Raw genomic sequence first — 144,179 nt, forward strand, 5'->3', positions numbered from 1 at the left:
CCTCCTGAACGAGTTCCAGGACGTCTTCGGGGACACGTTGGGCAAGTATGTGGGGACCCCTATCTCCCTAAACTTAGACCCCAATGTAGCCCAAATAAGACTTAAAGCCAGACGGGTGCCTTTCGCATTGAAACCAAAGATCGATGCGGAACTGGACAAATTAATTAAACAAGGGGTGTTGGACCCCGTTGACCATGCGAAATGGGAAACCCCCATAGTGACCCCAGTTAAATCTGATGGCTCAATCAGAATTTGCGCCGACTACAAGTGCATGATCAACAAGGCTTTGCAGCCGAGCGCCTATCCGGTGCCGATCGTGCATCATCTACTACACTCCCTGGGGCCCGGAAAATTTTTTGCCAAATTAGACCTAGCACAGGCCTATCAACAATTACCCGTTGACGACGCTACGGCAGAGGCGCAAACAATTGTGACTCACAGGGGTGCATTCAAATGCACCAGGCTCCAGTTTGGGGTGAGCGTCGCACCCAGCCTATTTCAGAGCACCATGGAGCGCCTCTTGCAAGGGCTCCCGCGGGTGGTGGCCTATTTTGATGACGTCTTAATCAGTGCCCAGGATGAACGTCAACTAGGGGACAGAGTGAGGAACGTCCTAACCAGATTTAGGGAAGCGGGACTTAAACTAAAAAAGAATAAGTGTATGATTGCTGTCCCCTCTGTCGAATTTTTGGGGTACAAGGTGGATGGCACAGGCATCCACCCCACCGAAAGCAAAGTGAGAGCTATCAAGAGTGCACCAGCCCCCAAAACTAAATCGGAGCTCCAAGCCTTCCTTGGACTGCTCAACTTTTACTCTATGTTTTTAAAGAACAAGGCTACCATCGCAGATCCCCTGCACAAACTGCTAGGGAAGAATGTTCCATGGGTTTGGGGCAAAACAGAGGCAGCCGCATTTGAGGCTGTAAAGAAACTTTTATCTGAGGACAGCTTCCTCATTCAATACAACTCAGCGCTACCGCTTGTATTGGTTTGTGACGCCTCCCCCTTCGGAGTTGGCGCCGTCCTAGGCCATAGACTGCCAAATGGCCTAGAGGCGCCTATTGCATTTTACTCTCGCACTCTGTCCAGCGCAGAGCGCAACTATAGTCAATTGGACAGAGAGGCTCTGGCTGCAATTGCGGGGGTTAAAAAATTCCATGAATATCTCTATGGCCGTCAATTCGAACTTGTGACAGACCACTGGCCCTTGCTGGGACTTTTGGCCAGTGACAAGCCCACCCCCGCTGCCCTGTCCCCACATTTGACCAGGTGGGCCATCTTCCTATCGGCCTACTCGTACCAGCTTGTCCATCGACCCGGATGGACTTTAGGCCATGCGGACGCCCTCAGCCGCCATCCCCTACCCGAACTGCTAGCCAACCCCACGCCGGAAGCCCCCGTCCTTTTGATCGACGCTGTGACTTTGGGACCTATCTCCTCTTGCAAGGTGGCTAAAGCCTCTGCTAGAGACCCTGTGATTCGTACTGTGATGGGGTGGGTCCTTAAGGGGTGGCTGGTCAAGGTGGAAGGTGGGGAGTATCAGGGTTATGTTAACAAATGTAACGAATTGTTTATGCAAGGGGGTTGCTTATTGTGGGGTGATAGGGTGGTGGTACCAACGAAACTGAGAACGAGGGTCTTGGAGTTACTGCACGAAGGGCACCCAGGGATAGTTCGGATGAAAAGCTTAGCCCGCAGTTACGTATGGTGGCCCAAAATGGACCAAGTCATCTCCGAGTGGGTGAGGAAGTGCAGGCCCTGCAAGGAATCTCGCCCTGATCCCCCGACAGCGCCCATCTGAGAGTGGGAGAAACCAAAAGGGCCATGGGGGAGGATCCATATTGACTTTGCCGGGCCATTCCATGGGCAAACATTTTTAATTGTAGTCGATGCCTTTTCAAAGTGGCTCGAAATAGTACTAATGTTTTCAACCACAGCCGAAGCAGTCATTAAAGCTCTTCGGAAACTGTTTGCCACCCATGGGCTACCGGATACTCTTGTATCTGACAACGGCCCTCAATTCACAGCGACCCTGTTTGAGGGCTACCTGGCCGGACTAGGCATTCGCCATGCCCTATCGGCCCCTTTCCATCCAGCTTCTAATGGCCTTGCTGAACGTTTCATACAAATGGCCAAAGAAGCATTGTCCAGGCTAGATAACGGGGACTGGCAGGCCAGGATAGATCAATTTCTAGCTGTCCAGCATGCCACACCATGTACGACCACAGGGAGAAGCCCAGCCGAACTCTTCATGGGCAGGAAGCTTCGGTGCGTGTTAGACAGGCTTCACCCTAATTACTCGCATGAGAATTTTAAGGGAGAGACACCGGACTAAGACAGTTCCAGGTTGAGTCCCCGGTGTTCGCTCGCAATTATGCTAGCGGACCTCTATGTGTTGCAGGAACCATAGTGGGCATAACGGGCCCAAAATCTTACACGGTAGATGTAGGGGTAGACAGAATCTGGAAACGCCACATAGACCAACTAAGGAAGAGAATAGTCAGTGAGGCAAACATCAACTTAGATATCTCCGAATCTAACTACAACAACTTTCCCAAAACAGCTAACTCAAGCCCTGGTACGAGGGAATACTTAGCTGACAAGCCCTGGTTCCAGCGCTGCCCCAGCGAGTCGCCACTCCCAGCCGGGGATAACCCCGTCCCGGACAAAATCCAGGAGGTTCCATTGGTGGAACTGGGACAGACAGAAAGTCCCTCCGACCAGTTCGACACCCCACCAAACACTGAACTGCGCAGGTCGACCAGAATGAGAACTCGCCCAGGTCACCTGCGAGATTTTGTGTGTACTTATGTAAATATTTGAATGTTAGTGCCTTCTGGGAAGGGAGGGGTGTTATGTATTGATACATTTCAGCGGGAGTTTCAAACCTGCCTAAGTTACTGATTGGCTGATAGCCTCTCCAGGATTGTATATAAGGAGGGCTGCAGCCTCAGAGTTTTGCTGAAGTCTCACTGTATATTAAAGAGCTGTTGTCACTTGCTTGCTTGTGCCTCTCGTTATTCCCGAACCACTTCACAACCCATTGTGACCCCATGGACAACGTTCCTCCAGGCCTTCCTGTCCTCTACCATCTCCCGGAGTCCATTTAATCTCATGCCAACTGCTTCAGTGATTCCATTCAGCCACCCCCTTCTCTGTCATCCCCTTCTTCTATTGCCCTCAATCATTCCTAGATGGCCAAATATATAAAAGAGGAAAATCAAGAAAGCCAAGTTCTTTATTATTCCAAAGTTTATTCCAACTAATGGAATGAAGCATTCAAGTGAGGAAAAAGTTTCCTTATCATTATAAGCAGTTGAACCCAATAGGTGGGTCCAATTCATTGGAACTGTTTACCGAACACCTTTGGAGTTGGAAGAAACTGTTTAGTTGTCATTTGGTTAATAAAAATACTAGGAAAAACATTTGTGTAATAGATACTGTCGAAAAGAAGTATGAATTCAGATGAAGAAGGTATCTTTCTCTAGTTTGAGCATGTGTAGAAAGGACTTACAAGCATGAACACACACTGATATCTAAATTGTTGTAATATGGAGCTGCCATCAAATGTAGAGGGAGAGATGGGGTGCTGGAATATGCATTTGTTTAATAACAAGAATATTCTCTTCTTTCTTTCCTCCTCCTATCCAAGAGAAACTTGAGCTGTGACAGGTATATCTTTGGTGATTTGAATTATGGCCTATGCAACATGCATTCAGGACGGCAAAAGAAAACTGTTTAGTTTGCCCAATTTTTTAGGGTCTTCAAATCAGGGTAGCTTGAGGAGCACATTTCCAAGTGTACATTTGTTTATCAATAGTGCTGGATATGCTGTCACTTACCCTTTGTCATACAGCTCACTCTGTCAATATTTCATTGTGCTATAATGATATAATATGACTAACTAATGAGAATGGCCATTAGCAGCACTAATGCAATTTCAAAATTTCAATCTATATTTTATGGACCAGAAAGAGCCCAAAGGTTAACACAGATCTTTGAGAAAAGAAGAGAGAAATAGAGAAAAAGAAAAAGAAAAGGAGACTCAAATACACTGTCTTATTGCCACTTTCTTCCCAATAGACCAGCCCCATTTCATTCAATATATATTACATATAAAACACATATGGTGGGTTTTTTCCCCTTTTGCCAAAGGAGCAAAGGAGAAAAAAGGTTTCTTTTATCTAAACACAATTGTCATTGGTTAACCATAGAGGGAAGAAGAAGAATAAAAAAAGCAGGGCAGGAGAATCAATGTGAGGGAAATGGACAAGGACAAAGATCAAAGTAACATTTCTTCTAAAAAAAAGATATAATAATAGATAAATGGATGGATGGATGGATGGATGGATGGATGGGAGGGAGGGAGGGAGGGAGAGAGGGAGGGAGAAAGAAAGAAAGAAAGAAAGAAAGGAAGGAAGGAAGGAAGGAAGGAAGGAAGGAAGGAAGGAAGGAAGGAAGGAAGGAAGGAAAATTGATAGATGGGTGGATGGATAGATGAATAATCATAGCTACCTCAGAAAAGGGAGCAAATACGACTTGATTTCATTGTATAGTTAGTTTATGTCTAGTTTGTTTTAATGTTTATGTCTATATGTGTATGTTTGTTTACAATAAAAAATTTATAAAAAAAAGAAAAAAAAAAGAAAATAATGATTACACATCAAAGAAAAATACAGTGTATTTACATAGTAATGAGAGCAGCAACCAACCAACATTTGTGCTTAATCACTCTGTGTCCTGCTTCAGGAATACTAAAGTTGTAGAGCAAGATAAAGAAAGTTCCAAAGTCAGTACACTAAATTCATCTAGCCAAATATATTTGAAAGTGAAGAAAAAGTTGCTGAAATGGCTCCTGATTCCTAGCTATCAGGGTGTCTAGAAATAATGCCACCTCAAAAATAAAACCTATTACCAAATGCAAGTAAAAGTTACTTAATGAGCAGTCTGTTCCTTAGTCTAATGTTATACCTTTCAGGCTGGACTCTCATTCTCTTTCAGCTCTTTTGCATTCTGCTTATATGACTGTTTCAAATTATTTCTTTCATTTTGGGCATTCACTTTTATACTCATTTGGCCCTTATTCATTCTTGTTTTCCTTTTAACATAACACATTTTAAAATTATCCCACTATCCCTGAACCCAACTTACTTTTATGTTTTTTTTTAATGACATACTATACACAACTCTCATTCCCATATAATAAAGTGGGCATCCTTCTCATACATTATTTTTGCTTATTTCAACAAACATTGATTTCTTTCAACATACCACATGTTAGCCATTACTTTTCTGCTAGCATAAGCAGATGTCTTAAAATGCTCCATCCATTTCCTCATCTTAACTAAAATATAGATTCATCTACTTCCACTAGTTCTTCGCCATTTGTGCATAGCAGGTAATCATTTGCTCCAATTTCCCAGCTATCTTGGTCTATGATATGACCAGTTTCCAATCCCTATTTCTTATTGCATCTTACATTTTATTTATACTAGCTACAGATTTTATTTATTTGTTTGTTTGTTTGCTTATTTATTTATTTATTTATTTATTTTTATCTTATTGCAATCTTATGACACTCAGTGGATACAACAAAAGAGAATTAAAGCCATAAAACCCAAATTTGTAAAAACAAAAGCAGAGGAGAAGAAAATAACACATACCAGAAACTGTTCTTACTGAGATTAGTGCCATCCCTATTAATATTCTTTATTGGACCTGGGCGTCCCAGGGGACAGTGGCTATTCTAAGATGGTTCCACCATTGTGATGAATTTATTCTCCCTTGTATCTGATGGTTTCTATTTTTAATTATGATTCTTTTGAATGATTTTTTTTACATATGTACTGTTTTATTTAATTGTTGCATGCTGCCCAGAGTCACTTTGTGTGAGAGCTCGTTATAAGGAATATTTTCCTTATTTTGCTTATTAAAATATTCTTATTTTAAACTAAAGTTACACAGATGGAGACATTACTTTTCATTCAAGCCTCATATTTTAAAGTCAGATCTTTAACTTGCATTTCTAGCAAGAGGTCTGTTGCTTTTATGTTATGCAAGCATTTGGTTTTAAGCCTTTAAATAATTCTCCAAAGCTTTCTTCTTTGTGTGTTTGAGACGTTGGGGATAAAGAGGAATCAGGTCAGGCAAAAAGTTTCTAAGTTTGTCCTTGAGAGTTTCATTTAGTTTTCTCAACTTATTAATATTCTAGTGCTGTGATGGTGAACCTATGACACATGTGCCAGAGGTGGCATGCAGCACCCTCTCTATAGGCATGCAAGCCGTCACCCCAGTTCAGCTCCGCTGCACATGTATGCACATTTCCTGCCTGCTAGCTGGTCTTTGGATGTCTGCCATGCATGCCTACGGGGCACGTGTGGGGGGGAGCGTGTGCATGCGCAGGGGGCAGGGGGAGTGTGGGGGCCCACATGCGCATATGTGTGTGCGTGCATGTGGGGGCTGAGCATGTGGGGGCTGCGCGTGCATGCATGGGGCAGGGCACATATGTGGGGACACACGTGCATGCACGGGGATGGAGTGCATGCATGGGGGCCGGCACACATTGCATTTGGGGGGGGGTTCGTGCACACATGCACATATGCTTTGGGCACTCGGTCCAGAAAAGATTAGCCATCACTGTTCTAGCGCCTAGCAACTATTGAATTTTTATGGCTTGATCATTGGGATGTGAGACTCATTGGCTTAAGCTGGCCTTCAGGAACAGTTAGCTCTGCTGCTGGTTACTGCCGTCCTTGCTGTCTACCATCACCCCTGCTTGGGCTACTGGATTCATGGTTGGATTGGTGAAGAACTGATGCTGATGGTCCCCAAGGACCATCCCTGACGCTGATGGTCCTTGGGGATTTTACCCTAGCTTGGTGATTTTCAATCTGGGGTAGCTCAGGAGTTCATGGCCTCCATGGCAACCATAGATCTACCCAAGTTATACAGAGTCTGATGCATACCAGGTGTGGCTCACTAGATTTAGTTAGTTTGTTTGTTGTTTTGGGACAGTTACAGTGCATTTGTCAGATCGGAGACCAGAGATGACACTGCAAAATCCAATTGAGTTCAATCCTTTATCTGTTTACATCTAATACACAGAATCTTGCCAAATAATGCTCTAACTTTCTAAACTACTAGAGATATTCTGAGAGACTCTAATGGTGAACCTCTTCCCCTCTCCTCCATCCAGGTCAGGACTGCACAGTTTCTTAATCCAGGCCTCTCTTTGGAAAAGCTTTGGGTTGGCAAAAGTCTATTTTCTGCTCCGCCAGGTACACATTCCATCACAGCATTCTGATGCTGGAGGGCATTATTACCAGTCTGTTGCCATAGACATATCACCTTTGTGGCCCTTTGTCTTACCTGTGCGATTCTTCACTGGGAAAACAGGACCTGTTAAGATTGTCCCATCCCAGGCAACAGATCAACCATGTTGGCTTCCAAGGGAGCTTGGAGTTTTTGCTGAGAATCTGATGGACAGTTCAGCTGTGGGGGAGGTGGGGAACTTCATTCTGTTTTAATCCAGCCTGTCTTGTTTCATTTCTTTATATTTTTTATAAAACAGGCTGGATTAAATTGAAGATTGGTTAACATCTGGCAAAAACTACCCGATAATGAAAAATCCAGCAAAAGGGACAGCACCAGGCAACTACAGGCCAAATTATCTGCTTACCAACAACTTCCAGATTGCTAACTGGTGTGGTACCTGAGACAGTCCAACAACATTTAATTGAAAACAAGCTCTTTCCACCTAAGCAGAAAGGAAACTATCCAAGCAGCAGAGGAGCAAAAGGTCAGCTCCTAATTGATTAGATGATTTTGGAAAACTGTAGAAGAAGAAGACATTTGATTCCCTGCCACGTGATTGGATAATAACAGGAATCAGTAGAAACTTTAGAAACTTTGTGCAACGATCACCGACCCAATGGAAGACATAGTTGCTGGTCAATGGTAAGAGATTATATATCAAGAGAAGGATATTTCAAGGAGAATTACTCTCACAATCACTGTTTGTCATTGCACTGATTCTGGTCAACAATATTGAGCAAGTCAAGCCATGGTTATAAAATATCAAAAACATCTGTCAAGGCATCCCATCTCCTTTACATGAATGATCTGAAGCTGTATATATAAAGATACTATTTGAAATAGAATCTGTACTCAATGCTGTCTATATATATAGTCAAGACATTGCAATTGAGTTTGGACTGGACAAATGTGTCACCTATACCCTCACTAGGGGAAAATAGTGAAAACTACAGGAATCCAGATGTCCTATAGAAATAACAACAAGAATCTGGATGAATATGATCACCTCAACTATCTGGATATCCTTCAAGTGGATGATCTGATCTGGAGGAATTGCTTTCTAGCTCCAATGCACAACCTTACCATGTAGTCAGTTGCAGACCTCATTTTTCCATTACAAGTAGCGTAACAATACAAGTTGCTTTCTATTCCCATTCCACTGGCCTTTCACTGCTGCCAGGTTGCTTGCTGGAACTCAGGAAACATTAAAATGACCTAACTTAGAAGAGATTCCATTAGTAATCTCTTATTGGCAGGGATATTGACTCTCATCCCTGGAAGGGATATCGACTGGTTCGTGGTGATTTCACCAAATTTCTTACATTCTAAATACACAAAAATGAAGCCTTTTCCTGATTGGTTTCAAACTGCTTTGACATATTGAGGAGTAAAAATAGCAATGGTCCATAAGCAGTTTTAGTATTCTGTGGACTTAACTAGTTGGAGAGGCCATTAAAAATGTGCAATGGAAAAAGCATATGCCTTCTTGCAATTTAATAGTTCCAACATATTTGTGAATTATAGAGAAAGCGTTGACTGGCACTTTTCAACTAACTATCCCATTAAAATGTTTTAGTGTTTTACTTTGGCCTTCATTATCATTACATAATATGCAGTATTGATTTCTAAGATTGCTTTTGCTGTGAAGGATAGTAAATTGGTCCATTATGCTAAAATGTTAATGAATATGCTGCCTCTTTGTTACCCTTGTGAAACTTATAGAGTGCCATATAGTGGTGGTGATAACACTAGATCTAAAGTGAGTGCAATTTCATTGATTAGGGTTAGATCTGCCTGCAGCATTGATAAACACAATCTAGTCTTGAAATTGTAGTCTACTGCCTGGTACAAAAATGAAACTCACTGTCTTAACTTCTGATTAATTAGAGAATAGGTATATTAGTTTGGAAAACAAAAGAAATTTTAAGAAATTTTTCAAGATAGCCATCTGTTAATATTATATTGAGGATTATTTTCATACTGTATTTGGAAACAGAAAAGGGAAAGTCAAAATAGAAAAACCCACAAAAGCATACATCTCTACACTAAAGAAAAGCAGTCATATGTGTATATGCAGGTCTGCTGTCTATTCACCCAGTTTCTCCATCCCTCAATCCTTGTTAATTCAACACAAATATTTTTTTTTTTAAATTTGATTTATATGCCGCCCTTCTCCAGAGACTCAGGGCGGCTTACAATGCGCTACGCAATAGCCTTCATTCTTTTGTATATTTATACAAAGTCAGGTTATTGCCCCCACAACTGGGTCCTCAATTTACTTACCTTAGAACGGATGGAAGGCTGAGTCAACCTTGAGCCTTGGTGAGATTCGAACCTTCAGTAATTGCAGGCACTGGTCTTAATAACCAGCTTAATAACAGGGTGCCTTAGACCACTGTACTATCAAGGCTCTTGATATATTTACATTGTTCGTTCTAATAGTACATCCTTCCCAACATGATCTCTGAATCATCTGCACTCTGTGAGAATGGAAAATGCTTTAAACTATTCCTCACATGTAAATGACTAATCTCATTCTTTCAATGAAAACAGTGAAATATGGTGCTCAGAAAAGGAGTAAGAAATAGTAAAGCAAAAAAGTTAAATATATTTATTAAATTGATTAAATTAGACAACCTGTAACCTTTTGGATCATCACTTCACAGATATTTCCTTAGCTAAACAGAGAAACAGAATGATGGACAAAATAACCGTGGGAATAGGGGCAACATTTGACTTTCTGTTGGCTTCCCCATTGACTTTCCTTGTAGGAAGCTGGCAGAGAGCTTTGGAAATTATGGTCATGTGACTGTGACTGATGGCAACAGAGTGTGATGGTAGTGTGGCAGCATTGAAGTAGCTACAACTCAGCAAATTTCAATCCCAGAAGAGTCATGCGTTCTGAATTTGGATGCATTCATTAAGTTATCCCATTTGATTAAAAAATTGTTATTCCCTAATGCACTATTTCTCCAATCGAAAGTTACAAACAAACAATTTGATTGTTTTAGTAGCATGTATATCAACATTATTCACCAGACCTCTCCATATCTTTCTAACCTTTGCATCCTTCTATCTTTCTACTGTCCTTGATTTACTACATCCCTGACTGATTGATTGATGATGCTTCATACATTTCAAATTGTTCTTTAAAATTTTCACCTTTTTTTCTTGAGGATTTCATCAATTCTACCAAACCACAACTTTCTTACTTTTTTCTTCCTCTCCATCCACTCATTCTTCTTTTCTATATTTTATGTGTGATTTGATCCATTTTTTTCTGTGTGATCAAAGCAACTCAATTGATTTCTTTCGTTTTGCTTGCTCTCTTTTATATTCAGTCGACACTTACTGTATTTTATACTCATTCTTTTTTTTTTTTTTTTACTGTGGTTTGCTTACAGAGCCAGTACATGACTTGGCTAGCATGTGTATGAAGGCTGCACCTGTATCTAACAATTGAAATAATGCTGGTAGTATTCCCTTATATATAAGGAAAAGTAGTGAGTGTGAGTATAAAAAGTAGAGAGGAATTAATATGCTTGGGAAGGTGTTTAACAGAATTTAGATGAAATGGTTATGAGGTATAATAATTTGCAAAATTTGGCTTTAGGCCAAAAGAGGGGAAGGCAGACCACACTTTTGCTCTTCAACAGATCATTGAGAAATATAGAAATGTTTGAAAGAAAATCAGAGAAAGAATAAGATAACACAAATAAATTTCAATTATTATTATTATTATTATTATTATTATTATTATTATTATTATTATTATTATTATTATTATTGTTATTAATAATAATAATAATAATAATAATAATAATAATAATAATTTTATTTCTATACCGCCCTTCTCCCAAAGGACTCAGGGCAGTGTACAGCCTAATTAAAAAACAAGATAAACATCAATTTAAAATAATTTAAAAATATTAAATAAATTTGGCTTAATTTAAAACCCCCAAAATTTAAAACATCCAATTTAAAATTATGTTGCTAACCCAGCCTGGCGGAACAACAGGGTCTTGAGTGTGCAGCAAAATACCTGGAGGTCAGATATCTTACGCATTTCCGGGGGCAGTTCATTCCACAGGGCTGGGGCTCCCACAGAGAAGGCCCTCCCACTGGATGTCGCCAGCCGACATGACTTGGCCGATGGCACCCTGAGGAGACCCTCTCTGTGGGAGCGGACTGGCCGGTGGGAGGCTATTGGTGGCAGAAGACGGTCTCGAAAGTACCCGGGTCCTATGCCATGGAGTGCTTTAAAAGTGGTAACCAACACCTTGAATCGCACCCGGAAGACCACTGGGAGCCAGTGCAGCTCGCGCAGGAGGGGTGTCACGTGGGCGCAATGAGTTGCACCCATAACCACCCGCACGGCCGTATTCTGGACCAGTTGGAGCCTCCAAGTGCTCTTCAAGGGGAGCGCCATGTAGAGAGCATTACAATAGTCCAACCGGGAGGTAACAAGGGTGTGAATGACTGTGCGCAGGGCGTCCCGGTCCAGAAAGGGCTGCAACTGGCGAATCAGGCGAACCTGATAAAATTATGGATTGTTTGCATGAGTGTAAATCCATAGTAATTGGTTAATATAATAGGGATGATGTAATTGAAACATGCATAAGGATAAATAGAACGCTAATAGAATAGCAAATATTTCAGCCCTGAGAAGGTCATAAAACAAGTATGTATTTAATATTTTTAATGGATAAATGAATAAAGAATTTTTGTGATGGTTGGGATCTAAGACTTACAGTATATGTACCTTAGAAGGCAAGTGATACTAGGTTGTTGCCTGAGAACCTGAATGATTTGCAGCGATTGTTTGAAAGAAGAGGATAAATCCAAGAAGTAATGAATCAAAGACTAATGTTATTGTGTTTTACAAAGAAATTAATCTGCTGCCCTGTTGCCACTTGGATGCTTTCTTAACTCAAATGTGTATTTTCCTATACCCACAAAACTATTGTGTGAGGACAGAAGGGGCAGCTGAGGCTGAGAACTGACATTTAAGGATGCCAGTTCTGAAGCACCTTTGTCCACTTTAAATCTAAATATTGCACAATTCTGGGTCAAAACAAGAACAGATAGGATCAAGAATGAATAGATGCTGAATTTATGTAAAAGAATAAAACATATGTGACATGATTTGGGCATATAAAGCTCTGAATAAGGAAATATATGAAATAACAGTAACTAGGTTGAAAGGAAGAAAAACTGTGACTTAGCTGAATTGATGAGATCCTGAAAAAGTAGAAGTTTCAAGCACAAAGGGCAAGGTATGAGCATATAGATGTGATGAAACCAGGAATGATTTCCTAGAACAGACATGTATGAAGGGATCTATTGAATGGTTTGGTGATCTCTTCTTTTTCTTATTTCAAACTTTTCATTTCTTTGTATACCATTTCTTATTTGTGTTCTGCAGAATTTTGCTCATCCCAAGGAGAACAGAATGAAGGATACATATTTGCTGCCTTGAATCATTTATGAAAATAATAAAGGTGGGATATGAAAGGAAGGAAGGAAGGAAGGAAGGAAGGAAGGAAGGAAGGAAGGAAGGAAGGAAGGAAGGAAGGAAGGAAGGAAGGCTGTGATGAAGATCACCAATTGGACTGGGAAGTGAAAAAACAACAAGAGGACAATGGCTAAACTCTGGTTTTGTAACCAAGACAAGCATATGGATGTATTCATAAAGTTATAAGTAGTCAAGCTTAAAATCAAGACAACCTTAGTTTTTGCTTTGGTCCCATCTGCTATCGTTTGAGTTGCATCTCCCAGCATCCCACAGTCAAATACTGTCCTCAGTCCAGAAAAAGTTGGGTACCTCTGTTTTTAAAGTATTAGCACTTATTTAATGTTTTCCTGTCATCAACAGCCTGTTATGCTTATGGGGAGAATGAGTATTATGTAACCTGTAGCCAAATGCTTTTGCAAGCTCTTATACTCACCTGGAAAAAAAAAATCCATTATTGCCCTTTTGCATTAAAAACAAAGAAAGCAATACATTTTCCCATTTAAAATCAATAGCAAAGCTCTCATTGCTCATAATGAGGCTGGATTTCACCCAGCACTCTTAACAGACTTCCCAACTTGCTTTCTGTTCTTTACACATTTAGTTAATTGTTCGTCATCCATTTGAAAACACTATATATTTGATTTAGGGTGTAGCTCTAGGTACTGTAATCAGTCACATAATGTGTGAGGCACATCCATATTCAGAATCCATTTGCTAAGCGGAAGGAATGTTTCTGCACAAAAATATTTGCAGGTTAATGGATCACAGCACTATTTTCCAACAAATTAAAAATCTCTTTTGCCATCAGTGTTGATCTACTCCCACTTCACTGATAGGGTGAATATAGCTGCGATAAAGACCTACTATTTTCAATTTTATTAAAGTTTATTATAAGGTAAAATACAAATACAAACAAAAACAGAAATTGAGAGAGTTAAAGAGCGAGAAATAAAAGTGCAGAATGCTGTAAAAAAAGAAAGAAAAAACAGTAATGAATTCTTCTGAAATTTTAAGTGCAACAGAATACAAAAATTGCTACAGCCTCAACCTTTTGCTTTACATTTATAAATGTTTCAAGTCGTTTCTATAAAAAAAATCATTCTAATTGTCAAAACCTAAAATTAGAATTTTATTTTGTGAGTACAAAATCCAGAAATGGCTTCCAAATGGAAACAAAACTGGATAAATTATTTTCTTTAATTAAAATAGTTATTTTGCCATCTCTACCAACTCCATCACCTTCACATCCATTTTCCACTGTGGGAATTAGTGTAAAATCTACTATTTTATCAAAGGAACAATAGTAATGATAAATAGTAATAAAAGTATGTAAGAAATAAAAGTGCACTTCGCATTTTCTTTCTATTATGGTACACTGTAGAACATGGAAAACTTCTCACCTGTAGCCATTAGTGGATAAAGGTTGTTAATAAATGAACTGTAATTTTTTCCCCTCAGTGTCTCATTTTTTGCTAATTATTTCAAGTTTGATTTGCTGAAATTTAGCAGAGTTCTTTGATGAAGGTTGTACTAAATATTATGTGCATGTCATTGTACTCAAAACATATATTTGCATGTGTGTGTATCAATATTATAGAATTCTTGCAGATCATTAAAATAATTCATTTCTTTTCATTAGGTGCCTAAGCGTGTGAATTTCTGTACAGATTTTATATGGTAAATATTATAGCAAATTTTGGAACTAAGAACTTAGACTAACTTTATTGTCACTTTGAATGTACACTAATCGGCACACATTAAAATGAAATTTTGTTGCATACAGCTCTCAAAGGGTCACTATCTCCAATATACACTATATAAACATGACTAAATAAATAAATAAATAGAATAGAATAGAATAGAATTGTTTATTGGCCAAGTGTGATTGGATACACAAGGAGTTTGTCTTGGTGCATACGCTCTCGGAGTACATAAAAGAAAAGATACATTCGTCAAGAATCATAAGATACAACACTTAATGATAGTCATAGGGAAAAAGTCAATATAAATTTAAGGATACCAGCAACAAGGTTACAAGGTTAGTCATAAGTGGAAGGAGATGGGTGATAGGAACAATGAGAAGATTAATAGTAATGCATTCTTAGTAACTAGCTTGACAGTGTTGAGGGAATTATTTATTTAGCATAAATAGATAATACAAAATTATGCATATGCCCACATATATTATATGACACAGAGAAACAACACACTCTAGTTTGGATGCATAAATGTCAGGGGTCGGTTCTACTTACCCTTACTACTGGTTTGCAATGGGATCGCTCACGCGCCCTCGCCTTGCTCTCATGCGCGCCGAGCTTCTGTGCATTCGCAGAAGCTTCTGTGCATGCGCAGATCGCCTATGACAACATCTGGGGTGGTGGGCGAAGCCTCCCGCCGGTTTTATTACTGGTTCTTGCGAACCAGTCCAAACTGGAGGCAACCCACCACTGATACATGTACATGGCAAGAAAAATGAATCTTGCGAGTTTACCAGACGGATGGCATATGGAACAGTGAAGTTTGAATCATAATCAAAATGAGCTTTGTACAGGGATTGGAAGAAGATAAGCTATATTTAAAAACTAAACAAAATAAATTCCTCCCCAATCTCTCTCTCTCTCTCTCTCTTGTCCACATTTTTTTTTCAAGCGGCAAAGCTCACCTTAAAGGACTTTATAAGCTTCAGCTTGCAAACTGTTCCGTTAAACATCTGGCATTGTGATGTGATGTTGCATTGACCTACAGTATGTCTTTGATACAGCTGATTAATAATAACAGGAGCAACAGAACATGTTTCCTTTTCTTGTCCTGATTCTTCAGAAACATTGAATACCCAGACAATGGGGGCAGTGGGGAGGCCATTTTTTCCCCATCAATAAATATGCCCTTGAAATGTCAATGGGAATTTTATCATGGGAGGAAAAAAAATGTTTCTGGAGGAACTGTTGTAAGTCAAGAAGGGAACTTAATTCCGTTGCACTGACATTGTGCTTTAAATGAGTTGTTACGATGTCAATCATGTGTCGAATGCCTTACAATGTCAGAGCAAAGCTGATGTCAATGTAAGGCTTTCTATTAATACATAGAATTCTAAATTTACCAGCTGCTAAAAAGTATTTTATCCTCTTCTGAATATTCAGAGCTGTGGTTGCTCGTCTACCCCCACGTTTCTCATTTAAAAACAGTGCTGTGGCAAGCAAGGAGCATTTAATATCTAATACCAATGGCTTACAATTGAGGAGATGAGAATTTAAGTAGATTTCATTCAAAATTTACCTATGCTCTTTTTTGAAATAGGTACCAGTCTTTTACTCTATGGATCACGTAGTCAGGAAATATGAATTCTTGTACCTTCAAACCTAAAATGTAAAAACTACAGTCACCTGCACTAATTTTTGTATAAGTCGTATATCAAATATATTAAAGGTTTCATTTTTTAAAAAAATCACAGAAACATGCTAAGCAAAACTTTAATTTAATTTAATTTCCTCTATCCTGGTATTACGTTCAAACTACAGGTAGTCCTTGACTTACAACAGTTCATTTAATGACCATTCAGCAGCCCTGAAAAAAGTGACTTATGACCGTTTTTCACAGTTTACAACCTTTGCAGCATCCCCATTGTTAAGTTCTCGCAATTACAACTCCGCCCAAGCCTGCCCTGTTGCTGATTGTCCCTGATTGGCTAAGACGCGAGCAGCCAAACAGCGGGAAAATGCAGCCCTCCTATTGGTTCCTTCCGCCCTATCAGACGGCAACAGTTCTGTCAGTGTTATAACTCACACGGAGTTGCCTTGTTCTGTTAGCTATCATTGTGTTAGAAATAAAGTGCATTGTGTTACACCTGCCTAGCCTCAGTCTATACCTGCCTTGTTCTCCATACAGAGCATCCATGTTCATGTGATCAAAATTCAGATGCTTAGCAATTGATTTATATTTATGACCATTGCAGTTTTGGACCGGAGGAGACGTGATTTTGTGTGCTGCCTGCTGCACTCCATGGATGGGGCTTTGCTTGTTTGTGTGGCCCAGTGTCTGGCATGCCACGTACCACTGCGGATCCATGGACTGGGGTTTGGGGAAACCTGTTTTAATCTATATCCTTTAGTAGGTCTTCGGTGCATCCAATCTAGGTAATGATAAGGAACAAATAATGATAACAATGACAACAACTTAAAATCACAAGGATGTGATTGTTAATTATGACTGCGGCTCGTCAAACTTGTTTAGTAAATGAAGTAATAGGCACAGTGGAATTCATCTGTAGGTCCATGGGACTGCTTCTTAACCACATCGCTTTTCAGGGACCTAGCACATTATAATCTAGTTTTAAATATTTGCATATTATGTCCTTGGGACAACATTGCCTCCCTTTTTAAGGTATGGATGTTGTTACTATTTTGTTGCTGTTAGTCTTACAATTGCCTAGGACAAGGGTGTCAAACTCGATTTCATTGAAGTCCTCATCAGGGTTGTATTTGACCTTAGGGGGGCCTGGGGTATGGCCAGCTTGACATCACTTGTGTCGGGAGTGCCTTTGGTGGCCCGAGCTCTCTGCCAGTGAAAATGGGCTCCTAAGCTCCATTTTTGGCTGGGAAGGCCTCCTGTAACCCCCTGTCAGCGAAAATGGAGTTTAGGAGGGACACACGCAGCCCTCCCGAGCTCTGTTTTCACTGGCAGAGGCACTGCGGGCCGGTCCTTCGCTGTTTTCAGGGCGGCCCCGCAGGTCTGATATAAACACCCTGTGGGCCAGATCCAGCCCCGGGCCTTGAATTTAACACCCCTGGCCTAGGAGAAAGAAAGGAAAAAGCAAGAGCTTTCTGCAGATAGTGCTAGCTCATCAGCTTTAGGCAATAATGGGGAATTATTCTCATTCTTCTTTTCCTAAGACAGCCATAGGTGATACATCTCTTGGCAGTGTCAACCTAATCTAAGTATTGTCCCTTGTCAGGCTCCTCAAACAGCACCTGTCTATGGTCAAAAATTTATGCTGGGAAAGCCTTTATGCAAGCTTTTAATAAGATGAAAAATTTAGCCATATGCTGTTATCTGAAGATGATATATTTTATATACAGGAGACTTATTTAATTAGCTCTGCTGGAGTCAAATTGGCCTGTAGGGTACTTTGCAAATCCTATCTTCCAATCAAACTTTTCTCTCTTAATCGGAGGTTATACTGTGAGGAAAAGAGGCAAATAAACCATTTTTTTCTGGTGATTAAGGTGGCTTATGTAGACATGTTTAAATAAAATATTAATCTTAACTGATAGGTATTTATTTTTAAGGCATATACATCTCAACTGTTGCCATTATTAAATAAATGTTAAGATGAAAATATGTAAAGATACAAAACATCTGGTCTTACTTCATCAAATGAATGAGTTGGATCTTGGAGATTTGCAAGGGATGCTATTTCACAAAAAGTTTCAAGACCCTTCCTCTAATTTCGGGTGATTCATCAGTGCAGGGAAACAAAGAGGAAGGGAATCATTTAAACCCTTTTTCATTTTGTTTTCTGTATTCAGGTGCAGAAAAAAAGAGGTAACCTGTTCTAGGAAAGAAAGAAGAAAAAAACCTCAGGAATGCTGAATGTATTTAAGTAAGGGCTAGAGAGATATTCTAAGGATTATTGCTTTTACTAGAGCAAAAGGTTGGACTATATGACCTCCAAAATCCCCATCATGGAAAAATAGACAACCCCCTCCCCAGTGGTGAAATCCAAATTGTTTTACTACTGGTTCTGTGGGCGTGGCTTGGTGGGCGTGGTGTGGCTTGGTGGGCATGGCAGGGGAAGGATACTGCAAAATCTCCATTCCTACCCCATTCTGGGGCCAGCCAGAGGTGGTATTTGCCGGTTCTCCGAACTACTCAACATTTCCGCTACCTGTTCTCCAGAGCCTGTCAGAACCTGCTGGATTTCACCCCTGCCCCACCCACCCACATTTTAAAAATGTGCACTGCAACAACTCAGCTTTGCATGTAGTAAAAGGAACTGGAGTTTCTTTTAGATCGTGCTATTCATGAAGTAATCTGTACTCACTTTGATAGATTATCACATTCGAAAGAGGTAGATCCCACTTACTGGTATATCTTTGTTTATTTTTTTTAGGAGAGAGATACTTCAGACTGCCATCTTCCAAAAAAGCCACTTAGTGAAAAACCAAATAGATCTATCATATAATAGAAGAAAGAAGAGGAGTTTTTAATCTTGCTGGAATTAGAAGCTATATAAAACAGAAACAGGCAAAGCAAATGAACAAACTAGACAGGCAAACCAAATATATAAAATGAAATTTGGACAAATAAATAGATCTCTGTTCAGCATGTTAAAAAAAAAAAAACCAACAACCCCAAACTATTGGGTACTATAATAGAAGAGGCTAGGTTTAGAAATTGCCATGAGTGCTGGACCATAAAACATGGACGACAAGCCATAGTGGTTTGGTGTGTCCACTATCTTAAGCCAACCCTAAACAAATCTATTTTATATCTTAGCATGGAGCTTTTGAATGATTATTTTGCACTTAGAATAGAATAACAGAGTTGGAAGGGACCTTGGAGGTCTTCTAGTCCAATCCCCTGCCCAGGCAGGAAACCCTACACCACTTCAGACAAATGGTTATCCAACATCTTCTTAAAAATTTCCAGTGTTGGGGCATTCACAACTTCTGCAGGCAAGTTGTTCCACTTATTAATTGTTCTAACTGTCAGGAAATTTCTCCTTAGTTCTAAGTTGCTTCTCTCCTTGATTAGTTTCCACCCATTGCTTCTTGTTCTACCCTCAGGTGCTTTGGAGAATAGTTATTATTTTGCACGGGGGGCTTCGGGGGTGGGACTGTTATCTTCTGATATTTTGTTCTATCTATTAGTGGAAGGACATTTTTCACCCACTTTTTTCTTGTGGGAGAGGAAAATGTAGTATGTATGTAGTGTTTGTTTGTTTGTTTGTTTGTTTGTTTGTTTGTTTGTTTGTTTGTTTGTTCGTTCATTCGTTCATTCATTCTTATTTATTTATTTATTTATTTATTTATTTATTTATTTATTTATTTAGATTTCTCAACTCACTCATGGTGACTCCAGGAGGCTTACATAAGTAAAACCTCAAATACAAAACTCAATAAACCTTCATCCTCTTGGTGACACGAAACGATCAAACCAGACTCCATATCACCTAGGATCCCCAGGCAGGCCCACTAGTAAAACCATGTCTTCAGGCTCTTTCAAAAGGTGAGGGCCAGTCTTATCTTCATGGGGATGATAGTCCACAGTGAGCCAGCACAGTGAAGGCCTTTCTTTCTTGGTTCCACTAGGTGAGCTTCCTTGATGGGATGGAAGGTAACATACCTTGCCTCCCAATCTGATGAGTTAGGTAGGTAACTGGGAAAAGATGATCCTCCAAATAAATTGGCCCCAAGCCCAAGTTTACATAGTGGAATGTTGTCTAGATTCCCAGGAGAGAAGCGCTGAATTCCAAGGGATAAAGAAGCAGTGGAAAGTTTGGTTGGGAGGAAAAAGTTAAAACAACTCCTCTCTAGTGATTCCCATAGTATATCCATAGTGATGCAAAGAGTTGCTTTAGTTTGGCTTGATTTCTGTCTATAGGTGAGGAACAATAAAAGAAACTCAGCTCAGAAGTCATTTCACATGTTTTTCTTGGTTCTTAGAGCCAGACAATTTAGGAGTTTAAAATGCAATAAAATAAAAGTCTTGTAGAAGTTTAACAAACCTGTTTTGGTTCATTTTTGGATAAATAATAAAAAAAGACCTTATGATTGAATGATGGGATTATCTAAGGATGCTTTTGGAGCTGCAAAATTGGGAAGTAAAGTCCAAGAGGTCCATGATTAATCCTTTCTTGATTATCACATGACCCTATATTTAATTATTTTTATCTCTCAATTTTCTTCTGAAGGAACTCAGGATGACTTACAAAGATCTCTCTGTCCATTCCTACTACAATATTATATTCACAACAACTCTTTCAAATATATTAGATATATATGTGGAAATGCAATGCTTTGGCTAAAGTTATCTAGTGATTCCTTCCAGGTGACTGGGGATTTGAACCTGCATTTCTGAGTTAATCTGGTATTCTATCAACTGTAGCACTCTAGATGAAGACTGTGTTGAAAACTATCATCCTGCTTTGACTACTTCACTTAAGAATTTGTTTCTGTAAACTCTAATAAAAATTATTACCAAAAAAAGAAGAATCAGATTTAACAGATTAACAGATTAACAGAGTTGGAAGGGACCATGTTGGTCATCTAGTCCAACCCCCGGCCCAAGCAGGAGACCCTACACCATTTCTGACAAATGGCAGTCCAATCTTTTCTTGAAAATTCATCTCAATTGATGAAGCGCCCACAACTTCTGAAGGCAAGATGTTCCATTGGTTGATGGTTCTCACTGTCAGAAAATTTCTCCTTATTTCTAGGTTGAATCTCTCCTTGTTCAGTTTCCATCCATTATTCCTTGGCTGGCCTTCAGGTGCTTTGGAAAATAGCTTAACTCCTTCCTCTCTGTGGCAGCCCCTCAAATATTGGAACACTGCTATCATGTCTCCCCTGGTCCTTCTCTTCACTAGACTAGCCATGCCCAGTTCCTGTAACCATTCTTCATATGTTTTAGTCTCCAGTCCCCTAATCATCCTGGTTGCTCTTCTCTGCACTTTTTCTAGAGTCCCAACATCTTTTTATAGTGTGGTGACCAAAACTGGATGCAATTCTGTGCATCTAGGTGTGGTCTTATTAAGGCCTTATTAGAGTGATGTTAGTACCTCACTTGATCTTGATTGTATCCCTCTGTTAATACAATTTAGAATTGCATTGGCTTTTTTTGGCTGTCGCTGCACATGCTGGCTCATATTTAGCTGGTTGTCCACTAAGACTCCAAGATGCCTCTCACAGTTACTGCTATTAAGCCTGGTTTTACCCAGTCTATATGTGTACTTTTGGGTTTTTTTGCCTAAGTATAGGACTTTACTTTTCTCTACATTGATCTGCATTTATCTAGTCATTGAAAATTACCTGAACATAGTAGCTCTGATTAGTTGTTACTAATACCTAGTTGTTATGATACTAGGGCAAGGATTTTGAAATGCCATTGAGGTTATCAATTTAATCCTCCCTCTCCCTGAATTTGGCCAGTTCCTATTTGGTCAATACATTCTGCATAATTTTATAGCAAAGTGTCCAATCTGAATACAGCAATCAAGTCTCTTCAAAGAAATGCCTTGAATGCTTCCATAAATGCAGCATTCTTTGTGCTTCAAAAATTATGCTGAGCAAGTTAAGGTGATGGGATAGAAGATGGCAAGATTTGGGGCTTCAAGGGAGCTAATCTGGAATCAATGTCTTCCAGAATTCTTGTTACCATAAAAATAATATTTGGGTCATGGTAGCAATAGCAACGTTTTCACCATTATTATTTTCAATAGGAAGGGAGCTCATAAGTGGTTCCTATGGGATCAGCCACAAAGGATCAACTATAACAGTAACAGAGTTGGAAGGGACCTTGGAGGTCATCTAGTCCAACCCCCTGCTCTTGCAGGAGACCTATACTAGGGATTCGAACCACCGACCTTTCTGATCGACAAGCTCAGCGTCTTAGCCACTGAGCCACAGATGCTGATGTGATGTTGCATTAGTGCATATACCCAGTTTATAGGGATTGCATCACAATTCTACATCCACCATCTTGACTTTTTTGAACTGATATAACTGAGTGTCAGTAGAAATGTCAACAATGGCTGAATAATTGCCATAGGACTATGCCAGTATGCCATCCAATTGTTTCCTCCTTTTTTCCAGCCAATACAAATCATAATGCTGGCCTACTTCCATGTTTTCCTTTTTTTTTTTTAACAATATACTTAGAGAACTGAAATATTTTTAGGAGAGCAAATGCGCACTTAACACATGATGCATATCTTATATGTCATGTTTGTTTTATCACTGGCAATAAAGAAAGAATTTGTTTCACATGAACAATATTGTTAGAGCCTTAAATATTCAACATCTATAAAAAGCAAAGGCATGTAAGTACTATAGTTTTCAAAACATTGATATATCTGAATAAAGTAGATAAACAGATAGTATAAATACATCGTCCTGGACCATTAATCAAGTTTTTTTTTCTCTGTAAAGCTAAAAAAAAAAAAAAAGCTCTGTACTAGATGAAATTTAAATGTCTCTCTTTTAAGAACATTTACAAGTCATAAGCTCCTGAAAAAGAGACATCTAAATGAGATGTAACTGTGATATTTAAATGGGCAAATGTAAAGTATTCTGTGTGCATTTAGATAGCAAAGGAGCAGAAAATTACTAAGTTTAAGTATTATTGGCAGGAGTTATGAAGGTGAACTGTAAAAATAATGCACCCCCAAAGAATAAAAATACTAACAGAAGTATTAACTTCATTGGGTAGGAACTGGGATTTCGGCTGAGGATTTAATGGTTAAGACCTTTATCCTTTAAAAAGAATAAGATAGAGAAAAATTTGCTCCATTAGCTGTGTATTTTTAGGTATAATGAGTTGTAGAAAATTATCCAGAGAAAATGAAAGTATCACTGCATTCACAAAAGTCAGTGTTTAATTTTTGATAGTGCTAAACAAATGTTAACCTAGGCATTTCTTCTCTAATTTGTGTTTTAATTGATTTGCCAAATATCTTTCAGATTTCATTATTAAGTGAAAACTAATGGTTCAAGCAAAATGAATATTTTTTTTTTTCTGAAAAACATTTAACTTGGGAAAAGATTTGTCTATTTCTCCACAGTGTTTGGCAGTGTTTCTCTCTGCAAAGTGTTTCTTACTAAATTTTTCAAGGTCACGCAGTCAACAGCTCAGAGAGAAAAGATATGAGGTCACTCAATGATCTCTTTGACTGTCCTCAACTTATAGGGAAAAGATATGAGGTCATCCAGTGACCTCTTTGACTGGCTGTCCTCAACTTACATTTTTTTAAAAAAAAAAATTGACAGGTTTTGCTAGAGGTGAAAAAAGCATGTGTATTGATTTCATTTATTTACACAACAGTTTATCTATTTCCCTCTTGCAAGAATCAATGCAATGTTCAATATGTTGTCAATTGACAAATCAGACAATAAGTTCACAACAATTTCTGCTGAAAATTTCTTCTGCATTTTTAGAAGAAAAGTACTTTTTTCAAACAAGAACATTTTGTTGAAATTTGCACATGGTCCAGCTCTTCCTAAACATCTAAATTCCTACATTTCAGTTATGGTTAATCCCAATTAATTAAATTCAATTAATCTCCCTTACAATGGACTCAGCCCTGCCACTGCCTCAGCCACATTGGTGTTGTAGTTGTGAAGGGGAATCTGTGAACATTTTTACCATGTTTCCCTGAAAATAAGACCCTGTCTTATACTTTTTTGAACCTCAAAATAAGCGCTTGGCCTTATTTTCAGGGAGGTCTTATTATTTTGGGGCGTGTGGAGCAAGACGGGGCTCCTCTTGCCGTTTTACCTGATTTCCAGTTTGGTCTCCCTAACCCTAATCAGAGGAAATGGCAGGGACCAGCTGCGCATGTGTTTAAATATTTCTGGGAGGGCTTATTTTCAGAGAGGGCTTATTTTTTGGGGGGGGCTTATTTTAGCGCATGCGCTCAAAAGCCCGATTGGGCTTATTGTCAGGGGATGTCTTATTTTCAGGGAAACAGGGTAATTATGTGTGTGTGTGTGTGTGTGTGTGGTGTGTTATGTCCTATGGTAAGGGAAATGGTCTTCTGCAATTGAAAATTCAGCTAACTTCCCACTGAATGCCCTTATGTTGGCATAGAAATATGACTAATAAATAAATAAATAATAAAATGTCTATTTGTCTATTTTAATCCAATTTATTCAAAAGTATTTTCACCAAAAAGTAAATTAACTATCCACTTTATCTGTTTTAAACTTTCTTACATCCCTTCCTTCTTGCCACTCAGAAAACTTTTCTTTAGCTGTAAATTAATTATATCCAAAAGTTGTTTAGAAAATGCGACTTCTGAGTACCATTATATCTCCAAGCTTGATTGACATCTCTCAACTCCCAGCTGTTCAACTCACAAGTTGGCCGCAAAAGCCTCAGTTCTAGCAAGCTACTCATTAGGAGCAGTTGTCTGGTGTGCAGATTTATGACTTCATAATCTCTGCTTTATCCAGAAAGATTTTGTCAGCCACAATTCACTGTCTGGCTGCTGATTTCCAATGCAATGACATCCCCAGTCCTTCAGGGACATCTAGTAGAGCCTCACCCAGAGTTCATGGTGGTGGTGTGTTCATGAAAAATTAATACACCACTGAAAGTTTTTCAGTTTAACTTTAAGGAAGAATCTCTTATTTAACTGTCTAGTTTTTTATTCTGAAAGTACTGTATGGTTTAGCAAATGTCAGTGCTCCTCTTTGAAACTTCTGTTTCAATATTAAAAATAGTGGTGTTTGTTTAACATAGTTGGTATTATAGCATATTTGTGATAAAGGCTGGCTAAAACAGAGGAGTAGGGAATGCATGCATATAATTGTCTAGTTACACCCTAAAGTCATATGATTTAAGTACTAGAGGAAATGGGCCAGTTATAAACTGGCATACCTCCCAGAATTTGAGATTCTTATTCTTATCTACAGCTTGAAAATGGATTATCTCCTCTACTGAAAAAAAACAAAACCCTAATGCAAACATGAAATGAATGATCGATTCCAGCAGTTCTAGTAAAGCTTTCTTCTATTTGGATATAGTAGACTACAAATTTCAATATTTCTTGCCAATGGGAATGATAAGCTTATCATTCCAATACAACTGATGAGTGGCAGTTTATGAAAGGTTGTTCTACAGAACTCTGTTATATCCAAATAATTTTTTAAACCTCAAACAAATAAACTATGCAGTGGTGGGTTGCCCCCAGTTTGGACTGGTTCGCAAGAACCAGTAGTAAAACCAGCGGGAGACCGTGCCCACCGCCGCGGATGTCGTCATCGGCGATCTGCGCATGCAGATCCCATTGTGAACTGGTAGTAAAGGTAAGTACAACCCACCCCTGAAATCATGCCATTTATTTGTAGTGAAGAACACAACACACTTCATTCCGAGAACATTAGTTAACATAGCTATCCTGGTGTTTGTCATGAAGAATTATTTTAGAAAAACACAAATCAGCAGTCAAACAAGCAAAGTCCATACATCCGGAGTAAGCAAAAATTACTGTACGTTCCTGCTGTGTGGCTGTTTGATCTTTAAAATCTTGATGTTGCATTCCATACCTACCAAGCTGGAATTCATTTAAGAATCACCAATGTTATTTGTATCCTTAGGTTTGAAGAGTTACTCCATGCTAGTGGGAACCACAAAAATATTGATTTTTGGATGATAAGATAATTAAATATACTTACCACTGATTCTTAGGGAAAAAATGCTCAAAGATACAAATAAGAATCTGAACAAGAAGAAATGTGTTGTGTCATGCTTCGTAAACAACCAGCTAGAAAAAAGCTAAGAAGACTCACGCTGGCTTGATAGGAATGCAGTGAAATTGATTTCTTTAGAGGGATGGTAAATTTATTCAATTTGAGACTTATAAACCTGTCTCTGATGATAAACTATACATGGAGGTGTGTATATATATTTATTTGGATATTTCACATTCTATATTTTAAAGTTTCAGGGATACAGATTTAAAGAGATTACCGAAGGCTTACAACATCAAGGAATGTGCCAGGTTTGACATGAACCTATTAAAATATTGCAAGAATACATAATGTCCATTGATCTATTTGTCACAACAATAAATACTTCATAGCAAAAAATAAGCACATAGGAGATTCACTGAATGAATATTTTTCAGGAATAGATTTTTTAGAATGAAAAGAGATTAAGATATGCTGAGCTACTTATATTCAACCAAAACTGTCCACTATCAAAGTTTTGGCTCACGTGCAAATCATATGTTGTTATTATATGTTGATGTGTCAAAGTGCAGACATTTGCACTGTGCTCACAAGTGCTTATCTTTTAATTGATAACCTGGCATACGTGGAGCTTTTGCCTTTGTGAGATTTTCCTCTCTCTCTTTTTTTTTAACAATGCCCAAATACAGCTGAAAAATCAACATATCCAAACTCTTTGAATGCATGTGATTGTTTATTTGTATGTGCATACATTTTTAACCTTATTATTTATTTTTCATTATCAGTATGGATTTATTATTTATTGTTAACTGAAACCCTCAAGTGCAGTCTTTTTAAAACAATCTCCATTGTGTAAGATGATTTTTTTTCAGCTTGACTGATGATTTCTTAACTGTTTGTTCTTTCATCAAACAGCATCCAATCTGTTCATTTATTCAGTGGATATTCAGTGAGTATCCAAGATTCTCTGGTGAGGCTTTTTACAAGAGAGCTTTTGAAAGATGGTTCAGCCTTGGAGAAGTCTATTAAAAATTTGGGGAGACTTTAGTCCTGGACTTCCAACTTTGGGTTTGTTTCAAGAGTTTCACACTTATAGTTTTTTTTTTCTTGATGAACGTACCTTTTATTTTATGTACACTGAGAGCATATGCACCAAGACAAATTCCTTGTGTGTCCAATCACACTTGGCCAATAAAAATTCTATTCTATTCTATTTAAAAAAAATAGAGGTAATATGTATACATGCCCATATATTTTCTTTATCATTCCTTGTTAAGTTCTTATGTGTGACTTTACTAGATATGCTGAAGTACAATATATAGATTAGGAAAAATCAGACCTGAATTCTCAATCAGCCACATAACTGGTCATTGTCTTTCATTTAAACACCATTCAAGGAACATTTGTAATAGAGGCAGTCCTCAATTTATCACTGTTGGAAATATTGATGGACTGAAAAAGTTTACTTACCACCCATCCTCAAAGTTTTGGCTACATTTATTTTTTATAAATAAGTCAATACTCATAACATTCCTCTCTCAAAACATAGCTAATACTCCTTCCTTCTCCTATTTTCCCCACAATAACCCTGTGAGGTCAGTTGGGCTGAGAGAAAGTGACTGGCCCAAGGTTACCCAGCTGGCTTTCATGGTTAAGGCAGTACTACAACTTCCGCTCTCCCAGTTTCCAGCCAGATGCCTTAAACCACTAGAGTAAAATAATTTTATGACATCACTAATAAATGATTAATTGACAGTGATGATATTGGAGTGACTTTTTCTCTATAAAACTATGTGGCCTTTTAATTTATCCACCGTTTATCCACCCTGTTGTAAAAAAGCAGTTTCTTAAAGAGGAACTGGGTCTTTGCTTTTCCCTGTACCTATATATGGGGATATATCATGGAACTACTATAGCTACATTTTTATGGCTCTTCTGTGTAAATATTCTGGTGCCTTAAGTGTAAGTAGTTACAATAAACAATGAAGTAGTAATCAATGAGTTTTTCATCTGTAGTAAAGCCAACAATAAAAATGACTGCACTCACGTTGCTCATGAGTTACAGTCAATAGATTTTTATTTCATCCTTCATTACCTCAAGCCATAAACTTCCATAAATAAAAGCACACGTACTATAGTATCCACCTTCTTAATCGGGACTGGATACCTGCTTAGCAACAACTTATGTCAGAAGATGGAATACTTCGTTGTTAAACAACTTAGAGATGATAATAGAACAGCTTCACATACAAAAGTACATCAGTCACTTCCTAGATTGCTGAGCATATGAGTTATCTTTAAGACAAAAGTATTGTGTGTCAGATGATAACATCTCTGAGCTATCTAAGTTCAATACCCATTACCGACATTCTGGACATGGGCAAGAGTTTTGATGCAGGATATTCTCTGAATGCAGAAGTCTTATGTTACAAGTTACTTATTTACTAGATTGATCCTTTGCATTTCTGCTAGGGAGACTCAAGGTGACATAATATAGCACTTTTTCTTCCAGTTGTTTGTCACAGCCACAAACTTATGAAGTAAACTTATGGAGAGACTAGGATTTGCCCAAGAATTACTCAGTGAGCTTTTACAGCTGTGTGTAGACAGAATTGCAGACCTAATGACAAGAAGGACTGGGGGATGACACAATAGCAGTGTTCTGATATCTTGGGATTCTAATGGGGGAACAGTACAATGGAGGCTGTTGATTGAGTAACAACTGCAGTTCTATGGAAGGTTGGGACAATGAACTCCAACCCCCAAACATGCCAGCATTATTGACCCTTGCACAGTGATGAAGAGATGTATGTCCAAAATCCTCCCTCCCACCCAGATCTTAATAAAATAAGATGAAGGATATGATATAGAAACATAATCATCTTTATATTAGGAAAAATAAAAGATGACATACAGGTAAAATTAACATTATTAACATACATTAAATCTAAATTGGGCAGCAACGCCTAGCAGTTGGAAAGGATAGCTCTTACATGTTATTATTATTTTTTAATTGGCTGTCTGGAAGGTTTGATATGGAAGGTTAAAACTGTTTGTGTCAATTCTACAGATCAGTCTTTTAATAAATGCATTGATTTACTGTGTTCTTTGCCACAATGTCATCATATGGATAAGCATTAAGGAGGCATCTTAATTGTGCCGGATTCTTTTAGTATCATTAAGTTCATGATTCACACATACCTTGGCCCTTCTAATTGAATACTGGTTTTCCTACAGTAATCTATTATTTCTACCTCCAACATTTTTATTTTCAAAAAAAAAGAAAGAAAGAAAGAAAAAGAAAGAAAGAAAGAAAGAAAGAAAGAAAGAAAGAAAGAAAGAAAGAAAGAAAGAAAGAAAAAGAAAAGAAAAGGATACCCATTTCATACTGAAGACTTTATGTAGTTTAAAGGACTCCTAATGGCTTGGCTGAACTGACTGTGACAGGCTCAGCCTGTGCAATTTGCTATCCAGTAAGGTCATAAAATCTAAAGGCTGGGCTGGTTTTTTGGGGCCTCCTTTATTTTGCCAGCCAAGCAGTGCTTCTTTAGATTCATAGAAATGCTCCTTTCTGCCTGTCTCAGAAAGAATACAATCAGTTTCATGTTTTCCCATTGTTGTAGTCTCAGCATAAATCTACAGGCTGTTATGCATTATAGCAATCAGAAGAGAACAGACAAATATGTCAAAGCTGGTATGGCAATTGGCATAGTGGTGACATGTTGTTGCTTCTCTGAAGATAGATGTATAGGAGATCTGGAATATGTTGCTAACGTTCTGGCAGAGCCCATAATATTTTGACAGCTTAGAAAGATGTCAGTGCTGGACATCATTTCTTTTTCAAATGGAGAGAAAGGAAATCATGTATGCGAGACAACTTTGTCTCCATTCTCTGTTACAAGTGCACATTAACCCTGAGTATTTAAACCAATTTTAAAAGCATTGTGTGTAATAATTGCCCTATATAATTTGCCTACTCTCACAAGGAAAGCTAAACATCACCTCCACTCAACTGCTTGAAAAGGTCTTCATACATTTACCATGAGCGTTCAGCCAGTTGCGTTCATTGGTCTATGAGTGATGGGGAAGCCTAGGCAAGGTTCATAATTCTGTCATTTTTACAGTTCCTTGACCCGGGAACTGGCACATGTAACTCTCCTGCAACACAAATTCCTCCCTGAATTCATGAGCAGGGCCGGATTTTCCTATAGGCTAACTAGGCTTCAGCCTAGGGCCTCAAGATCAAGAGGGGCCTACATTCAAATTGTTAGCAAAATTAAAATTACACTTTCACTATAGGTGAAAGGGCCTCATAAGTGGAATAGCCTAGGGCCTCTTTTCATCTAAATCCGGCCCTGTTCATGAGAGTTAGCATGCTGTTGAGTACCACAAGAAGGAAAATGGGAACAAATGCTGACACATGTGTAATGATGACACTTGCACTGACTTGTGTCGGAGGTCTTAACCAACGTATGGTATATAATGATCTCAATACATGTACACTTAGTTTGGTGTCATCTCAGCTTACTGAGATTGTTGCCAAACTCAAGACTAGTAAAGAGTTAATTAGAGTGCCCCTGGTTACCATAAACAAATTTAATTTTCTAAAATTACATTTAAGGGTCTTGAAGGTGCTTGAAATGATCTTTAGAAAACCATTAAGGGTAGGCGTTTACAAAAGTAACTCATTTCTTTTTTGTTGTCTTCAATTGTCATGTTATTAATATAATTATTGTAATTATACTAATTGAAGGCTGGTTCCTTGAACATGCTGTGCTAGCATGGCCCAATTGACTGGACCTCCAGAAAAAAAAAAGTTAAAGAGATTTCTTGTTTTATTGGTAAAGGAAGACTTCACCCCACAGTGAAATATATGGTGGCATTCTGTCCTGAAAGAATGAATCAGGAAAATGCCTCTAGATGTTTTCTATTGGCATCAATTTATATTAAGAGGAATGTTTGTCAGGGATTCTTTAAGTTGATTCCTGCATTGAACAGGAAGATGTACTTAGTAGTTTAAAGCAGTGTTGCTCAATCTCAGCAATGTTAAGATGTGTGGATTTCAACATCCAGATTTCAGCTATTCTGGGCAGCAGATCAGGAAGGCAATGAGTGATTAACTAAATTAAACCTTTTAAAGCAGCTGCCTCATTTTATTCAGTGGCTGGCTTGAAGTTTTCATCTTCCTTTCTGTGAAAATAAAGCCCACAGAAATATCTGTTTTGTAATTTGGGAGCAATAGTTTTGGAAAAAAAGACAAGATGTTATATTCCTTGAAAATAGCATCCATGTTTTTGAGCATTTTCATCTTTTCAATGTAAAATTAACATTATTGTTGGCAAAACAGGCATCAACATATTTAATAAGATGGTTTTTTTTTAAAAGCAAATCCAAACAAAAAAGTGAGCAATTTTGGAATTTTCATTCCACACAGAAATTGTTTAGTGTGTAGAAAATTAGTTTACCCTTATTGAACATGGCATCATGTGCTCTTCATAAAGGTAAAATGCAGTTCATATGACTTCAGCATCTGTGGTTCACTGTTAAGGTATGCTCCATTAGCTTTAACCTTCCTGGAAATTCAAAAAGCAATTAAGTGGATTTAGTATTTTATTCCAACACTAAGTATTGAGAGATTTTTGGAATGGGTTTTGATGGACTTGAACAAAAATGTATATGACTAAGAACTGGATATAACCTAAAATATTAAGGAATATTTTTATGATGGACTTGCATAACTGAAAAACTGCATCATATTGATTTATGTAACACCTACACAGACAATAGTCAACACCTGTATAGGTTACAGAATATAGAAACTTTAGCACTGAGATTATAATTTATATTTAATTGCAAGAAAAGATGTACATATTTGGCAGCATGAGATCCCTAGCAAAAAAAAGCCTTGTGACAATGGCATTATGTCATTTATTTGGCCTTTTCACCTCTCATGTACAGTTGGGATTAAGTTTTGAATAATCATGATTTTTCTCTATTTCTATAGGTAATGAAGGTTGACTCAAGCCCAGTCTAATTCCTTAGCTTTACATTGCCAGAGAACTGAGTGCATTCTGCAATCAGATATAGACAGAAAGAATCCTATGGACATTTGAGAAACTTCTTACTTTTCCCATCACAGAATAGAATAGAATAGAATAGAATAGAATAGAATAGAATAGAATAGAATAGAATAGAATAGAATAGAATAGAATAGAATTCTTTATTGGCCAAGTGTGATTGGACACACAAAGAATTTGTCTTTGGTGCATATGTTCTCAGTACACATAAAAAAATACATTCATCAAAAATCATAAAATACAACACTTAATGATAGGCATAGGATACTAAATAAGCAATCAAATAATACTAGGAAACTAAATAAAACAATACAAATCATAAAGATACAAGCAACAAGGTTATAGTCATAAGTGGGAGGAGATAGATAATAGGAAGGATGAGAAGAATAATAGTAATACAGTCTTAGTAAATAATTTGACAGTGTCATGGGAATTAGTTCTTTAGCAGAGTGATGGTGTTCGGGAAAAAACTGTCCTTGTGTCTAGTTGTTCTGGTATGCAGTGCTCCATAGAGTTGTTTTGAGGGTAGAAGTTGAAACAATTTATATCCAGGATGTGAGGGGTCTGTAGATATTTTCACAGCCCTTTTTTTGACTCCTGCAGTATACAGGTCCTCAATGGAAGGCAGGTTGGTAGCAATTGTTTTTTCTGCAGTTCTAATTATCCGTTGAAGTCTGTGTCTCTCTGTGTCTGGTTTGGTTGCAGAGCCAAACCAGACAGTTATAGAGTTACAGATGACAGACTCAATAATTCCTCTATAAAACTGGATCAGCAGCTTCTTGGGCAGCTTGAGCTTTCTGAGTTGGCGCAGAAAGAACATTCTTTGTTATGCTTTTTTGATGATGTTTTTGATGTTAAGTGTCCATTTTAAGTCTTGAGTTATGATAGAACCTAGAAACTTGAAAGTCTCTATTGTTGATACTGTGTTGTCTAGTATTGTAAGAGGTGGTAGTATAGGAGGGTTTCTCCTAAAATCTACCACCATTTCTTTATACTAACGATAGCATCCATATTTCCCATTCATGTATGTGTACAAAAGTGGATGTCTAAACCACTATATGTTGTCCATTACACAATGCTGTTTAAAGTGATACCAGATGACTGCTGAACTCATACAGTCCAATAGCTGATCATTGCTTTGAAGAACTGTTTTCTCTTCTCTGTGCTCTTTTCAATGATAGTTTTAAAAAAAATATGGTTTGAGACCTTTGTGTCTACGGTTGAAATATTCACACTTTAGAATGGTACTATATTCCTATAAATGGCTGAGAAGGTAAATGTAATATTAGACAACCTGTGACCCATTGGCTCATCTTTTCAGTTATTCCTTATCTAAACAGCAAAACAGAATGACCACGGATGGATTAGTATTGTTTTGGTTTTAAAATTTAAAATTTAATTTCAAAATTAAAGAAGAAAACATCATTTTAAAAAAATGTTGCATAGAAAGACAAATATATATGTGTTTGGTTTAAAAAATGATGCATTGGATGACACATGTGGTTGATCTGCCATTTCTTAAGAATACTCTAATGTTTTCACTTCTTTTTCCTCAGCTTAATGCAACATATGACTGATCAATGCAACATATGACTGATCATGTTGGAACAGCAATAGCAATAGCACATAGACTTATATACAGATAAGATAGATAAGATAGATAAGATAGATAAGATAGATAAGATAGATAAGATAGATAAGATAGATGGATGGATGATAGATAGATGGATGGATGGATGGATGAATGGATTGATCGATTGACTGATAGATTTTATATATATATATATATATTTATTCTGAGGTTTTCACGGGTGTTTGTATGTAGATCTTTGGTTATTCAGGTTTTCTCCCGCGTAAAATTGGAAGTATCTTGGCGATGTTTTGACGAAGTCTCATTCATCATCTTCAGGCTGGTGTTTTTGGCTTCGTGCTTCTAGGAGCATGAAGCCGAAAACACCAGCCTGAAGATGACGAATGAGACTTCGTCGAAACGTCGCCAAAATACTTCCAATTTTATGCGGCAGAAAACCTGAATAACCAAAGACCTACATACATACATACATACATACATACATACATACATACATACATGAATGATAGATAATAGAGATAGATTGATCGATAGATGGATTGGATCGATCGATAAATATCTATCTATTTATATAGAGATAGAGATAGAGATAGAGATAGAGATAGAGATAGAGATAGAGATAGAGAGATAGAGAGATAGATAGATGATAGATAGATAGATAGATAGATGAATAGATATTTAAATATCTTAGATATTTAGATATTTAGATCTCAGGCAAAGGGGCTGCTTTAACCATTTACACTGCAAGTTATAATAGATGGCTAAATAAATAAATAGAATAAGATTATTCTATGTATTATTCTCTTGGTTGACTCTTGAGACAATTATAAATGTTTCAAAATCAAAACCATTAGTAACAAATATATATAGATTTGAAATATTACTTTTAGAAAATTAACAAAAGCTTACCTAAAAGAGACAAAAACAAATGCACATGCTGGCTGGGAAATTCTGAGAGGCCACACATCTTAAAACTGCTAAGTTTGGAAAACACTCATCTAGAGGTTCTCTCTATCAGTCACCATTTTGCTTGGGCTTGTCATAATCTTCCCAGTTTAATTGCTTGAAAGTATCTTAAGCTGACAACACTTGCATTAGAAGTAACCTCTTGTTTCCTGGACAGATTTCATTGAATATGTTTGGTGAGTTCACAGAAAAATGGGCCCATAGATATGATGCTTCAGTATTTGAGCTAATTCCATTGAGTTAAATGAACCTACTTCCAAGTAAATGTAAAATACATTTGCTACTTTAGTATATGTAAATAGAGTCTAAGAAAAAGTAAGATTTACTGAAATAAAGCATGAAATTTATTGTGCAGGACCTTGTTTAGTTTACAATATTAAATGCAAATATTGTGAGCTACAAATGCTCACATTGTGTGTGAAATGAAGCATGTATTATTATGGAATAAAACAAAAATTGCAGCTGTTTTCTTGTGCTGTTGTCTATTCTGTGTCTATTCCCCAAAGTGGATGTGGTACTTTAACTGTACATCATACTTACTAGATATAAAGTCTTTCATTTTTGCTCTGTGATAATGAGCTAATAGAATTCTTTTTAAACAGTTTACCTAATAGCACCTACCGTTCTCATCCTGGCCATGATTTCTGTTTCTAAATGGGAAAATGTACAGCAAAGTCAGGGAGGAGATTTAAGTTGAATAGTTCTATTGTCACTGGGGATGTTTTTTTTTTCTTGATTGATTATTAAATCCCTTCTACCCTTTATTCTAATAAGTGAACATGGAGACATAGATAAACTGTGAAGAATTTTTTTTTGCAATTGGGATGGTTACATTGGGGTTATATCAGGGGTGCTACTCAACAGGTTCTGACAGGTTCTGGAAAACCGGTAGTGGACATTTTGAGTAGCTGGGAGAATTGGCAAATACCACCTCTGGCTAGCCCCAGAATGGGGTGTGAATGGGGATTTTGCAGTATCCTTCCCCATGGCCCACCAAGCCACACCCACCAAGCCATGCCCACCAAGCAAAAATGCAGAGATTTGTCCAGACAGCTTCCAGAGTCAACACTGGCTCGAAAACATATATACACACAAGTAGGTATTAATAATAGTTGAGCGGTGTGGTGGCCCAGTGGTGAAGATGCTGGCCTCCCACTTGGAAAGTTGAGAGTTCAATCCTAGGTAGGGCCAGATGTTTCTCTCTCCTAGGCCACAAAGAAAAAATGCCTGCTGTGACCTCCACGTGGCATCAGGAAGGGTATCCAGTACATGTTCAGCTCTATCCAGTCGCCCTGACTCTACCCTGAATTATGGGATTATAGAGTTGTAAAAAAGAAGTTAAGTATTAGTAGCAGTCTCCTTCTGAGCTGCTGGCTTTATGATCTGCCTTTGGCTCAGAGTTTTTGTCAGTTGCTGATTGTTCTTCTATAAAATGTGCACTAGAACATACAGTAGTTTATCTTTTGCTAAGAAATATAGATGCACAAAATAAGATGGCTGCCCCAAAGTAGTTTATAAACTAGTCTTCTGAATGATCACATTTGCATTCTTCCTTTTTGCCGAGTGTGGGTATTTCATGCCAATCTGGCCTCTTCAGATAGGGGTGGAATATGTCACTTTTAACAACATCGAAAACAAAGTCTCATTAATTCATCTCTGAAATTGAATTTATTTTGCAACAGTATAATGGCATCCAAAATCCATTCCTTATGATACAATTGTGAAAATCAATATATATGTACACATACATACACTAGTGAAAAATTTTTAAAATGTGATAACGGGGCCTTATTTCCTGGTGGAACTAACATCATGAAGAAGAACATCTGCCATAATCTCTTGGTGCACAATGAAAATCTCAGGCTCTCAGCTTTCAGGACCATGATAAAAATACATGTTCTTTTCAATACACTCAAAATATGTTGAAATGTACATTTACTGTAATTATGTCTAGCCTTCTTTCTAATTCATTAAATTTTCTGATTGAAATGAAGTATGTGTATGTGGGTGTGTCGTAAGAGACCGTAAAAATGAAATTTTAATTATAAAAGGACATAACATCATTCATTATTAATAATGGCCAACAATGTGGAATATGTTTATATATAAAATCCATTAGGAAGATAAGCTGGCTGAGGTCCTAAAATAAGACAAGCATTTCTCCAGGACATACAGAATCAATTGTAAATAAGATTTGCAAAAAAATAAAATAAAAATGCAAGCAATTGGATTGATTCCCTAATAAATCGGGATATCCCATGCTGGGTGAAAATTAAGGCATATTTAGCCTATTGTCCTCCTTTATAATTTGCTCTCTGCAAATGATACTTGAGATGGAGATGTCTTATAGATGGATGCTCCATTAAATCAGTAACTTTTTTAAAAAAAAGAAGCAAAAAACCTCCCCACCTTCTGCCAATGCTGTCATTAAATGTCTATGGACATTCTCCGTCATCCAGGTCATGGTTGTCCCAAAGGTGCTTTTTCAAGTTTCTTCAGCTTCTTGGATGAGAAGCGAAATGTCTTCAAAGAAAAACCAGAAAGTCCAATTGCCTCTTGAAAAAGCACCTCTGAGCTGTCATTAAATCTTACAGTACTAAATTCAGCATATTTTATTAATTATGTGTTGAGTGAAGAAATATTTATGGTGGAGAGAATTGTCTTAAATATACTACTTACCAAGCTGCCTTAAGTTTCCTGAAGTGGCGTTTTATCAGAAAAGGAAAACAATATCTATATTTCCCACTTTGGAATATTACTATACATCAGAGGTGGGTTTCAGCAGGTTCTGACCAGTTCTGGAGAACCGGTGGTGGAAATTTTGAGTAGTTCGGAGAACCAGTAGTAAAAATTCTGACTGGCCTTGCCCCCATCTATTCTCTGACTCCCAAATCCCAGCTGATCGGGAGGAAATGGGGATTTTGGAGTAATTTCCCCTGGATTGGGGAGGGAATGGAGATTTTGCAGGATCCTTCTCCCGGAGTAGGGTGGGAATGGAGATTTTACAGTATCCTTTCTCTGCCATGCCCACCAAGCCACGCCCACCAAGCCACACCCACAGAACCAGTAGTAAAAAACTTTGAAATCCACCACTGCTATACATGATTCTTAAACTCCATTACAAGACAGTTTCTCATCCAGAACATCTTAAATTTGACGCGAGAGGGCACAAGCTATACAGACTGCACAGGATTTAAAACAAGATGCATTTAAACAGGTGAAGCTGGCAAACATGTTGCTGTATGCTTGCTACTATGGTTTAAATCAATCCATCCTTCGGTTTCCTCAAGGACGGTTTTCGAGGGAACCTCACCAGTATTTTTACTCTAGTGATAACAGACTTGTGAGATTTCCAGAGCCAGTTCAAGACATTCTCCACTTTCCTGACAAGACTCAAGGATGCTGCAATCAATGTCACAGTTGCAGCTGCAGTCACCGTTGTTGGAAGTATCGCTTGATGTTTGGAGATATCTATGGGAAGGGCAGCACGTATCGATCAGCCAGTTTTCACAGACGTCGGGCAACATGAACAGAAACTCCCAAAACTGGCAGAATAAGCAGGCCAAGATGAGTGTGGCACATTCATCTGTTTTCAAAAGGAAAAGGGCAAAGAGTGAGATTCAAAAGAGAGAAATGGGAATCCATCAGCATTGTGATAGAATATTCATGGTGAAATAATAACAGTAAAGGATTCACACCATTTCTTATGCTACGAATCACCAGAAACATTTTCTAGCACAAATTAACTGCAACTGCTTAGCAGGAAGTCCCTCTTAGCTAGAGGAATCTTATTTATTGCAGCCATAAAAACTAGATTGATATAGGGAAAAAAAAGATTGTGAAAGGAATGTGTACGTACTAAGCATCTATTTAAGGGTAATCATGGCCAGGATCAGTATACCATGTGGCTTAAACTTTTCTCCCTACATGCTGGCCTCCCGATTCCCAGACTCCCTTTTACTATGCTTAAAACATCTCCTTGGCTCTGTGCAGACTAACTTCCCATTTTAAAAAATAAAACAAAAGAAATTGCTAAAGGAGATGCCACAGAGAATGTTAAATTAAAAGACTCAAATTAAATGCTTATTTCAAGAAAAGTACTAATGCGTAAGTACTGCATCGGAAATGGAGATTATTATTTTTTAACTAGGCTTGATAGCTGAACTATTGTTTATCTTGTTTAAATGAGAATGAGCCAATTTGGTTAGTAGTAGTTAAGGCACTGGGCTAGAAAACAGTCCTGCCTTGGCCATGAAAGCCAGCTCAGGGACTTTGGGCCAATCAACTTCTCTCAGCCCATAATGATCAGTTGGTCAGTCATTTTTTTTTTTTTTTGTAACGAATGGATCAATAATCATTTGATCTGAAAAAAGCAGACCCTGTGCTTGCAGGAAAAATGTTAGGAAGAAAAAGAATCTCCTGGAAGAAGATTCCAAGAAACTTAAGTGCATCTTAACTCTTTTAATAAGTTTGCAAAATTCCCAGGGAGCAAACGATTATTTGCATTTACTTATTTCTAGTTTGTCTTTATTATTTTGATAAATAACCCAAGACAATGAACATACCTAATATTACTTCCTCCTCTTATTTTACCCACAACAACCCATTGAGGTGGTTGGGCTGTGAGAGAGTGATTGGGCCAAAGTCACCCAGCTGGCTTTCATGCCTAAAGTGAGACTATAACTCATAAGTCTTTCTAGCCTGTTGCGGTACTCCAAACTGGTTTTCAAGAGTTAGTGCCCTTTATTTAGCCATGGGACAGCAATTTGAAAGGCAAACAAATGCTTTCTGTGATTGGTTGCATAGATTGTCACAAAGGGGAAATGTTTGGTCCATTTTAACCTAAGTATACTGCCAATTACCATTGTCATCACTTGCCTAGACTTGAATCCCTCTTCCTAATTATCCACACTACAGGGAAGTACCATTTGGTTCACTGGTATCTATAAATACCCTTTGATGAAATTTCTTAACTTAATTCACATTATATATCAATAACCCCCTTAACATCAGACTAAAAAAACAGCTCATCCCTAGGAACTTTCTGTCAATCAAAAGCTTCCTTGAGTATCCCAAATATTACATTAAAATCAAGTTTTATAATATCAGATAATAACACTAAGAAGCACAGCGTTGAATTAATTTTTATTAGTAAGCTATCATCCATAATATTATCAATTTTAATACTTATCTAAATTTGTCAGGGATCTATTTAAGTTCAGACAAGCACAAGTAACTCCCAAGTCAGTCTGAGAGAATGAAAATGACTAGATTTGGGAGATACTAAGTAAATTCATGCTTATATTTTTTTCTGAGTAAATGAACTGAAATAATTATCAAATTGAAACATGTTATAAGGTGACACTACTGCATTTAATTGTATGAAATTTACAGTGTAGAAAACGTAATCATTTTATCCAGTAGTCCATGGTGTAATTAAAGTTCTCCTCTTTTAGGTAACATATATTTATTAAGTTTTTCCCTCTCTGCCTCCCGCCTGCCTTGGCACTCAGATAGAAGAATATCAAATCTGAAGTTAAGCATCTTTTCAATTCTGACTTGAAATGTAAGATCTGTTTTCTTAATAATATGCACGCTTCTCAGTTTATTAACCTTGTTGGCATCTGCATAATTTTAATCAGAGAATGGATATTGCTCTTAAGGTCTTCCCATTATTTTCAGGAAGGACCACACAAAAAGACAACATTTTAATAAGAAAGTGATGTTCTGGTGGATACACTGTGCCTTACATTAAAGATGCTTTTAAATCCCTATCAGACCACATGTCATGAAACTATGGTAATGGATATAATTCTTTCTTGCAAGATTTGAAGGTATCACGTCTTCCTCCCTCCTCCCACTACTTAAATATTTAATAAACAATAAATATTAGCAACTGAGTACTCATTTCTATGCATTTATATGTGAAATAAATTAGCCACAAATTCAAATCCAAACTTCCTTTTTTGTCTTCTGCCTGTCTGGCTGCTTATAAAAAAAGTTATTAGCGCATTTATCTCAATAAGAACAATGATCTCCCTTCTCCATCAGTAGACAAACGATAACAACAAGAACTATATTTAATAATGTTGTCAGATGGACCCAGATGGACCAAAAGGTGCTTTTTCAGGAGGCAACTGGACTTTCTTGTTTTTTTCTTTTGAAGACATTTCACTTCTCATCCAAGAAGCTTCTTCATCTCTGAAAGGATAGTGGGGAATGGAGGGATTTATATTCCTTGCAGACCTGGATGACTGAGAGGACATGAATGACTGAGAATCTCTACAGACTGTTGTCAGATTGACTTCACTCTACATTTTCTTGACCTCAGTTGCTTTTGACCATCGGTCCATTCTTGCTTTATGCCATAGTTCCTCCTGCCCAATTGCTGATTCAAATAGTCCAATTTTTGAAGGGATTTCTATCAATAGTTCTTCATGACGTGACCTGAATCATTTCTGCAAAGTGAATTAAATTCTTTCTTCCGACTGGATCATTAAGTTGCACCAAACATTTGTTTTCTATTTGGCCAGTGTATTTGATTGATTCATTTTAGATTATTTCTTAAACCAAGATTTTGCTTTCTTTTATCAAGTTTTCTATAAGAATTAAGGTCGTAAAGTGTGACCATTATTATTCATTCAAACCATTATTCTTCCAAATAAATCTTATTTGCTCCCATGTTTCCTATTAACACATATTTCATTTAGTTCTGGAAAGTTACTTCCATGAACCCTGTGACTACCTAAAGTTGGAATAAGTTGGTTTTTAGTTCATAGAAGCCAATATAAGTTTTCTCATCGTTACAGATATAGTTAAATGTGAGAATGCACATCTTATGGGGGAGGGTGCCCATGCCATTTTCAAAAATTGGCCAGAACACACTTTAAAATAGTCCAGAACAAAGAAGATCTAGGACAACAAATAGATTTCTAACACTCAAAATTAAAATAAGTTACCCAGAAAGACAGGAAATTCCCCAATCATATTGTGCATTCAAGTAGAGGCTGAATAGCCATCTGACAGGAATACTTTAATTTGAATTTCTACACAGACCAGAATGTTTGACTGAAAGTGACTTAAAGCTTAAGTTTAACTAAATTAAATATATTTAATTTAGGAAATGCAACTATGGTTCATGGCTTTTGTTTTTTCATTCTTTTGCATTAAAAACTTCAATTTTGTATTAAAAATTGGGATAATTGTGTGCGTGGGGGGGGGGAAGCCTCATCATCTGAGAACTATATGTAGCCCTGGACTTCAAGTTGTGCGTTGTTGCTGTAATGCAGGCTTGACACTTCTTCCATATTTACAGTATATTTATTTCACCCACAAATAATTGCTTCCAAACTTACTCTTACATTTGCTGATAACAATAGAAGAAACTACTGAAACCAAAAGAATGAAACCTGCAAATGACAGTCTCAATGCATCAATACCTTTGAAAATTAGCTACCTTTCCAGTTTGCCTGGTGAATTGAACCTTTTTTGCAACTTAATCTTCTTTCTTTTTTTCCCCCTGTCCAGTTACCTCTTCCCGTTATTCATCTCTACCCAATTTTGCACCCTCAATACTCTCCTTCTTTTGTCTTCAACTTCTTCATCTAGTGCATCTATGCCTTTACTTCCCCCATCTTTATCCAGTTTCCATTTCCTCTTCTTCAATGTTTCTGCTAAATGGAGGAAGTGGAATGTGTTTTTGTGTGTACCTGTGCACACAGGTACACACAAATGGTGAAATAATTGCTGCCACATGTAAATAGATGGAGACCACTGAGATATCTTATTTTACAGGTGATTTGATTTGGGAGAAAAATATCACAAGTAGTTATTTCCTGGGAGTATGGTATTTCTAATATTTATTTTATCCAAAGTTCCAACCCTTAGGCTGACAAAGTGAAGAAGTTGGGATTTGCATAGGATTTTGTCCTGTGTTTATCATCACTTTTTTCTTTCTACTCATCCTGGTGGTAGGTGGACAAGGAATAATTTGAAATTCAATATCAACTAGCCTTTCTGTAAATGCAATCTGTAAGCATCTTTCTTGGTGTTTCAGTAGAATAAAGAATGCAATTCCATGAGCTTGCATGGAGCTTTACCTTCAATTTAATTTAATTGAAAGTGAACGTTATTGAATAATTATTGAAGAAGTAAACAAAATTCTTATAAAAATCCTTTTTGAAGAATCATAGGTTTAGGGCAGTGGTTCCCAAAGTGGGGCCCACACCCCACAGGGGGGCAATTTGATTTTTTAATAGGGGCAATTGGAACCTTGTTTAAACCAAGTTAACGGCTTCCTCCGCGTGAGTAGGAGCTCACTTTTTGAATAGTAAGAATTATATGTCATGGGGGAGGTTTGGTTTAAACCAAGTTTTAGGCTTCCTCCGCGTGAGTAGGAGCTCACTTTTTGAATAGTAAGAATTATATGTCATGGGGGAGGGGCATCAAAATTTTAGAGATGCTTAGGTGGGGCATGGGCAAAAAAAAAAGGTTTAGGACATTTGTTGAAAACTTAAGGCATTTCTAGAAGATTCAGCTTTGTCTGTAAATCAATACATATGTATATCATAAGAAAGAGAGTGAATGTTTATAGTGGTCAATGACCAGTCCATAAAACACCTTATATACATAAAAACTGATATTGATTACCCAATTAGGTAAACCAATCAAGCAAACCGCTGTACGTCTTACATGTAACATGACAAAATTTGGCCACACTTAAGGAAATGGAATCATCTGAATCTGGAATTAAATGTTTTATGTAAAACTAGTCAGAGTGTCCAGAGTATTTAATTAAATGTGGGATTAACAGCTCACAGCGAGCGTCATCATAAAATGAATAGTATAGTAAAACATATCGGTGGATTCAATGAATCCTTCAACACATAGGCAAATCCTGAATTTAAACTGGATGCCTTTGTTTCTTCTTTTTAAGGCTACTAATGGAACTGCAAAGAACCATGTCCCTTCCTTATATTATGTGTGAAGTAATTTCAAGGGACTACTTTAGCTAGAGTCATAGTTTAATAAATCAAGCATGTTGTTTGTTTATTTGTTTATAAAGTTTACAGGGTTTTTTAATTAAAAGTTCTGATTAGCTCTGGCTGATGTTTAAATTAAATAATCCCAGAAACTGGGATTGAATATTTGAGAGATTATTTCTTTTTCTTTTTTTTTTTAATAGTCTTTATTCAACCTTTTTTAGTTTTAAAAGCACATTTCCATTTACTATTGGTAACAATTCAAATTTTATAATTCCAATCTATGGCCTATTATTTTATACATTATGTATGTTTAAATATATAATATCTTTTACTATATTCTATTTTTGTTCTTCATTAACATCGATTTAATCTATTCTTCAAATATGTAGTATATCTATATGTATTTACATATTCCTTTTATCCTTTAACAAGTTTTATCATATTTATAAATATATATAATTTTCAATTTAATGTATTTTCTACATCATCTTTATGCATCAATTTTACATCTTGTTTCAAGCCATTGATACCACATATTCCAACTCTTGTAATACTCTGATTTCCCTCTGTCTTTAAGCTCCATTGTTAATTTATCCATTTCTGCACAATCAAGGCTTTTTTTATTATTATTATCATTGCGTTTGTTGGCATGCTTTCTTGTTTCCAATTCTGGGCAAATAAGATTCTTGCTGCTGTTGTAATATGAAGTATAATATATTGAGCCCTTTTGCTTACATTTACTTTTATAATACCCAATAAGAACAACTCTGGCTTCATCTCAATTTTTTGTTCTGTGATTTCTTCTAACATTCTAATATTTCTGAGATTATTTCTATTGGTGAATCTCTTCAATAGAATAACCCTTATAATGACCCATGCTCAGGTATTGGAATACATGACTGCTTCTTTCATAACATCTGGGGAGCTTTTTAAGTCATTATTCAGCAAAATTACCCACCATAATACTAATTAAGGCACCAGTGACAGCAGGACAAATCTTATCATTTCCACTTATAGCCAGTCAGGGGCCTGCAAGGTGACCCGGTCCCTCCTGAGGAACATATTCACATTCCTATGAAGACTATTTCAGGCATTTGTCAGTTAAAACTACCTGAAATATTAGTTGGACTCCAGCTGCATGGGTCCTGCGGAACTGAGGCATGATCTAGCATGATTATCTGGGAAGACTTTGATTCTATTGGACCTTAGGGCTGTGAATGCAGTGACCTAAGTATTAGTTCCATGCCTCTGTTGAATGATACTTCTTCTCAGGAGATAATTTGTGGATGGATTCAGGAAGAGGTATTGATCAATGATAGAAAAATGATTCTATCAGCTTGTAAATATAGTATGTGCTTTCTATCCCGTTATAAAAAAAAAAAAACAATTCTGGATTTAACATTTCTGTTAAATTGTCATCTGTCTCTAACTTCCCTGGTCTCAGACCATGATAAAGAACTGATATAGCACATTGATTGCAGTTTTAGATTATCTTTGGCAGGGTGAAGTTGGGGGTAGTGCATCCATAGCCGCTTTTCATGCTATCTATCATGGTATCCTTCTGGATTATCTTTGGGCCTGGAAATGGGGATCTTGATCTTGTGGTGGCTCACCTTCTTCCTTCAAAGACAATTCATATCAGCCTTAGACCCAGTGGTGGGATTCAGCCAGTTCGCACCACTTCGGGAGAACCAGTTGTTAACTTTCTGAGCAGTTTGGCAAACTGGTTGTTGGAAGAAATCATTAGGGCAGAGAACCGGTTGTTAAATTACTTGAATCCCACCACTGCTTAGACTCCTACAGTATAGAATTCCTTGGGGCTTTACTTTATCTCCATCTAAATGGATTTGTTGAGTGAGGTCATTGGCATGGAGATTGTGAGGATTGTACATACCATAGCATTGCAGATCTGTACACAATGCTTTATTGTGGCACACACCTTTCCTGACTACTGGCTATTGCTGTGGGTTAACTGCACCCTCCACTGGATTAAGACATTGGATGAACCTATCTGAAAATTTGTTTAGAAGTTTGAATGTGTTGTCCTTTGGGCCCTGATCGTGCTGTTTTATATTTTACGAGCTGATTACCTGGCGTTGCCCGGGTATTTATTTATCCCAATCTTGTATTAGACAGGAAAAGGAATGAATTATATCTTTAGTGTCAAATCAAAGCAATTTTATTTACAGGGTTTTAAAAGTATAAGCACAGTATACAAATTATAAAGTAAAATATTATTCAAATTAAGTATAATATTAATTTAAGACAAAACTTGATTATAAACAACATTTTTAGTTTCACCTCCAGGAACAGGAATAAATAAATTTTGTGGTGAACCCACCCTTGAGCAAGCAAAATTAAGTCATCCGTGAGAGAAACATGGTGATCTCAAATCCCACTCCACAGTACTTAATAGACTGACCCTGTGACTTATTGATCATGATTGAGAAGGCAAGTCTCAATTTTTTTTCAAAATTTTTTCAAATTTGTTTCCAGAGAGTAAGTCACCTGTGTACCAAGTTTGGTTGAAATTGCTTGAGCCGTTCCAGAGTTATGCTGGATCGTATATATAGATAGATATACATACATAGATCCTTTTTTATATAGATAGATATTGCTCTTATCATTCTTTTACACCTATTGTTATCTTGTTTTCTTTTTAATCTTTTAGTTGCTTAGAGTCACCTTTTGCAAGTTGGTGCCCATACAAACTCTTTAAATGAATCCAAATAAATAAAAACCCTTTACTACTTGTAGCATAGGAAATAGGAATTTTTCAAACCATAAAATAGATCTGACCCCAATGGCTGTTTCTGAACACTGTAATTTATTGCACCAATCCAAATTTAGTACAGTTTAGTGATGGATGTGATAACTATTCAATAACAATCCTTTCTACTACGATTTATAAACAGCAAGATCAGAAAGATTTAATCTCCGAGCTAAAAGTATGCCAGATGCTTTACTAAAATATTTTTTACCTTTCCTGTCTGAGAATCAAAGGGTTAGCCTGCATTTAAAACATATTTTGTAGGGCAAAAAAAGTAAGTGAATTTGTATTTTACCACAGACTTGCCTTATTACGCAAAGCAATGAGAGGTTGCAAGTGAAAATTTCTCAGTTTAGTCCATCTAATCATAGTAAAAATTATATTTATAATAACCAATTTTCATTTTAAAAAAAACCTTACAGGTTGCTTCCATAAGGTTCCAAACTAAGATTGCATAACATTTAACATACAAAGTTTGATTCGTATTTTAGGCAAATGAGAAAACGTCTAAAATGGTCTGGGGTACATTTTCCCTCATTTAGCTCTGCATGATGTCAAGAAGAAGAATGCACAAATCTGAATTTCTGTCATTGCTGGGAGAATATTTTGTCATGGCACATATTCAGACAAAAGTTTGACTAAAATATCAACATTTTCATAACTGTCTTGCCTACAGTTTCCAATATGAGCAGTTTTTTTTTTTTTAGGGTTTTCAGATTTTCAAATGAGGCTTCAGAGCTTCAGACCCACAAATCCATTTCATATAAACTGAATCACACAGCGTCTAACCTCCACAAAATGAAATATCAAACCCATATCCAAAGCCCCATTTCCTTTTTGATGTACACAACCAAGGATAACTAAAGGGGATTTATATAGAACATTTGTGAAAATCTGCTTCATCGGCAAAAACGTACCATTATTGTCTCTTTCGTGGCCTGATGCAGCATCTTCGAGGTAGCTGAACTGTGTTTCACATTTCTGAAGTGATGATAATGAAGATGTAGTAGAGTCCGAGAGTTTTCTGTCACTTCTGGTGTCTTTGGATGGCACATCTGTGATGCTGAATTCTGATACCGAGCTAAGAACAATACTTTTCATAGATTTGTCGTCTTTATTTGCTAACTGATGTTCTAGAATGGTGGGGAAAAATAAAGAATGACTTGATTCAGATAGTTTTAACCTTTCCCCCAGACTTCCCATATCAGAGTAAATCCCCCAAGTTATAATAATGTAACATAGCCAAAATGACATTGGTTCTTATAAAGTGGGGATGTTACTGAAAAAATTTGCATTTTGCTCTTCCAGTAAATTTAAAAAAAAATCCAAGCAGATTTTGGCCAACCATGAAACAATAATCTATAATAATTCAAAAGCATAGGTAACATTTGGGGAGCATACATAGATTGTTGGTAACCTGATACATAACAACAAAGAGCACCTGATAGTCAAAACCATACTCTACCTTGTTATAGCAAATGCCACTGTTTAATACTAAGAAAACACTTCTTTGACCATTCAGGAGGAATCATGCAAGATCAAATCTTTATCTAGACCCATCATATGATTAATAAATAGAAGTTTGGATTTGAGCTACATACTTGCTATGTTGCAAATAAATAGCCAAATTCTGTTGTTGTTAGTTGCAAAGTCATGTCCGACCCATCGCAATCCTATGGACAACTTTCCTCCAGGCCTTCCTGTCCTTGTTGTGGCCCATCAGTGGCCTGTGCAGCTAGTAGCTAATTCCGACAGCGAGGAGGCTGGTGTGGTGATGCACCAGCAGCCTGTGCAGCTGGCACTCGAGTCAGACAATGAGGAGGCTGGAGAAGTTGTGGTGCCAGAGGCGGGGATTCAGCCAGGGCCTTTAGAACCTCCAGAAGTTCCCATAAGTGAAGAGGAAGAAGAGGAGGAGCCTCTTCTTGATGCACGAGTGCACAGAGCTGCCAAAACACAGAAGTGGCTCCTCAGGAGGAGGTCTCCTCAAGAGTAAGGCTTGGGGCTAATTGGCCACTCCCCTCACATATTTAAGGAAGAACAATGACTGAGGCAATTTGCAGGAAACAACTTCGTTCATATTCCTTTGCGTTTTGATTCCAGAAATGTCTGATTGGCTCTTGCTTCTTTCTTGTCAGTTTTCCTGCAAATTGCTTCTGGGCATTCTGCCAACCACAGTAAGATTACAGTTATTTGAAATACTGTGCTTCAGAATTGAGTTATTATTCTTTGGATTCTTGTCGGCTGTTAATGAAGTTAAATTAACAGCCCTTGTTCAGAAAAGACTGATTTAAACTATATTTGTGTTCGAACAACTACTAAGAAAACTCATTAGTAGTCCTTAATTAGTAAACTAAGGTTTGTATGGACTTTGTGTGTGCTGCATTCTTTGAGGTCCATAGCTGGGGCAGAACAATCCTCTACCATCGCCTGGAGACCATTTAAGCTCACACCGACTGCTTCAATGACTCCATCCAACCACCTCATTCTTTGCCGTCCCATTCTTCTTTTGCCCTCAATCATCCCCAGCATTAGGCTCTTGTCCAGTGAGTCCTTCCTTCTCATTAAGTGACCAAAGTATTTGAATTTCATCTTCAGGATCTGGCCTTCTAAAGAACAGTCAGGGTTGATCTCCTCTAGGACTGACTGGTTTGATTGCCTTGCAGTCTAAGGGACTCGCAGGAGTCTTCTCCAGCACCATAGTTCAATACTCCAAATAACCAAGATTCAGATAAGCTGATCCTCAGCTTGCCTATCTTTTTGCAGTATTATGATATTTTAATATTTGACTGGAGTTTGGTTTTTGTGCAATTCGGCTTATCCTTTGTCCTAGTCCTCTACAACGGGGTCTCCAAACTTGTCAACTTTAAGACTTGTGGACTTCAACTCCCAGAATTCTGCAGCCAGCATGGCTAGCTGAGGAATTCTGGGAGTGAAGTCCATAAGTCTTAAAGTTGCCAAGGTTGGAGGTGGCCCCCATTCTGAATTCTTCTGTTGTCTGAACTCTCCATTGCCAGATTTTGGAGTCAGCTGTCTGAAGGGTTTTTCAACCTGCAGAGTCATGTATGACTTGTCTCTCAACTTAATCCCTTTCTTCCTGCACATTGTTTTACCAACTGCCAGGTCAGTGATCCAATGCCCGGGCTATTGATTCTTTTAGATCCAGAGACAATAAGCACACACTGAATAAGGATTAATTGTTTAACTGTAGCAAGCAAATTAAACAGATCCACAAGAAAGCATAAGATACTAAGCAATATGCTCTCCTTCCAGCTGTTAGGAGTCTTGTTTCAAGCAGCAGAGATACCTCCAAGCCTCTTGGTGAACAGAGGCTCAAAGCTTAATATGCAGTTCCAGAGAGGCTTTTTATTAAAGCCTAGGGCCAAGACTTCAAGGTCCTGTTTCCGTGGTATGGAGACCACAAGACCTGACCTTGCCTGGATAGTCCATAACTCTGGGATAGGAAGACTAGATCTGAGAACTTTTCTGATAAACTAAGACAAACCAAGGCAAGAGCCATGGTGGCGCAGTGGTTAGAGTGCAGTACTGCAGGCTACTTCTGCTGCCTGCTGGTTGCCTGCAATTTGGCAGTTCGAATCCCACCAGGCTCAAGGTTGACTCAGCCTTCCATCCTTCCGAGGTGGGTAAAATGAGGACTCAGATTGTTGGGGGCAATATCATGTTGACTCTGTAAACCGCTTAAAGAGGGCTGTAAAGCACTAGGAAGTGGTATATAAGTCTAAATACTATTGCTATTGCTAACCTAAACAATCTACAGCTGTGTGAAAATCCCCCCATATCCCTCATTCATCAAGCAAGAGTGAAAACAAGCAGGTCAAATTGCCCAGAATGAACTCTACACTTCCAGATCTCTCTCTTTTTTTTTTTTTAATATGAAGGAGAAATCAAAATATGTCACTATACTCTTTGAATCACAGTGGTCTTCCACATTGTCACTACACACATGTTCAGTCAGGATTTTACTTATGTTCAAGGATCAATATCTAGTATTGCTTTCTTTAGATACCGGAGGGTCCATCTCTGTTCCAGCCTGAATTGGCAATAATTTATTTATTTGTTTTATTTGTTTTAATTTGTATACCGCCCTTCTCCAGCAGGACTCAGGGCGGTGAACAGCCAGAATAAAACAGAACATACAAAATTTAAAAACAGTTTAAAAATAATTAAATATTTTTGGCCGCAATTTAAAACAACCCAATTAAAATCAATTAAATTTAACCAAAACTGTGGGATCAAGCCAGCCTGGCTAGGTGAAATAAATAAATTTTCAGGGCCCGACGAAAAGTCCGGAGGTCTGGTATTGTACATATCTCTGGGGGGAGGTTGTTCCAGAGGGCGGGCGCCGCTACAGAGAAGGGTCTCCCCCTGGGGGTCGCCAGCCGACACTGTCTGGTGGACGGCACCCTGAGGAGGCCCTCTCTGTGTGAGCGTACTGGCCAGTGGGAGGCTATTGGTGGCAGAAGGCGGTCTCGTAAATACCCCGGCCCTAAGCCATGGAGCGCTTTAAAGGTGGTAACCAACACCTTGAAGCGCACCTGGAAGACCACCGGGAGCCAGTGCAGCTCGCACAGGAGAGGTGTCACATGGGAGCGCCCCGTCGCTCCCAAAATCCCCCGCGCGGCCGCATTCTGGACCAGCTGGAGCCTCCGGGTGCACCCCAGGGGGAGCCCTATGTAGAGAGCATTGCAGTAGTAATCAGTCTAGTGTTAAGGGATCTCTTAAAAATAAAGTTCAACCTATTTAACCCAGATATACATTCCTTTGTTTAAAATGTGCCCAAAATTTAACAGACTCATTTCAACTCGTGAAAGGTTTACAAGCATGCAATATGTCTAGGATGAGAAAACCTGGGAGGAAATATCCAATAAATAAAAGAGTAGCATTTTCTATATCCATAATAGGCTCAACATATCACGCTAAACTTTATCCTTCAAGCACTGTTGGAAGGGTAATATAAAAATCATACATTTAATCTAAATTCCCCATTGCAACCCCTTCAAAGAAAAAAAGGGGTGAAAAAAGAGAGAGAGCTGTCATTCAAGGGTTCTTTTGTTTGTTGAAGAATGCAAATAAAGTGCATTTCACTGTCAAGCTTTTGTTCTGAAAAGCTTCCAGTAAGTAATGATAAACAAGTTTTGTTACAAGTCCTAGAACAATGATTACAATAAGCAACTTGCTACAGCAAGCAGATTCATACTGTCTCTTCCAGAAAATAGCATTTCTGAGAGAAAGCAGTGCAGAGTTACAGGTCTCCTTATGCAATTAGCCCTCTGTTTAACCACAGGGCCCACTTACAATGATAGTTTTCATGAATTTAATACTTGCAGAGCAGTGGTGGGTTTCAAAAATTTTTACTACCAGTTCTGTGGGTGTGGCTTGGTAGGCATGGCTTGGTGGGTGTGGCAGGGGAAGGATACTGTAAAATCTCCCTTCCCTCCCCACTCCAGGGGAAGTATACTGCAAAATCTCCATTTCCTCCCGATCAGCTGGGACTTGGGAGGCAGAGAATAGATGGGGGCGGGGCCAGTCAGAATTTTTTACTACCGGTTCTCCGAACTACTCAAAATTTCCACTACCGGTTCTCCAGAACTGATCAGCACTTGCTGAAACCCACCTCTGTTGCAGAGGGTATCTACAATACAATTTTAGATGGAGTCCTTGATGCTCTCTGAGCTTGTTTGCAGACATTTCATTACCTAAGTAGGTAACATCATCAATTCAAGTGACTGAGGGTTTTGCTTCCTATTTGAATACAAAAGCTTGCTGTGCCAGAGTTGGTGGGGGTATGGTTTTCTCCTTGGTAGTTCCTAGATTAGGGTATTGTTTTCTGCTTGGTTGTTTGCCTGGTATTAATCCCTGTTTATCTGGATGTTGGCTGCTGGAAAGAATGTGTCTTTTTGTTTCCCTTTTAACTTTTTTTTGGTCTATTTTTGAATGGTGTGTAAATATAGTTTATCTCTATGCACCTATTAATGACTAATTTGGCTGAGAGTCAAGTTTCCAGAAATTCCCTATGTTGTTTTTTTGGATTTAGTTTGGTCCAGGATGCTCAGTTTTCAAATTGAAGTTATGATTGACTGCTCATGTATTGTAAAATTAAGAAGTTTCAATCATGCCTTCTGACTTCTAGTTGGTGTTCATAAATGTGTTTCTGCTAGTCTTCTGCCTGTCTGTCCTATATAGTGGCTGTTACATTCCTTACACTGTATATTGTAGATAACACCTGTTGTTTTTTCGTGGGCTAGTAGGTGTTTTGGTTTACTTACCATGTCTTGAGGTGCTTTAATTAGTTTGTGTGCCATGATAACGCTGTGTGGTTGTAATAATCTGTGATTGTTCCTGAGATGCTTTGATGTATGGCTATCCTTTTCATAGCTTGCATTGGATTGAGTGCTTAGGCACTTTTATTTGTCTGCTCTACTGTGAATCCTTATCTAAAGCACTCTTTGCAGCAAATACATTATGACTGACTATAAGATGAGGGCATATAACCAGTATCTGATTTTTTTTTAATATAAATGATGCTGCAGTTCAATGGGTAGATGGCCTAGACATTGGTATTTGAACATAGATCATTTTTAACATTTATATTTTATTGTGTTTTACTAATCTAAGTGAAATGTTAATATATATTGCTAATCTATTAATGAATTGTCATAGGCTAAATAATAGAATAGAGTGTAGAGTGTAGAGTGTAGAGTCTAGAATAGAATAGAATAGAATAGAATAGAATAGAATAGAATAGAATAGAATAGAATAGAATAGAATAGAATAGGTGTGAAAAACATTTTTTCAGTGATGTTGTCACTAAGCAAACTGTTGTAAGTCAAGGACTACCTGTACTCTGTCCACAAAGTGCAAGGACCAGCATTCTTTGCAAGTCAGTTTATGTGTCAACTTATGAAGCTTTCCTGACCTGCTCCTGAGTTGCCATAGGCAGGGGGATAGGAAATCGTGTCTCGCAGCTGTACCAAGGAATTCACACCTTAGTCAAAGCAAAACACAGTCTAGCCGGCTGAAGTAAGGCCATCTCCATGGAGACTCGCAACGGCTGGAAGGAGTGACTTCTATGACCCGCAAAACTGCTTGGTTGGGAAATGTGACTGGTGACACACTTTGGGGGGAGAGGGAAACAGGGTCAGAGGCAAGGCACGAACTGGGTGAAGTCAGAGCTGGCTTCACCTAGGTCATGCCAACATGGCGCTTCTAATAAACAACTGGATTTTTCTTGCTAAATGGCTTGAGATTCATAATTTTATTAGGGCATTGGTCAGAACCCTGACATTACATTTCCTTTTATGCTTGACTGTTAATCTGCACAGCTATTTTAAGTATGAATGGGATGAAATTATTTTTATGAATTTTTATGAAATTATTTGAGCCATGGTGATGCAGTGATTAGAGTGCAGTACTGTAGGCTACTTCTGCTGACTGCCAACTGTCTGCAATTTGGCAGATCAAATCTCACCAGGCTCAAGGTTGACTCAGCCTTCCTTCCTTCTCAGGTGGGTAAAATGAGGACCCAGATTGTTGTGGGCAATATGCTGACTCTGTAAACCGCTTAGAGAGGGCTGTAAAGCACTGTGAAGCGGTATATAAGTCTAAGTGCTATTGCTATTCCTATTTTGTCAATGATTACAGCTGTAATTCTTTGTCCCCTTGATTAAGGAAAAATATAAGCACTGCATACCATGTTAACTTTGACTTTTTGGGAGAAAGCTTTTTTTTTCTTTTCACCTGTTTAATTAAAATAACTGACATTAATTTTGTATACATTAAATGTGCCAGGAAAAGGCACTGAAAGGTAGACCCTCGAGAAACAAGTGGTGAAATCCATTTTGAAAATAGGAACCTTTTTAATAGGTCTCAAACTACTGGAAGAATTAGGATAAATGTATGATATTTGGAGGCATTTCATCTCTCCTATAGTTCTCCTGCTGCAGTTTTTCTAATAAAAATGGCTTTCAGGGAGAATATTCTGTAGCCAGAACATCATACAAAACAAGAAACTGCAAAAGGGGAGAGAGAGAGAAATGGCAGGAAGAAGAAGAAGAAGAAAAAGAAAAGATTTTCTCCCACATCTAGCTTAATAAAATTAAAGCAATTTATGTAATATTGATATGTCGATATGTTTTTCAATTATTTTCCCCTGCAATTTAAAATAAAACTTTCACCACTTCAGAAATTATAATTACACATCTTCCTCCCACTTTGAAAATGGCATAAGGTGCTCATTTGCAGATTTCTACTCTTCAGATTTTCCCTAAGAATAGAAATGTCATGACTCAGTTAACAATGGTTTATTATTCACATTGATCTCTTTTTTTATGGTGTTCTTTATCTCAAAAACATTGTAAATCAGATAGCTTCCTCCCACTCTTTTGTTCATCTGCAAAATTTTATTATTCTCATTTAAGAAAGCAATGGAGTGTCAAGAGTCACGATATATTGTTTATATTCCTTTTTTCTTCCTTTACAATTACCTTTAGCTATTAAAGAAAAACCCTAGCAGTCAGGGGGGAAAAAATCTGAATTTTTAAAAAGCATGTAGTTGAAAAAGGAAAGGAAAGGATAGCTGCAATTGCACACTTGTATTTTATATTTATTCTATTTTATTCAACTTATATGACCACCCATCTCACATAAGCAACTCTTCTTTGGGTATTTTTGTGTTAAATTTATATTTACCGACAAAGAAATAAAGGGAGACTAGTATAGATCTATTTCAAGCTATTTTAACTCTCGTTACTAGCCATACCCTTCTGGGTTTCGAACCCGGGATAAAAGTGGAAGCGGTATGCTCCGTTCCATATTTGAGTAGACCAGGTTGCCTTGATTAAAAAATACTTCTTTCTTGGCCTGCGAACAGAGGTTAAAATTTCCATAAAATTCTAAAAATGACAATCGAAAAAGCATTTTTTTTAAAAAAAGAATGTCAGTCACAAATAACTATCAACTAGTAACTGTGAGAGGGATCTTGGAGTCCTAGTGGACAACCATTTAAATATGAGCCGGCAGTGTGCTGCAGCTGCCAAAAAAGCCAACATAGTTCTAGGCTGTATAAACAGAGGGATAGAATCAAGATCACATGAAGTGTTAATACCACTTTATAATGCCCAAGTGTGGCCTAATACAAGGCCACACTTGGAATACTGCATCCAGTTTAGGTCACCACAATGTAAAAAAGATGTGGAGACTCTAGAAAGAATACAGAGAAGAGCAACAAAGATGAATAGGGGACTGGAGGCTAAAACATAAGAAGAATGGTTGCAGGAACTGGGTATGTCTAGTTTAATGAAAAGAAGGACTAGGGGAGACATGATAGCAGTGTTCCAATATCTCAGGGGTTGCCACAAAGAAAAGGGAGTCAAGCTATTCTCCAAAGCACCTGAGGGCAGGACAAGAAGCAATGGGTGGAAACTAATCAAGGAGAGAAGCAACTTGGAACTAAGGAGACATTTCCTGACAGTTAATCAGTGGAACAACTTGCCTCCAGAATGCTCCAACACTGGGAATGCTCCAACACTGGAAGTTTTTAAGAAGAGATTGGATAACCATTTGTCTGAGGTAATGTGGGGTTTCCTGCCTGGGCAGAGGGTTGGACTAGAAGACATCCAAGGTCCCTTCCAACTCTGTTATTGTTTTAACAATAATAACACTGATTATGCTCATTCAAGATAGGAAAATCTGTGACCTTTCAGAGACCTAAATTGAATCTTTAACTATTCTATAGGGACACCTTATATGAAGAAATAGCAACCTATTATTACTTCCCTATATATATTTATTGATTTGATAGATATAGATTGGGTATAGTTATCCATGGATCAGATTTATTATCTATATTTCTGGGAGCTCAAAGCAGCATTCCCCTCTCTAATTTCCATATACAATAATTTTAAGGGGTAGATTAGGATAAGAAAGAAACTGGCCCAAAGTTATATAGTTTGCTTCTATAGCTGAGGGTAGATATGGTGCTCATTCCCATTATCCTAAGTAACCAAACTGCTCCTATTCCTTCCCATTATTTTACAGCTATCCGGTAAAGGTGTTGTATTTCACTGAATACTGATTCTTTGTATTTACCACCTGCATATTTTATTACTGTATTTTTTAAAAAATCTATGTTACCCGGGAATTAGATTGTTTATTTTGATATGTTTGTAAGATGAACCAATTAATAAACTATTACCTTCCTATTACTGAGTAATCCTATTTAATTGAATTCAGCACCTAGGTTTAAAAAAAAAAACCCGAAACCCTCACAGCTCGTATTATAAATATCTTTGTTAATACAAAACTTAAAAGGTTGGTTTTTCTTGTTTCATGTACCAGGGGATTTGCTGTCTCCCACAAAGGTTAGAAACATTTTTTACTTTAACAGTTGGAATTTCTAATTCCAAGATTGATAAACCTGGCAGCCTTTGCTGACTTCTTCTTGCTAGAAAGCTAGAGAGTGTGCCAAACATACTTAGCACAATTCTAAATCTGATATCCATTTTGTAGGTCTCCAGGATCAGACATGTTTCTTTACAGGTATTTATAGGTAATCTTGACTTACAACTGTTTGTTGTATTCATCCAAAGTTATAATGGCACTGAAAAAAGTGATTTATGACTCTTTTTCACACTTACAACCAGTGGTGAAATTCAGCCGTTTCTATCCAGCTCGGGCGAACTGGTAGCACCGATGGCAGGAGGCTCCGCCCACCCACCTGGACATCATCATGTTCCATTTTTAACCCTCTGCGCATGCGCGGAGGGCTCTGCACATATGTGGAAGAGTTGCATGGGCTCACATTTGCGAACTGGTAGTGAAGGTAGGTGAATTTCACCCCTGCTTACAACCATTGCAAGCATTCCCATGGTCATGTGATCAAAAAATCGGACATTTGGCAACTGGCATGTATTTATGATGGTTGCAGTGTCCCGGGATCATGTGATTGGCTTTTGTGACCTTCTGATGAGCAAAGTCATTGGGGAAGTCACTTAATAGCCATGTTACTAACTTAACAACAGCAGTCATTCATTTAACAACTATGGCAAAAAAGGTCATAACATGGGCAAAACTCACTGAACAACTGTCCTACAACAGAAATTTTGGGCTCAATGGTGGTCATAAATTATTAAGGACTACCTGTATCTTTTTTCTTCTCCTTTCCCTCCCTAAGGCCATCTTGTCTGATGAGCATGAATTCCAAATGAAGGAAGGTGGATATACGTGTCCCAGGATAATGCTGTAGGATCCAATCTGGCTCAGGGACCAGGAGCAGAGGTTTAGACTTCCAAGCTTTATAAAGGCCATTCTATTGAAAGGCCACCAACACTCCATGCATTCTGAATTTCAATAGCAACCACCCACTGACACACAAAAAGAGTTGTATCAGAACAGTATATGGCAGTGCTTGCAATGGTTGTAAGCAGGGGTGAAATTCACCTACCTTCACTACCAGTTCGCAAATGTGAGCCCGTGCAACTCCTCCACATATGTGCAGAGCCCTCCGCGCATGCGCAGAGGGTTAAAAATGGAACATGAGAACCCACTGTAGTACCCAGCAAGCCAAACAGCTGGAAAGCAGGTTCCTACGTGAACAGTTCAAGTAGAATGGATACCCACAATCATTTGTCACAAGATGTCTGCGCAACATGGTGGGGAGAGAAAGGAAGAAACAAGAAACAGCATGCCACATCCTGCCGTACATCAAAAACATTTCAGAAGCTGTAGAATGCAGCTTCTGAGATCTGCAAGTGGGAATTGCAGACTGCCCAGAGGACAAATTATACATTGTAAAGATCACTTGGAGCTGTGACATACTTCCAACGTAATCTACCGAATCCCCTGCATGGATTGTCCCTGCATGGATAGTCATGGACTATGACTATGTAGGTCAGATAGGGAGGAAGCTACAATAACCACCAGACTGCAAGAACACAAGCGAGCAGTCAGATGAGGAGATCTGAACTCATTGGTAGTCTCAGACTGCAATGAACAAGGACACAAATTCAACTTTACACCTATGAAGATTGTTGGATGAGCAGGCACAAAAGCAACCACAGAACTGATTGAAACAAGAAGTGAAACAGGCCCCTCGTCAGTCAACAAGACTGGCTCATCTTGGATGAGAAGCAAAATGTCTTCAAAGAAAAAAAAAAAAAACCCAGAAAGTCCAGCTGTTTCTTGAAAAAGCACCTTTGGGATAACCATGATCTGGACGACTGAGAATCTCCATAGACATCCACCTGTTGCACAGCCTAACTTTTCAGTAGTGAACGTACTTGATTTAATTGATTTAATGGTCAACAATGCTGTTGAAAAGCAGGTATCGGCATCGCAAGGTCCTTGCACTACTGATAGGCGACAATCAGAATAAGGCCTGCCACATATAAGTCACACCTAATGTGCGTGTTTGAGTGAGAGAAGGTAAGAGAGAGAAAGTATAAATATATATGCATATGTATATATGTATGGGCAAAAAGTGACCTGTATCTCCATTTGGAGTAGGATCATCCTCTCTCCCCCCTTCTCTTGTTCCTGATCTATATTCCAAGCAAGCCCCTTTTTTGCTGTCAGTCTAAGCACTATTGTTCACATCTCCAAATGTGTTTAAAACACAAGGGCATTTTACTATGTGTATTGTGCATGAGAAATATTGTTAGATGACAAGCTCCAATTGGCAAGTGAGCAGGGGTTTTATTGAAGGAAATAGCAATAGCGAAGAGCGAACTGTGCAGCATAATGGTAATTGCTCCTTGAGCCCTGGCAGCACACATTCACTTAATATGACTCCTTCCTCTGTGTCTGCCTCATCAGGGCCCAGAGGACCTGTTAGACAACAGCCCAGCCACCTCTCTCCGGGATCAAGCTGTCAGTGCAGACTCTCTCTCCCTCCCCGCCCCTCTCTCTTTTTTTACTTTGAGCTAAGCTTTTCCCCCAGAGTTCCCAAAGCTTTTCCAGATTGAAAGCTTTTCTTGGGGAAAAAAAAACTGAAAAGAAAGAAAGCTCCATTCTAAATTACATCAGATGAGTACTTTGCCTTCGATTGACAGAACAAAAGAGTTTTTTTTGGGGGGGGGACAGGGGAGGGGTTAGATTCCAGAAATACAGCCCAAGTTACTTCCAGTTCATAATGAGGGCTTGTGGAAAGGATTCATTTCTCTCTGCAATGTGATCAGGGGAAATGGGGTGTTGCATGAGATCATTTAGTGAACACCCACACCAAGGACTATAAAAGGAATAAAACAAAATGCAGCATGAAAGGACACAAAGCTGCAAAAACCCAAGGATAACTCCATCTTACTAAACACAACCAATATGAACGGTCCTAACTCGTTTATGGCCTCCATGTCAGAATCCCACCCAGGGGTGAAATCCAGCAGGTTCTGACAGGTTCTGGAGAACCGGTAGCAGAAATTTTGAGTAGTTCAGAGAACCGGCAAATACCACCTCTGGCTAGCTCCAGAGTGGGGTGGGAATGGAGATTTTGCAATATCCTTTCCCTGCCATGCCCACCAAGCTACGCCCACAGAACTGGTAGGGAAAAATTCTGGATTTCACCCCTGATCCCACCCGTTTCTTTCAGACAATCTTCAAGAGATCTACCTCCAAACTCCATTTGGCTATTTCAGATGATGGAGAATGCAGCTGCATGGTTTTTAACTGATGCACAGATGAGAGAAGATAGATGTCTAATATTGAAAGAGATTCATTGGCTAATCAGTCTTGAAAGCCCTGTAAACAATATGGTTGGAGACTTCATAAAAGATTTTCTGTTTCCATGTGATTTCGCCTACCAGTAATCTTGTTGGCAGACCAGCTCATTTTTCAACAACAACAACAACAGGTGAGTAAATTCCTAACATAAAGAGAATCTCACTTTGTGGAATTTCAGCAGGTAGCATCACCTGGCTGACCTTAGAAGTTAAGTAGGGTCAGGACAGATGGGAGAGCATGTAGACTTCCAGACTGTTTGCTAGACTGGGGAGTTGAGAAAATATTCCCAAAGACAGAAATAAGAAATGGTTTATATATCATTGGAAAAAAATAAAAATAAAAATGGGTGAAATCAGAGGTTTAAGTGCAATCCCACAAAACCTTTACCTTTTTCCATATCCATGGGCTGACCTCCAATAGCCTGCAGACACTAAGTAGCAAGAAGTATCCTTCAAATCAATCAGATGGATGATCAAATGATTTGGACACTGAGGCATAACATTCAATGTTAGTCATCACTCCAGAAAACTTTACTGTGACACTCAAAGAAGGCTTTGAGTTATATCATTCTATCCAATGGGATTGTGTGTGTGTGTGTGTGTGTGTGTGTGTGTATTACAAAAGAGGAGATTGAATTTATAATACTTAAAAATACAATTCAATATAACACTTCTTTTTAAACCAGTGAATACCTAAACAAAATCACCAAATATTCAAAAGAACAATGCCTTAAAATCTGTACTTATTTGGTTCTCCAAAGGGATATAAAATAGAGCTGGACAGTCCTAGGAATAAGAAAGGGACAGAGCCTGGCTAGGTGGCTCAGTGGCTAAGATGCTGAGCTTGTCAATCAGAAAGGTCGGCAGTTCGGCGGTTCAAATCCCTAGTATAGGTCTCCTGCGTGAGCAGGGGGTTGGATTAGATGACCTCCAAGGTCCCTTCCAACTCTGTTACTGATTTGATTTGATTTGGAAAGAAAAAAACCCCAGGTATTTAAACATGAAAGCCATTCCCTGACCCTTTTTTCTTCTGGACAGCTTCATAATTAAGGACGTAGAGCTGAAGGGAAGGGCAGTTAACCCGTTCCTCTTCTTGATGCCAACATTTAAGAGCCGAGGTGGCGCAGTGGTTAGAGTGCAGTACTGCAGCTACTTCAGCTGACTGCTAATTCAGCAGATCAGCGGATCAAATCTCACCAGCTCAAGGTTGACTCAGACTTCCATCCTTCTGAGGTAGGTAAAATGAGGACCCAGATTGTTGGGGGCAATATGCTATTTAGTATACTGTCTTTGATGTAAGCCGCCCAGAGTCCTCGGAGAGTGGGCGGCATAGAAATATGACTAATAAATAAATAAATAAATTTACAACGCAAGCTGTAAGTACAGCATCTCTGAGAGTTAACTGTTCCAGTTTCTGCATGAAAAATATCACCAGCAAAAAGTAATTTACCAGGGCAAACTTCTTCTACTTATTTTTTACTGTATTTAGTCAAAATCGGTTTCCCTACAATTTGCACTCATTGGGTCAACTGTCAGTTATAGTTTATTACCATTGATATTGTTTGGGGAGAAATGGGAGGGGAAGTCAGATATAATTTTGGAAAGAGCCAGAAGAAAAGCCTAAGCAAGTTTATGGGGACTCACAATGGCTAGCTTGTGAGTCCCCCTAAACCATGTTAATTGTTTGGGGGAGGAATTAGCCAAATAATTGGGGAAAGCTTGGCTCTTCTGTTGAATGTTGTCTTTTATCATATTTATTTTCCTAAAGCACCTAGTATGTAGCGTAGTAATGGTCGTCCCATTTTGAAAGGGGCTAGTAGACTAGTGCAAGATCTCACCTTCATTCCAACTACACATATTTTCTTTTTATCTGTTTTAATATTAATTTTAATGCTTTAGCTTTTGATGTCTGATGTTTTAGGTTTTAATCATCTAGCTATTTCATTCTGTTATTTATGATATTGTAAGCTGGCTACAGTTGCTTTTTTTTTTTTAATTTGATTTATATGCCGCCCTTCTCCAGAGACTCAGGGCTTACAATGCGTTAAGCAATAGCCTTCATACTTTTGTATATTTATACAAAGTCCGCTTATTGCCCCCACAAACTGGGTCCTCAATTTACCTACCTTAGAAAGGGTGGAAGGCTGAGTCAATCTTGAGCCTGGTGAGATTTGAACTTACAGTAATTGCAGACAGCTGGTGTTAATCACAATGCTATTAGTCTGCTGAGCCACCAGGTGCTTGATAGAGAGATGGGCGGCATACAAATGTAATGAATAAATAAAATAAATATCTTTACTCCTAAGCATTCTCATCTTTTCTTGATTTCCAAGTATATCAACTCTATATTTCAGGGGTCCCCAACCGTCAGACTGTGTACCGCTACAGGGCCACAGCCTGTTGGGAACCAGGCTGCACAAGCTTCATTTGCACATGTGTGGGACAAGGGTGAAATCCAGCAGGTTCTGACAGGTTCTGGAGAACTGGTAGCGGATATTTTGAGCAGTTTGGAGAACCGGTAGCGGAAATTTTGAGTAGTTCAGGGAACTGGCAAATACCACCTTTGGCTGGCCCCAGAGTGGGGTGGGAATGGAGATTTTGCAATATCCTTCCTCCAGGAGTGGGGTTGGAATGGAGATTTTGCAGTATTTATTTTATTTTATTTTATTTATTTTTATTAGATTTATATGCCGCCCTTCTCCGGAGACTCAGGGCAGCTTACAATGCATTAAGCAGTATCCTTCCCCTGCCACGCCCACCAAGCCATGCCCACCAAGCCACACCACGCCCACCCAGCCACGCCCACAGAACCGGTAATAAAAAAATTTGGATTTCACCACTGGTGCGGGATTAGGTTGAGTGTGCAAACCCACTCCTCCTCACCCACCCACCATGCACCACCACATGTGCAGGTATGTGCAGCCCAAAAGATTGGGGACTGCTCCTATATTGCATGCATCACCCAGAGAATTCTATAATATAGTAGCTCTACAAATACTATATGGGCTGCTGACTACTAACGGAATATAACAGTATAGTTCTATAACTTTTGCTAATTCTGCCCTTCTGCAAATCATAGAAATGGCTCCTCTGCCACTTGTACTTGAATTAGGAAATGAATTCAACTTCAGTGATTTACTTATCTCTTCCCTATCGCTGTTGAAGTAGAAAAAAGAAAAGTAGACCCACTAAATTAAAATTTAACTTTTAATATATTTTGCAAGTACTATTCATACTGTCGTGAGGATAGAGATAAGGTTTGAAGTGCCCAGGCTTCAGATTAGTGCATTTATTGATTATTGTGATCCCCCCCATCCCTAGAATCTGCATTTCCGAGGTCGGTAAAATGAGGACCCAGATTGTTGGGGGCAATATACTAACTCTGTAAACTGCTTAAAGGCAGTTTAGGGCTGTAAAACACTGTGAAGTGGTATATAAACCTACTGTAAGTGCTATTGCTATTTTATTACTTATTTATTTATAAAGTATATTTAATAGTCGCTGATCTTACAATGAAGTGACTCTGGGCAACATACAAAGCTAAAAACAAGCATATAATTTAATATTAATATGATTATATTAAAAAAACTTTTCCTTATCATCTCATCCTGCTACCTATCCTGTTTCCCCCCAAATAAGACATCCCCTGATAATAAGCCCAATCAGGCTTTTGAGCGCATAGCAATAAGGCCAAGCGCTTATTTCAGGGTTCAAAAAAAATATACGACAGGATCTTATTTTGGGGGAAACACGGTATTTGGGGCTTTTAAAATGGTGGTTTTATACCAGCATATAACTATCCTTATAACAATGGTATAAATACAGGCATAGACTCCTTCATGAGCATAACTTGAACTCTACCAATAAAAGAGAATGTAATCAATATCTTATTTTGATCTTTTTGGCGCAGTTTAGAGAATATAAACATCACCAAAAGCCAAATATGTTTTCTTTGTTAATCAAATTTAAAACATAGATGAATGCAGGTTGAAAGAAAGTCAAATATAATTGTGCCATTAGAACAATATTTATTACTGAAACTTTCTCATTATTGACTCTCCTGGAACCTTGAATTTTTAGATTGCAATGCTAGGGAATCCCTTTTCTCCCCTGCTATTTGTCTCCTAATCCAATGCATCTATCTTTTGGGATTGTTTCAGTGGTGGGTAGCTACTGGTTCTACCCGGATCGGTGAACTGGTAGCGGCGGTGGCGGGAGGCTCCGCCCACCCCACTGGACACTTCTGCGCATGCACGCATGAGCAAACTGGTAGCTACGGGTTTTGCAACCCACTACTGGATTGTTTATATGTGTACCTTTATCTTCCACAAAAACTTTTGTGCATGTGAGTATCTTGTTAAAGTCAGTTGAGGATTAAGGAGCATGACAGTTTTCTCACCAGGCATCTTTACTAGAGATTTTAAGCCACTTTTCTTTTTAATGGGTGGTCTTTGAAATGTCTTTCATGGAACAATAATTCCCACTTTCTTTGTTTTTCTATAATCATAAGGATCATTTCCACCACCATTCATTGAACGTATGCATGTTTTCTTCACTGCAGATTCTGAAGGGCCTAAATGAGCTCTGAAGATAAGAAATGGGAATACAGTACAGTAAATGTTGTTATTTGATGTCTGATTTTGTAGGAACATTGAGGAGCTCCATGTCATATGTGTGTGCGTGCATGTGTGTGTCTGTATAAAATCAAGCTGTTTCACTCAGAAAATGCTTCTGAATGGATCAAAAGATTTCTTTCATTTAATTTTCTTCATCTCAGTCCATATAAATCAGTCAACTGTATCTTTGAAGCAATGCTTTCCAAATGCTTTTTTTTTTCTGAGAAAAAAAATCAGTTGGGTGAAAAATTCAGTTAGATCTAATTTATTTGGAGGGAAAATTGGAAAATCACAAATCTTTCCAGTTAATCCTGTAGTTAGTCTATTCTTTATTTTTTCTTAAAACTTTTGCAAATTGATTACATTTATATAATTTCTGCTTTTAGCAAACAGACATAATGCTGCAAAATACTCTTTAGATGAATGGTAAATAAAAGCGTGGGAAGCATGTTTAGCATTTGCTAAAAAATTGACACACCAGCAAATTTTCTTATCTACCTTAGAACTAAGAATATTTAAGTATTTGCTTTTTTAAAAAAGAATCCTTTTGATTATTCTGTATCTTCTCTAGCTCTGTAATGCTTTTACTTTGAAATGACAATTAATTAAAGAGGAAAATCAGCAAAGTAGATATGAAGACAAAATTAGGTGTGTACCTAAAAGCCCCATAGGCTTCAATACTAAAAACAGCATTTTACATAGTATATAAATATTAAACATATCCCAATGAATGCATCATGATATATACTTGGATCTTTTCCTATAGAACTGCAGCTTATAGTAAATTGCTCTTCTAATCATACATAATGGTAAATTCTGCCTCCTCTTCCTCCTTAGATTGTGTATAGTAAGAATGCACAACCTTGAGACCCAGAGTTGCAAGTAGTGGTCCCCCAAACTTTCAACTATGACCCCCCCCCAAAGTCCACCTAGAAATTATGATCAAAATTGTATTTTTAGTGTAACAAAAGGGGAACAAATTCCATTATCTACATTTCATTTAACTAATTTCAGTTTAAATAGTGCAACCTTAGATTTTTTTTAAAAAAAAAGAGTTTATAAGAACATTTTTTGTTTTGTTGCTTTTCATTACTAGTCTCCTTGCTAAAAACGGAGATAACAACAAAAGCTTACACAGAAGTAAGCAGGGGTGGGCTTCAAAAATTTTAGCAAGTGGTTCTCTGCCTGGTTGCTGGGTGGGCGTGGCCATGGTGGGCATGGCCTAGTCGACTCCTGTACCATGGTGGGGGCCCGGGCTCCTGAGGCTTTTCTCGAGCCTCCAGGAGGGTGAAAACTGCCTCCCCAGACTCCTCCCTCCCTGAGCCCCCGCACACGCCCTGCACTTACCTGCATCCAAAATGGGCCATGTTGGGACTCCTGGAAGGTGAGGGGCAGGTGGGTGGGGCCAGCCAGGAGTGGGATTGGGGGGGTTGTCTGAACTGCACAGAATCTTAGCTAGAGATTCTCCCAAACCCCTGCGAAACCCGAGCAGCCCACCCCTGGAAGTAAGTGAGCATTTTTTGTTACAAAGGAGTCTTCAGCAAAATAAATTACAAAGCTATCAATTAGCTACTGAGGTTTTTCTAACGATATCACAAGGACGTTGTCTTATTGTCAACCTGGCCAGCCACCACGAAAAATGATTGTTTTTGACTAACAAAAATGATGCACGGGGAGACTCTAATCTATTTCATGTGCCTGATTTTCCTCTCTCAACAAGAGCCATATCCAAGAAACATATTAGGTGATTTATATTTAATAGGAATCTTATGGGCCCATCAAAAAGTGCATCTATTTGCTATGGAAATATCAATTAAGATAAATATAAACTAATGCGGTAATCAAATAACTCTGATGGATAACATAAACCCCTTCCCCTCTCTCCGAAGCTGAACAGGCATGCCAACAAATCTATTTGATCAATATATGGGATGTGAAAAAAAGGAAAGACAAGATTGACTGATGACTAAAATGAAACTGACACAAATAGGCTGACAGCCAGTTTCAAGTCTCTTTAGGGCAAATGCAATTAACTTAGAATAATAGACTTGAATTTGATGGTTAGAAATGCATTTTTATTAACAATCAGAATCTGAATTATGTGCACTTATGAATCAAATGGTACTTATATTTAGCACATGTGTCTATATACATCTATTGAAGTGTATCTTTTTTTTTAAAAAAGGAAGAACATTGCTTTTAAGCACCAGACTGAAAATACAAAACTAGGGGGATTTTAAATATAAAGATTCATCCAAGCATATTGTTAAATATACAGAGTATACAAGTACACAAGTAAATTATACTGAGATAGATGTATAACAAAGATCATTGCTTTCCTTCACCCAGCCAGGTTCCTAAATTCCTATGTCTTTAGGGATATATTTCTACAATCAGGGATTTTTACCAATTTCTTTCTGAAGAAGAGAAGTCATTACTAGAAAACTATGCTCATTTTCCTTAGCTTAATAGCTTTTTAAAATGATTCATTTAGGGGAGGAAGAGATTAACACTTTATTTACCAAGCATTTTATTCTACTCGCAATGCAATCCCAATGACATTTGTCACCCATATGGAATATATTGTTTCATAAAAATAGTGGTGTGAACAGGTTTCCTGCGACATGCTACTTCTGCTGTTATTTATAATTTGTGAATTTGGGGGGTGGGGGTGGGGTGTAGGGGGAGGGAAAGCTGTTTGATTGATTGATTGATTGATTTAAAATAAGTAAGTTTCACATGGTTTTAATTCACAGGCTAATAACAACCACAGCAGTGTATATCTGATTCTAAATAACGTTATGTTTATTGTTGAAAAAAATCTCTATAATCTCTTTCATAAATTGTATAAGTAGAGAAAGAAAACAGGAGATTTTTTCTGACCAATGGATGGGCCAAAACAAGAGTGTAATTCCACAGTAAGTTAGTAGTAGTCAGTTAGTAGTACAGGGAGAGTTGAGTTCTAGAGCTAAAATATGGCAAAGGTATCATCAGCCATAGAGCAGCATCAAACAGATTGAGGCTGAGCTATTCAGGTTCCCTTGAGTTAGTACTACTCATCGTACCATTCTTTCTTTTCATTTTTTTTTACTCTTTAGATCTTTTTAAAGATTAGACTTTGCTACCCCATAACGGAGCTTATTCTCAGTTAAACATACAAACTTTCAGAAAAACAGGAGCAAATTCCATCCTATTTTGCAGCCATGATGGTGCCAGGATATGAGCGAGTTGCAAATGTGAGGTTGCACAGTGACCAACTGATCAACTGTGACTTAATGGAAGCAATTGTAAATAGTAAGGGAAGGAGGTGAAAGAAATGATCTTTTCAAAATCTAAAATTTCTCTATACGACCATGAAGTTCAGAGATCTAAAATTATATGATTGAACTGTTGGTTTAAAACAGCACAAATAGTAGTTATAGTGCCGCAGCAAAGAGTACAAAAGAAATGGGGTAAAAGGCTATTCAATGGAAGGCAAAGTGTAGAATAGTGATTGAAAAAACAGAGGAAATTGTTAAGCAGTGACCTTACTTTCACAACATTCACACTCTTAGGTGTAGAAGCAGTAGCTCAAAAACTAAAACTTGATAGGTATGGGGGGCAAGCAACAGCAGTAGCACTTAGATTTATATACTGCTTCATAGTGCTTTAGAGCCCTCAGAAGAATGGAAGACTGAGTCAACCTTGAGTCCATCAGGATCAAACTCCAGGCTGTGGGCAGACTTATTCTGTGATTTTGCATTCTAATTACTGCGCCAGTAAGGCTCCTAATGTCAGATCTGGCTAGTAGTCATACACAAAATCTTTGGCTTGCATAAGATGGGTTTTTAAGTTAGCTAGTGGGTAATCTTTAATGAATGGCATATTTTGAAAGATGAATCTGATTCAGGGTATAGTTTGTTTATATTATGATGGATATTTAATTACCCTTGGAATTCTGAAATTTTCCCCTGAAACCACATTACATCTCATTTTCATTGCACTAAAACATTAGAATTTGCATCCTTCAAGAAGCATAAAGCTATTTATATATGTCAGATTATTCATGAACTGCAGAGACATGGTAACAAGGTCAGCCAATGAATAGGCATAGCAACTAAATCAGCCAATTGGGAGTTGAGACAAACTGGAGCCAGGACGTGTCTTAGTCTGCAGCTTCTGAATCTGTGCAGAGAATTGAAACTGAAACTAAACAAGTCTGGATTTGCTTGCCTGCTCTGTGCTCAGATCTAAAATGAAACTAAGCAGTCTGTGCATGCTGTCTGCTCTGCTGAAATTTATTTTATTTATTTATTAGATTTTTATACCGCCCCCTCTCCCAAAGGACTCGGGGCGGTGAACAGCCAAAATTAAAAAACATACAATATAAACAATTAAAATACGTTTAAAACAGAATTAAATCTAAAATGGCTCCCCAATTTAAAACGCCTTACCCATACCCCTATAAATAAGATGAATTTAAAATTTAAAAATTTAAAATTTCCACATTTAAAAAGGGGGAAGATTTAGGCCAGGCCAGCTTGATAAAATAGAAAAGTCTTAAGCGCGCGGCGGAAGGTGCGCAGATCTGGGATCCTACGTATCTCCGGGGGGAGCTCGTTCCAAATCGTAGGTGCCCCCACAGAGAAGGCTCTCCCCCAGGGGCCGACAGCCGACATTGTTTGGCCGACGGCACCCGGAGGAGCCCCTCTCTATGGGAGCGTACTGGCCGGTGGGAGGCTATTTGTGGTAGCAGGCGGTCCCGTAAATAACCAGGTCCTAAGCCATGGAGCGCTTTAAAGGTGATAACCAGAACCTTGAAGCGCACTCGGAAGACCACCGGGAGCCAGTGCAGCTCGCGCAGGAGAGGTGTCACATGGGAACTCCATGTCGCTCCCATCACCACCCGCGCGGGCCGCACTCTGCGCCAGTTGGAGCGTCCGAGTGCACCTCAGGGGGAGCCCCATGTAGAGAGCGTTGCAGTAGTCCAGACGAGAAGTAACGAGGGCATGAGTGACTGTGTGTAGGGAGTCCCGATCTAGATAGGGACGCAACTGGCGGATCAGGCGAACCTGATGAAAAATCCTCCCGGACACGGCCATCACATGCTCTTCTAACGACAGCCGTGAATCCAGGAGGACACCCAGGTTGCGGGCCCTATCCGTGGGGGCCAATGATTCGCCCCCAATAGTCAGCGATGGCGCTAGCTGACTATATCGGGATGTCAGAAACCACAGCCACTCGGTCTTGGATGGGTTGAGCCTGAGCCTGTTCCTCCCCATCCAGATCCGTACGGCCTCCAGGCACTGGGACATCACTTCAAGGGCATCGTTGGGGTGGTCCGGGGTGGAGATGTACAGCTGGGTGTCATCCGCGTACTGATGGTACTTCACCCCAAAACCACGGATGATCTCGCCCAGCAGCTTTACATAAATGTTGAACAAAAGGGGCGAGAGGACCGATCCCTGCGGCACCCCACATATGAGGGGCCTCGGGGTCGATCTCTGCCCCCCTGTCAACACAGACTGCGACCGGTCGGAGAGAAAGGAGGAGAACCACCTTAGTACGGTGCCTCCCACCCCCAACTCTTCCAACCAGTGCAGCATGATACCATGGTCGATGGTATCAAAAGCCGCTGAGAGGTCTAACAGGACCAGGACAGAGGAGCAGCCCCTGTCCCGAGACCTCCAGAGATCATCAACCAACGCGACCAATGCCGTTTCCGTGCTGTATCCAGGCCTGAAACCCGACTGGAACGGATCCAGATACGACGCTTCATCCAGGTACTGGGGAAGCTGTCCCGCAACCACACTCTCAACAACCTTCGCCACAAAACGAAGGTTGGAGACTGGACGATAATTAGCCAATATTGCTGGGTCCAGGGAAGGCTTCTTGAGGAGGGGCCTCACCACCGCCTCCTTAAGGGCGGCGGGGAAGACACCCTCACCCAATGAAGCATTTATAATCCCCTGGAGCCAGCCTCACGTCACCTCCCGGGAAGCCAGCACTAACCAGGAGGGACACGGGTCCAACAAACATGTGGTCATGTTCAATCTACCCAGAATCCTGTCCACGTCATCTGGGGTCACAGGATCAAACTCATCCCAGATAACAGTCTCAAGACCTGCCTCCGTCACTCTCGCTGGATCTACCCAGTCAGAGACCAGACCTTCCCGAATCTGAGTGATTTTGTCATACAGATACTGAACAAAGTCCTCAGCTCTTCCCTCCAAATGAAACTAATTGTTCTCTCCTGCCTTGTGTTGTAACTGCTACTAGGTGAAGAAGAATCTATATTGGTATTGTAAATACTTCATCTGTTATTATGTATATAAAGAAGTTTATGAATCTAGCTGAATCAGTTATCTGTGTGTGCTTCTGGATTTAATTTTTGCAAGAAACTCTGATAATATAAGTCTCATGAATTAGCTTGAGTTGTATCTGGATTCAGCTCGACCTCAATTCAGATCATAAGCCTGGAGTTCAGTTCGGGGTTTTAATCCTAAAATTTAATCCTAAAGTTAAATTTTAAGATTAGATTGCATTGGTTTTTTTGTTTTTTAACTAATTTAACTAATTAAAAATTTAATTATTAATTAATTTCAGTTAATCTAATTAAGATTTTAAAAAAAATTATCTAAGATTAATCTTAAAGATTAAAAGGCAGAATGCCATAAATCTAATATTTAGCCAAGAAATGACTTAAGGAAGTCACGCCTTGTCTTCCAAGACTCAACCCAACCTCTTTTTCCAGGCAGGGATTTATCCAACCAACATGCCAGGATTCTCCTAAATCCACCTCCAGGTTAAAAAAAAAAGCCTATCTCCAACCTTTTCTCATGCCCACAAGACTGGAAAACAACTTGTAAACATTTCAAAGCACAAATGGAAATTAGATTTTAAAATAGGCTATTTCTTATAATCAAAGTTCAATTTTTCCGTTCCCTTTTCAAGATACTAATTTAAAATTATATCCAAAGTATGATAGAATAGAATAGAATAACAGAGTTGGAAGGGACCTTGGAGGCCTTCTAGTCCAATCCCCTGCCTAGGCAGGAAACCCTACACCACTTCAGAAAAAATAATAAATAAATAATAATGATGATGATAAATAATAAATAATGATAAATAAATAACTTTTTTCACATTGATTAAACTTCCTTATCATTTTATATAATACAGAATAATATCCATATTATAACTGATATTTATCAAATATATTAGACAAAAAATATATTTGTCTGAAGTTGATATTCTTTGAGAAGATGTTATCTTTATAGTTTGATTTAAGAACATGATGTCCTTAACTTGAACCAGAATTATTTTAGAGTTTGCATCTTTTTCCAAGCCAAGAATTTTAAACATTCAGTTGTTTGTTGGATGCTACAAAAGCAAAGTGATGACTAATTATGTGTCATCCAGTTGGTGTTAACTCTTAGCAATCACATAGAGATTTCTCCAGGATATCCTTCCGATTTTCCAATGGTGCACAAATTGCCACTGTAATTGAGTGGAAATTATAGCACTTGCTGCTGGCCAACCTCTTCTCTTTCTTTTTCTCAGTGTTACAGTTTTCTTCATGCAGCCAGATCGTTCCATAATGTATTTGAGCCTGGTAATTTGGACTTCAAGTCAGAACTTTGTGTTAATTTGTTTGAGGATTTGTTTGTTTTCTGAAGAACCCTGGTGGCGCAGTGGTTAGAATGCAGTATTACAGGCTAACTCTGCCTACAGTCTGGAGTTCGATCCTGATGGGCTGAAGGTTGGTTTAGCCTTCCATCCATCTGTGATCAATAAAATGAGGACCCAGATTGTTGGGGGCAATATGCTGACTCTGTAACTTCTTAGAGAGTGCTGGAAAGCACTATGAAGCAGTATATATTGTAAATCTGTTATGGCTATTGCTATTGACTATCTATGATATTCTCAAGAATCTTTTCCAATACCAAGTTAAAAAGCACCAACATTTTCTTCAGGATTCAGTGAGTCACAGGAAAAAACTCTTGTGGGTTTAGATCTTGGTAGGTATAGACACAACATGCCTTCTAAATATCTTTTCCAAAGCTTTCATTGCTACTTTATTAGGTGTCAGTCTATGCTATAGTTCTGTCATATACTGCTATATACTGGTTCCTTTATTGTTGATAGTTTATCCTAGAATCTGTCCATCATTAAGTTTTTAATTCCAAGTCTGGAAGCTGGATCTGTTTACATTTGACCTTCCCTTATATATCATTTTAGGGGAACACAGTAAAGGTCTGAAGACTAAAACATATGAAGAACGGTTGCAGGATTTGGGGTTGGCTAGTCTAGAAAAAAGAAGGACTGGGGGGGGGGACATGATAGCAGTATTCTAGTATTTGAGAGGCTGCCACAAAGAGGAGGGGGTCAATTTATTTTCCAAAGCATCAGAAGGCAGGACAAGAAACAATGGATGGAAACTAATCAAGGAGAGAAGCAACCTGAAATTGAGGAGAAACTCCCTAACAGTGAGAACAATTAATTAATGGGACAGCTTGACTTCAGACATGGGTGCTTCATCACTGGAGGTTTTTAAGAAAGACTCATTTGTCTGAACTGGTATAGCAATAGCACTTAGATTTAGACACTGCTTCATAGTGCTTTACAGCATTCTCTAAGTGTTTTACAGAGTCACCATATTGCCCGCAACAATCTGGGTCCTCATTTTACCAATCTCAGAAGGATGGAGGGCTGAGTCAACCCTGAGCCACTCAGATTCGAACTCCTGGAGTGAGCAGTGAGTTAGCCTGCAGTACTTCATTCACCACGGCTCTTTTATAGGATCTCCTGCTTGAGCAGGGGGCTGAAGACCTCCAAGGTCCCTTCCAGCTCTATTCTGATTCAGTAGCCTAGAGATTAAGATGTTTGGCCTGTCGACCAGAAGATTGGCAGTTCAAGAGAGACCCAAGTGCCATGTGATAGCGTGAACTCTCATTCTTGCCCCAGCTCCTGCCAATGTAGCAGTTCAAAAACATGCAAATACAAGTAGATAAATAGGTACCACTTCGGTGGGAAGGTAACAGTATTCTGTGTGCCTTGATTTGTAATCATGCTGGCCACATGACCATGGAAGCATCTTTGGACAACATTGGCTCCCTCAGCTAGGAAATGCAGATGAGTATTATTCCCTAGAATTGGATATGACTGACAGGGGAAATCTTGACCTTTATCTTTTTATATATATATCATTTTAGCCCCCCCCTTTTTTTTTTGTTTGCTGTGCTACTTAACTTTCATATTAGAGTTTGTAGATCATTTGAATTTTGACTATCAAGTAGCGTCATTAGCAGAGCACAAGATATTGATTTTCTTCTTCCATTTTTAAAAACCACATTCATTTTTCCACCTAGCTTCTCTCAATATAAATGTTGCTTACTGTTAAATATTTTCACCACTGGAAAGATATCAGCAAACCCATTCATTTGTTTGCAAGATCATCAAGATTAAACTAATGTTTGTTAGCTGTCCACAAGGGAAGACAATCTTGGGAAATTTATTTAGAATTCTCAAGTGAAGTTTCCTTCAAGGTGTAAAGGACAGTATTAAAAAGTTCCAGAATACTTTGGTAAAAGCAAACAGCAAGACACCAGTTGCAAATAAGATGACTTCTTACACATTATCACAAAAGAAGATATGAAGCATCTAAAAGGAGGACAAACTAGATTGCATAAAATTAGCATATGTTAGCTAAGCAACATCAGTGCATATTAGAACCTAATTAAATATATTAGAATGCATCACACCATAGAGGAGAAGACTGAAGCCAGGTGGCCTGGCTGTCAGCTCAGTTTGCTTTTGAACAACTTCAAGGCCCCTGTTCTGTCTTCTTATGCCTCTTAATCATTAAATCAAATTTGGACTGGAATAATATAGGGTATCTTTACATAGAAATTTGTCCTCTGCAAAATAAATTGCAGGCACACTCCTTCCAATAAATTATCCTATGCATTTTCTTTTAGATCATGCTGGCTTTGTTGTTACAGGCTTCTGCTGTTATTCCATCACCTTGATGTAACCCCACACTGATTTGGCTATTGTCTGTACACACAGAGAGAAGGTTGTCAAATTCTAAATAAGACCTGATGCAGTTAAGAAGGCAGCTGAATAAGCCACAGAGTCTTACACATACAAAGCACTGCAAACGATTAGCTCTTTCTCCCTGAGAAATCTTGATATCACATGTGGCTTCAAGTATTTTGAAGAACAGAAGGCAACTGCAGCAATGGCTTGATTCAATGGCTACATAATGCAGAGCAACATTTATCTAGTAATTCTTGAAGTGGATGGAATGAACATTCTTTAGTGCTTCAGTGAACAATGTCAACCCAAAGACTCAAGGCAAGACCAATTTTGCACCCCATATTTAATCCTCAATCCTTTTCTCTCTCGAATGAAATGAGAAGCTTTGTGGTTGACCTTAATGGAAACAGGATCGAGCCCTTTCCGTGTGAGTGGTGACATGAAAAGTGGTGTTACAGAGAATGATTATATTTAAAACAGCTTTGGTGTAATATCGATGTCAATGCCATTATTCTATCAGATGTAAATTTGCTGTGCTCTTGAACTCCAGTGGATTTTGTTAGCGAGGTGAAAAAAAATGTACTGTTAAAACTGCTGAAAAGATCTGTTTGCTTCAAATTTATGTACATTGAGAGCGTATGCACCAAGACAAATTCCTTGTGTGTCCAATCACACTTGGCCAATAAAGAATTCTATTCTATTCTATTCTATTCTATTCTATTCTATTCTATTCTATTCTATTCTATTCTATTCTATTCTATTCTATTCTAGCCTGGCCTAGCCTAGCCTATTCTATTCTATTCTATTCTATTCTAGCCTGGCCTAGCCTAGCCTAGCCTAGCCTAGCCTAGACTAGTCTAAATTGCTTCCTTAAGTCCTAGCTCCCATTACAGATGGTCCTCAACTTAGCACAGTTCATTTAATGACCATTCAAAGTTACAACGGCACTGAACAAAATGACTTACGACCATTTTTCACACTTACAGCCATGAGGTCATGTGATCAAAATTCAGATGCTTGGCAACTGGCTCATGACCATTGATGACAGTTGCTTTGTTCCAAGTTCATGTGATGTCCTTTTGTGTAACCCTCTGACAAGCAAAGTCAATGGGGAAGCCAGATTCACTTAACGACCATGTTACTAACTTGACAACTGTGATGATTCACTTAACAACTGTGGCAAGAAAGGTCATAAAATGCGGCAAAACTCTCTGAAGAAATGTTTCACTTAGCAATAGAAATTTTGGAATCAGTTGTGGTCATAAGCCAAGGATTACCTGTACTTGTTTGGAGTACATACTATCACATTAATATGGACGAGCAATGGGAAAAAAAACACCCCCACATCCATATTTTTGCTTCCTTTTTTTCTTTGTGGTGCTCATTCTCACATGTATTTATGCAGCAATCCTGTTTTGCTGAATCAGCATGTGGCATTGCAAACCTGAGTACCTGGCTATTTCTGTTAATTCATCTCTGTCACAGACCATTGGTCACTTTCCCTGATGGTGGTGAGTCATAAACAATCTGTCAATTTGCAAAACATCCCTGGCTTGCTCTCGAATTGCCATAGACAAGTGGGATGGGAAAACATTGAAGCAGCCCGGCAGCCAAAAACAAAAGCACATTCCAGACATATCTCTCTCAAGGCTGTCTCCCAGGGTTACCCATAGTGGTCAGAGGGGAGTGATCTCTACAACCCATGAAATTGCTCCATTGGTGAATGTGACTGATGACACACCCTGGGGGGAGATGCATTAATTGGAGCCTGACATGAAGCCTCAATTTAGGAAATGTTTCTATTAAAATGAAAGATTCCCCCCCAACACTGAGATATAATTTTGAACAAAGCGGAGAAGTTACTAGGTGATGAACACAAAATAAACGCAACTGAGTTTAAAGGAATTCTTGTCATTTCAAATATTTATAATGGAGAAATGTTCATTCTGAGACAGAATCAACTTAATCTGTAGCCCAAATTCACTAGACAATTACAGGACGTCCTCGGCTTACAATAGTTCATTTAGTGACCATTTGAAGTTACCACAGCACTGAAAAAAGTGACTTACAGTATGACTGTTGGGCACAATGATCAAAATTCGGATGCTTGTCAACTGGTTCGTATTTATGATGATTGCAATGATCCGGGGTTATGTGATCATCCTATGTGAATTTCTGACTAGCAAAGTCAATGGGGAAGTGTGATTCACTTAACAACCATGTTACCAAATTGACAACTGAAGTGAGTCACTTGTCAACCAGTGGTGGGATTCAAAATTTTTTACTACTGGTTCTGTGGGTGTGGCTTGGTGGGCATGGCATGGCTTGGTGGGCATGGCTTGGTGGGCATGGCAGGGGAAGGATACTGTAAAATCTCCATTCCCATCCCACTCCAGGAGAAGGATACTATAAAATCTCCATTACCTCTCCAATCCAGGGGAAGGTTACTGCAAAATCCCCATTTCCTCCCGATCAGCTGGGACTCAGGAGGCAGAGAATGGATGGGGGTGGGGCCAGTCAGAGGTGGTATTTACTGGTTCACCGAACTACTCAAAATTTCCACTACCGGTTCTCCACAACTGGTCAGAACCTGCTGAAACCCACCTCTGTTGACAACCATGGCAAGAAAGGCCGTAAAATGGGGGCAAAATTCACAACAAATGAGTGCCAGAAATTTTAGTACCACAACAAATTAGTACCAGAAATTTTGGGCTCAGTTGTGGTCATAAGTCAAGGACTACTTGTATCACAGAGGTGACTAAGTACTAAAGTGAGTTTTGATCAAACTTGCAAACCAAATGTAGGAAAATGGTTGGGGGACAATTTTCCAGTTTGATGAGAGGCAAAAGCCTGTTCTCTTGCCAGTAACAAAGCCCTTGATATGCAGATGTTCTCATACATTAGTGGAATGACTGGCAGTACTCTTGAGAATAGCAAGTGTAATCTCAGAGTGCATTACGATGATGTATTGAAAGGGGAAAATCTTTGCATTAACAAAACAAAACATGCATCGGTAAAAATCAGTAAAAATATAGAAATGGAAAATATTTACAAGTATTACATTAGTGTCAAAACTTGGGCTACTCAAGAAATCTGAACTGACATGCAGTGGAACAATTAAGATAAAAGTAGTCATATTTATAAGTACATTGTTAAAAAAGCTAGCCCATGCTAGTTAATCTTGAATAACTCCTTATTATCATAGATCAGCATATGTTTTGGGGTGAGAACTAAAACAAGAGCTACCATTTCTTTCCCTCAGCAAACAGAATACTAGAAGCAGAATACTGGATTATACCTACCCGTCATTTTTTTTTATTATTTTATAAGAACCCCTACTGGACCTCTATGAGACAAGATATTCATTTGATAGAAATGAATTCATTTCATTTCATTAAAAAACCAAAATCAGCAATGGCATTCAAGAGGCAGGAGAAAGACGTGAGAAGCTATGAAGGATCTGTATGTTCTGAATAGCTGCATACTCAATTGTAAGGGATGAAAAGAACAGCTGGATAGCTCTTATTGCAAGGTACTTCTAGGTCAGGGCAGTGGTGGGTTCCTCCTGGTTCGGCCCGGTTCTTCCAAGCCGGTAGCAGTGACGATATGACGTCACCGAACTTGTTCTGCCCTCGCCTCCCTGTGCCCCCCCTGTTATTCTTACCTTTTATTTGGCCCCACTCCCAGTCTATTGCTGCCTCCTGAGTCCCAGCTGATGGCTAGAGGGGAAAAAACTGTTTAAACTCTTGCCGCGGGGCTTCAAAGGGCCGCCCTACAGCTGATCAGTGTTAAAAGAAAACAAATGAATAGACTGGTGCCTGCAAAAATACATGAGTAGATCAGTGCCTGCAAAAATACATGAGTAAATCAGTGCCTGCAAAAATACATGAGTAGATCAGTGCCTGCAAAAATAAATGGGTAGATCAGTGCCTGCAAAAAATAAATGGGTAGATCGGTACAGCTCTGCAAGCAGTTAAAAGCCTGGTAGACCAGTACCTCTGCTAAATCCTAAAGAATTGTCACATGACCATTAAGCCACGCCCACAAAATAAGCCACGCCCACAGAATCGGTAGTAAAAAAAATTAGAACCCACCCCTGGGTCAGGGGTGTCAAACTGGTGGCCTGCAGACCAGATGTGTCACACGCAGGCCACACCCACCCCAGCTCTGCAAAGGGGGAAAACATCATGATACGCAACATACACCACAAGTTTGACACTCATGTTCTAGGTACTAAAAGCCTCTGTTTGCAACAATGGGTATTTAAGCGTGCTTCCTGAGTAAGTAGAGACTGTTGTCCTTTACTTAGAAAAGGTATATAAGGTAGTCAGTGTTAGAAATTCCATTTATATAAAGCACTACACAGAGCAAACGAAGACTACAGTCAGTCAGAAGAAAAAGTCCTAAACAGATCTCTGCTCCAAATCAGTAGCCTTCCTCTTGATTTTCCTTCCAAAGTCTGCTTCGTGAATTATCTGAGTGATAAAATAAAGGCGAATAATGAACATCATATGCTAACTTCACTCTTCCATGTCCTCATCACCCTCCCTGACTGTTTAGAGAAAGTATATGTAAAAAGGGGACTTTACATATAGCCAAATAGGCTCTTTGTGTGACTGAGAATTATCACCAGTTTTGGGGATTGTTTTAGAGAGACTTTCATGATCAGACTGCCATTTACAGACTTCAAGGAAACATCTGGATATTGAGGATAGACTGTGAGATGCAACGGCTGGACTAGCAAGCATGCTATGATATATAGCCTATTATATTTGTAGGAGATATTGATCTTACTTTTGAAGGAAGATAGATACTTGAATAGAATAGAATAGAATAGAATAGAATAGAATAGAATAGAATAGAATAGAATAGAATAGAATAGAATAGAATAGAATAGAATAGAATAGAATAGAATAGAATAGAATTCTTTATTGGCCAAGTGTGATTGGACACACAAGGAATTTGTCTTGGTGCATACGCTCTCGGTGTACATAAAAGAAAAGATACATTCGTCAAGAATCATAAGGTACAACAGTTAATGATAGTCATAGAGAACAAATAAGCAATCAAATCATATTAGGAAACAGTCAATATAAATCGTAAGGATACCAGCAACAAGGTTACAGTCATACAGTCATAAGTGGGAGAAGATGGGTGATAGGAACAATGACAAGATTAATAGTAATGCAGACTTAGTATTGGAAGCTTGGAAGCATGGGAAAAAAAGCACCCAAGAGGTTCATTATCCAGGGTTAAACAAGTGTTTTGAATACAATTGAAGTCCTCATCTTCCTAGAGAGCAATTGTTGATTGTTGTCAACACAACACTAAACAAAGCAGATCAATGGCCTGGTTCTGTATAAGACAGTTCTTCTTGCTCCTAAAGCAATGGAGGAAAAGCTAACAAGGAGAGAAAGAGAATGAGTGCTGTGCAGTTGCAGGAATTGGGTATGTCTTGTTTAATAAAAAGGACTAGAAGGAACAGGGGGGTTCACTGGAAGGCCTTCAAGGTGCCTTCATCCCTGTTATATTCTGTTATTCTGTTATCATTCCCGGAAGTAACAGAGATATAAAAAAGAAGCAGCTACTTGTATGTTGTTCATCTACATCAGAAAAAAAAGTACTGTTGATTTCTAGTGAGGAAATGGCAAACTGACGTTACATGAGGAGAAGGAGACCTTGTGCATCTTCTTGTTGCAGCCATTCTCTATTTATTATTGCTTGTGTTCCTTTCTGCCTGTAGAATACAATGCCTGACATTTTCTACACAAGGGGGATATTACACCAAAATGCTACTAAACATCTCCTTGCTCTGGTACCCAGACACTTTTTCAGCCGCCTAAGCATTATATGTAATGGGATCAAAAGGTACAAATAAAAGCCATTTTACATACAAAACTCTTTCATTTTAAATCTAGTTAAAATTATTTTAATGACTTATTTAAAGTAAAATACCAGGTTTCTACTTTGCTTCCTTTTTCTCGGCTCTGGCTTCACACCGGCACATTAATGATTATTCGTCAAAGTCACACTGTTTGCTTACAAGGTATGAAGGCTCTTTAGACACTGTAATGACAGCTTTTGATTCGCTTGATAATATTTAGAATAAACCCTAAAAGCCAATCTTTGAAAGAATAGACCACTTTTATTGGCTTTTAGTCTCATTACTGCTATCATAAGTGGTAAATTGGACTAATGCAAGTAGTGCTGCTGGGTCATACGATAAAAACCACTGCTTAGTTCAACATTTTATTTATTTTTACATGATCTTATTTTAAGATATGATTAAAAAGTAGTTCATCATGGTGACCAGAGGTCTCTTACAAGGCATGGCTGGAGCAAATTGTGGAAAATTGCACTCCTGAGTTATCGTTATATTTGTTCCATTTATATTTGGAAGGACCTCTTTTCTCTGCACTGTATGTAAGAAACGTATAGAGTAAAATGTTTGAATACAGGAGGTTAGTCAAGCCAGAAATTCATTTGAGATTTCCTGATTTGAAGGATGATGAACCAGCCTGATTGCAGCCATTCATTAAGTCATCTGCATATTTATTTGCTTCAGAATGTCTAAACCTCTAGGTTAGCCTGAGTCACATGCTGCAATAAGCTGTAGTTCAACTGGGGTTTGTCGAATTCATTTCAAACAATAATGATTGGCTTCACATAACATAGTAGGGTGAAACCAAACAAGCTACATTATGATCTAGCCTGATTGGCACAGTCCACATTGGAATTGCCACAGAGCCATATTAAATGTAACTTCTTCCTTTGAGTAGTGATAGCATGATGTTCAGTCCAACGTTGCACATAAAACAAGACTTTAGAAATACGGATCCTATGAAGTATTATAGTCTACGTTCTTATCAAGATGTTGAGTATCCAGAATGAGAGAAGAGCATCAACGATGATTAAGGGACTGGAGGCTAAAATATATGAAAAACGGTGACAGGAATTGGGTATGTCTTGTTTAATTAAAAGAAGGACTAGAAGGAGCAAGGGGGTTCACTGGAAGGCTTCCAAGATGCCTCCTTCATCTCTGTTATATTCTGTTATCATTCACAGAAGTAACAGAGATATAAAAAAGAGGCCGCTACTTGCTCCAAAAAAGTCCACAGTTGTTCATCTACATCAGAAAAGAAAAGTACTGTTGATTTCTAGTGAGGAAATGACAAACTGACATTATGTGGGAAGAAGGAGATATTGGCTAAAAACAGCAACTGGATCCTGAATCTGGATTGCCAAAATCTCTTCAGAGAAAGGTAGCAGGAACTGAGATTTCTGCATTCAGCTTGCCAACAGCTGGGAGCCACCACCTTCTATCAAGCTCATATCAATAGCAATAGCACTTAGACTTATATACAGCTTCATAGTACTTTACAACCCTCTCTAAGTGGTTTACAGAGTCAACACATTGCCCTGAACAATCTAGGTTCTCATTTTACCAACCTCAGAAGGATGGAAGGCTGAGTCAACCTTGAGCTGATGAAAATTCTGCTGGCAGCTTGCAGAATTAGCCTGCAATACTGCATTCTAACCACTGTGCCACCATGGCTCCTCATAGCTGTCAATGTAGCCTTTACAGAGTTAAGATTCAACGAAATCACATTTTGGATTTCCCTCTTTTTAAACTGCCTTTTTTGGTGGCTCAGCCGTTAAGATGCTGGGCTTGTCAGCTGGAAGCCGGCAGCCCAGGTTGAAGATCCAAGCTCCAGATGATGGTGTGAGTTCCCATCCTCGCCTCAGCTCCTGACAACCTAGCAGTTAGAAAACATATGAATGCAAGTAGATAATGGGTACCACTTTGGTGGGAAGGCAACACTGTTCCATGACGTCATGCTGGCCACATGACTGTGGAAATGTCTTCGGACAGTGCTGACTCAATGGCCTTGAAAGAGAGATAAGCACCATCCCCCCAATAGTTGACAATGACTAGTGGAGTAAAATCTTCAGGGACTCTTTAAACTGCTTTTTAAACACTGAGAACCTTCAGAACCAAAGTTTAATTGTATTAACTGAGTGAGATCTTCAATCCTTTAAGAAAGAAGTTCAAGGTTTTATAAAAGGTTTTTTTAAATATATAGCAAAGGGTGATTAGAGTGTTGATTTTAAAATGTTTTAAATGCATTAAGGGTGCAGATGAACTTGAATTAGGACTTTATTAGAAAATAATTACAAGAATCCTTCCCATAGGAAACTCTCTATATTTATATCTCAAAATAAATAAATAACTGATGACTTTGAAGATTGGTCATTAAAGGGCACCAAAAGGAAATGAATATTTCAATAGATCTGGTGAGATAGACCTAGTTCTATTAGTTCCTAGGTCTCAGAAAATAATTCTGAAGGTATCTGGTATTATAGGTAAACTAGAAAGAGTTTACGAAAGAGTTACAAATTCTACTGAATAAAACTGAAATTGACTGAAATTTTAAAATGACACTCATTACGAAGGAGATGGAAAAAGATGAAATAGTGGATATACAAAATGATGAGTTGTGGTATGCAAATAAAACCAGCTGATGTTTTCATAATTAAAAAAGACATGCAAATACTAAACCAGAAGAGTAATGTGGATAACCTTTTTGTTTTGGGTTTACAAAAGAGACTTGTTAAATTGCCAACAATTTTGTAAGAAAAGACTAAAAAGCATGAAAAGAAGACAGATACTGGAACATTATTTATTTATTAACATTAGCTGGTGACACTAAAACTTGTTGGGAAAAAGAGGAAATAATATAAAATTGATTTATTTGGTCATGGTTAAACTAGATAGGTTGCTATTTCTGGTAATGTTTAATGGATTTATGTTAGTTAGGACCAGATGATGTTTTAAAAGTTTTGTTCGTTTGAAGAAGTGAGATGAGAGGATTTGTTTAAATAGAAAATTGGACATAAATGTAACAGGAAGGTTTTGAAGTGGATTTTTACTAGATATAGTTTGTAAAAGTCATGTTATTATTTCTGATAAGCCTGAATAGAATTTTGCTGATTAAGATGGAATGGTAAAGTATTAAAGTTTTGGGATATGCAATGAAGAGATGATTGCAGGGATGAAATGCTCCTGGTTCGGACCGGCTCGGGCGAGTAGATAGTGATGGCGGTGGGCAGTTCGGAGAACCGGTAGCAAAAATCCCTGCCCCCACCCCCCATGCCCAGCTGAGCCGCGCGATCATCAGAGCCTTTTTTTTTCTTTTAAATGGCTCTGACAAGCCAAGCTCTGATGATCCCAGCTGAGTTGGCTGCTAATCGATAGCAAAAATCCCTCCCCGTCCCCCCCTCAGCTTGCTTACCTTAGCTGATGGTCGCAACACCTTGCTGCAATCCCTGCAATACATTGCATCAGCAAGCAACTAAATCTCCCTGCCTGCAATCAAGCAGGCAGGGAGTTGTGGACTTCAACTCCCAGAATTCCTCAGCCAGCAAAACAAAGCTGGCTGAGGAATTCTGGGAGTTGAAGTCTACAAGTCTTAAAGGTTGGAGACCCCTGTTCTATTGGGTAAGTTTTTTTCCCCTTTTGGAGCTTTAAAAAATAGTTAATTGGGGTTGTTTTTAGTTGTTCTTTTTTTAGACCTAGCCATTTAAAGTTTAGGAAGTTTTAAATTTAGCTGCTTTTATATAAAAATATAAATAAATTAAAATAAAATAATATTTGTGCAGCTTTCTGAGATTTAGTGTGTTTCTGTAGTGTTTCACTCTAACTACACAAACACACAAAATCTCCCAAAGCTGTATGTGGAATTTTGTGTGTGTAAAGTGTGAAAGTTGGTTTTTTGGGCTTTTTGTGGCTGTGTGAGGTTCCTGCTTGCTGCAGGGGCCATTTTGGTCTAGCACAGCTGCTTTTATATTGTGGGTGAGCCAGTTGTGTTGTGTTGTGTTTTGTAGGTTTAAAAAGGGCAAAGAAGTGACATTGATTTGGCCACGCCCACCACAGAACCGGTAGCAAAAAAAATTAGATTTCACCCCTGGATGATTGGTTATATTTTTTTAGAGATCGTGATAAGTTAATATTAACTATACTTATGGGGGATAGAGGAAAAGTGTTTTTTTCCTGCACCTTTTATTTTTCTATTGTTTCATTTTTTCTTTTGTAGTTTTTTTTTAGTTTTGCCCCTATATGTAACAATAAAATTATTATGAAAAAAAGAAAAATATTGTAGACAGAAGAGTTAGTTCATACAGACATACAAATTACTTAGTTCCTAGGTTTTGAGCACACAGAACACAGCCTATTCTGGCATTTAATTCCCTACACATTTCAAATCACACACGGGAGGGAAGGCATAAACTTCCTTCACTGTATTTGTAGATTTGCTTGATTTAGAACTCTGGAGAAGCATGTTTCTAAAATAGGTGGGGGATTTTCATTTATCATGATTAGATATTCTCCATTTCTTCCAGGAGATCAAAGTGACACTCCCTGAATTGACAGTCTTGGGAATGATCATCTATAGACTGTACTCTAGTTCCAGTAGAAATGGGATTGAGAAGTGCTAGCAGCAAACTGGGCATCCCAGAACAATTTTGCTTCTAGACTAGCTAGCTGAAATTACAAGTAGGGCAATTTTAAACTATAATGTTGTTTGTTGTTGTTAGTTGCAAAGTAGTGTCCGACCCATCGCGACCCCATGGACAACGTTCCTCCAGGCCTTCCTGTCCTCTACCATCCTCTGGAGTCCATTTAAGCTCATGTCTCATGCCTTCAGTGACTCCATCCAGCCACCTCATTCTCTGCCGTCCCCTTTTTCTTTTGCCCTCAATCTTTCCCAGCATTAGGCTCTTCTCCAGTGAGTCCTTCCTTCTCATTATGTGGCCAAAGTATTTGAGTTTCATCTTCAGGATCTGGCCTTCTAAAGAGCAGTCTATAACTATTATAAAAATATTATAAAATAATTATTATAAAAACTATAATAGATGTGACTAAATTCACTCCTGTCTTGCAGATACACTACATGAAGTATCTCATTTACTCCACAGTCTAAAGGTAGTATATGATAACATTCTCTGTTAGAAAATTTTGTAGCTGAAAATGGAACACAGTTTCTGTTGCAGTCTAGATGTCTGTAAGTAATGAGAAATTAATGTTGGGGAACTTGGATTCCTTCAGGCTAACTCCCACAGTACCTTGCCATTGTCATTGCTTTCTAGTGCTGATGGGGTTTGAAACTCATCCGTTTCTGGAGGACACCAAGTTTTGACCTTAGTAGGAGACTGAACAGAAGAAATACAGTGAAATGTATAGTACCAGTAGTGAGAGAAAGAAAGAGAGGATATGGTAATTAAAATAGTGGTGAGAATAGAGGAGGAAGTAGACTAAAGCGTCTGCATGAACTCATTCAGTTCTTTAGCAGAGAGATTTGCCTTCCAACATATGAAGGATAATTGCAAATAGTAGAGTTCTTTTTCCATCATGGAATTCTAATCCCATTCATTTTCAGAAGCCATCATTTTCCTGTCCCTTGCTTTCACTCTTGCTGCTTTCACTTTTATTCCAAATCTATTCTTTTCCAAAATCCATTTTTGATACTACTAAATAATGATCTGCTCTCCACTCAGAATTTCATACCCCTCCTGTATTCTTTGTTATTAATAATGCAATCAGTTATGCTTTGGGATTCATACTGATAATACCTTTACTGTATGAATAGACTTATGCTAAAATGACAGATGTTACCAGCCTTAGTTGAGTCCTGCCATATGCAGCATTTCCCACTAAATGATAAAGACACTGCCAGAGGTTTTGGCACATCAGGCCAATATGTCACATGTACCATACTCTCAATAATCTAGGTTTCTTCTCTAACTCTAGAAAGTAAGTTAATATTTACTTCCCCTGCAGCTAGGAACTACTGTGTCAACTCACGAAGCATTCCTGATCTGCTCTTGAGTTGCCATAGGCAGGGGGATGGGGAACTGAGCCTCGCAGCTGCAGTGAGGGAATTGCACTTCAATCAAAACAAAAGCACATTCCAGCCATCTCTATGTCAAGGCCATCTCCACGGAGACCCACAGTGGTCAGAGGGAGGGACTTCTACCACCCATGAAATTGCTTTGTTGGGGAATGTGGCTGATGACACACCTTTGGGGGAGGGGGAAACGAGGTCAGAGCTGGGGCATAAATTAAGTGAGGTCAGAGTTGGCTTCACTTGGAACATGCCAATATGAAGCTCCTAATAAATAACTGGATTTCTTTTGAAGCTTGGATCAAGGCTTAGGATTTAATTAGGGCATCGGTTGGAACCCTGACATTCTGTATATGTATATATATAGCATACAGTCATATATGCTGGATGTGATCTAGAAAGTACCTCAAATATCTGCAGGATAACAGATTGTGAACTCCAATATATAAAGTTGCATGATTTGACGAAAACCAACTCATCATCTTAGAGAAACAATTTACTCATTAGGCATATATTAAATAATAATACAAAGAAACATGGACTTCTATTCCAACATGGTCATTTTAATGGTTCAAGATTAATATCAATTTTATTATTTATAGGGCTGAGTAATTCATTAATAAATAATGTAAGAAGCCATGCTACAAATTTTCCTTTTAATTATACATGCAACAACATGCACTAAATTGTTTTTCTGTCTCCAGTAAGTAATCTTTGAAATTTCATAGAAACTTGGCACTTAAGCCCTTCCATTAACAAACTATGCAAAGCTCTTGCAAGTATTTTCCCAGCAAAGGTAGAGATAATCTTTGCTAGCAATTATTTATTTACTGCACATACAATATTTCGGTATAGCCCTGCATCCTATACCTCTTCCAATTTGCAAATACTGTAGCATAAAATCTCACCTTTTTGTATAATGTTCAATCCAATAAAATGACATGGTACATTACAACAAAACTATCATTTAAAAACTCAAAGTCAGAAAAATAAAAGGCAGCAATTTGTGCAAAGCTGTATTGTCAATCAGACTTCTTTAACATTTTCTGGAGAATGTACTAAATAAGCAGCCAATTATTTTTGACCATTTACTTCATTTATTTATAAAATACTTCTCTGCTGTCTTGCAGATTAAAAAAGAAAAAAGAAAATCACCAAGGCATTTTATCAATCCAATTAAAACAACATTCAAACACAAAATAAATCAAAACAAAATGCAAAAAAGATCTACATTAAAGAATATAGTTTTTTTCCTCCTTCCCTGTCCCTTTTCCTTCTATGTCATGCCTTTCACATTGTACCCTAAGAGTAAGAATGAATTTTATGAGCTTTGGTAGGGATTTAGTGAATTTAAAAAAAACAGAATAAAAGTTTGTAGAACAAGAATATTTTAAAAACAAAGTAAAAGCCTGGAGAATGTACAGCATGATAGTACTTAGCATTGAGACTTATATATCACTTCACAGTGCTTTGCAACCCTCTCTAAGCAATCTGGGTCCTCATTTTCCCAATCTAGGAAGGATGGAAGGCTGAGTCAACCTTGAGCTGGTGAGAATTGAACTTCTGGCAGTCAGCAAAATTAGCCTGCAATACTGCATTCTAACCACTGTGCCTCCACGGCTTTTTAAAATAGAATGGATCAATCTACTTGCTCTCAGGAAGATTCTAATAATTGGGATGCTACCACCACCAAAAAAGATATAGTCATATCCACCTTATCACATTTAAGTCCAAAGGAAAAGCACAGCCTCAGGAACTGAATACGGATTATAAACAGATTCATGAATTGCTGAGGTGTCTCCAGTGGTGGGTGAGTGTATATGTGTCAAGATGACAGTTGTGACTGCACTATCAAAGTCCCATTCATTTTTAGGTTTTTATGTAAAAAAGAGGAGTCAGTCCTATGGTTGCAGCTATCTTTTTAACTTTTTAGACCTTTCCTCCAGTGGTGGGTTGCCCCAGTTTGGGCCAGTTCGCAAGAACTGGTAATAAAACCGGTGGGAGGCCCCGCCCACCACCCTAGATGTCATCATTGGCGATCTGCACATGAATATGTTGACTATGTTGAATACAACTACGAATCTGCATACAGATGGGAGGTTGAACAACTAGCTTTGTGGTGCAACCGGAAAAATCTTGAACTAAACACACTCAAAACCGTAGAAATGATGGTAGATTTTAGGAGAAACCCTCCTATACTACCACTTCTTACAATACTAGACAACACAGTATCAACAATATAGACCTTCAAGTTTCTAGGTTCTATCATATCTCAAGACTTAACATGGACACCTAACATCAAAAACGTCATCAAAAAAGCACAACAAAGAATGTTCTTTTTGCGCCAGCTCAGAAAGCTCAAACTGCCCAAGGAGCTGTTGATTCAGTTCTGCGCCTCTATAACTGTCTGGTTTAGCTCTGCAACTAAACAAAACAGATACAGACTTCAACGGATAATTAGAATTGCAGAAAAAACAATTGCTACCAACCTGCCTTCCATTGAGGATCTGTGTACTGCATTCATCAAAAAGAGGGCTGTGAAAATATCTACAGACCCCTCACATCTTGGACATAAACTGTTTCAGCTTCTACCCTCAAAAATATGCTATAGGGCACTGCACACCAGAACAACTAGACACAAGGACAGTTTTTTCCCGAATGCCATCATTCTGCTTAACAACTAATTCCCACAACACTGTCAAATAATTTACTAAGACTGTATTACTATTGTTATTATTCTCTTCCTTCCTATTACTAATCTCTTCCCACTTATGACTATAACCTTGTTGCTTGTGTCTTTACGATTTATATTGTTTTGTTTCCTAGTATGATTTGATTGCTTACTAGTAACCTATGACTATCACTAAGTGTTGTATTTTATGATTCTTGATGAATGTTTTTTTCTTTTATGTACACTGAGAGCATATGCACCAAAGACAAATTCCTTGTGTGTCCAATCACACTTGGCCAATAAAGATTTCTATTCTATTCTATTCTATTCTATTCTATTCTATTCTATTCTATTCTATTCTATTCTATTCTGTTCTGTTCTGTTCTGTTCTGTTCTGTTCTGTTCTGTTCTGTTCTATTCTATTCTATTCTATTCTATTCTATTCTAATGTTTGCCATCTTGAGTTATTTGTAAAAATAATAAAGGCAGGAAATGAATGAAAGCATAGGAAACAAGAATCATTAGGAATTCTGGGAAGATCTTTATTAATAGTAGGGTATGATAACAGAATCTTTGAAGCCTGCCAAAGGTCAGCTTATACTGAGCATAGTTAAAACCAAGCTACTCTAAGTCTCTTTCTCATGTTTCCTTGCTCTCCCAGACCTAGGATGGGTGGAGGGATGAATGATTAAATGATAGATAGATAGATAGATAGATAGATAGATAGATAGATAGACGATAGATAGACAGACAGATAGATGACAGACTGACAGAAAGACAAGCACACCACTCCTATGTATGTACCTACCTTCTTTCTCTGTGTCCACCTCCATGTTGTCATAGGGCAGCACAAAAGCAGTTACAATGCCCTACAAACTATGCTTCTGTCTCAAAGATTCAAATTTTGTGTGTTTGTGTGTGTGTGTATTGCTCCCTTCCACTGACTGTCAATTAGTGGGGTGGCTTCCCACTGGTGGCTCACCACATCCCCTATCATGCTTTCGTCCAGTGCCAAAAAGCAGTTTCAGCTCCAGAAAGCAACTTCTAACTTTAGGAAACTGTTTTAAGACTGCTCTAAATGACATCATTCTAAGGGGTAAGTGGGGCTTTTTTGCTCTCTGTTGGGGGACCGTATAAGAGCCTGCAAGGTTCTCTATGTTATGATGCTTCCTAACCAGTAACCTGGAAAACACTGGTGCACTGTATTTGGTTAGCAATATGGAGAGTCCAGCAATCCAGTTGGTGCCATGCCATCAAAAGCATTTGTAGCACTTTCCAGCTATTAGGACATTGTTCTTTCATTCTGTATGGACTTAAAACCTCTCTCTTTCCCCGGAGAATGCATTGCAGAATTTAACAACTACTCAGCTTATAAAACTGCAATTAATAGCAGCAAGCTGGAAGCATGTTACATTTGATAGACTCTGTGCCTATTGAAAAGAAGTCTTTTAATCTCCTTTTTTTTTTTTTTACAACTTAAAGCAAGGCTTGCATTGATTAAGTCACTCAAACAGAGGCCCTGAAGCTGGCAAGGCTCTTTCCCAGGATTTTGGCTCCCCAAAGGATGAGCAACACCAGTTTTTGGCTCCATTCCCCCCCCCCATTTTGATAAGAAATACAGTAGAATAGATGAGAAAGACAAAATACAAAGACCTGCAAATAAAATAACTGTGGCAAAAGAAAGCAAAGATAGTGGCCAATAATAATAGGAGCCTTGGGTGCAATCCCAAAACAACTGGAGCAGCACTTGAATACCATTGGCATTGACAAATTCACCATCAGTCAATTGCAGAAAGCAACTTTACTTAGAACAGCTTACATAGCAATAGCACTTACGCTTACTGAATATCCAGCTTCATAGTACTTTACAGCCCTCTCGAAGTGATTTACAGAGTCAACCTATTGGCCCCAACAATCTGGGTCCTCATTCTACCAATCTTGGAAGGATGGAAGGCTGAGTCAACTTTGAGCCAGTCAGGATCGAACTCTTGGCAGTTGGCAGAATTAGCCTGCAATACTGAATTCTGGCCTTTGCCCTAACACAGGGCTTTCCTGCAATGATATCTGTAACATCATCAAACATCCACATTTGCCTATCCCAGATCCTTGAGAAGGACTCAATAGGCAGATAAAAATGCCAAATACAGTCCGAACAACTGGCAAAAATACCAATGATAATAATAATAACCGTGCATTTTTTTAATGTATCTGCTACCCCCATTAATAACTGTTTCACTGAGAATCTTTTAATGAAATCTGCCTTTGCATAGATTTCCTTCTCCTCTGAAAGAAGAAAGCCAGCTAGCTTGAAAAGGAAAAAAAAAACGCACCCATTTCCCCCCAAGTGATCGGCTGTAAATTCAAAACCAAAATATACTAGTTTTGTATATACTCTTGACTATTTAATATTTATGTCTACAAATGCAGGCAATGCATGTTCATTGTTCTGATCATTATAATTTTGATGGAAATTTACACTTCAGATTATGATTTCATGTAAACCCTTCAAAAAACCCAACAGTAATTTTTTTCAGCAACATGAAGGCAGTGCAGTGGAATTATTATTATTGAGAGACACGTGATGTATTTATGTTTTATTTGAGCTACTTCTGTAGCTCAATTCAGCTTGAATGTGAAGATTTGTATGCTTCAAATCCTGCAAATCCTGTTTGACCAGAGATTTCCAGTCGTAAGCCTTGATAGTACAGTGGTCTACGCACCCTGTTATTAACACAGCTGCCTGCAATTTACTGCTGGTTCGAATCTCTCCAAGGCTCAAGGTTGACTCAGCCTTCCATCCTTTCTAAGGTAGGTGAAATGAGGACCCAGTTTGTGGGGGCAATAAGCTGACTTTATATAAATATACAAAAGTATGAAGGCTATTGCTTAACGCATTGTAAGCCGCCCTGAGTCTCCGGAGAAGGGCGGCATATAAATCAAATTAAAAAAAAAATAAGTCTAATGATAGCCTTACAGACAATGTAATGACTGTAAGGCTTAATGACTTGTAACTTAGTGACAGTCCAAAGTGACAACATACCTCTGCAGATCTACTTTCAACCAGTTGGAACAGCCACATATACCCCTGAAGTCATGGAATGGTATTTTGGCTGGTTGGAAACTGACTCACATTTATGCTGTTGGCAATTTCCCACAGTCATATGCCCATGATTTTTGGTGGTTTTTGCTCTTTTTTGGCAAATTATTTCCAGTTTCCAACCCTTTGTGAAAATGGTTTGCTCCATGAGCCTGGTGTTTGCTTTTTTTGTTTTTTTAATTTGATTTATATGCCGCCCTTCTCTGGAGACTCAGGGTGGCTTACAGTGCATTAAGCAATAGCCTTCATACTTTTGTATATTTTATACAAAGTCAGCTTATTGCCCCCACAAACTGGATCCTCAATTTACCTACCTTAGAAAGGATGGAAGGCTGAGTCAAGCCTGGCAAGATTTGAACTTACTTTAATTGCAGACAGCTGGTGTTAAATTACAGTGCCTTGTCTGCAGAGCTATCCAGGCTTAATGACCTCCACAACAAGGGTTTGTAAAATTGGACATGGTCGCATGTTTACCCACTTAATCTCTATCACAATTTAGATTGTACAATTCAATTATACAATGGGTTCAGTTGGGTTGTACCAATCATAATTGGGTTCAGTTATGATTGTAAGTTGTAAGTACCTGTATCATAAAGTGTTCAGTTTAAGAAACATCATTAATAGCTGTAAATTTAGATGATGCTGGCACTGTTACAGTATTCTGAAGATCTTTTCTACTAATCCATATAATTGTTTGTTTTTTACATTTTCTACAAGTATAACTAAATAATTGCTAAATTATTTTGGTATGATACTGATGCAATCAGTATGGCAATTGATTTTTTTCCTCCATGAAATGTTGCTCTCAATTTGTAAATCATGATTTTTATCAACTGATTTTTCATTTAACAGGCTCTATCCCTCCTTCTTTTCCATAACAGTAATGTCTGGTGAATTAGTTTTTAAGAGAATTCTGATCTCCTCATTTTGCAAAATGTTTTTGTAGAAGATGACCAGGCTGAGCCTGAACCTGAGGAAGGGGTCAAACGCGTCATCAGTTATGAGTTCCTGTATACCCACAAAAGATCTGAGTCCAGCCCACCTTGATTTCCTCTCTGTCCTTAACACTTGTGAATTTCCCTTGACTGTTAGTAGTTCAGAATTTGTAGAGAGCTTGCAATAAATCTTTATACTCATTTGATCTGCCTGAATTTCCTGATTTCTCTGGCGGCTTGACAGTTTTGAAACATATAATTCCACAAAACACAATATAAATTCCAATGGACAATTTTTGCAATCCTATTATGGTGCCATAAAATGAGCAATTTGACTATAGTCACTAATAAGATTATTGGCAGTTTCACACTTAATTTTACATCACTGACTTTGGCATTATCAAAAATACCGTTGGTTCATTTTTGACTTTGATGGTTCAGCATTATTTCCTATAATAACTTGTTTCAGGGCACTAGTGGACAACCCACAAACTGGCCTATTCCCAATATTGAGTTGTCTACCACCAGCTCAGCCCACCTTGATCTGGTGGTGAAGCTCTGAAAGACTTCTACCATAACTCTCTCTTTCCCCCAAATTTAAGCTCCTTTCCTTTATTTGAAATCAATGGACTTCAAAGCATATAACCTTTTGCAGATCATGTCTCATATTTCTGGTTCCCAGTCTGTTCTTCTGGATAAATATCTATAAGTGTTCACATTAGAAAGTATTAGTATCTCTAATGCAAATGGCGAGGAAGAGATGATGACCTGCTTAGCCAACAAACACTTAAAGGTTATCTTGTAAAGATCACAAACGTTGGGAATTGTACGCAATAGCTGAGCTAAGAATACATCCAGTGTTGTTTTGTGAAAAATTCTGATCTGAAACTGCAGGGCATTTCATTCCATACCTTTTCAGCATCTTATTTCCATTGTGTGTGGTTCCTGGATGCTTCTTTTAGAAGGCACAAATAATCAATATAAAACCATGAATAAAAATAACTTTCCCTTAAAATTGGATGCTAAAAGAACATGCAGCTTTCCTTCTTAGCAGGCAAGATCGAATTCTACTACACAACTCCCTCTTTTGCTATGAGTCCTGAAAATGAATGTTTCAAAATCATGTGTGACAAGCAGAAATTAAAAAAAATATATGGGGGAAGGGGACATCTGGTCATTATTTTTTTTGTTAGACCCTTCCTAACTTAGTGCCTCCTGATTTTCATTTAGTTTCCAGTTTTCACAATAACAAGTTGTTCAAATTGAGCAGAATGTATATAAATGTTGTCTGGGTAAATACTGGAATTATATTATAAATTGAATAGGGATTCTTGGGAAAAACATACACCCACATGGTAAATTGTACAGTTTAAATATAATATAATATAATATAATATAATATAATATAATATAATATAATATAATATAATATAATATAATATAATATAATATAATATAATATAATATAATAATACAATACAATACAATACAATACAATACAATACAATACAATACAATACAATATAATATCAGAGTTGGAAGGGACCTTGGAGGTCCTCTAGTCCAACCCCCTGCTTAGGCAGGAAACCCTACACCACTTCAGACAAATGGTTATCCAACATCTTCTTTAAAACTTCCAGTATTGGAGCATTCATAACTTCTGGAGGCAAGTTATTCCACTGATTAATTGTTGTAACTGCCAGGAAATTTCTCCTTAGTTCTAAGTTGCTTCTCTCCTTGATTAGTTTCCACCCATCACTTCTTGTCCTGCCCTCGGGTGCTTTGAAGAATAGCTTGACTCCCTTTTCTTTGTGGCAGCCCCTGAGATATTGGAACACTGCTATCAAGTCTCCCCTAGTCCTTCTTTTCATTAAACTAGACATACCCAGTTCCTGCAACCGTTCTTCATATGTTTAAGCCTCCAGACCCCTATTCATCTTTGTTGCTCTTCTCTGTACTCTTTCTAGAGTCTCCACATCTTTTTTACATTGTGACGACCAAAACTGAATGTAGTATTCCAAGTGTGGCCTTACCAAGGCATTATAAAGTGGTATTAACACTTCACATGATCTTGAAACACTGACCAACATTGTGACCTGACACCAATATGCACCATAAAATACTGTGAAGCACAGGTGAAGAAACACATAATGGGATGACATCGAAATAAAAATCTGCCTTTTAGTGCATCAAGAAAATAGTCCATCTAGCTCATCCACAAGGATCTGGCTAATCTGCACTGATTTGGGAAATCTAAATCTTGACCTAAAGCAGATGCCTTACCATTAAGTGACCTTACCAAAGACAACTGTTCGAAATGGGCAAACCTATAAATGAACAACTTTTGAATGAACAAATAAGCAAACCTATGCTCCTTTGACAATGTACATATCCAGTTTATCTCTATGCTGAAAAGTCATAAAGACATTCTGTTCATCTAAGAGTTGTTGCTATGAAAACTTTCTAGCTGAGGAACTCTGGCACTCTTACAGGGATTTTGCCATATTTCTTATAGAAATTAGCATCACCGTCTCCTGGGCCATGTTCCTGATTCACTGTATTGAGAATCCCCAAGGATTATTTTCAGATTTAAGGTGCTTATCTAAACATCACTGATGACGTTAGCAATGACTATTAGGATCAACAGCAGCCAAAATAGCTAAGCATGAAAATTTAAAATTCCTCCTCTGTTAATACGTGTGCTTTCATCTTCACAAAGAGAATGAAACTGAATTATATTTAATTTGTTCCATTAACTAGATACTATGATTAAACTTGGGGTCAGTTTGGCATTCCCTTTTCCTTACCTCCCCCACCCCCACTTTTGATCACTTTCAAAATCCATTATATTAATGAACTGAAGTTGGAAGAGGTAAAACTAATACTTTTCAAAATTTGCCCTGCTGTTCAGAAGAATTAATGTCTACACATTTATTGCAATGATGCAAACACCTTGAGAGATAACATTGATAACTTTGTGTATCTATCTCAAATCTCAGATCTAACCTGTTACTTCACATTTTTCCAAAATAATAATTGTACAGTGATACCTCGGTACTCATCATTAATTGGTTCCGGGATGTGTGACGACTACCCAAAACGATGAGTACCAAACAAATGTTTCCCATAAGGAACAATATAATGAGTCAAAAGGCAGCCAGAACCAATGAGTTCTAGCTTGTGTGTTCAGTAGCAAACAAACAATGAGTACCGGGACAAAATATTCATGTCAAAATGTGTTGAGAACCAAATTCGCCGAGTTTCAAACAATTGAGTACCAAGGTACCACTGTATGTTGAATGGATTTGTTATTTGATGCCAACATGCCAAAAATATAACAAAAATATACTTGGAAACCAATACTTTTTTAAAACTGCAATGTTTTGGACTCCCTTTTATTCAGCTATACATACAAACACAAAGGCCACAGGAGTTTCATTCATAACAACAAAACTGGGCAGAGCACATCAAAATAAATACAACCAAAACAGTGAAACAAGAAAGCTTTCAGCAAAAATGGAGACGCTCCAAAATATTCCAAATATGTAGCCCATATCAAGCAATATATATATATATATATATTAAATAGAACCTTGACCTTTCAGAAGAACGGTGGATAAAATTTAAATAAATGAATTAAAAAAACCATATATTTGCTAAATATTTGATATCTGAGAAAATGCAAACGATAAAGCTTAGAATAATTTGGTCAACTTTTAAAATAAAATACACACATTATAGCATGAAGAAAACCTAATAGTTTCCCCAAAAAAAGATGTTGGTTGGAAAATTTAGATTTGTCTGAGGAATAAGAAACTATGACCAACATTGTCGTATTTGCTTTATTCTAGTTAGTCCTAGAAACTTAGTTTGTTTCTTGTGAGCCTTTTGAAAGCTTTTGGGGTTTGTTCTCATAAAACTGTGTTCTCTGGGAATTTGGTTTCTCAACATTTTAAGGTAATAATAGTAATAATGCTAATCTTAATAATTCCAATATAAACAAGAAAGTTACCTTCTTTCAGCAACACGGAAGTTGTTCTCTGATCATTTTCAAAGCTCTGTGTTCTAACTTTCCCTATGTCTGTATCTGTTTCAGACATCTGTAGAATTGGAAAAAATTAAAAAATATCAGCAAATAATTCTGCAGTGTTTGACATCTGCCTATTTTTACTTCTGTGGGACCAATTAGCTTCTGACAAATCGCTTGAGCTTCATATCTGCCACTGAGTTATCATTACTGGGGTTTTCTGCATGCTGGTTTTCAAAGTTAATTATTACTTTTATGGCTTTATCACTGCACTTTCAAAAGTTTACCAGTACTTACAGAACTAGTTTTATGAGATGTTTGCTAAAGAAATAATGTATTAAAATAGATTTTCCATTACTCTATTAATTGGAATGTCCTTTCAAATCATCAAGCATATGTACTTGGATGATACAACATCAGTTTGAATGGCACAATGCTTTGCATTCTTACTCTGAAGTAAGAACTTATAGTCACTGCATTCAGTAAGCTGTACTTAGGAAAGTGAGTAGAGCAGTCTTGTCTAAAATGCTTTATTTTGGATGAAAAAGCTCCTCCAATCAGTATCTACATTATGAGATGTTTCTGTCTTGTTATATAACAAGTATTCATTTTTTTTAACAACAACAAAAAATCAACATACTGCAAAATATCTTACCCTAAACCAAGATGCTTTTTTATAGCTCTTTATTAATATTACATGTATTCTTCAACAGCAGTGGTATCAATTTTATGTTGAGATGTATTAATAATTCTTATGAGTTTATTGTAGCACAGAGATAAACTGTGCTTGGGCAGGAGTTTTCCCTGTAGGTATTGAATATGCTTATAAATAGCAATAATGCATCTCATTCGAGCGCTCACAAATAAATATCAATAAAAGGTAGTTCAGCAAAAGTGTAACCAAAATATTCTTTACTGCCCCTTCAACCCATTCATCTCTCCAAAAGAGAATTGTTGTTCACCAAAAGCATGCAAATTACAGTACCTGGGAGTATTACGTGTACATTAGCCTGCTGAGTAGTATGATATGGATTGCCTCTTGTAATTTGTTTCCACGAAATGATAGGGGAATATATATATATATATGAATACATATATATAAATATACTGGAATATCTTCTAACTGATGTTCATCTTCTCAGGGTTGAGATAGTTGAAATTTCTATTCCAAACAAGAGAAACGAAGATTAGGAGAGCCAATTAATATAGGTTTAGTTCTTCTTCCAGAGTCCCAGATTGTGTACTGTCCAGCATTCCCTCACACTGACAAAACTGAAAGGATGAGTTAGGCATTCTCCCCCTCCACACTGACTTCCTGTGCTGTACAGTGCCAGATTTGACTGGGTGCCAGAAGCAGCCACATTAGTGCTAAAATGATTTTTAAAAAAGAAAAGAAAAGAAATTGACAACATTTCTTATGGTAATGGCTAGAAAGTTGGGTGTTTGACAAAAAGGCTCTGCTGCACAGAAAAAGCACAATCTTCAGTTAAAAAAAAAAATCTGCCTGACAATAATTTTGGATAAAGGATGAAAGGAAGAGGCGTCATCTGATTTCCTATGCTTAAATCAAAATGGTATCTTCCTTAAAGGAAAAGGTTCGAAACAAAGAAAATAGCTGAGCTGTGGTTCTCCAAGAAATGAATGTCTGCCTTGGAATTGATTCCATATCTGTCACACATGAGAATGGGAATCTCATGGATCTATTGAGAAATATGTTACCCTTCCATATACAATAGTGGCCAAAATTGTGGAAACCTTTTGGGAAAAGTGTTTTTTTTTTTGAGGTCTGATGGCTAATAACACCACTTTTTTTTTTTTTTTTTGGAGTTTCAAGATAATCATGCTGGAATGGCCACTGCTGGAATGGCCTGGGAATAGTCCAGACCTTAACCCAATTGAAAATCTATGGAGCTGACTAAAGAAACTTGTTAGTCAGAAATGACCCAGCAATAAAACCCAGTTAATAGAAGCAATCATTAAATCTTGGTTTCACATTATAAGAGCTGTAGAACTAAAAGACTTGGTTCACTCCATGGGAAGACGTTTTAAGGCTGTAATTCATGCTAAAGGTTACCCAACTAAATATTAACTGATGTGATAATTTTTGTATATCTCTTTTGTTCTATGGTGATCATTTTTGTATATCTCATTTTTTCTACGTGTTTCACTTTTCTTCTTTATACTGTAACTGCTATTCTAATAGCAAATCCTTCATAAAAGTTATTGCATTACATTCTTAATTAAATTATCTTTCCATTAATATATAATTTTATGATACTACTCCCCAAAAAAGTGGTGTTATTAGCTAGTTTTAGAAAATACACTTTTCCCAAAAGGTTTCCACAATTTTGGCCACTACTGTATGAAAAAGAAACTACCTCAAATCCTTCCTGCCTGCTGTGGTGCTCCAGAATGACAGACAGAATTTTTTCCCCCCAGATTTGACCCAGAAGTACTAAAATACAACAGAATTCCCCATGTCTAACTCTGAGCTAAGGTTATGTGGCATTGATTCACACATCTTCATTGTATTCTGTGGTTTGATAAACCTGTGGCTAGAAATTAGTAGTTGACTAGAAGCTCAAGCCACTGGCATATCACAAGAACGCTGAGCAGAAGTATAGCATGAATTGTGCCCTTCAGGTTTGCACGATCTCTGAACATATCTGAATAAATTCTGCCTGTTTATTCATGAGTGGGACTTCCCTGTGCACAGCAATGCAAAAGAGAAGGAGGGAGAAGTGACGGTCCTTGCCAAAATATAAGTGGAAACTATCCGTTGAAAAGTGAATTCAATGATATCTTCCTGCTATGCTTACAAAAACCTAGCCAGCATTTGTCATCCAATATTGTAATCCAAGATTACAAGTGGGATTGTGGAGTGAAAGAAAGAGATGACAGAAACAAGGTGGTAGGGCTACCCCTTAATGTAACCAGTGGTGGGATTCAGCCAGTTCGAACCACTTCGGGAGAACTGGTTGATAACTTTCTGAGCAGTTTGGCAAACTGGTTGTTGAAAGAAATCATTAGGGCAGAGAACCAGTTGTTAAATTACTTGAATCCCACCACTGAATGTAACCAAACTAAAATTCCATCAAAGCCACTTTTGGTAATTCCTACTCATGAGCTTAATGAATGAAAGGAAAGGAGGCAGAGAAGATATGGTAAGAGGAGTTTATAGAGAATACAGAAAGCGAGGATTGGGTCAAGGGAATAGCCTGCACAACATTTGAGACTGATAGTTCATGGTGCTATTGTGCTCCCAGCCTGCATGTCCTCTCTCCCACCCAAGCTGCTTCTCAGAAAGCTAAGGAAAGGAAGACCTGCAGCTAGATAGTTTTGTGTAAATTATGTATGGAGTCTGGTAAGGTCAAGGATTGAACGTGCCTTTAGCAACTGAGGAACCAGAATCTCTTTAAACAGAACTTCGACCACAGGCTTCCCAGTCCCATGAGATCTTTCTCATGCATCTTCATTCTATCCAGGCTTTGAAGACTACATTTGGAAAACATAGTTGAATGGTTTTGACATTGCACAAGGTCCACCTAAAGCTTGTGATGTGCATGGGAATATTGCTGGGTTTGTATGTGTATACATAGACATAGAGAGACATAGCTCTCCTCCAGCCCAAAAAAAATCTTAAAAACAACGAATTTTTATGTTACTAACTGACTGAGTAGGATTCTGCCTACCATATTGTTGGTAAACTTATGGTTTAAAATGAGAGGATGAAAATTCAGCTGGAAGGGACCTGATCCTTAACAAGGCACAGTTCCAAATTCCTTTCTTGTAAACCATGCAAGGGCCTTGTAGAGCCATGGTGGCACAGTGGTTAGAATGCAGTATTGTAGGCTAACTCAGTGGTCACTGCCAGGGGTTCAATCCTCACCGGCTCAAGGTTGACTCAGCCTTCCATCCTTCTGAGATCAGTAAAATGAGGACCCAGATTGGGGGCAATTTGCTGACTCTGTAGACCTCTTAGAGATATAACTCTAACTGCTATTGCTATTGGACTTGATGAAATCATTTCTTACTTCTTAGGGTAATTTTCATTGTTTCACAAACTGATGCTTCCAATTTCTCTCTCTCTCTGTCTCTGTCTCTGTCTCTCTTTCTCTCTCTCTCTCGTCTCCTCTGTTCTCTGACACTTTCATTGCTCATGTACATTGAATTACTAGTCAGATTCAATCTGTTTAGCCTTGCAACCTCTTCACGCTGAACTGATGGTAGATCAAATGCATCTCCTATCATATTGGAGGAAAATGCCAGTACTTCTTTGTAAAGGTGACTTCCAGAACGATTCACTGTAGAATGAATTCAATGGTATCTTTCTGCAATATTTACAAAATCTTATCCAGCATTTGTCACCCAATATAGTAATCCAAGATCTATGTACTTATGTTTGTCCAATAAATAATAATATATTCCTTTTTGTTATGACAGCAGCCTCTTCTGCTCTCCCATCATATGTCATTCTCGCTCACAGGAAAAAGAAAAGTTTTTTATTGTAAGTGTGTGTGTGTGGATTAAAAAAAAAACCTAATGGGTAACCTACCATCTCTAGTTAATAGTAAATTGCATGTGTGGCAAACAGATTAGAATTGCTGAATTTAAAATATTTCATATTATTTTGGACAATTAATGCCAAGCAAGTCTATCTACCCCATTTCCATATTAATACATGTGCCTACAAGATTCATGCATATGTATTCTCTTTCTCGTTCCTCACTGGTCCAATAAGAACAACCATTCATGTGAGTTAGAGGCCAACATTTGAGCCAGGTTAACTAATAACTTGATATTAAACACACTTTCTAATAATTTGGTGGGACTAAATGTGTTTACATTGAAGGATAGTTTATTGATCCAGGATTCTTTTGCAGACAGTTCAGATGTCAGGACAAAATCAGATCCCTAGTTGCCAATGGATGAAAAGAAGAAATTCAGATATCATGTTAACCAATATTATTACTACATGTAAAGTTTCTGGTATGCATGCCCTTTTCCTCAAAAAGATAAAGCAGGCTGTTTCAGGAAGCAGAATTTCAAAAGCTAGGTGAAGAAACAGATTGGTATCCAGGGGTGGGCTCCTGGGGGTTCGGCAGGGTTCAGGCAATCCTCTAGCCAAGGATCGCCAGGGTTCAGCAAACCTCCAAATGCTCCCTGGCTGGCCATGGCCACCCTGCCCCGCCCCTCCTAGGAGTCTCCACACGGCCCGTTCATCATTCCAGGTAAGTGCGGAGGGTCTGGGAGGGCAAAAAATGGGCCTACCGGAGGTACGGAAGTCCAGAAATGGGCCTGTTTCCGGCCTCTGGAGGGCCTCTGGAACCTGGGAAAACAGTTTTCATTCTCCCGGAGACTCAAGGAAAGTTTCCGGAGCCTGGGGAGGGAGAAAAAATGCCCCCCTCCATGGTGCAAGCAGCTGACTAGACCAGGCCCACCATGGCCATGCCCACCCAGCAATGGGGCAGTGAACCCATTGCTAAAGGATCTGAAGCCCACCCCTGTTCGTATCTCAATAGTTCAGTCAACACATTTTAAAGCACTGAAGGAAGGATTCAGTTGGATGTCCTACTTAATGCCAGTACAGTATTGTGGGCTGGTTAATTTTGCCTTCTTTGTACTGGATGGCTTCAGATGTGTGAATCTTCTAGAGATATTTTCCATGTAACTCTTTTTGTATGTGGAAACAATTGTTCTTGTTACTTCTGTGTCTTGTTCTCATGGCTTATGGGAATATGTAGGGACCTAACCAGGGCCTAAACTTCTATTTCATTAAAATAGGTTTATTATTTTCATAGTACATTTGGTATAAGAATTAACCAGATTTTTGGCCTATAGCACCACAGTGGGTTGTGCAAGGGTCATGGGTGAGTGTCCTATTGCCAGTGAGTCAATGACCCTGAAGAGAAATGATTCAGCGGACAGATAACAAAACCCTGTCATGATATTTTCTGGGAAAGTATGATGAAAATCATTACTCATTGTAGTAAAGGAATATGTATCCCGGAATTACAGTATTTTTTAAGCATTATGTAAATTGTAAGAATTTTCTAAGGAGTAGAAAGGATGAAAATTCATGTTATTTAATTGTTGCCCTTTCATCTTAAAGTAATAAATTAATCCTTATAAGACTTTTTGCATCTTTCCTTTTTCCATACAATCTTTATTTCTTTAAATGCTTAGGACTTTCAATTTCTTTGGCCTGAGAGCCTAGTCATTACTGCATTTTGTTTCATGCCAATAAAGAGCTTTTTTATTTACAAAATCTCCACACTTTTTGGTTCTTCCTAAGGGTGGAGATTTTCCCACAAGGTGGACCACTTTGGCTGTCATCAATCAAGCTCTTAAAAAAAAAACTTTTTCTGCTCCCCTTCTCATTTTTTTTTCGAGACTGGTTTAAAGAATCAAGCTAATGAACTCTTTAAGCCACTTTACAATGCTTAAAAATATAGATGAAATATCTGAAACATGCATTTTTACATATTTGCTTAGCTTGCTTAAATGTCTTTGAATAATTGATGGGAATTCAGAGTTGAACCATATTGATGATGGGTTTGGTGTGAGGGAAAAAAGCTGTCCTGGAAAGCTTTCCAGAGAATTACTTTTCAGTATCTGATTAACTTCCAAAGAGGGAACAACACTCTCTTTTTGAATCAATGATTTAGCAGAAAATGATATTTTCCAAGTTATTCCCCAGAGTTATAACTATTCCAGGTTCTGTTACTGAAACGAAGGGGGAGAGATAATTTATAGTAACTTTGCAATGCGGTACAATGATCACTCCTAAGAAGCGGGACAGTCTGAGAGTAGGTTAATTTCACAACGATTGTGTAGGAGATGACCAGGCTGAATCAAAAGGGTCAAACATGTCATCAGTCTCAAATCCCTTCATGCCCACAAGAGATCTAATCCAACCCACTTTGAATTCCATTGACTCTTACCTACTGCCTATTTGCTTTGAGAGTTAGTAGTTCTGATTCTTGTACAGAGTATAAGCTTGCAATAAACCTTTATAATCATATGAACTGCCTGGAGGTCCTGATTTTCCCCTGCTTGACATATTGGAAGGAAAGAAGAATTGGAGACTGTTTCTCCTTTAGGGTCCTTTCCTTTTATGGAAATTATATCTGTCCTATCAGTAACATGTTGGACATTAAGATGATATTTTGTATTACCAAAATTGAGCCTTGGTGGTACAGTGGTTAGACTGCAGTACTGCAGTATGGATACCTCCTGCAGCACTCTGCCAGCCGAAAATGAGCCACGTGGGCCATTTTGGGGCTGTTTTGGGGGCTGTTTTCAGCCTTCTTTTTGGCCTGTTTTCGGCCCATTTTTTGGCCTGTTTTTTGGCTCAGTTTTTGGCCGAGTTTTGGCTGGCAGAGTGCTGCAGGAGGCCATGGAGGGTGAAAATGAGGCACCGGGGGGCGCATATGGCCCATTTTAGCCGCCAGAGGCACCACAGGCAGGTCTCTTCATATTTCCAGGCCGGCCTTACAGGCCAGATTTAAGCACCCCGCAGGCCGAATGTGGCCTGCGAGCCTTGAGTTTGACACCCCTGCTCTAGAAAGTGTGTGCTTTAAGTTATTCTGTGTGATATTTATATGATGTCTGTTGCTTTTTTGATGTTGATTAGGGTGTTGAAGGCTGGCTATTAAATTGTTTGCTGTTGTTTCCTTGTGCTGCCAAGCCCTCGCCTCCTAAATACTTGATAAGATGGTGATAAATCCTGTTGACTGATGAGGGGCCCATTTCCCAGGCTTAAATCATCTTCCTGGATGTTTTTGTGCCTGTTCGTCCAACAATGCTTGAGAGAACTTACTTATACTTTCATCAGATTTATTCTGGAGTACCGATACACAGGAAATCATTTAAACAGTGGATTCATTGAAGGCATTTTCTCGCTCTACAAATGGCCAAATCAAGCTCAAAATACTTCTTTCATACTGGTCATACGTTTGTGGATTAATCCATGTTTATTCAGCAGGCATTCCTTCTTGACTATCTTTTCTGCTTTACACAGGAAGTTTTTAGATATTTGTTCAGACTTTATTGAGCTTATGTTTCTGTAGCATATCCAACTCTTACTTCAATATAACGAAGTACGCAGACAAAAGCATACTCTTATTCACATATATTTTCAATTATTTTAATAAACATTAATTCCTTGTTGCAGATCAGAAATCATCCACCACCTTTCTACTAGGTAACATCTTGTCTTTAATAAACATTCTACAAAGATATACCAATTCTGCTCCTTTGGTTTTCTACTAGGTATGTTTAACTTCTAAAGTCAAACCTTTTCTTTCTACAATTGTTTGTAGGAGGTTTGTTTTGTTTTCTTTGTTGTAGTTATTTTGCCTCTCCCCTCCCCTCCTTTCCTCTCCCCTCTTCTCCCCTCCTTTCCTCTCCCCTCCTCTCCTCTCCTCTCCTCTCCTCTCCCCTCCTCTCCTCTTTTCTTCCATGTCAGTTTTCATCCCAAGAACTACTCTTCACACCACCAAATAATATTTTCCTTTGTTTCACATTCTCTCATGATCCATACTGTATATCCCACATTACTTTTTTCCCATTTTCATATTTTTTTTCCTGAACGATTTCATCTATCAAATAATTCGGCTTTTAAATTAATTCCTTTTCCATTTTTATGTATGCATAAGCTTAACCATATATTCAGGAGAAGGGAGAATCAAACCATTATCATTCAGCTAACTACCATTTTCATTCTTTCTTGATTAGAGTGCAGCACTGCAGGCTACTTTAGCTGACTGCTAGCTGCAGATCGGCAGTTCAACTCTCACCAGCTCAAGGTTGACTCAGCCTTCCATCCTTCTGAAGTCGGTAAAATGAGGACCCAAATATTTATTTATTTATTTATTTATTTATTTATTTATTTATTTATTTATTTATTTATTTATCAACAAGTACAAGGAAAGAAGTAACAGTACAGACATAGACATGGACACATGAAAAAAATTGGCACAAATAAAAGGATATAAATAGGCAAAACATAGCCATAAACACATAGAATGGTTACATATAAATGGGGACAGTAGGACAGGGATGGTAGGCATGCTGGTGTGCTTATGCACACCCCCTTAGGGACCTCTTAAGAAACATGAAAAGTCCACGTTAGACAGTTTAAGGTAAAAGGTATGGGGATTAGCGAAACTAACAACAGGATCAGGTAGAGTGTTCTAGACATTTACTACTCTATTGCAGAACTCATATTTCCTACAATCAAGATTAGAGCGAATTACATTGAATTTGAATCTATCAATAGATTGTTGGGGCAATATGCTGACTCTGTAAACCACTTAGAGAGGGCTGTAAAAGCACTAGGAAGTGGTACATAAGTCTAAGTCCTATTGCTATATGTAAAGATGTACACATGTGTCAACTCCAGAGTTTTAATTCTAGGACTTTTCCTCCTGCCTTTTTGAAACAAAGGACTTTTGGCCACTCTTTTCACATCCTTGAATCTTGAGGCCATCTGTTCCAAATGTACATTATAATTGTGCCTGAGTTGGCAATCATAGCTTCTTGTCTTGCCAAATTCAGGTGTTATATCTGGGAATAACCTTGATGTTTGACTATTTAGATTGAAAGGCATGGGTTTATTTAAAAGACCACTATACCATTGGAGAGAGGGGTGGGGAGAGAGAGAGAGACAGAGACAGAGACAGAGACAGAGACAGAGAGACTAAAATCCAATATACATTTATACCAATCAATGATATAGACTAGCACCATAGTTTTACAAAAAGTGGTGATTTCTTCACTTCTTGAAAGAAATTAACTAAGTAACCTGACAAGTGTAATAAAATCACATTCTGTTAAAAAAATAATCTAACTCATCTCCTGTTGATTAAAAAGTAGCATTACACCATTTAAGATAAAATCCTGGAAACATTGATTAATCAGACTAGTAAAAGATATGTCCATTTGTATTCTGAGAAGTGATACAATATTATATTGCTTAACTTGATTAAGTCTAAAAGCCAAACAATTTTTAGATTTTGCTCCCTTTTTAGAATGTTGTTGTCTTTTGCAACATAATAAAAAAAAATTCCTCTAAAACTTTAACCAGTTGTAGATACTTTTTTTATAGGAAGCACATGATATTTATTTATTTATTTATTATTTCAACTTAAATGTCACTCCATTTCCGAAGACTCCAAATGAATTCTGCACTGCTACTCCATATCAAAGACAGGGAGGCAACCAAGTCTCGGTTAAGATGAAAAAAAATCTATCATTTCCTCTTCCATCTGTTAAGAGAATCTTCCATCTGTTAACAGAATGTATCATTCAACAGGGATAGATTTAAGACGCATTTAAAGAATGTATGTAAATGTTCATCAAATGGAGCAATAACCATCACAGGAGCATGTTTTGAAATCATAATAGCTTGTATTTCCCTGCTTTCATTTTAGGAAACCAAGAACGAGTAATCTAGAAGTCATCTGTCTTAAAGCATGTCCAGTGTATGACGAGAGTAAAGTATATACCAGGAAGAATTAATAGAATGCCAAATATCATCTAAATTAAAGTCAGATACCTAATCTAGCAAAGCATTTATGATACGTAATCTAGCAAATTACTATGAGAATATAATTTAGGTGGTGGGAAATTAAAAGCCAGAAAAGAATCCAGTGTGACGTAAATCACTGCTAGCAATTCTATGGTCTGTTGGTTTAGCACAAAAGTGTTGAGAATAATTATGTACTTATTTTGGAGAGTCTATAGTTGGACGATATCAATTTCAGAGTGCTAACATTGGTCACTCCATCTGGTATTGAGAAAATTAGGAAACAGCCTTCTTCTGATACTTCTTCAACAATTAGTTTAGTAAATCTATGCATTCAAATAGAAACACTTCTACTTAGATAGAATATTCATCTAGTGCAAAAAAGCAGTTTCTGTTCCCATCTACTTTAACTTAGCTAAAACTTATCTATACTTAGCAAAGTATGCCACTCTTTTAACATTCCAGATTACAAAGGACTCTGCCATTTGATATCATTAACATTAAAAATTTTGAACAGCAAATAGAAGAATTTACTAAATATACCAACAATATTTTGTCCAACTCTGCACACATTTTAGGAAGGGCATAAACAAAATGGAGCAACCAAATGATAAGGGTTATGAATAATTATTCATAAATGATAATTATGAATTTATGAAGAATTGTTGTGAGTTACAGACAGTTTGGGGAGATAGGATAGACTTCTCCAGTGTTGTTCTAGAAAAACCTCAATAAATAATTTGAATTTCAGGGAAATAGATTTTTGTTTGGACAGTATAAAGAACTGTTCAGCATTGAAATAAATTCCTTGGGAGAATAGATTTTGATTTGCTGACTATGTTTCAATAGATAACCATGTCAGGTGTGCTATAGTAATAGATTTTTGCACTGGGCAGGATTGGATTACATAAAATCTATGGTATTATTGCATCCTTACATTTTATATTTCTATTCTACTTATAACTTATCTCAGTTTTACCAAGATCAGCTCTGAATTACAAGAAGTAAAAAAATATATATATATTACAATGACACCATTAAAAACAAAACTTCTTAATCCCAATAAGCAATAGTAGAGAAAATTTGTAGCTGTGGGTTTCTCTCCGAGGTTGATTGTTTTCTTGCAGATCAGAGGTGGTATTCAGCAGGTTTTGAACAGTTCTGGAGAACTGGTAGCAGAAATTTTGAGTAATTTGAAGAACCGGTAAATACCATCTCCGCCCCCATCTATTTTCTGCCTCCTGAGTTCCATCTGATTGGGAGGAAATTATCCTTCCCCTGGAGTGGGGAGGGAATGTAGATTTTACAGTATCCTTCCCCTGCCACACCCACTAAGCCACACCCACCAAGCTATCCCCACAGAACCAGTAGTAAAAATTTTTGAATCCCACCACTGTTGCAGATGTTTCATTACTAAACTAGATAATAACATCAGTATTAAAAGGCAGTGGGAGGTTTCCTCTCCTTTTATATACTAGAGGCTTGCCCTATTATGTTGGAGGGAATAGTCTTGGTGGTTCCTTGATTAGACTGTAGTTTATTGTTAGCTTATTTGTCTGAGTTGGTAATTTCTTGATTGGGGTATCATTTACTTCTTGATTGTTGATCTAGTGCAGGGGTATCAAACTCAAGGCCCGGGGGCAGGATCCAGCCTGCGGGGTGCTTAGATCTGGTCCATGGTGCTGCCCTGGAAACAGTGAAGGACCAGCCCACAGTGCCTCTGAATGCAGCTCCATCTTCGCTGGCATAGGTATGCAGGATGCAGGAGGCAGCACAGCTGAAAATGCAGCTCATAAGGGCTGTGGGCAGGTCCTCCCAAGCTCCATTTTCACTGGCAGCGGGTTGCAGGAGCCCATCGCAACCAAAAATGGAGCTTGGGAGCCCGTTTCCACTGGCAGAGCGCTTGGGCCACTACAGGTGTCCCTGACACGAGTGACATCGAGTTGGCCATGTCCACCCTGGCCATGCCCATACCGGCCCCCCAAGGTCAAACACAACTCTGATGCAGCCCTCAATCAAAATCGAGTTTGACACACCTGATCTAGGATTAATCTAGGTGTTAAGCTTTGCTTATCTGGGCATCACTTATGCCTCCGATAGCCCCCCACTGACCAGTAGGATAGCCTCCCACCGACCAGTATGATAGCCTCCCACCGACCAGTACGCTCCCACAGAGAGGGTCTCCTCAGGGTGCTGTCGGTTAGACAGTGTCGACTGGCGACCCCCAGGGGGAGAGCCTTCTCTGTGGGGGCACCTACCCTCTGGAATGAGCTGCCCCTGGAGATTTGTCGGATTCCCGACCTCCGTACCTTTCGCCACGCCCTTAAAACACTATTATTCCATCAAGAAGGGCTGGCCTAAAATATTATTTTTAATGGGTTATTTTATGTTATTTTAGATTGTGGGCCAAACTATTTAATAATTTTAAATTATTTTTAACTTTTATATTGCTGTTTTTTTATCCTGGCTGTACACCACCCTGAGTCCTTCGGGAGAAGGGTGGTATATAAATTTAATAAAACTCAAACTCAAACATTGATTGCTGGTGAGTAGGTGCCAGATGCAACGTCCCAACGCAAGCCCTGTTCCTTTTTACATGCATGTCATGTTGAATCATGCACAAAATAGTGGAATCTGTATCACAATGTTGCATTTCTCATCTTGCAAGCTCTCACGTGTCTGCTACATTGAAGAATAAGAAAGATGTGATTTACAGATAAAATAGCAGGGATTAAGTGCATGGCTCTCTATGTTAAACGATGCTAGTGAAATAGCAAACACATTTGATTTTTTACAAAGTTATTTCATATACGAATTGTAAATAACACCATAGCAGCTTGAAGAAGTGTGGGCTTCTTGAGAATTTGGAGCCCATGCTTTATAAAGCTGCCAAGGATGAGAAACACTGACTTAGATAGAGAGAACCAAAATAAATCAATTAATGGGAAGTTCTACTTATCTCTTGAGACCAGTGGCCATGATGTTTCTTAAAAGAAAGAATACCTCACCAGGGATCACCTCATGTGACCTCTGACTTCCTTGTTACAATAATCTCTGTGTAGGAAACAAAAGTCAAGAAGGAAAAAAGTTAAGTTGAATTAACGGACCAAGCACTAACCAGGAGATAAGAGAAAGTTATCCCTTTCCCCCCCCCCTTCTCCTACAGAAGCAGGAGGAAAGGAGTTCCTATATCCTTAGCTTTAAGATATCTTATGCACAAATTATGCCGGAGTTTTCTCAAGGGACCACTCAGCCGCTCAACAGTAATGGGTAATTGCCCTAGCAAACTTATACCTTATATCACTGATGCACACCAACACTTTTACCAAGATAAAAAAAAAAGAAACTGAAGAACAAATTTCAATACAAAGCATGTTATTATTATTGTTAGCAGGAAAATCCATTGAGTTTAACTCTTTGCTAGCAGCACAAAACCAGATCCAGTGTGGGCCCCACAGAGTCAATGGGTTATTCTTTGGTTTTACTAAGTATTTTCTGGAATGGCATCTTGGTGGTCCAAAGGCCTTCTTCCAAGGGACTTTATTCTGCAGGACACATCATGTTCTTAAAGTTCAGATAAGAAAAAGATGCCCAATGCAGTATATGAAAGTAGCAGGTTTCCAGAAAGATGGTTACACCTATGGAGACCATACTGAACCATATAAGCAATGGGTCTTTTACCATTCAAAGAACCTTAGATCTAGGCAACTCCTGTCTGTATCACACACGGTTAGGTTCATTAACAAATGAACAAGGCAATCCTGAATCTAAAAGACTAGGTTTATATCAATGATAGTCTGATGCCCATCCTAAATCCCTTGAAGATTTGTAGAATGGGAACCCAATGATTTTCAATATCTGGAACTTAAATGCTGGCATTCTGTTTAGGCTGGAATAGTCTTTCCATTCCAAGAGAAATAAATAACTTCCATGTACAAGAATATGTAACCCAAACATAGCAATCAAAGCATAACTGTTTGATCATTCAGGCTGAGCAGAGTCTGCAGGATTGTCTGGGATGCTACACCTCCACTTCACAACTTGCTTTCCTTGTTACCTTCTAGGAGGAGGCTTCATGGTATCAGAAGCAGAACGTCCAAATTCATTCACAGTTTTGTTCCATCAACCTTGTGAGCTCTCAAGTTTCCCCTTTCCGCTATGTATTCAAAATGGACAGTGCTATGTATGTATGCAGGGGTGGGATTCTACCGGTTCGGAGAAACCGGTAGCTCCAATGATCAGCTGGAAGTGAACCGGTTCACTCCAACAATCAGGTGGGCCCACCCACGCACCCCTATGCTTTACTGACCTATATCTTCTCAGGCGATTCACATGGCAGAGCAGATTGCTGCACCTCCGCTGTGTTACTGCCCAGCAGTAATGCAGAAGGTAAGTTTTCGTAAAACTGTGCGTGCACAGCAAAGCGTGCAGTGAAATGCACGATTTTGAAAAAGTCAAAATGGCAGGCATGACTATGTAATCAAGGCATTGCCTCTTTTGTGTGTGAAATGTTAAAATTGTGTAGGCCCAGCTGTCCCCCCTTAACTCACGCTCTCTTCCATGGATGCTCCTGGTTGGGATTCTGCAGCAAAGAGAAAAGTTACACTACCCAGTTAGCATGGGTGGGTTCCACTTATCTTTACTACCAGTTCGCAGCGGGCGTGCGCGCGCATGCACAGATCACCCATGATAAGTTGTGGCGGGTGGGTGGAGCCTCCCGCCGGTTTTACTACCGGTTCTATAGAACCGGAGCAACCCACCACTGCCAGTTAAATAAACTTTAGATATATTTGTGGTTCTAAATATCTGTTGTGGTATTTAAAATAGCCGAAATAAAATACACTCAGACCTTCTCTTCTTCTCCCTCTCTTTCACAATTTATGCAGGGTTTGGGTTCACAGGTGGTAAGAATAATTTTCTTTTAAGTTTAGTTTTCTTTATTTTTTTTAAAAAATAGCTGCTTTAAAATCTGGAAAAAAGGAAGAAGATGTGAGGGAGAGACTCTAAATATAAGTTATTTGAACAAGCTGATTTAGCATCTCTTTTATATCCTGAAGTGAAAAGAGGAGACAAAGGTTAGCGAAACACCTCTTCTTCTTTAACAGGGATCCCTGCGTCTTTAGCATGGAAAGAAGCATTTCAGACAAGTATCGTTTTTGTTATCTGGAAAATACTGTGACTCACATTCATGTTTAAAATGTAGGTTAAGTGAAGAGCAATCTGGCTTGCCAAAGACACATTTGTCAAAAAGAAAATTACGACGTTCATTTCTCGGTGGAGAAAAGAGAAAAAAATGTGTAGAAATGGCAGGATCATTTCTCTGCTCTCATTACATGATTATTCTTGCTTGGCTGCCCTCTGCTGGAATAGTTGAATTCTACACCACCATCCTCAAATGGCATCACAAGATGACTTGATAATTGATGTAGGTAAAGAACTAGTATTGTTTGAAAGTTGCCTACACCAGGCTCGAACTAAGAAATTTGTCATTCACCTAATTCTTAAATAGTTGAGGTGAAGCACTTGTAGCTGAAGAAAATAGCCGTTCTTCTAATGAAGAAGGTAGGCATGGGATAGTAGAAAGGCTGCAGTATGTATTGTGCCAAGACCCTGCATGGGATATATCAGAGACAGATGCCTGAGATGGCAGACATTGGTAGTTCCTACAGTGCTTGAAAGTGCTGGACTAAAAGTGCTAGACTTAAAGGCAGCACTGAGGCAATGATCATAGCAGCACAAGAACAGTCTCTAGGCCGCAGGTCAGGGCTGGGTTCTACTTACCTTTACTACTGGTTCGCAATGGGATCACCCTTCTGCGCATGTGCAGATCGCTGATGACAACATCCGTGGCGGTGGGCAGCGCCTCCCGCCAGTTTTACTAACGGTTCTTGCGAACCGGTCCGAACCGGGGGCAACCCACCACTGCCGCAGGTCCATAGAAGCTGAGATCTACCACACAAGATAGGACTGTGCTGAGAGGCCTCACGTACAGTCCAACAAATAGTGGCAGGTTGTGCAGAGAGACGGTGCAGAGAGGTATCAGAGGCAGTCCAAAACATACTTGCAGACTATAGGACGCAAGCAAGAACAGCATTACATGAAATGCACAACTAAGCAGCTGGCATTGTATACAGGAACATCTGTAGAGAATAAGAAGGCTATGATCCTGTGGGATTTCCAAATCAAGACAGCCAGGCAGGTACTGGCCAATCAACCAGACATCATAATAGTAGATAATGACCAGTGGTAAAAATCCAATTTTTTTTACTACCGTTCTGTGGGTGTGGCTTGGTGTGGTGTGGTGTGGCTTGGTGGCATGGCTTGGTGGGTGTGGCAGGGGAAGGATCCTGCAAAATCTCCATCCCCACCTCACTCCAGGGGAAGGATATTGCAAAATCCCCATTCCCTCCCCATTCTTGGGGGGAAGATATTGCAAAATCTCGATTCCCACTCCACTCTGGGGCCAGCCAGAGGTGGTATTTGCCAGTTCTCCAAACTACTTAAAATTTCTGCTACCGGTTTTCTAAACAGCTCAAAATTTCCACTACCGGTTCTCCAGAACCTGTCAGAACCTCCTGGATTTCACCCCTGATAATGATCAGCAGAAACTGGGGGATGATAGATATAGTACCAAGTGACAGCAACATCAGAAAAAAAGGACTATGAGAAACTGGTGAAATACCAGGGCCTGAAGGAGGAACTGAAGAAGATGTGGAAAGTAAAGAGCAAAGAGATCCCAGTGGTGGTAGCAGCACTCAGGAATGTGATTCCTAATCTGTGAGAGTGACTTTAAAAGTTCCCAGGAGTATCACCAGAGCTGTTTGTCCAGAAGAGTGCAGTGCTAGGAAAAGCTAATATCCTGCATAGAAGCTTCAAATTCCCAGGCCAGCAGCAGCACCCCTCAACCTTTTGGGCACCAGGGACCGGTTCCATGGAGAGAGGTTTTTCCACGGACCAGAGGGGGTGTGGTTTCACATGCTGCCTGCATCCTGGAAATAGGGCTTTGTGTCAGGTTTCGAGGTCGTCTCAAATAAATTGCATTTCAAACAAAGTCTTTGATTAAAAACTCCCATTTATTAAGCACGACATTCTAACTCCGACTCCATCGTAGCCAACACTGACTTCCTGACCCAAAACCCTCCCTTTCCTTTCCCCACTCCTCTGCACTCATTGACCATCTTCCAAGTCACTCTACCCCAATCTACTGCTCCAGCTCAAAGGAATTTCCCCCCTCCCATCCCATCTCCTAGGGGATATTATCTTCAGAGAAAATAAATAGGTGAAAAGTCAAATGTCCCTTTCCAGACGCCTCCACTTCTCCTTCTTATGTCAGCACTAGAGTAAATGCAGCTTGAAGTGCTGACACTTTGCTTGTTTGTGCAATCTGGTTTCTAACATGTTACAACCCAGTGCCAGTCCATGGACCAGGGGTTGGGACCCCTGTGGTAGAGGACTTGAGTTTGAAGAAGCAATTTTCAGCCATTTCTCCTTCAATGCACACTGCAAGATTGTTATGGAAGAAAAAAGATGTTCTCTACCCAAAGAAGGGTAGGATAGGATAGGTAGGAAAGCATATAGGAACATGCTAATACAATAATTTTTAGAGGGACAGGGTGGTTCAGTGGCTAAGATGCTGAGCTTGTCGATCGAAAGGTCGGCAGTTCAGTGGTTCAAATCCCTAGTGCCGTGTAATGGGGTGAGCTCCCATTACTGGTCCCAGTTTCTGCCAACCTAGCAGTTCGAAAGCACGTAAAAAATGCAAGTGGAAAAATAGGGAACACCTTTGGTGGGAAGGTAACAGCGTTCTGTACACCTTTGGCATTTAGTCATGCCGGCCACATGACCACGGAGACATCTTCAACAGCACTGGCTTTTCAGCTTTGAAACGGAGATGAGCACCACTCCCTAGAGTCTGGAACGACTAGCACATATGTGCGAGGGAAACCTTTACCTTTAATACAATAATTTAACTAACTGGAGCCTGATAGATGCCTCTAAACAGAATGGACTTTTATGAATTTCCAGAAAGGAAGAAATATATACACTCACAATCTAAGAGAAGTGGAAAGTAGTATAAAATGGTATAGGCTAATTGATTATAGTGAGATGAACCTTTTGAATGAATAATTTTAATTTAACTAGAATACATAGATTTCATGATAATAGGAAAGATTGAGACCAGGTGAATGTGTCTGCAACTGATATTTTTTTATAGGTAACTTCAAATCTGTCCCTGTCTCAATTATAATGCTTCATAGGTTTTTTTTTAAAAAAAATATGTATTAGCATGAACCTTCACAATATTCATTTTAACATCTTTTAACATCTGTATAGAAATGAAAACCTTGTGAAACATACAAGGACTGTGGTACTCAGAGGTATCCATAGGGTAGTGGTTGTGATGGTGGAATCAAAGCTCCACCTGTTTTTTGTGCACGTTGCATGCAATGCACATTACAAAACTTTGATTGGACTCTCATCGCTGCCATCTTGATTTTTTGGATCCTACTTCACAGACATCTCTCTGGTCGCCCGTTATGACAAAATCATCCAGCTATAGAATTACAATATTAATACAGCCTCCAGAAGCAATGCAGCTCAGCGAACTGAAAAAATTATTTAAAAAAACAAGCTGAAAATATACAAATAGCAGCCAACTCCCCCTCCCCTCAAAAAAGTGTGATGTGGCAGTGATATGTGTTATAGCAGTGTTGGCAAACCTCTTCGGCACTGAGTGCAGAAATAAGAGTGTGTGTGCACACCAGAGGTGGGTTTCAGCAGGTTCTGACCAGTTCTGGAGAACCGGTAGTGGAAATTTTGAGTAGTTCGGAGAATCGGTAGTAAAAATTCTGACTGACCCCCATCTATTCTCTGCCTCCCAAGTCCTAGCTGATCAGGAGGAAATGGGGATTTTACAGTATCCTTCCCCTGCCACACCCACCAAGCCACGCCCACCAAGCCACGCCACATCCACCAGGCTATGCCCACAGAACCGGTAGTAAAAAAATTTGAAACCCACCACCGGTGTGCATGCACACAGAAGAGCAGCCGCACAGTGTACATGTGCATGCCGGGTGGCTGCTCTTCCAGTTTCTTGCATGTGCTTGCACACTAGACAGCTGGTCTTCACGTGTGCATGCGCACCAGAAACCAGAAGACCAGTGGCCGGTGTGCATAGTCACACTGGAAACCAGAAGAGCAGCTGCCTGGCGTGTGAATTCGCACCGGGTGGCTGCTCTTCTGGTTTCCGGTGCTCTTGCGCACGTGAAGACCAGCTGGCCGGTGCACCAGAACCTGGAAGAGCAACGGGCAATGGCTCGCATGCCCAGAGAGATGGCTTTGTGTGCCACTTCCAGCACACATGCCATAGGTTCACCATCATGGTGCTATAGTCATGTCTTTACCCAAACCATCTAAATTTCCCATTCTGTAATCAGATCTAAAAGGATTTTGGAGGGGGGGGAGATGTTACATTTTTCAGTGGAGGGCAAAGCCTGTTCGTGGTCTTAAGTAAAATTGTACCCATATTTATTCCTCATGTGCCCACTGCGCGCTCCATTCTCAATTGTTGGCATTGTTCTGTCTTTACAACCCTTGAGTTCAAAGCTCATCGAAATATATAAGCCATAGAAGGTAGTTGTAGTTAATATCTAATGCAGGCATGACACTTCATTCTAAATCTTAATAACCTACTATCTAAGAAAATGGGAGCGTGAACTCACATATGTTTATATAGTATTTATTATTATTTGTTTCTATTTATTATTTATTGCAATTTATCACCATTGCAATTTATACAGTTGCCTATCTCACCAGTTGCCAATTGAGAGTGCCCAGTTATGAAGTTAGGGAGAAGGTGTCCTTCCCCTGTTTTCCATTTTTCAGGAGGAAGTAGAACCAACTTCTAGTAGGGTACATAGGAATTTGGATCTTTTCTATTATAGGTGATTAAAGTGATTCTCATGCTCTCACTACATGAAATGTTATTAGAGGATAAGCAGGGTGAAACACCAAACAGAAACCGAGCAGTCTAGGCTGTAACATCAAATCTTATACTTGGATTCTGATAACCAAACTTGAGTCTTGACTATCCCACCATCAATAACAAAACTTGCAAACTGGGACTAAGATTTCCAATATTATTTCCACTGTCATCCCTTATTGATTGCAACCTAGCCTGAGATCTTTTGTTAAAACCCTGGACCAGAAAGTCAGCTACTAGAAAAATGCAATTGCCAACTAGAATTTATGATGATTCAACAGAAGCTGCAAAGAGCAGTAAAAGCTTGATTCCCAGGCTGGATGATGCTTGTTTTTCTGCACTTGTAGTTTCCCCCACCAGCCTCTGCATCTTTCTGGAAGAAAGTTGATTCTGAGAAATTGGAGAGATAGCTGGAACAGTGGGGTAAGGAGAAAGGAATGAAATGAAATCTTCCAAAGCACTTGAAGGCCAGATAAAGAATAATGAATGGAAACTGAACAAGGAGAGATTCAACCTGAAAATAAGGAGAAATTTTCTGACAGTGAGAGCAATCAACCAATGGAACAGCTTGTCTTCGAAAGTTGTGGGAGCTTCATCACTGGAGGATTTCAAGAAGAGACTGGACAGCCATCTGTCAGAAATGGTGTAGGGTCATCTTGGGAGGGAGAGTTGGACTAGATGACTTACAAGGTCCCTTCCAACTCTGTTAATCTTTATAAATCTGAAATGAAACTTTTAACACAGCCCAGTACTTGAACAAAATGGTTCGGTTGAGATTGGCATATGTGTGAATGATTGGGGTAGATTGTAGGGGTGCCTCTGAAATATAATTTTATCATATTTTATTTTATTTTATTTATTTATCTATATATTAAATTATTGTACTTTATTCCAATTTCATTGTAAACTGTATTTTACTCCAATTTCATTTTAAATCATATATTACCCAATTCCATTTTAAATTATTTTTATCAGATTTTAGTAATAATTTGCATCTGGAACTCTGTCCTTTGATATGGCCCAAGGGCTAATCAATAAAGTAAACTAAACAAATAGAATTTCACAAAACAAACTCTTTTGAATTTATCTCGTTCCAAAACCCACAAATACTGTAACCCTGTCACTCATAGGAGAGCTAGCCTGGATCTAAATCAGTACATGTTTGTGTTTCATTTTCTGCTTTGTTGTTTCCAGCTTTTTGAAACAAGGACTAAACAAAAAAAGGGATAACATTTTCCAGATAAGCAAACCTATCCCCGCCTCTGAAACTCTGCTGAACTGTTGGTTCTTCATCTATTTGGACAACAAACAATGTCCTTTTTAGCCAAATTGCATTTATTTAGAGTAACTCACTGAAATAAACTCACCTTTCTACAATCGTAGCTCAATGGCAGAAAACATCCAGGATCTGTCAAGAAGGGAAGGACTATATAAATATAAGCAGTTCTACAAATTCTTATATTGTCACCAATCACCTGTTCTATGTCTTCTTGGTGGCCTTATCGCATTTGCATACGCTATCATCGAATTTCAAATTGGCCTCAAATTAATGCTACTTTAAAATGATCTTTCAGTTCACTGCTCTTTCTGTATTAAATAGATGATGACCTGCTTGCTTCAGGTCAGTAAGAATCTACAATGGCCACCCTCAAATGTCTCAGTCCCAGTATAAGGAAAGGGACTGGCAGCTAGCTCTTTCATCCTTGAATCTTTCTCTGTAGTCACTGTTTGATAAATGCAAACAATATCAAAAAGTAAAATTTAAATGTATTTGACACACCATGGTTAGCATTAGAAATCTTCAAAGAAACTTTCTTGAGTCAAGTTTGATTTCTGGTGCCTGGATGGACACATCCATGTTATTTCATTGGCAACAATATGCAAGTGATTTTCCTTTGCTACTTTTGGGGTGATTTTTTTTCCCCAACTTTAGAGAATAATCTACAGTACTGGATGGTCTTCTTGTCCAACTACTAATGAAATGTGACTCTGCTTAGCTTTTTTTTTTTTTTAAATCAAGGTCAGTTAAGATCTGCCATCTATCATGATATCAAAGAGTGACTGAATATTTATGTTTATTAAAAAAATGAGAGCTATGCTGGTTCATATAAGAAAGGGGGAAAAATCTAGACACCAAAAGTAGAGGAATGTATTTATTATATATCAAAAATGGTAAGCTTGCCTGGGTAATTTTTGTATTCTCAAGAACTCTCCATCAGCCAAACAAAGTGGAAAGAAGAAGTAGATTTCAAGAAATAATAATAATTAGGGCAGATATTCTGCAGTAGAAGTAAGCCTGGAGGTAGACACATCTAAAGGAGCACAGGTTCCCCATTCATAGCTTTTGTGATGAGTGCTTGGACCACTTTCTGGGGTAGCCATATATTTATTTATTTGTTAAAAAGTGAAGGATGGTAGGAAAGAAAGCATATTTAACATTACACATTATTCTGAAAATTTAATTTTCCCCAGTTTATATTACAAGGCACTCAATACAGCTTTTGAGGGTTTGCTACATGCTGTTAATAGGATTGTTTGCTGCTTTCTTGTAAAAGTTTGAAGTATAATTCTTGGTTCAGGATTTCTATTGCAATAAATTGCACAGGGAAGGGACATTTAACTTTATTTTCTCCAATTTAGTACTCTGTGAATGCTCCCCACACACTTCAAATAATCTTAAGGAAAACATTCTCCTTCTCTTCCAGTAAGAACTGAAAATATCACACTGGCTTTGTTTGAAGCTAATGAGACATTAGCCTGTATAATCTTGGTTAGATAATGTTTCATGATTTTTGAGGAAGCAGAAGCTTAAGGTTCCACAAGTTTCCATTTAATTTGTAAGTTTCTGGCAGGATGCAAGGCACAGTTAATTCATAGGTTATAAATTCATGCAATTCATGATGCACACATGTCAAGCAAATGTCCCCTATTCAGAGTCTGGAAAGTTCTGAATCAGTGGGAGAGATGGTAGCTATTGATGATGATGTGCTCAGAGTTTAGGATGTATAGCAGAGACCATTGTAATTGGCAAATCCAGAGTTGATCAGGTTTTATATCGGGTCACATAAGGTAGTCCTTGACTTATGACCACAACTGGTCAAAAATTTCTGTTGTTAAGTGAGACATTTGTTAAGTGAATTGTGCCCCATTTTATGACCGTTCTTACCACAGCTGTTAAGTGAATCACTGCAATTATTAAGTTAGTAACCTGGTTGTTAAGTGAATCTGGCTTCCCCAGATAACTTTGCTTGTCAGAAGCTCACAAAAGGTGATCACATGACCCCAGGACACTGCAACCATATAAATATGAGTCCATTGCCAAACATCTGAATTTTCATCAAATGACCATGGGGATGCTGCAGTGGTCATAAGTATGAAAAACAGTCATAAGTTACTTTTTTCAATGCCGTTGTTTCTTTGAATGGTCACTGAACAAACTGTTGTAAGTCTAAGGTAAAGGTAAAGGTTCCCCTCGCACATATGTGCTAGTTGTTTCCGACTCTAGGGGGCGGTGCTCATCTCCGTTTCAAAGCCGAAGAGCCAGCACTGTCCAAAGATGTCTCCGTGGTCATGTGGCCGGCAATGCCAAAGGTGCACGGAACACTGTTACCTTCCCACCAAAGGTGGTTCCTATTTTTCTACTTGCATTTTTTACATACTTTCAAACTGCTAGGTTGGCAGAAGCTGGGACAAGAAACGGGAGCTCACCCCTTTACGTGGCACTAGGGATTTGAACTGCTGACCTGGAGAAGAACCTAATGCTGGGAAAGATTGAAGGCAAAAGAAGAATGGGACAACAGAGAATGAGGTAGCTGGATGGAGTCTCTGAAGCTGTCGGTGTGAGCTTAAATGGACTCCAGAGGTTGGTGGAGGACAGGAAGGCCTGGAGGAACATTATCCATGGGGTCTCAATGGGTCGGACACGACTTTGCAACTAACAACAACAAAAGTTTCTTCCAATTGATGTGCCAGGAGTCTATCAAGCTGACTACCAAACAACCCTTTAATGTAGCAGCAATTCAAGGCATTGTGGGCAATTACAATACTAGCCAATTACAATACTACTCAGTACTAAAATTCAGGGGCAAACACAAAAAAGAATGCATATCTTGGAACAGTTAAGTAGCATCTAATTAATTATGTTTTATTTTGTTTTATCACTTTATTTTAAGATGCCCTCAACTTGAGCTTAGTTCTTGGTGAAGTTTTTTGACAGTGTTTTGAAAACCTTCTGATTTCCGGAATTCTTTTTTTGACCCTACTTCTTAATCTAGCCTATACCATTGAAATTGCTAAACTGCTCCTACTTAGTAGGAGCTGCTTAGCTATGCATTATTAGTAGCAATAATATTTTCCTCCAAAAGGTTAATGTTTTTACATGTATGCTGGTATAGGAGAATATAATTTTATGAGGTGGTGTGTTAATAAGATGACTGAAAAAAGACTGAATTTGAAGCAGGACATGAAGTTGTCCTGAAAGCAGGAGAGTGCAGTTCTTTTGAACAACTATGCAGAAGGTTTATTCTTTTCTTTTTGAACATTTTATTAGGTTATAAGATAAGATACAAAATACAAAGGTAAATAGGAAGGAAGGGGGGAAGTGGGGGGAGAGAGTGAGGAAGGGCTGGAAAAAAGAAAACAAAGTATTGACTTCCGACTCCCTCTGTTGCATTAACATCAAACCACAACTTTCTACTTTTTCATAGTGATATAAATTAGCCATTTCTATAAGCTAATCAGTAAAACCCAAAATCAAAGTCTCATTTTTTTCCACCTCAAGCACGAAGTTCAGAAGTGGTCTCCATGTGGCAACAAAGGTACTTATATTCTTTTCTTTAATCAAAATAGTCAGTTTAGCCATTTCTGCCAACTCCATCAGCTTCTGTAACCATTCGTCCATGGTGGGAATCGAAGTGTCCTTCCATTTTTGTGTGTACACTAGCCTTGCTGCTTGATGGATCATTCAGAATTGGGGGTCCTCAATCCAAGCAGCAACTATTCCGCAGATTTCTGAGACTCTAAATTTTGAATGATCCATCCTCTCTACAAATGTAGGTTTAGCTCTCTTTTAAAGTCTGCAAGCCAGTTTGGCTATTCGTCTAACTTAAGGAAGATCAGAGTTTTGAGTGTCTTAAACCTGTGCTACTTTGAGAGTAAAAGCAAGACAGCATGGGTCTAAATTTGAAAACTTGATACCTATCTGTTTAAAAACTGTTTAGCAGTTTTGCTGGATTGATAAGTAATCCAGGTTCTCCTGCTTTGACACATGCAATAAGGAAGGAGAAGCATGTTGGACCCCTTGCCCAAACTCACCACTTCAACCAAACCCCATCTTCATATGGCTGCTTGATGTTTTCTAGGAACTACTAACATTTTGAAAGAAGGAAAGCAGCAAAGACAAGGCATTTAAACAATCCTTTTAACTTAAGACAACACATCTGAAATCATGATGGCAGCAAATCAAACAGAGACAGGGTAGAGATCAACAATGTAGACAGCAAACAGATGTTTATGCCAACAGAGCCTTCTGCTGAGTTGATGACAGGTGAATAGCATTTTCACTTAAGTTCATAGCCTCTTGCTTAAGGTCTCTCCTAGTGATTAGTAGTGCCCAGAGCTAGTGCTTTGCACTTCCCATACTAATACCATGACAAGTATAACAAGTAAGGATGAGCAAAAAATGGGTTAATCTATTTTTATATTCAATGTGGTGATCTGCTAAGAGTTTCCCTAGCAATGATGAGGCCTTAATGATGGAGAACATACACATTTCTCTATGCCTAGGAAGAAAATCTGGACTACTTTCTAGTGTAGCTATTTCAAGAGAACTCAAGCCTCAACCTCTGGAGAAAGATCTGCTTTGTCCTCCTTAAGGAAGTCAGTCTACAACATGAACTGAAGCACCTTCTGTTCATTATCTAGCATGCAAAATCAAAGGAAGGGGACCAAAAGTACACAGGATCAAGATTTAGATTTTTACCCCTTTCTAGCTGCAACATTTTGAAAATATCTCCTACTGTACAACAATTTAAAAAAAAAAACCTCTGCTAAGGTACCAATCTAGACTTTAAAACAACTATCTTAGATGTCTCCAAAAATATAAGTTGAGAAGAATATATATATATTCTTACATAAATATATATATATATATATATATATATATATATATATATATATATATATATATATATATATATATATATATTTATGTAAGTTTTCACGGGAATGTATGTGTGTATAGTTAATATTTCGGGTTTCTTCCCGTGTAATTGTGGATATATCCCTAAAAGGGTAGAAGCGACGTTTCGGCAGAATCCCATCTGCCATCATCAGGCTTATGTCAGCAGTCATTTTGCACTAACTGACGTTGGTATTTCAAATCTGGTGTTGGTATTCTGGGATGGCTCCACCTTTTCATTCTGATTGGTTGGGAGTCCCAGTATGTGTTTATTGGCTTGGCTTCGGGTGTATGGTCGGTTTTTCTCCACTAGGTGGCAGGGCTTCATCTTTGTGGCTGGTTTGAATATGATTTGGAATAGCCTTCCAGCCTGACCCAAAAGCTTTGGTGCCTTTTCATGGGAGAAAGGAACATTCTGTTTCCTGGCACAGAAAGCACAGCTCTGATAAACACAAATACATTTAGATTCCTATGCAGATTTCCATTGGCAGCAGCCAATGGGAAGGCCAAATATTCCCTTACCATTGTGCAGATTGCAGGGATTTGGGACCATGTCCAGCAGTAACTGTTGTGTGAAGTTCAGTACAAAGAGTTGTTCTATCCCACCCCAGTTTAATGATGAGTGAAGCAGTGCCTATATATAGTACTTAAAGTGCCTTGTGATTGTTCTGGACAAAAAGTCCTCTGAATGTGTGCGTGTGTGTGTGTGTCTATATACACATACACATGAAATTATTCCTATTCTTAGTATTAAGGTATCATTATTGTAACTTGGTTGCAAGTTACAATGAAGCTATAAAAAGTTACAATGGAAACAGCTAATAAAGGCACTATTGAAGCCATAACTTCTCTGCTTTTCAGCACAGGGTTTATTTTATCTGGCTATTTGGATTAAACACAATCCAGGGCAAAGCTGGTATGAAGATTTAGACTTTCTTAATGGAGAAGCATTTGATAATCATACACCCCCATGCATCTAAAAAGCCTTTTATTTAAACTAGTAACTTTGGTCACAGTGTGTCTTAAACACAATTCAGCTCTGTCATGCTGTTTTAATCAATCATCCCCTGTTTTTTAAAGGCAGAGAATAATATACCTTGATAAGATATTTTAATAAAACAGGTTGCTGCTGCCACATCATTTTAATGCATTATCCCAGAGTATGCCCTTAAAAAAGTTGCAAGGGAGAGAAATGTTTAGAAGGAATACTTAACGTCTTTCTTTTCTGCAGCAAAGTCAGTTATTGCATTATCTTCCTCTATGATTTTATTCATTATTTTCTGGAGAGAATTTATGGCATATTCCAGGCAAAGTCAGAAAATCCCGATCAAGTAATTAAGGATGAACTATATCATTATTAATACTATAAATATTCACCCCTTAAAATCTGCTATAGATGTGATTGAAATGCTATCTATTCTTAGTATATCTAACTTACATTTAGAAATATTCCTTAGGAGCATATTTACCTAAACCTTACAGTAATAGACATTTCCTTTTCCGTGAACAGATGCAGCTAATTGCACTTTTCTGAAGATAGAAATAAGAATAAAATTTATGAACTGGTGATGGGCCAAAATATTTTAGCACATAATTCTTTTAATGCCCGCTTTAACAACTGTAATAATTCTGGGAATGAAGATGAATTCTTAAATTTGGGGTGTAATCGGAAGTCTAGAATCCCTGATGATTTCTTCTCAGAGATGGTAGCACACAATGAACCACTGACTCGGCTATTTGCAGAAAATGGAAAGTAGGGAAGCAATAGAAATGAACTGTTTCCTTTCTAAATTAAACAGAGGCAGAGTCACCACTGAGACCTCAACAATGTTAACAGTTGTGAATCAATAGAGCCGGCATTACCATTAGGTAAAATTAAACAAGGCCTTTAAGGATGAAGTGAGGTAGGTGGAAAATAGGGTGAAACCTCTATTTGCTTTCCAGGGGATGCTTTCAAGTATGATAAATGAAGAATTTTTCCATTTGTCCATTTAACTAAAGCATATTTGACTAATTGTCCACCATTCTGGACAAGTCACCATTCTTACCCTATCAGCTGATGAAACTGACAAGTCTGCTATTCAGGTGACTCACAGAAAGAGTGCTAATGACAAGATGACTGCAAAGAATATAAATCCTTCCATCCTCCACCATTCAGTCAGAACCAAAGAAGCTTTTTGGATGAGAAGCAAAACATCTTCAAGGAAAAATAAAGTCTAGTTGTCTTTTAGAGAAAAAAAAAACACCTCTGGGACAACCATGACCTGGATGATTGAGAACTTCCATAGACATTTGACAAGTCTACTTAAAATTGTGAGAACATATGGTGGACATTTCTGCAAAATGTTGCTAATTGAGTGATATTGAGGCAGTAAATGATAGTCATAGGGTACAAATAAGCAATTAGGAAACAATATCAATATAAATCGTAAGGATACAAGCAACAAAGTTACAGTCATACAGTCATTAGTGGAAGGAGATGGGTGGTGGGAACAATGAGAAGATTAATAGTAGTGCAGACTTAGTGTTGAGGGAATTATTTGTTTAGCAGAGTGATGGCATTTGGGAAAAAACTGTTCTTGTGTCTAGTTGTTCTGGTGTGCAGTGCTCCATAGCATCGTTTTGAGGGTTGGAGTTGAAACAGTTGAAACCCATGACTACGATGCAGATGCTCCATGAGCACATTTACAGACAAAACATAGAACTGTACAGCAACTAAACTGAAATGGTATAGGGTCTCCTGCTTGAGCTGGAGGTTGAACTAGAAGACCTACAAGATCCCTTCCAGCTCTATTCTGAAGGGTTGATTGATTGATTGACACTTCTAGAATTGGTACATTAATGCCTCATATGCCATGTTGGAAATCTATAGAATGTGTTCTACCACTGTGTTAGGCCTTCTTAAGCACCAAACTGAAGGATAAATTGTACAAGGCAATTCCTGTACCAACTGTATTGTCTGAGCACAAGATTTGATTTGCACAGGTGGATCAAACTGTGAACCATCTGTACTAACTGCAAACAGAATTCTGGATTCCTGAGATAAAATATTCACAGCGTATCAGCTTTGGCTTTCATGTCTCTATTTATGTGTATGTGTCCAAGCAGCACAGTGAATTATCTTGTGCAAGGTAGATAAAATATCTATACTTGTGATTAGCTATTTATCTTTCTTACAATACTAGAGTACTGGAATACTTATTTCAAAACCTGCATGACCTCAAAAATGAGAAAAGGTTAAATGATTCTCTTAACTTTCATTTTAACACCGACTTTCCTAGTTTTCTGAATTGATTTATTATGGATGTACAGGGAATGGAATGTAGTTGAATCTTTTGTGGTTCATTTGACCTTCTTGGAGAAGTGAAAGATGATTCTAGAAATACATGGCCTTCTAGAAGTCCTTTCTGTTCTGTCAGGGATGCCTTAGTTTCTGTTGCTACACTGGATCCTTCCAATTCAATGATTCTGGCATGAAAATTGAGGCCTTGCTTGGATTCATCTTAGGATATGAAGACAATAATTACCTGTTAGGCTTACCAGAGATAAAAAATAATGAGAAGATGAGTTAACAGCCAGCTAAAAGTGTTCCATGTCCCATCTCCAACAAGAGTTATCTTCCATGTGTTATACCATGTGTCCCATGGTATAACTGGTTAGAGAATAGAAGCAAAGAATAAGAATGTAAAAGTAAATTAAGATGTGACAATAAAGGTATATATATATATATATATATATATATATATATATATATATATATATATATATATATATATATATATGTAGGTCTTTGGTTATTCGGGTCTTCTCCCACGTAAAATTGGAAGTGTCTTGGCGACGTTTCGACGAAGTCTCATTCGTCATCTTCACGCTGGTGTTCTCGGCTTCATGCTTCCTGGAAGCATGAAGCCGAGAACACCAGCCTGAAGATGACGAATGAGACTTCGTCGAAACATCGCCAAGACACTTCCAATTTTACGTGGGAGAAGACCCGAATAACCAAAGACCTACATACAAACACCCGCGAAAACCTGAGAAAACATATATATATATATGCATATTCTTTCTAGCCAGGTTTTACCTACGTAAACTACGTAAAACCTGGCTAGAAAGAATATGCACATAAAAGCCTACGAAAAAGAATATATATATATATATATATATATATATCTTTTTTCTTTTTTCATAGGCTTTTATGTGCATATTCTTTCTAGCCAGGTTTTACCTATGTAAACTTAGTTGTTCTTCAGCCCTAGGTCCTGTATATATATATATATATATATATATATATGTTTATTTATTTATTTATTTTATTTATTTAATTAAATTTCTATACCGCCCTTCTCCCAAAGGACTCAGGGCGGTGAACAGCCACAAGATAAAACACATAAATACAAAAATTTAAAATAAAATAAAAACGAAATAAATAATTTAGCTGAACAAATTTAAAATACCCCATAATTTAAAAACAAATTAAAATTTACATTTAAAAAGGGGAGAAGATTTAGGCCAGGCCAGCTTGATGAAATAAAAAAGTCTTAAGCGCGTGACAGAAGGTGCGCAGATCTGGGATCCTCCGTATCTCCGGGGGGAGCTCGTTCCAGATCGTAGGTGCCCCCACAGAGAAGGCTCTCCCCCTAGGGGCCGCCAGTCGACATTGTTTGGCTGACGGCACCCGGAGGAGCCCCTCTCTATGGGAGCGTACTGGCCGGTGGGAGGCTATTGGTGGTAGCAGGCGGTCCCATAGATAACGAGGTCCTAAGCCATGGAGCCATTATGTAATTGCAATATTGATGCATTGTATAGAATAGATATGTACACAAAAGAAAAGGAAGAATAACAAAAATAATTTGTATGTACTTAGGAGATATACTGATACCGGAGCACTGTAAAGATAAAAAAAAAAAGAAGACAAAGAAATTTTTGGTTGTAAAGTTAGAGAAAGTGATAAGTTACTCAAATTGCTTCTACTTATTTTGATGAAGGGGAAATCATTTCTGTCAGAGTATGAATATTCATGGACTGGAATAGATCAGCCAATGGGGACTGAATGGAGACATGGTAACAAGGTCAGCCACTGAATAGGCATAGCAACTAAATCAGCCAATGGGAGCCAATGGAAACAGTTTGAGGCTGGGCGTGGCTCAGCTCTGTGCTGTACTGAGAATTGAAACTGAAACCAGTGTGAACTTGTCTGCTGATCTGAGCTGAAATGAAACTGTTCTCTGCTGTTGTTATTGTATATATATTCTTGTATATAAAGAAGTTTCTTATTTAAATCAATCCTGCTGAATCAGTTTTTTAAAAAAAAGAGTTATCTTCAAGAAGTCCGCAAATTTGGATAATTCAGCCTCTCTCATTTAACAACAATAAAATAAACTACAATATATTTCAATCAAATAACCATTCCAAAATTCTGAAGAGCATTAACAGTCGGAGTCTCAATTTCCTCCCAAACAGGTCTTGGGGGGGTGGGGGTAATATAAAAAGTTCCATACAAATTGTGCAGATTGTGCCCTTGTGGTGAAGGACTTCTGAATCATTGGCCAATGTTTGATTATATTGTACAAGAACACAAGTCTCATCCAATTGAAGAAGAGCAATATCTGAATAGACCCAGAGAGATCTATGCTGTCATATGTTTGTTCATTGCTTTAAATGTACCGGAGCTTTTTTATCCAGGAAAAAATAATAAATGGATTGAATTGAAAACAGTTATTTTTAAAATTCTCTTTCATATTCCACTTCTTTCCCATAATGTTTGTATTAACTTCAAAATGGAAGACCCATGCATCAAAATTCATACGAAGAAAGCATCTTGCTTAAACAACAATCAGCTGGGCCATTTTCTTTCCAAACAAAACCAGTTTCCATCTGCTTAGCCCTTATTTCCATTACCTTTCAAGATGCAATGCACAGCATATTTTTCTTTCTCTGAGCTAATATAAATAGACCCTGAAAGAAGGCATTATTTAGGAAAAATATTAATTAAAATTAACAATAGGGATGGCAGTGCTTGTGGTTCTAAAATTAGAGATGGGTTATTTTATAATACATAGCCATTTCATTGTGATTAGCTTTTAGGCTCGGCTTTACATGTGTGACATAAACATTGAAATACGATGGTGCTCTTCTCCTCTCTAAACACAGTTTCTCTCCAGTGCCTTGGACTTTTGGCTAGCTCGGTCTTTTTTTCCTATAATAAAATTGGCAACCTCTAGATCTTTAGTGGGAGAATTTAATACTAGAGGGGCAGCCTCTCCAAATCGGTTTGAAAAAGAAATAAAACTTGTTTTACATGAAGCTTTGTTCCTTGCGGATATTTATATGTGTTTCCATTGCAGTAGTTTCTGATAATATTACACAAACCCAACAGTTTATTCTCTGTAATGGCCCATGCTTAAAATAAGCTACTGAATGGATCTATAAATAATAGGGCTTGTACATGCATCTTTTAATGTGCTCATATGTTTCACGAAGTTCCACTGTTCTTGCTTTCAGTCTGTAACTAAAATATATTATATCAGAAATGTTTTTCCTTCTTTAGATTTTAGCAACAATCCCAACAGTTTTGTTTTGCTTTTTGCTTTTTTCTGAGAGACCTGCTGCCTCTATATTACTACTCTTGAAGGAGTCCTGTACATCATGATTTTTAGTTTGTAGTTAGGTTGCCTTTTGTGTTAGGAATATTATTAGAGCAGCTGAAGGAAGACTCTTCACTTAACTTGTATCCATACTTTGAAAATCATGACTGTGTGTTAACTGCTGGAAGACTCTTTTCCTACATACTAAAATGTATGGAAGCAAAGCTCTGTCCTTGTTCAGTTTCAGGTACTTAGCAGTACCAAAAATTAATTTCTGGAAGAACCGTGTAAGATGTTTCTCTGAATTATGCAAGAATGTTTCTGGAGGAAAAACATGGGTTTCATGATGGCATTTTTGTGGAGAATCTGATTCATTCCAGAGGTTTCTCTTCAGAAAACATTTCTAAAAGATGAAGATATAGAAACAATGTAGTTTGTAATAAGAGCACAAAAGAAGGGAGAAGGAGGAGAGAAAGAGGGGGGAAAGGAAAGAAGGGGAAAAGAGCAGAACGCACACAAGAAAAATCTATGGATTGGAGGGCAAAAGAGGTACAGAAAAGAAAAGGCACAAGGAACTAGGGGGGAAAAACACCCACTGCTGTCAGCTGAAAATTGGGGTGACCCTGTCAAAAACATGACAGGGAACAGTACCTTTCTTGGTTGTCACTGACAACATTTCCAGCAGCTGCTCTGCAAGGGAGGTGACTGGCATGTGAGTAGAAATATCTAAGACATTGTGCATTTATTTTGTTGAGAAGAGAGAATTTAAGCTGGGAACACGGATTCATCTGTCATTATCATATTCTCTGTTGAGTGAATGTTGCCCTTGGCAATGGGGACGTGGTTGCTAATTTAGTTTTCGTTGTTCAGAACCCTGTTCTTTCTTTGCTCCACTCAGGGCCTGTGATTATACTTTTATATTTGCACAGAAAGAGAGAAACATACGGTATGTGCATACATGCATGCACATGTATGTATACAAAAGTGAAAGAGCAAATAAAATGAAAATATGTTTTTCCCTCAGGCCCGACGCATAGAATATTTTAAAATCACACAAAATTCCTGGTTTTAGATTTGCAAATGTATAATTGTGCAGAGGAGAAAAACCAATTCTCTGTTGCTGTTTTTTTAAACAAATATACCATATGTCATTCAGCCATGTGCAGAAAGACCTCTGGTCTCCACTTTATGTTCCAAGAGGAATATACCCATATTTTTTTAAAGAGGTATTTCTTTCATATTGGTATAAATATTTTGGTATTTATAAATATTGGTACATTTGTATTGATATAAATGCAGTCTTAATTTGATTTTAAAAGCTTATTCCAAATACTTGCTTTAACATTCATAGGTAAACATGAACATAGGAAGATTTATTTTGATTTAGATATTTAATATACTTTGATTTTTTAAAAATCTTAAAGCGTTAAATTTTCCTACTTCCTGATGGGATTGTCATTTTAAAAACAAATCCAATTCTGCCAATTATAGTAAAATAATTTCCCACTTTTTTTTTTGTTCTTAATTGTCTGATTTTTACCTCTGATTTTAAATTCTATTTTAAATTATTTTTATCAGATTTTAGTAATTTGTGTCTGGAACTCTGCACTTTGATATGGCTCAAGGACTAATCAATAAAGTAAACTAAACGAATAGAATTTCAAGAAGAATCAGGACTGCCATTTGTCAGAAATGGTGTAGGGTCTTCTGGTTGGGTGGGGGGTTGGACTAGATGACCTACAAGGTCCCTTCCAACTCTGTTAATCTGTTAATCTTTATCTTGCAACATGCAACCTACAGATTTCTGGGAAGTGTAATTGGAAGGGGTGGTGGCCCAGTGGTGAAATCCAAATTTTTTACTATCGGTTCTGTGGCGTTCTTAATTGTCTGAATTTTACCTCAGAACTTTCTTGAGGAAGACATTCCTACAAGTCTTATCCAACTATTTTAAATTCTGCTTGCATGAATGGTAGGGATATAATATTTCCTGCTTTGTAACTTTGGTTCCTTCTATTGAATCTAATTAAGTTAAATTTTGGGAATTTCAGCCTTTTGGTTATTACTCTCATTTTGTTAAAAACGTCACTCCAAAATTTTGAGATTTTATTGCATACCCATCAAATATATATATATGTATGTATGTATGTATGTATGTATGCATGTATGTATATGTATATGTATATGTATATGTATATGTATATGTATATGTATATGTATATGTATATGTATATGTATATGTATATGTATATGTATAAATACTTCCTGATTGAGGCAGATAATTTTTTTTTCAGATATTCCCAATTGTGGTTTAGGCACAATTACCTAATACCTAAATCTGTCTCCAAAACCTGTTTCAGGCTTAATAGTAGAGAGTTATCTAGATCTATTTCCTATGAGTATAATTACATTTCTTTGGTTATGCAAAGGTTAGAACTGTACAGAACCTTTGAAATATGCAAAATAATTAAAAAAATATTTATCAGAATTGAACGATGGACAATTACAAATTAAAAGTGCTGCCTATGCCAGCCCTACGTCACTAGGAGACATCAGTTATTCTCTCATCCTTCCTCTTTCCACATATTATATAGGCTTTGATCATTTCCCTTCCACTCACAAATCTGAAAGATCCCAGAGATGCCTTCTTGTCCCTTTCCTCCTCTTTCCCCTTCATTGGCTGACTGATGGAACTGTCATTTTGTTGTGCAAACAGAAAAAAAGCAACAAGCTGTAAATCATGAGGAAAACTCTAACTCTGCATATCCCCAGGTGTTTCCTTCCACCAGGAAGAAAGAGAGCTCACCCACCTATTGCCAATGACTGCTAGTCAGCTCTACCTTGCCGGCAGGCATCTAAGCCACTCCCTCATTCTTTTCTTGCTGGCCACGGGTCTTAAGAGATTTCAAATTTCAGTCTCGGTTCCAAATCAGTCAATGGTCACTTGTCTGTTGTGTTGTGCTTTGCTGCCAGATAATTTGGTGCAGGGGCCAGAGGGAAGTGAGAAGAAGAGTGGAAATTGCTCCTACCATCTGACAGTAAGACCAATCAACCAATGGAACAGCTTGCCTTCAGATGTTCTGGGAGGTTCAAGAAGAGTCTGGACTACCATTTTTCAGAAATGGTGTAGGGTTTCCTGCTTGGATGGACTAGATGACCTACAAGGTCCCTTCCAGCTCTGTTAATCTGTTAATCTTTACCGTGCAACATGATTTCTGGGAAGTGTAATTGGAAAGGGTGGTGGCTCTGAAGCAGTGGTGGGTTCCTCCCGGTTCGGTCCGGTGGAGCTGCTGGTGGTGACGATATGATGTCACCGAACTGGTTCTCCTCCCACCCCCCCCCACGTTATTCTTACCTTTTATTTGGTCCCACCCCCAATCTATTGCTGCCTCCTGAGTCCCAGCTGATGACTAGAGGGAAAAAAACTGTTTAAACTCTTGCCGAGGGGCTTCAAAGGGCCATCCTACAGCTGATCAGTGTTAAAAGCAAACAAATGAGTCGGGTCATAAGTGCGAGGACTGGTCGTAAGTGCGAGGACTTTCCAGAAATGACTCTGACCAGCTAGCCACGCCCACCTAGTCACATGACCTCCAAGCCACACCCACAAAATAAGCCACGCCCACAGAACCGGTAGTAAAAAAATTTAGAACCCACCCCTGCTCTGAAGCAGCCACAACTTTGCCAAAAGTCAATCCCACAGGAGTCATGATTTGAACACATTCTGTAAATTAGCCCATTTGAGGTCTGTTGATTCAAAAATTGTTGCTCTGTGATGCACTCTATCACCCAGTTGAAGGTTACAAAGTATCAAAGAGACACAAGAGTTTTAGTAGTATATAGATTATGGGATATAGTAGTTCAAAACACCCAAAAGGCAGCCTAATGCTTGCCCCTTATGACAACATGTTTCCAATAGAAAACTTGCTTGTGTTCTCAACATGCTTTATAGAAGTAATAAATAGCACCACTATGTATAATTGTAACAACCGGGTTCTAATATTCTATGCTTTTCTCTCCTATATCTCCTGATAACTATAAGTCAAGCCATGAGCTATTACTTTCACTATGCATAATTTGAAGCATCCATTGAGATCTAACCAGGCTTTTGTTGAGGGCTTTTGGACATGCTCCTTTCATATCTTCTTATAGATGTATGCTTAATTTATCTCTTTCTTATCATTTTGATAAGTGATAAAAGAATATTAAACGCTATTAGCAAGCTCAGCATGATAATCAATTTGTTTTTAGCTCTGGTCAGAGAAAGCTGTTTAAAGTCTTCCATTTTGCTGAAGAATTTCATAATTACAAGAGATCTGAACGTATTCTACACACTATGCAAAATAGACTCGTAGATTTCTGAACTAGAGGAGTTCAGAGCCAAGGCTTTTAGCCAGGGAGTCATAGCTTTTCATGGTGCTCCTTAAAAACCCAGAGGAGCAAAACAGTATATTTACAAAGTCAGTTAAGTACAACTGTCCACACAAATACATGTTCTTTATAGAAAACCAAACTTTATATCAGAAGATATAAAAAATATGATGCAAAAACTGTATTATTTTCAAATTTGGTAAAAAGTCAAGTTCCCCTTTTTCTACTCTTCTTCACCAGAGCCTCAGGGTTAATTCCAAGGAGTTCCTCAACTTTCTAAAGCAAGTTCCTCATAGGGAGGACTTGAAAAAGAGGAGAATTCAACTGCTTCTACAGTTTAGGGCTGCCAGATCTGGATTGTGCTAAGTGGAAACACATCAATGTAATTTTTCCATTTAGAACGGATATCTGCTAAACTGTAATTTCTCAGTTTCCTTGAGCAAACTGAGGAAGGAGGATTATCAAGCACAAATAAGCTCCTGGGATTTTTTTTCTCTCCAATGATTGCTGTAATATTGCAAATATGAAAGTTTCAGCTGCCCAAAAAAAAAAAAAAAATGCAATCCTGAGTTGCGTTAACAGAGGGACAGCATCACAAAAAATTATAAAACTGCTTTATATCGCGCTAGTGAGGTTGCATTTGGAATACTAGGTACCACGATACAAAAAGATGCTGAGACCCTAGAAAGGAGTGCAGAGAAGAGCAATAAAAATGATAAAGGCTAAATCGTATGATGGACAGTTGAGGAAGATAGTAGTAGTGGGTTTCAAAAAAGTTTGCTACCGGTTCTGTGGGTGTGGCTTGGTGGGCATGGCATTGTTTGGTGGGCATGGCAGGGGAAGGATACTGTAAAATCTCCATTCCCACCCCACTCCAGGGGAAGGATACTGTAAAATCTCCATACCATCCCCAATCCAGGGGAAGGTTACGGCAAAATCCCCATTTCTTCCCGATCAGCTGGGACTTGGTAGGCAGAGAATAGATGTGGGCGGGGCCAGTCAGAATTTTTACTACCGGTTCTCCGAACTTCTCACAATGTCCGCTACCGGTTCTCCAGAACTGGTCAGAACCAGGGGTGGGTTCTAAATTTGTTTACTACCGGTCCTGTGGGTGTGGCTTATTTTGTGGGTGTGGCTTGATGGTCATGTGACAATTATTTAGGATTTAGCAGAGGTACTGGTCTACCAGGCTTTTAACTGCTTGCAGAGCTGTATTGATCTACCCATTTATTTTTACAGGCCCTGGTCTACCCATTTATTTTTGCAGGCACTGATCTACTCATGTATTTTTGCAGGCACTGATCTACTCATGTATTTTTGCAGGCAGTGGTCTATCCATTTATTTTTGGAGGCACAGATCTAATCATGTATTTTTGCAGGCACCAGTCTACTCATTTGTTTTCTTTTAACACTGATCAGCTGTAGGGCGGCCCTTTGAAGCCCTGCGGCAAGAGTTTAAAGTTTTTTTCCCTCTAGCCATCAGCTGGGATTCAGGAGACAGCAATAGATTGGGGGTGGGGCCAAATAAAAGGTAAGAATAATGCGGGGGTGGGGGGCACCGGGGGGGGCGGGGGACAGAACCGGTTCTGTGACAACATATCATCACCGCTACTGGCTCGAACCGGGTAGGCCGAACCGGGAGGAACCCATCATTGATCAGAACCTGGTAAAACTCACTTCTGGAAGATAGGTATGTCTAGCCCTTTGAAGAGAAGGATTAGGGGATATGATAACTGTCTTCCAGTACTTGAGGGGCTATGACAGAGAGGAGGGGACTGACTTATTCTCCAAAGCACCAAAGGGCAGGACAAAAAGTAATGGGAGGAAGCAGAGACTCAACCTAGAAGTAAAGATAAATTTTCTGACAGTAAGAACAATTAATCATTGGAATGGCTTGCCTCCTGGCATTGTGGGTGTTCCATTAATGTACATTTTCAGAAATAGACTGGTCCACCATTTGACTGGGATATAAGGTCTCCTGCCTTGAGTAGGGGGTTGGAATAGAAGACCTCTAAAGTCCCTTCCAGACCTATAGTTCTATGTTCTAAATCATTTTCAAATATGTCCAGGCTAAGAGGTTGCTTAAAGGGAAGGCATGGTATGCATGAGAACAGTTAAAGCAAGATTACCTCGTTTAATTTCTGTATTAATTGATTCTAGCTTGTATTTTTGTTATAATGCCTTTGTATTTTCAGTATGATTATTTGTATCTGATTCATATATATTTCACAGTTAAAATTCAAAAGAAGGCTACAAACAGACGAAACAAATAAAGAATTATAAATACATGTGAAATGTCATGACACTTTAATTTTCACAAGCTGGGTTTGAGAACATGTGTCAATTTATCCTTTTCCAATTTTGGTGCCTTCCAAATTTGGTACTGTACAGTACAGTACAGATTTCTACTCCTGGAACTCCCCGACCCAACCAGCAGATTCGTTCTTTTAAAAAAGTGCTAGGAACAGAAATCTGCACATGGGGGTGGGATGGGGAGGTGGTATTGTTCATGCTTTAGCAATCATTATTTCAAGAAATCTTATTTGGAATTCTCCATACCATGAAATGCACAGTTAGATGTTTGATTCTTGTACAGCACAAGGAAGTGGCTTGTTTGCAATACAAGGAATTAAAGAATGCCTCTCAGGCAGCAGGCTCCCTCACAGAAGAATATGGCAGATGTGGATTTCTTTTCAAATTAACACCAATTTATACAGGAACAAATTCATAGGGAAAAATTACTTAAGAAACAATGGAAGATTTCTTAAAAAAATCTTTTAACAGACAGCGTTTTGATTATTTTCTCATACTTTCTCAGAAGAACCCACTGCACCAGTGTTGGGTTTCAAAATTTTTTACTACTGGTTCTGTGGGCATGGCTTGGTAGGCATGGCATAGCTTGGTGGGCGTGGCTTGGTGGGCGTGGCAGCGGTAGGATACTGTAAAATCTCCATTCCCTCCCCATTCCAGGGGAAGGTTACTGCAAAATCCCCATTTCCTCCCGATCATTTGGGACTCAGGAGGCAGAGAATAGATGGGGGCGGGGCCAGTCAGAATTTTTACTACCGGTTCTCTGAACTACTCAAAATTTCCACTAACGGTTCTCCAGCATTGGTCAGAACCTGTTGAAACCCACCTCTACACTGCACATAGCAAACAAGGCAGTATCCTTTATATGATGCTATAAAGTGGGATCACTAGGCAAATAGAGCATAGCATTTGCAATAAATGCAACTCTGAATCATCTCCCTTGAAGCTTACAACACTCTTTTATTTTTTCTACAGCATTTCAGATGTTGTGTTTAGAGACTATATTCTTGGTTGACCTTGAACTTTCTCCTAATCTTCAACCCACCTGAGGCTCGTATATTTTTACTTACCCACACTCTGAGCACCATATCTAGGGAGACAGTGCAGGTGGTCTCCATCTTAAAATTGATCTAAAGCTGCCATACCATCTCCAAGGTACCAATAACAATGTCTCCTAGAGGTAACATTTTATGAGATACAGTTTAGAATTTAGAATAACAGAGTTGGAACGGACCTTGGAGGTCTTCTATTCCAACCCCCTGCTCAGGCAAAGGAAAGGAAAGTCTATACCATTTTCAGACAAATGGTTGTCCAATCTCTTCTTAAAAACTTCCTGTGTTGGAAAATTCACAACTTTTGGAGGTAAGTTGTTCCATTGGTTAATTGATCTAATTGTGAGCAAATTTCTCCTTAGTTCTAAGATGCTTCTTTCCTTGGTTAGTTTCCATCCATTGCTTCTTGTCCTGCCCTCAGGTGCTTTGGAGAATAGATTGACTCCCTCTTCTTTGTGGCAACCCCTGAGATATTGGAACACTGCTATCATGTCATCCCTAGTCCTTCTTTTCATTAAACTAAACATACCCAATTCCAGCAACCATTCTTTATATGTTTTAGCCTACAGTCCCCTAATTATCTTTGTTTATTTTTATTTTATTTATTTATTTGTCAAGAACATATTAGGTAATATATATAAGTATAAGCATGAATTGAATACATAAAAGAGATACAAATAGAGGAAACATTAGGACAGGGACAGTAGGCACGCTGGCGTTCTTATGCACATCCCTTACAGACCTCTTAGGAATGGGGTGAGGTCAAAGTAGACAGTCCTAGGTTAATATTTTGGGGGTTTTGTTCCTCATCTCTGTACTCTTTCTAGAGTCTCAGCATCTTTTTTACATCGTGGCAACCAAAACTGGATGCAGTATTCCAAGTGTGGCCTTACCAAGGTGTTATAAATTGGTATTAACACTTCATGTGATCTTGATTCCATCCCTCTGTTTATGCAGCCAAGAACTGTGTTGGCTTTTTCAGCAGCTGTAGCACACTGCTGGCTCATATTTAAGTGAATGTCCACTGGGAGTCCAAGATCTCTCTTGTGACGATTATAGTTTATCACTGTCTATAGTAGACAGTTATGTTCTGTCTACTATATATTCTAAGTGATTAGATCATTAACAATCAGAATGAGCAAGAATCCAGAGCTATTTGGAAAGATCTTCTGATGATTTTCCCCTCTGTTCTTTGGACTTTCCCATTAAGCAGAATATTTTGTTGAAGTGGCAGCAACCCACAACCTCTGGACTTTCAAATAGTGGGCTAAGTAGGGTCAGACTGCTTAATATTTGAATGGAAAACAACCTGAAAACACCAGGACTGTAGGCTAAACGGCTGTGTCAATGAACTTACCAAAAGTCATTATACGCACAAAGATACATTTACTGCCTTCACAGAGACACAAACACAAATATCATTTTGCATCACATCCTAAATGCTGAGGGATTTCTTAGCTTTCAATTTAATTACACACCTTTTCTAGTGGACTTACTGATAAGGATGGTTGGAAATAGAAATGTGAGCAGCAGTTATTATTTATTTTGCATATACCATACCTAATGAATACCCTGCCTTGAAGGTTTATTTAAAAAAAAAGAAGTGAATTTATGCATATAAACCTGGTCAAATTAAAATGTAAACTAGTACACAGTCAAAGGTAAGACATAAAAGTACGTGCAGCAACTGTAGCTTCCAGGAGAACAATCATAAAATTAATTTCCTGACTTGCACAGCAATATCAATAGAACATTTCATCAGTAAATGCCCAGATTGGTTTCTAACATTGATGGATATGAGGTGGGTAAAGTATTGAATTTTCTTTCTAATTAGCTTTTTTTAAAAAATAATGAAATAGCCTCATAATAATTTTCCTTCATGTCTTGTGCATAAAGGTATCTGTGTATAGGAATTTAATTTATATGCCAATGATGTTTTATGCATTGTCCTCCCTGCATCTCATTAGTATCATTAATAGGCACTCCACTACATTGTGTTACAAGGTTAATTGGGACAAATCCAAAAATATTCATTCTTTCCCTTTCCACAGTAAATATGATATCACCTACTACAGAACTCACCTGCATAAATTCCAATCATAAGTTATTTAGAGAAAACTTTCCTTATGGCATCGTACTCACTTTTGGACCAAATGTTAAATATATCTAGTTAAACTGGCAATACTGTAATAACATCAGAGGTGACACGGTAATCTGCCATGGATATTGAATGTTGCTGTCTATAAAGATTGTGGTAGTGATGTCTTGTTTTCTTTACCTCTCTTCAGAATGAAATTATGTATTGAAATCATATGATTTGAATATAAATATAAAGTGCTGTTTTATATCATTTGAATATAAATATTTGATTTGAATATAAATATAAAGTACCGTTTTACAATGTCTTATTATGACCACACTTGGAATATTGTGTCCAGTTTTGGACACCACAATATAAAAAAGATGTTGAGACTCTGAAAAGTGCAGAAAAGAGCAACAAAGAAGATTGGGGGCCTGAAGACTAAGACATATGAAGAACAGGTATGGGATTGGGTATGTCTAATTTAGTGAAAAGAAGGATTAGGGGAGACATGGCAGCAGCATTTGAGGAGCTGTCACGAAGATGAAGGAGGCAAACTGTTTTTCAAAGCACCAGAAGGCAAAACCAGAACCAATGGATGGAAACTAAACAAAAAGAGAAGTAAGGGAAAATGTCCTAACAGTCAGAACAATCAACCAGTGGAATGCCTTGCTTTCAGAAGTTGTAGGGGCCCACATCATTGGAGATTTTCAAGAAGAGACAGACAGACACTTGTCTGAAATGGTATAGACTCTCCTGCTTGTGCAGAGAGTTGGACTAGATCAGTGGTGGGTTCCTCCCGGTTCCGCCCGGTTCCGCCGAGCCGGTAGCGGTGATGATATGATGTCACTGAACCGCTACCGGATCGCCGAACCACCGACCAAGATCGCTACCAGACTGGGAGATCCAGTCTGATCTGAGAGCATTTCACCGCTGCTTTAGCATCTAAAGGGGGAGAAGGCACTGCTGAAAACTTGTTGAAAAGGTGGCCCTCCAAGAGAATCAACTCATTTAGATCATGCCAGCCCTGACATTCAACACAATGAACCAAACTTCTCAGAGATGGACTGAGAAAGGTGATGGTTAATGCCATGCTCCTGCATTCACCCGATTCCTTGGATGACTCAGGGTAAAGAAATGGAAAATGTGATCGCTTTAAAGAAACTACACTCTGTGATAGTGCAAAAACAAGGAATTCATCTACTTACCTAATTTTAGGGGACTTCTGCCAATTTCAGTGGCATAGATTTGGTGCCCTCCCTGTCCTACATTACTTTCCAGGCCAATCAACCTGTACAGTTATGATCCTGGTCAGAAAAAGGGGAAAAATCAATGTAGTATTTCAAAGCACTTTCCCTAAATATCTAAATTTTTCATCTCCACAGCTGAATCATTCCCGGAGTTTCACTATGAGATACATTCCAGAGAGAGATGGGTTTCATGAAAGATATTTTTTAGCTTTTATGTAATGTTTACTTTTGTATGTTTTATTTTTTTACCCCATCTTTCTTATGCTGGTCTTTGATTGTAATAAAGATTGATTGATTGATTGATTGATTGATTGATTGATTGATTGATTGATTAGGCTGGAATGGGAAGCTCAAGCAAGTCATGGTAGAGGAAGATGGTCCAGGACTGGGGTTGATAAAACCAGACCAGTTCATAGAACAAAGAACATAGAATAATAGGGTTGGAAGGGACTTGGAAGTTTTCCAGTCCAACTCCTATACCATTCTGAATAAATCTCTTTTGAAAACCTCCAGTGCTGGAGTACCCACAACTTCTGGAGGCAAGCTGTTCCATTGATTAATTTTTCTGGCTGTCCAAAAAGTTCTCCTTAGTTCTAAATTGGATCTTTCACCTGTTCACTGAGTTCTAGTCCTGCCCTCAAATATATCAACAGGTTAGAAAGAGGGATGGCAGGATTTCTTCCAATACTAAGTGGAAACATTTTTAAATTCCATCAATGCTGTATCATTTAAAGTATATGCTACTTAATGTGAGATGTGCTACTGATATAATTTTAAAAGAAAATTGATTCTACTTATCTCAGTTCAGATTACCGAGTTCCAAAGCAAGAATCAGAAACAGGGAAGATTTCCATTGATATTATGGGGCATTGCCAAATGACTATTGGCATTTTAAACTTAGCTTTTAAAACTTTCGAATAGAACTTGAGGAATTGTAGAAAAGAATATACTTTTGTGAGATGCTTAAACCTATTAAATTCCCAAGAAGTAGGTATTGACATTAGGATGCTAGGATCTATTATATTTTGATGACCACATTTGCACAATATTTTTCGTTGCTTTTGTTGATGCAACTAAACATCAGGTATCCTGTGTGTTGCGGAAAAGGCAAACTTCAAACAGATTTTAAAGACTCTTGATGCATTAGAAGTTTTAATGTTTAGGATAATATAATCCATTATAACTCCCCCTTTGTTTTATTTGAATTTTATACTTTGGAAGAATATTTTATGTCCAGAAAGGTGAGTGATGAATGAAGTCCAAAAAGGTAATGAAAGAATTGTAAGAAATTTTACAAAATCCCCAGACAAATTCTAGGGGAAACATTTGATTCTCAGACATAATAATAGCAAACAATGACCGTAGGTATTTGATTTTGTAATTATACAAAATTATATTATCTAATGTTTATCTTATTTAGGAAAAAATATTCCATCTAATTAGCAAAATAATTCCCTGAAGCATAAATCTGATAAAGCATCATGAAATAGCTATGTAATTCAATATTTTTAGTTCCTTGTTTGTTCTTATTAGATTCATGCTATTCTCAATGTTTGTCTCTTTGGGCATCAGGTAATATTTGCATCTCATGTCAACAAGCAATTAATCTTTAATTTACATTAACTAATATAAAGCAGATAAAGTTACTGTCCTTAATACATGTTCAGCGTAAAATAAAGCAAGCTCCAAAACAGAAAATGAAAGGGGAAAAAAGAAATAAGATTACTGTTTAGAATATTACTTAGACCAAAATAATTGCATAATTATTGGCATTTAGGGAATGCTTTTCATTATTTTATTCTTGAAAAGATCTCAAATTGTGATGAAGCTTTCTGATGCTATGGTATGATTATGATTTTAATAACATGGCTGATAAGTACATCTACTAATCTGTATTATATCATAATACTGTATAGTTATATACTAGCACTAAATGAGTGTGATTTCTAACCCAGCTCAACTCCCAGGGTTGTTGTGGTGGGGAAAAGAGGAGAAGGAAGAAGACTGGAGAGAGAGGGGGGGGGAGAGAGACAGACAGACAGACAGAGACAGAGAGAGTTATGCAGGATAAAAATTTTGCAACAACTAGGACCTCCAAGCCAAATATTAAATCTGCAAAACAGTCTGGTCAGCAGTAAATTCATTTTTTAATAAGAAAATAATTAAAAGAGGGGAGGGTTGCTAATTCACCCTTTTTTTTTTTCAGGATAAGTGATCTCTCATCT

General features: G+C 38.3%; 1 protein-coding gene across 1 annotated transcript; it reads right to left on the reverse strand.

The window, feature by feature from the left end:
* Window positions 1–38,198: 38,198 nt before the first annotated feature.
* Window positions 38,199–97,752, reverse strand: MDFIC2 (MyoD family inhibitor domain containing 2). The gene is given in 3 exon segments (XM_070933555.1): window positions 38,199–38,458; window positions 47,544–47,759; window positions 97,608–97,752. Coding segments are annotated over 3 exon segments (621 nt in total).
* Window positions 97,753–144,179: the final 46,427 nt, after the last annotated feature.

Source organism: Pituophis catenifer, unplaced genomic scaffold (assembly GCF_029215685.1).
Source record: "Pituophis catenifer annectens isolate HBS135680 unplaced genomic scaffold, rPitCat1.0.hap2 SCAF_2, whole genome shotgun sequence".
Classification (NCBI taxonomy): Eukaryota; Metazoa; Chordata; class Lepidosauria; order Squamata; family Colubridae; genus Pituophis; species Pituophis catenifer.